Raw genomic sequence first — 144,179 nt, 5'->3', positions numbered from 1 at the left:
AATACTGGCACTTGAAGGAAAACAAATCTTCCACTGTCATTTAAAAATAAACATTCAAAATAACAGCTAACAGGTTGGGTGATACAGAAAGGAAATTAGGTGATGCTAAAAAAATACTAATAATTTAGTGTAATATACAAAAATTACCACCTTTACTTAAGTATACCTTTTAAAAAAGTACAAATTATATTCACATAATCATACATTATGTCTTTGATTTTTTTCTTTTTACTGTCTTTGCTCATCTCCTCTTCATGTTTCTGAATTTCCTAATGTATAGAAGGCATTGTCAATACCCTGTCTTATCTTTGCAGATGTTTCAATAAAAGGAATCCTGTAACTTCTTCCTAAGTCCTGAGCCTGTTTTGTGTCTACTGTTGTGGGAGGCAGATCACATTTATTTCCTACCAGGGCCACGAGTACATCTTCAGTCTTTTCACTTCTTTGTAACAATGACTATCTTCAAATGATTTAGCATTATTTAAGGCAAACACACAAAGAAAGTGCTCTCCAGTCCTCGTGTACTAGTCCCTCATTGCACGGTACTCCTCTTGACTTGCCTCGTCGAGAACATCCAAGGAACAGGTTACTGTCTCTGTTATTACTTATTTCCTTTAGGCATCCTCATTGTAGGATCATGTTCATCCACAAAGCAATTCTGAATCAGCTGTATCATCATGGCACTATTGCCTAGGTCACCAGCTCCAACTACCACAAGTTTATATTCAGGCATTTTCAGCAGGTCTGGGAGCTGCTGAGGCTCTAACCCCTACCACTGCCTTCAGCGCCTCCCCAAAATTTGGCCAATCCTCACTCAGACCCCAGGTCTCAGCCCTAAAACTCAGCTGATTCTTCCTCCTTTGCAGAGTCCATTCCCTTCCCAGACTAGTTTCATTTTCACCACCAGATGTGTTTAAGCCGAAAATGCCCCAGGGGAACTCCCAGCAACTGGGAAGCCCCACAGTCCCACTCCCTTGTGGTGGTGGTGGGGGTGGGGCTTGACCTGCCACAAACAGCTAGGGACCCACATTGGGCAACACTGCTATAACCAAACAACCAACGGGGTCTCATTGCCTGCCACCCAGAGGCAGTAACTCTACAGATTCCGGTGAAAAGGAAAATGTAATTTTTGTTTATAAATATACAATAGATTACTTGATGTCTATCCCATCCCCAAAGAAACTGGAGGAGTGAGCAGGCTGCTGGCTGGTGGCCAACGCAGCTTTTACCACAGCTTTTCCCACAGCTTTGTCTGCAGGGGAATGGGTGCAGGGCTTGTCGCCAACCATTTCCCCAGACTTACCCATGCTAATCTCCTCACCCTACCTCTTCTAACTGGCCTTGCTCCCTGCACTGGCAGTGTTCCTGGTCAGGCCTGAAAAGCTCAGGGAGGGGCATGGGGCCTGACCCATGCAGACAACAGCTACCACGGCTTCCCAGCTGGGAAGGGGGACAGACTTGCTGGCCCACACATCTGGGCTGTGGGGAGGCTGCAGCCAAGTGATTTCCCACATTGGGGAGGGTCTTCAGGCTTGTCAGCCAGAGCCTGAGGAATGGCCCCAAGCCTCTCCACTCCACCCCACCCTCCTATCCCAAGCTTACTATGCTCCAGGCCTGCCCTGGGGCAATCAGGGAGGTGTCCTGTAACATCCCCAGGTATCCAGGACACAATTTCTGGGCCCAAGAACTCCAGTCTGTGCCTGCACAGAGGGGAGAAAATCGGGGGGGGGGGGTGGAGGAGGAGAGAGAGAGGCATTTCTGCACGCTATCCTTTTAAAGGATCTCCCCCAGAATCTCCACCATGGCAGAAGTGAATGGGAAAGCATGTTCCTCCCATTTAATTACCTGCCTGGCTTTTGTCACCAGAGTAGTGTGCTGGCTTTTTGTGTTATGCAAGTGACATCCTGGCACCCAGGGTGACACACATGTGCCATCTTCCATGCATGCATCTTCACTCTTTGCCATTTCTGGGAAGAAGTTCCCCCCAGTTACAAAATAACACCATGGGATGCAGTCAGCAAATTCCAAAACAAAGCTACAGGACAAACGCTGTAATGTTTTCACAAAAACATTGCAAGGGAGAAATTTTCCTCAAGATGGCAGAGTAGGTCAATGCTGTGCTCACAGCCCCCATCACTGCATCAAAATCACAGCTAAACTGCAAAACAACACCCCTGGAGGACAGCCTGAAGACTGGCTCAGCAGAAGTCCTCTAAGGATATTCAAAAGTGCATTGATCCTGGTAGGAGGTTTGGAGAAGGGGGAAGGAGCAGGCCCCACACTCAGTGTGGCACTTAGGAAATGGTAGGGAAGGTTAGTATCCGGGCTGCAGAGGTTTCCAATGGAAGAGCAAGGAGGGAGAGGCCCCAGCCCCTCTGAACACCCTCAGCCCAGGGTCCCAGTGCCAGGGAGAGCACTCCCCATGCTTTCTGGCTGTGAAAACAGGCAGGGACTACAGCTGAGTGAAAGGGAGGGCTGTTTGCTGGAGTCCCAGGTGCTCCCCTTAAGGGGCTAGTGCACAGATTACTCACTGACACTCACTTGCTCTGAGCTCCAGCGCTGGGGCAAGAGCTTGAATGCCAGCAATTTACAGGGAAGACCTGCATTGTTGGGCTTCAGAGCACAGGCTGGAGGAGCAGCTTTCTCCCAGAGAGAAGTGCAGGCAGAAGCCACTGTTTTCTTCTTGACCCTCCCCCACCTAGCTTGTTACCTGTCAATAATTCCTTCCCATATAAATGGTTGAAATGCTCCATTCAAAACATGGAGCTTCCATTAATACAATCATTTGACATTCCTTTTACATTTTTCACCTTTTTGAAATTCCCTCCTGAAATTTTGATATCTGATTAAACAGTAATGTTTTTTGACTGATAGTTTGGCTTTCAAATTCACTATTCAGTTTCACACATTCTGCTATTCAATGAAGTATTAAATGACTTATTCCACCATTATATTTTTCATACAGTGTTTTTATAAGTTCTTGCTTAATGTATCTTATGTCCTCCTTTGTCTCTTTTAAGACAGCTTAACAGTGTGCAAAATGACTGTGGGAGTAGGGCGTGGGATGGGCGGAGAATGGCAAAGGGGGAAATTTTGGGATGACTGTAATAGAATAACAATAAAAAATAAAAAAGAATACATTTCATTCACCTGTTGTAAATTGTTCAGTTTACTTTTATTTAATATCAGTAGAATTCTTCTGATGTTTTTTTTCCTTGTGAGCCCATATTCCCTACACCCAGGCTATAAGCTGGTAATGTGTGGAGGGAAGGGAACCAAAAACCTCAAGGTGTTTCCTGACCCTCCTGTGACTTACCAGGAAGGGCACCAGCTCTAGGTGAAATATAAGTATGTATGTGGGGAGAGCAGGAGAAACTTGGGGAGATTTCAGTTGTTTTCCAAGCAGAGAATCTATGGTGTTAGAATTTGGCATACCACTCCCTTTACCATCCTCTTTCTACCAGGTGATTTTATCCCTCAGGGAACATCTCCATCACTATCTACTTTTTGCATTGACCATCTGACTCATTGCAGGTATGTGTACAAACGTGTGTATCAGAGCGGGAAAAAGGTGAATAAAACCGTTTGAAATGGGTCCACTTTTATCTATTAGTATCTACTCCTCTCCCAGCCCAGCTCTAAGGCTATACTGCAATGGTGCTAGAGTGGGAAAGATGTACCTAAGGCAATGCAGGGATGAACAGAAAGTAGCACAACAAAACACTAAAAAAACCCCCAAAAAACCCACCCCACACTCCCAGAGCACTTCCCCACAGTCCCTTTGTGGCATCAAGGAGTCTTCCACTGTGGTTGTCATTCTCTTATAATCTACACACACACATACACATCCTAGGACCAACTGTAGCCATGTGTCCCAGAGTTTCCAATGAATTTTTCAATAGTTTTGTAATCAAACAACCTCTCCCTTCTAGAGGATCTCCAGGTTGGGTTTGGAGAAAGGAGGTGGCAACTTAAGGTAGGATACCTGATCTTTAATCACCTGGTAGAAAGAGGATGGTAAAGGGGGTGGTATGCCAAATTCTAACACCATAGATTCTCTGCTTGGAAAACAACTGAAATCTCCCCAAGTTTCTCCTCTTCTCCCCACATACATACATATATTTCACCTAGAGCTGGTGCCCTTCCTGGTAAGTCAAAGGAGGGACAGGAAACACCTTGAGGCTTTTGCTTCCCTTCCCTCCACACATTACCAGTTTATAGCCTGGGCGTAGGGAATATGGGTTCACAAGGAAAAAAACATCAGAAGAATTCTACTGATATCAAATCAGTAGACTTATCTGCATAAGTTATCTTTTTCTACGTATCACTATATACTTAGTGGCTCAAAAAAGCATAATACATCTAAAAGGTCTGGGCACAGCTTAACTGGGTCCACTGAAGCTGGCTATCGAGATGTCAGCCAGGATCAGGTTCTCATGTGAAGGCTCTAGCAGGAATGATCCACTTCCAAGCCCCTGTGGGTTGTTGACAGAGTTTAGGTTTTGCTGGCTATTTGTTGAAGGCCACCCACAGCTCCTTGCTATGTGGGCCTCCCAAAAGTCACCACTTCCTTCATCAAAACCAGCAAGAAGTCTCCTAGCAAAACAAGCATTAGAATATGTCGCTTTTGCTGTGGTCTATTGTTAAAATGCTAGTATGGGAATAGAGGAAGATGGACAAATTGGAATTACTTAAGAAATAATAAATATGACAGTGATAGACAGTGAGACAGAGAAGAGTTGAGGGTATTCTCATTCTTGCTTTTAAAATGGGTTTGTGAAGAGGGGCAGTTGAAACACTATGAGCTTGAGGGGGGCAGGTTTGTCCACTAACAGGATGAGAGACTGACTATGCTCCTTTGAGAGAACCACCTCTTTCGTTTAATTTAAATTAATGGTTATGGCTGCTTAAAAGAATCTCTTGCTCAAATTTATTGAAACTGGTTGAATCTCTTCAACTTACCTATTTCATACGTGAATTTTCAGTATTACAGTAGTCCATGGATGGATGCATTAACATCGATTTGCGTATACAACCCCGATGTTCCTAAAAACACACCTTTCACCTCACTTGAAAGCAAAGGAGTTCGGGGAGTCAAAATTATGGAAAAGCCACAGGCTCCTCTAATATATCTTACACTTAGATTAATTTAGGTTGAATTCTTCGGCAGCCCTGAGCCCTGGGCTGTAGTCCCCACGTGCAGAGAAACGCGGTACTCACACCGACTCCGCTCCAACTCTCCTAGGCAGCGCTCTCTCGTGGTGTAGATCTGACACAGAAGATGAGGCACATACTCTCGCGAGGAGAGGGCTGAGCTTTCGCATTCCCCTATTGCACCACGTGTACTCCCACCTGCAGAGAAACACAATTTGGCAATTCCCAGAGACTTCTGGGAATCGTAGTTCTGATGCTTCGGGAGGCTCTCCAGACTTGCTTCCTCCTTACGCATGCGCGACTCCAAGCTAGAGGGAGAAGTTCATAGCCTTTGTCAAGCCTGGATGGGAGGTGAGTTGGTCTTTCTGAGGCAGCTTTTCTCCGATTGGCTTCGGTGGTGGCCCTGGGGCTGCTATCTGTGCAGAGTCGGGGCTGGAGTGCGAGTTGGTGAATGGGGCCTCGAGGGCAGATCATAGCCCGATCCCCTCACCCTCCGGCCTGAATCCCTCCGGCGGTGCCGCCTCCCGGGGACTCGGGTGCGAGTGCGGTGCCCTCGGAGCACGATGGGCGGGGCGCGGGGCATTTGCGGGCCTTGCAAAGAGCCCCGAACCCGTCCGTTTTTTTCTACACACCTTGCACCTCCGCTGCAGCCCCAGCACCATCTCTCCCAGCAGCTCGGTCCCCTCAGGTACGGCTCCAAGCGGCAGAAACAGGCATCTGAGGATCAGTCGCAGGAATGCTGTCCCCGGGCTTCCAGGTATCACCCTCATAGGACCGAGGAAGAAACCGGACCCGACCTTATCCAAGCCTTTCCGCAGAGCCCCCAGAGGGAAGGCAGGAAGGAGAACTGGGAGGCCTCTGTCCAGACAGTTCTGAACTGAGGGGGCAGGGAGATCAGAATCTTCAGAATCAGGCGGATTGGTGATCATGGAGAGAGATTTGGCCGAAATGCCGGAGAAAAGAGGTGAGAATTGCCGAAGTGTTGACTCGTGTTGTGGCAGGGCGAAATTCTTCCTGAAGAGAAATCATTGTTGCCTCAGGGAGGTGGCCCTTGGCAGACAGCCCTGCCAGTCTCCTTTGTCTGGGACGTGGATGGGCTTCTTGAGTGAGAAGGGAGGGCTTGGTAAGGGAGGATCCCCCTTTCCACTGCAGCTGGGTGCACAGTGATCCTTCAAAACCACCCCGAAAATGGGGGCGAAATGTTACCTTCTGAGGCATAAGCAAAGAAAGCCCCAATGACGGTTCCTCACATGTTCTTTTTGTCTGACTATCAGTGAGGCTGAGAATTTAGCTTCTTGGTTGGCAAAAAAACCCCCACATTTTCCCACATCTGTTATTTCACTTGGCACAATAATCTTATGATTTCAGTAGTACAAGTATTTTTGTTTTGAGTAGTAGCAAACAGGCATAGAACTCAGTAACTGACTAGCCCAGTCTTTCTAGAAGTTTGGTCTGTGATCTCATGTCAGAATTACCCCTGGGTACTTATTAGATTTCTGAATTGCACCTCAGACTTAATTAATAATATTTAGAAGTGGGATCAATAATCTACATTTTAAATAAGCTTTCAGGGTGGTTTTTTTTTTTTGAGAAGTGAGCCTGTTTTTCTTATATTAATTTAATGTAGATTAAGCTTGGAAATAAATTGACTCTAATTTCTAGAGTACTGCCTGCGAGTAGGTGTTATGATTATAGCAACAATGAATTTAAGCTCCCAAGTAGCAACATTCCTGGACATTCTCGAGGATCCATTTGGGCTCCCTTCAAGTTGCAGTGTTTGTAGAGAGCATCATTAGTATGGTGGAGTGATTTTTACCTTGTAAATCTGAATCAAGATAGATTTAAATCTCATAATGACTGCTTTCTTGCCCTTAGCTCTGTTTTCCCAGGATTCTTCTATTTCCCAAGAGAAGAGCACAGAAAAGGGAGAAGTGGCCCCTCTGCGCCTCACAGCCAGATCCCAGGTAAGTGGGAGTCTACTGATTGTTGAAATTCCACCTTATTTCTCAGAGCACAAACACACTTTCTTCTCTCTGATGTGGTGTTTCTGTGTCCACCAGAGCCCATCTGGAGAGCTGAGTTCTAATTCTAAGACTACTCAGGCAGCTAATGGACTCACTACAAAATGTTTTCTACTGACCAATAGTGTCTTCTTCATCTAGTATAACAGGCATGTAAGGAGCATTACCCTTCTTTAGACTATTATGCTGATTCCTGAGCTTGGTGACTTAGGAAACTATTTTAAAAGAAAATGGGACATATCTTAAAACATATGTTTCTCTAGGGGAAACAATATACACATGACTGTTAAGCGAGAATTTGAGAAAGCACCTTTCGTGCTGAAGTGAATATGAAAATAATAAATACTCAAGTTCAAAGGAGTGCTTAAAAAGGAAAGCCTATGGAAGGCTTAATTTAAAGAGTTAAATCTAGCTCTTCAAGATGATGAATGCTGAAGTTTAGAATTGAAGCAACTTACTTTCCAATCTGTCCTACAAGAACAAATATTAAGAATCTTTTAATTTAAGTTCTGGTTGTACTATATGGGTGCTTAATATATTATTCATTTAACTATTTGTACATTTGAAATCTTTATTAAAAGAAATTGGATAAGAGAAAAGGGTTCTCCATGATGTGTGTGGCATGCTACAACCCAAAGATTTCTAAATTAGCCTTTTTCTTTGCTACTGTGATCCCAAGTGTAAAAAGTACACATTGAACATTGGTACCATTTGTAAAAGTGACTTCTCAGGATCCTTATATACTTGCTTGTCTTCATGTTTCTCAGCTGCATTACATTAGTATTGAAGACTTTATTAGTCAAGAAGCTTAAGTTGCAGCTGATAAAAGCTCAATTCAAACTGATGTAAGTAAAAAAAGGTATTTATTGACTAACATAACTCAAAAATCCAGGTCTGACTAGACATAGCTCTCAGTAGTAACATTAGAACCTATTTCCTCCATTTCACTGACCTTTTCTTTTCTCTCTATGGGGTTTCCTCTTAAGCAGGTTTTTCTCCTAGCACTGGCCCTTACCAAATCTAGGCTTCCATCTTCCCACATTGAAGATCAGAGACAAAAGGCAGCTTCCCTCCCAGTCATTCTAGCAAAAGTCTGAGGATTAACTCTTTAATGGATATTAGGCCATTCTTGGGCTGGTTATTCTCCAGATCTAAGTGTGTTTCTCTAACTGGGCAGACCTATGGAATATATGAGCACACACACACATAGAAACACAAACACCACCCATGAGTCAGAGATGGAGTTAATACTATCTGAACTACACTGGCTAGGCATGGCAGCAGAATAGAAGTGCCAGAGAACACTTTGATACTGGATTCAAGACTGTTAGAGCCTCAAGGTAGATTAAAACCTTTTATGGAAATTTTTAAAAATTTCTTTTGTCCTTTTTGCATTGCATTAGATTTGGTGTGATGCTAATATTACAACTACCTTATTATATTTACCTGGACTATTTTTTGTTGACTTTTAAAAATATTAAAGTTTTAATTTTGGGTTATTAGAATGAAGTGAACAGCACAAATGTAGAGAAATATGAAAGTAATATTACTTCCCTCCCCAAATTCAGTCCCCTGCCTCTCCTTGAGAATAACAGTTTGATGTATATTCTTCCATATGCTTTTGTTGAACTCTCAATACTATATTCAGACATGTGATATTTCCTTTAATTTCTCCCACCCCCTGTCCCTAATTTTGGGGTGTTTTTAAGGGTGTCTTTGTATAAACAGGATTTGGCTTTTTTTTTTCAGTTTTAAAGGGAGACTAACTCATTCACATTAATATGATTCCTTATATGTTTCAAATTTTTCTGCCATGTGATTTTTATACTTCTGTTTACTATGCTTTTTTTCTTTGTACTTTTTTGCCTTTTGTGCAATGGTTTGCATTTTTGTTCTAATTTTTTTCTTTTAGTGGTCAAATTTCTGTTGAGTGTCAGTTTAGCTATAGATACGCAGATTGTAAGATCACAGTCATTTTTCCTTAAAATTTTTTGCCTAGTTAGTGGCTACTTAATAATTTACATTTTATTTTCTATGGATGATTCTTGTGTTTTTAAGGCCCAGATGATTTCCATTTTTGGAAACAGTTTTGTTTTTTTTTTAAATATTTTATTTATTTATCTTTAGAGGGGAAGGGAAGGAGAGAGGGAGAGAAATATCAATGTATGGTTGCCTCTGCCAAGGACACACAATATATCGTGTGTCCCCTGCCGGGAACTGGCCTGCAACCCAGGCATGTGCCCTGACTGGGAATCGAACCGCGATCCTCTGGTTCGCAGGCCCGTGCTCAATCCACTGAGCCACACCAGCCAGGGCTGGAAACTGTTTTTGAAATAATTTAAGACTTAAAGGAATGTTATAAATGTTAAAAAGATTTCTTATATACTCTCCACTCATAGTCTCTTTTTGTCTAACTATCAGTGAGGCTGAGAATTTAGCTTCTTGGTTGGCAAAAAACCCACATTTTCCTTAAAAATTAGCATTTTACCTTGCTTTATTTTCCAAAATCAGGAAATTAGCATTGATATAGTACTATTTTTCTTGTCTCTCCCTCAATTTCTGGTTTTACCCTGTAATTCTTTCTTTTTTCCTTAGTTGTTTGTTCTTTCTCTAACTTGACTTATATGCTTTGTTCATTTATTTACATTATTTTTTAATGAAATGGAAGTGTTTAAAGCTATGATATTACCTCTGAGTACAGTCTTAGCAATTTGTCATTGGTTTTGCATTTTATTTTATTATTTTGATATTCTGATATGTTTTAAATAATCAGTTATTGCTTTGTTCTGTTTATATTTTGGGCTTTATTTAAATTTTGTTACTTTTGCAAATGCTTTATGAATGTTTAAATAGGTGTTTTCTATCCAGTTATAACATTTGATATATATTCATTTCTACAACCTTAGAATATTATTCCCATTCTCCATGGTTTTATTTAAAAAGGCATGTAATATTTATAGGTGTCTGCCTCCCTACAGTTTTGTATTTTTTTTTGTCTTATGTAAACTTAATTCTATGATATTTACACATAAACATGCGTGAGTTTTACCTGTCCCCTTAATCAATTTGTTGTCATAATTTTTCAGTTAATGTTTTTGGCCTTGAATTCATTCCATGCATAATTGGATGTGGTGTTCAGTGTCAGTCTTTTCATTCCATGACTTCTCCATTCACAGGGCTCGTACTGCAATTCATCTTCTGATTGGCTAGATTGATTCAGCAAGTTTTTAGTGAGGGCTCACAAGGAAAGTTGTACAGACATGTCTTTTTTCTCCTCTGTTTGTATTTTATTTACTTTGCCAAACTACATTGTTGAGTCATTGGTTCATGTTTTAACTCTTTATTCCCCAGAAATATTATAGTGTCTCAGTGGAGAAACTATAGTTATATTTCTTTTGGTTCACATATTGAACCTAGCACAATATGCCTGGCACATAACTGATAGCCAGTGACTTTATAGAGAATATTTAGAATCTGAATAATGTTAGAACACTTGTCATTTTCCCTTTTGAATGTATTCAATCCCTCTGCTCCAGGGCTACCAGCAACTAGTGGGGGGCAGGGGGTGTGAAAGGGATGCTATTGAGTGAAAGATGGTGAACGAAAGTGTGTTTTGTGTCTTAGGCATCCATGACATTCAAGGATGTGGCCATGGACTTCACCCCAGAGGAGTGGGGGAAGCTGGATCCTGCACAAAGGGATGTGATGCTGGAGAACTATAGGAACCTGGTCTCACTGTGTAAGGATGGGTTCTTTCTGTGACTCGGCAGCCCGCTAATGGGAACATATTACTTTCTTGGAAGTAAAATAACTTAACAGAGTCTTCACTTTTCTGTTCAGGAGTCATAAAGCATTAATCCCTTTGGTCCCAGAGAAAATCTAAAGCTGTTCTAAGTTTTTGGTGAACTCTCTGCTTGTTTCGTATTAGGATTCTCTGGATTCAAGTGACAGAAACCTAATTCACACTAGCTCAAAGAGGGAAAAATTTTTCTTTTCATTGATTTTTTAAAAAATCTTTATTGTCAGTTAAATAAATTTATCTATTTTTAAAGAAAGATAAGCTTTTTCCCAACTATCTTCTGGAATTGAGTAACAGTTGATGGCCTTGATCCTGCCTGCTTGTTTTTCAGATGGTTCTGTTTCATTTTTCCCCTTACTTCTAAGGTACAGTGCTTAGCCCTAGGGAAGGGAAATTACTTTTAAGGTATTTCTCATCTTAGAAGTTTTGTTTGGCCTTACAGGTATTCAACTAAAAGCCTGTATTAGCAATTTATATTGATATGAAATAAAGTACAACTTCAGTTTCTAGAAATCTAGTTTCTAAAATCTCTCTTCAGCACTTTATCCCCCTAACTGTTGTATTCTACTGGCTAACTTAAAGTTGTGATTTTCATATGTACAGCTCAAGACTCAAAAAAATTAAATGGTATTTGCATATAGATTTTAGTGGTCTTTCTCTATAGGTACTCCCTGTATTGGCTGTGTTTCTTAAATCACAGTCATTTGATAGAACTAAATTGCAGTCTCTCCCTGCAGCAGTAAGACTGTTGCTTTTTACTTATACTGTACAGCCTACACCATGATTTGGAAATATCAAGGTGAATGTGAAAACTACATATGTTTGCTTCTGTCAAGTACTGTAGCCCAACAGTTACTGCCCATTTATGCCTTCAAAATGTAGTTTTATGAAGTTAATTTAGGTTATTTACTTGTCTTTCTGCAAAAGAGTTAATCTATTAGTATGTTGATGGGAGGTAGGAAAAATGGGGTGTTTCTGATCTGATTAAGCTCGCTCTTAGCTGAGCATTGTGAATCTGGATTAGAAGGTGTGGACTTTATAAATATTTCTATCTTCCTTGAGTCATAATTCTGGGCCTAGTGTGTATTCCTACCCTTCCCACAGGGGTAAATACTTATTTTATTTTTTTTGTTCTCTTCTCCCAGCTGCACTGGGTTTCTACCGCTGTGCCCAGGTAGCAGGGTGGCAGTCCATCCCTTGGCAGTGAAGGCTTCTGCTAATTAAGAGATGGGTCTAGGTATATGCTAGATTCCCTTCCCCAAGAGGAACAAAATCTTCATTCAGGGAATTAAATATATTATCAGGAATTTATTTTTTTAATCACATGGTGTGGCTTTGCCCTGTATTGGCTTTATTCTTAGGACCGCCCCATGTGGCAGAGATGGCCACTGGCAGCTCTATGCTTATATTATCCTTCCAGTTAGAAAACTAAGGAAAAAAAGGTGGTGCTGAGAGTGGCCAGCACTGAAACTCCTATCCTGGGAGTTTCAGCAAATAGGGTCACATGTTGATCAGTGAAACACATCTACTGGAGACAGGAAAATAGGGTATTCTGACCAGTCTGGACCCTGTGACCACCTGCATGTGTGTGTACACATGTGCATATGTGTATGTGTGTGTGTGTATGGACACAGGAAGTTCTAGTAACTAAAGAAGGAAGGAGGAAAAAGCGGAAGACAATTCTAGTTACTACAGTCACAACTTTGTGGTGCTGCCACTGAGTTGGCAGCACCTGAGTTTATATTTTCTTCAGCTTCTTTGCTAAGCCAGGGATTGATCTCCATTATCTCCCTAGAACTTCCTCAGTGAAGAAAGATAAATTCTCTTCTTTTTTGACAGGCAAAAACAGACTCCTGCTGCAGATATTTTAAGCCTCGTGAAGAGGTCCATCTTCTTTCACTGCAGATCTTCCCATAATCCTCTGTCCTCTTTGTATATCAGGGGTTTGGCGCTGTGCTCTAGGATAGATGATTGTGCCCACCACAAATAACTAAGTCCCACTTCTTTCTCTTTTTCTTTTAACTTTTAATGAGCAGGGCTTCCAGTTTCCAAGCCTGAGAACTACAATTTGGAGAGTGGAAAGGACCCATTGATGCTTGAGAAAAAAGTACCCAAAAGCACCTATTCAGGTGAGTTAGGTAGATGGGAGTCTTTAGAAATAAAAGCCCCTCAGGACAGTGAAGAATTGGCACTTTTCAGTGCTTAAGTAAGACTGTTAGAAGTGCCTACATGCTTTTACTTTTAAAATATTTTAAATTATATAGCAACTTATAAAAAGTCAAAAAATATATACATATGTTTTACATTAAACACATGCTAATATTTTGCTTTCTTTGCATCTTTTTCTTCCTCTTTTTCAATATAGAATAAATAAAATTATAACTGTACAGGTCTATGAATTTTCACAAATTGAACACATTTGTGTAACTAGTACCCAAATCAAGAAACAACCTTACCAGAACCCCTAGAAGCACCCTTATGCCCTCTTTAAGTCACCTTTTTTTCTTCTTAGAGTAACCTTATCCTAATTTCTAATACCTCAGATTAACTTTAACTGTTCTTGAACTAATTATGTAAACAGAGTCATATTGTATGTATTCTTGTGCCCGGCTTCCTTCACTGAAGATTACTGTGAGATACATCCATGTTGTTACATTTAGTTGTGGTTCGTTCATTCTCATTGTTTTATAGTCTTTCATTGTGTCATTATACTAGTTTATCCATTCTCCTGAGATGGACATTAGGGTAGTTCCAGTTTTTAGCTATATGAGTCGTGCTGCTATGTTTGTTCTGTCTTTTAATGAACATGTATATGCATTTCTGTTGGATATATACATTAGGTAGAATTGTTGGGTCAGGGGGTAAGTCCATGTTCACTTTGGTACATACTGTCATAAGATTTCCAAAGTAATTATACTAGTTAGATTTCCACTAGCAGATTATATAAATTCTAGCTGCTCTGCATCCTTATCTGCACGTAATATTGTCTGCCTTCTTAATTTTAGCCATTCTTATAGGTATGTGGTATCTTTTACTTTTTACAGAATAAGAAACATTACAGATTTAGTTGAAGTCCTTTTATTCTTTTTCTCCTAGACATAATCAATTTGTGCATTTGGTATAAAACATTCTAATATGTGTGTGTGCATGTATGTACATATATACACATATACATATGTATGAAAATATGTATAGTGTGTTATATTTTAATAATTTGGTTTTTAAATTTCACATTGTATTATATTAATACATATGAATTGTGTTTATTCATTTTAACTACTATGGAATAAGTCCATTGCATGAATAAACTGAACAGTTTATTTTACTTCTTTGCCATCAATAAGAGAATTGCAGTGATCATCCTTTTATTGACTCCTTAATGCTCATTTTAAGAGTTGGTTTAAGATGGATAACAGAATAAGAATAAGTATGTCTTAATGTATCATATGTTTAGCTTTATTAGAAACTGCCAGAGTCCCACCACCATTCTGGTGAACAGTTGACACTATTAGATTTAGTAATTTTTGTCAATCTCATGGGTATGAAATGATACATTATATTTTTAATTATATTTTCTTGATTACGTCATTACAGTTGTCCCAAATTTTTCTCCTTCCCCCCCCTCTACCCAGCACCCCCCAGTCCCTCAGGCAATCCCCACACCTTTGTTCATGTCCATGGGTTATGCATATAAGTTCTTCAGCTTTTCCATTTCCTATACTGTACTTTACAACCCTGTGACTGTTCTGTAACTAAATTGTGCTTCTTAATCCCTTCACCTTTTCACTTCTTCCCCCCAAACCCCCTCCTATCTGCAGCCAACATATCATTCTCCATATCTATGATTCGGTTTCTGTTCTGCTTGCTTAGTTTGTTTTTTAGGTCCCATTGTTGATAGAGATGTATTTATTGTCTTATTGTTCTAAATTTTGATCTTCTTTTTCTTAAATAAGTCCCTTTATCATTTCAAGTAATGATGGTTTGATGATGATGAACTCCTTCAGCTTTTTTTTTTTTTTCATCTGGGAAGCTCTGTATCTGCCCTTCAATTCTAAATGATAGCTTTGCTGGATTAGAGTATTCTAAGTTGTAGGTCCTTGTTTTCCATCACTTTGAATATTTCTTGCCAATTCCTTTTAGCCTGCAAAGTTTCTTTTAAGAAATTAGCCAATAGTCTTATGGGAACTCCCTTGTATAGAATTCCCTGCTTTTCTCTTGCTGCTTTTAAGATTTTCTCTTTAACCTTTGGCATTTTGATTATGATGTGTCTTGGTGTGAGCCTCTGCATCCATCTTGTTTGGGACTTTGTGTACTTCCTGGACTTGTATGTCTATTTCCTTCACCAAGTTAGGTAAGTTTTCTTTCCTTATTTTTTTAAAATAGGTTTCCAGTTTCTTACTTTCTCTCTTCTCCTTCTGGCACCCCTATGAGGTGAATGTTGCTATGCTTCAGGTTATCCCAGAGACTCCTTATACTGTCCTCATTTTTTTGGATTCTTTTTTTCTTCTTGCCATTCCTGGTCAGTGGTTTTTTTGCTTCCTTGTGTTCCAAATCGTTGATCTGATCTTTTTCTTCTTCCACTCTACTATTGATTCCCTATAAATTGTTCTTTATTTCAATTAGTGTATCCTTTATTTCTGACTGGATCTTTTTTATGCTCTTGAGGTTCTCACTAAGTTCCTTGAGCATCCTTATAACCAGTGTTTTTGAATTCTGCATCTGATAGATTGCTTAGCCCCATTATATTTAGTTCTTTTTCCGCAGTTTTGTTCCATTCCTGTATTTTGGCCATGTTTCTTTGTCTCCTCATTTTGGCAGCCTGCCTTGTGTTTGTTTCTATGTATTAGGTAGAGCTGCTATGACTCCCTGTCTTGATACTGTGGCCTAATGTAATAGGTGTTCTGTGGTGTCCAGTGTCACAGCCTCCTCTATCATCTAAGCTGGATACTGAAGCTCTGCCCTCTGTGTGGGCTCAGCTTGTAATTGAGCCTTGATTGCTGTTGGCAGGTCAATGGGAGGGATTTACTCAAGCCAGTCAGCTGCAAGGACTGGCTGTGACCACTGACCACCAATGAGGATCATCTATTCAGGCACCCACTGCGCCTAGTTCAGTGGGGCTCTGGTAGCCACTTGAATTCCATCTGGGGCCACTTGACATAAGCGATCTGCAGCTATCTGCTTCTTGTACTGTGCTTGAAGGTGTCCTAGAGAGGCCAACTATGAACCAAGGCCAGCTGTTTCTAGTGCAGAGCCTGGGGCTTCTTAGCAAGGTACGGGTGCTTGCTGAGGCCAGCTGCTGCTTGTTTGAGAGGATTTGGGAAGATCAGAAGCATTAGCCAAGACAAGTCATTCATATGGAAAAGCCACTGTTAACCACTTGGGTAGGCCTGTAAGTTGGGTGGGATGGAGTCTTAGGGAATGACCAAGGTGTGAGGCAAACAATGTGAGCCAGGCTGATGGAGTCTCAGATATGATTCTTTCTGTGCTCTGTGGCTCTGTGGGAGGAGGGCTCAGAAGAGGAACAGTGGCCTCTGCCAGCATTTCTGTCTTGGAGAAAGCTGTTCCCCAGCTCTCACTTTGATGCCAGACACTTCAGTTCCTTCCTGCATGCCACTGCTGCCTTTCAAGCTGCTGTCCTGATGATGGAGCTCAGCAGGAGTGAGTGTAAGTAAGTCTCTTTGTGGGTCTTTGAACAGAAATTGCCCTGGAATCCAGAAGTTTCTTCCACTGACTCTATCTCCATTGGTTTTTGTAGCCAGAAGCCACTGATCTGTCTTCCAAGCTCTGGAACCCTGGGCTGGGGGCCTGGTGTGAGGCTAGAACCCTTTGTTCCCAAGATATCCCTCCCGATTTTTATTTGCCACGCATGGGTATGGGACCAGCCCATCCCACGTTTCCGCATCTCTGCGTCCGAGTCTCCACCCCACCTACCAGTCCAATGGATGTTATATATTTCATACTTGTTAATGTATGTTTCTCTGGTTCTGAGTGAATTTGAGTATTTCATATGGGTATTAACTATTTTGGTTTCTTTGTAAGTTATCTCTTGATATTCTTTGCCTGTTTTTTAAAATTGGGCCGTTCATATTTCTTTAATTTGTTGGGGTTCTTTATATTTTAGGTGCTAATGAATGAGAGAAGTACCACTATAAATCAGTGAGGAAAAAATGGTTCTTTATTCAGTGGCTTATTTCATTTTATTGTGTTTTATGCATACAGAATTTAAAATTTTTAATGTTATCAAATTTATCAATTTTTAATACTTTGTGCTCTTTGTGAATTATCTTCCTTATTCCATTGTTGAAGGTAATCTGTACTTTATTCTAAAATGTTCAAGTTTTGTTTAACAGGTAATTTTTTTTGTACATGTAGTGCCATAGGGGACAAATTTTATCTTTTTTTCATGCTTACAGCCAAAGTCCAGCATTATTTATTTTAAAATCTCATCTTTTATCACTGATTTGTAATGCTAATTCTGTGCTAAATTCAGGTCCCATATAAACTTGTGTCTGTTCCTAGGCTGTCTGGTGTACTTGTCTATCTGTCCCAAAAATGTACTGTTTTAATTATTATACTTTATAGTATGTATATCATAAAGAAAATCTTACCTTAATTTTGTTTTATTGAATATTGAGAGGGTTTTAAAATCTTCCCTATGAGGTGGGTATGTCTGTTTGCCCTGTAGGCCTGTTCATTTTTGTGATTTGCTTACTAACCTCCATTATCCTTTTTTTGTGTGGAAGATGTACCATTGTCTTAGTAATATATAAGAACTTCATATATGAGGTATATATTCTTTGTCATGTTACAGATATTTTTTCTAGTTTTTGCCTTTTAGTTTTGCTATTGTACAATCTTTTATTTTCTGTGTCTTAATTAGTCTTTAGAAACACTCCAAGATTATAGAAATATTTGCTTCTCTTCTCTTCTAGTATATTGGTCTTTTAATTTTTTTCTTTAAATCCTTAATCCATTTGGAATTGACTCTTACTTCTCTGACTGTATCTTTTTAGCTTTTCTCTTCTGAACAATTAAGTTTGGATTTCTCAATGTTTGGTTTGAATCTCCCTTCCCTCTATAACCCAGGATTATAAACCTGAGTGCCTGCATGGGCCAAGGTAATATAACTGAGTGAAGCAAACTAGAGGAGCATATGGCTCAACTGAAAGGGGTAGCCATCACTCCATTAGCTTTAGCTCAAGAGCTGGCTAACTTTTTATGTAAACAGCTAGATGGTAAATAATTTAGGCTTTGTGGGAGATATGTTATCTGCTGCAACCATTCAATATGCTATGGTAGGATGAAAACAATCATAGACAGTTTATAAAAGAATAGATATGGTTTTGTTTTAATAAAACTTTATTTAGAAAAACAGGTAGTGGGCTGTAGTTTCCAATCTCTGCTGTAATTGGTTGTTGTCGTTCAGTATGCATCTAGCTTTTGGGGTCTTTTCCAAGAGAAACCCAAAATTTGAATGTTTATATGAAATCTTTCTATTTTTTAAAATTTTTATTTAATTCTTGTTCAAGTACAGTTTTCTGTCTTATATTCCCAGCCCTGCCCCCCCTAGTGCTTCCCATCTCCCTCCCATTTCCGCCCCCCACCTTAGATATTGTCCATGTGTCCTTTATACTTGTTCATGTGAGTCCAATTAATCTCAAAAATTTGTATAACAATGTGGGCCAAACAGATGTATGAGGGTCAGATTTATCGAGCTAGTCACCTTTTGCAGCCTTGGCTTTCTTTTTCAGCAGTCTCATTTGTTCCCATAGCTGAATTATTATCTCTTATCTAGATGAATCCCAGATTTGTATTTCTATCCCAGACCTCTCTTGGGGCTCCTATTCTGAATATTTATGTAACTACTGGATGTCTCCATTTGCTTATACCAAAGACACTGTAAATACAACATACTTAAAACTGAACGCCTGGTATATGCCCAAATTTTCCTTGCCCAGTAGGATCTTTTTCCCAGTAATTTTCTTAATGACACTCACTATCTTACCAAATTTTACAAGCCATAAATGTGTGAAGGGTCTTTACACTTCCCTCTCCTCTACCCAGTTCTTCATTGGGTTTGTCTAATTCTATTTGTTGTTAACATGCCTCCATCTCCCTTTTGTTTACCTGGACTACAGTGATAATCTCCCTGATTCCACCTTTGCCTTCATGCACTCTATTCTTTATATCATTTTAAAGTGATGTTTTTCAAAATATAGACCTAATGATAGTACCTTTTTTCTTAAAAACCATTTCTTAAAAGCCATTTCAATGGCTTCCCATTGCTCTTAAGGTAACAGCCAACATCTCTGATATGTTCAGTATCTTGCAAAATCTTTTACTTATTTATTCCAACCCTATCTTATACCTATCCTCCCTCTGTTTTTGTACTCTGTCTTAATGGTTCTTCAAAATTTTGGCGTCATAGGACCTAATGTAACTCCAAAAATTATTGAGGACCCTAATGGGCTTTTGTTTATGGGAGTTATACCTAACAGTACTTAACCATCTTAGAAATTAAAACTGAGAATTATTTTAAGCCATTAGATAATTCATTTTAAAATACTCATTATAAATCCATTACATGTTAATACTGACAACAATTTTTATGAAAACAGTATCTTCTACAACAAAAAAGATGTTATTGAGAAGAATGGCATTGTTTTACATTATTATAAATCTCTTTAATGTATGGCTTTATAGAAGACAGCTGTATTGTCACGTTTGTTTCTGAATGCAGTTTGTTATGATGTATTGTTTTGGTTGACCTGTATGAAATAAGTCCAGCCTCACACCAAAAAATAGTTGGAAAAGGGGGAGTATTTTATAGACTCTTCCAATACTTGTAGGTGTTCTTGGCAAAACTGGGCAAGTGGTAGTTTCTTAAAGATTAAATAAGTGTGGAATCTGAAAGCAAATCCATGAGTTTTTCATAGCCTTAAATTAAAATCTATTAATATTTTGGAAAATATTTTGAAAATAGTAGTTCACTGAGTTATGCAGATATTCCAAATATTGATACATTACATTACACAATATTAAAAAATAACAATCTTTAATATCGCCACTGACCTTGTCAGAAAAGTCATTAAGTATTAGGTAGATTGGCAATTGGGCCCTGTAATAGCTATCAAACTATTTATTGATAGTAGTTAAGTTTTGCAAAATTCTAATTTTTTCCTGAAATCTCAACTTTTATGAAATATTGTCAGTTGTTTTTCTTAAAGTGACAGGCTCACTTTGTTCATTTTTAAGAAAATATCTGCCAAATGTCCAACATGGATAACATAATTTGTCCATCAGTCATTCTTTCAAGAAAAAATATGGCTCATGAAGAAAGTGGCTAGTTCAGCTCACAACTCAAACTATCTCATGAGTGGTTATCTTCAAGACAACTGTCATGCTATGATATGGCTAGAATTGTTTTGTGAATGTTCAGAACATTAAAAAGGTATGTACTGAAGGTTTGAAGTTGAATAAAATTAATGTTTACTCAGACGTTTTCAAGTGAAACTTTTTTTTAAACCAAGAGTACATAGTGGTAAGAATACAATAACTGCTAATAAGTTTGGTGGCATTGTCCTGAATGAGCAATTTTACCACCATTACTTTTGCAACATCAGTGCAAATGTAATGACAATGAAAATGGTAACATTTAAATATTATTTTGAAAATAGTTTTGGCCCTGGCCAGTGTGGCTTAGTTGATTGGGCATCATCCTACAAACCAAAGGGTCGTGGTTTTCAGTTCCTGGTCAGGGCACATGTCTATGTTGCTGGTATCCCTGGTTGAGGGGTACAAACAAAGAGCAACCAATTGATGTTTCTCTCTCACATCAGTGTTTCTCTCCTCTTTTTCTCCCTCCCTTTCCCTCTCTCTGAAATCAATAATCATGTCCTCTGGTGAAAATAATAAAAAAAAGAAAGTAGTGTGCCTTCTGATTCCAGAGTCCATGCTCTCAACAACTATGCTTTTCTTAAATGTTCCTCTCACTTCAGGGCTTCTGTATATATTGTTCCCTCTACCTGAAGCACTCAAGTCAGTGTTTTTATACCTGTTACCTAGAACACTCACCTGAAGCACAGCTGAAGTGAAACTTTTACTTCCTCAGGGAAGCCTCCCCTCATCCCTCTAGATTCCCATTCTTACATTCTTTCATAGCATCACTTGTTTATTTCTTAGTACTTACTACAGGTACAATTCTATGTGTATTTGTGAATGTTAGATTAAACTCTCTCCTCACGTGCATAGGGACTCTGTGTGTTTTTCCCAATACCCAGAACAGAGCCTAGTGGATGGAAGGTATTCAATAGATAACTGTTGAATAAATGGGTAGAAGAGTATGGAGATGAGTGAATAGAATCATTTTGCTGTATGGAATGAGGGACAGATCTAATTAATTTTTCCTAAATGTGTAATTAGTCATGGCTCCATTTATTAGAAAAATAAATTATCTTTACTGACTAAAATATCATCTTTATATTGTCCTTAATTCCTATATGTACTTGACCTTATTTCTGAATTTAAATTCTTTGTTTCTGACTGGTTCTTTTTTATGCTACTGAGGTCCTCATTAAGTTCCTTGAGCATCCTTATAAACAGCGTTTGGAACTCTGCATCTGATAGATTGCTTGCTTATCTCCATTTCGTTTAGCTCTTTTTCTAGAGTTTTGATCTGTTCTTTCATTTGGGCTATGTGTCTTTGTCTCCTCGTTTTGGCAGCCTCCTAGTGTTTATTTCTGTGTAATAGGTAGAGCTGCTTTGACCCTTTGTCTTGGTAGTGTGGCCTAAAGTAGTAGGTGCCCTATAGGGTCCCTTGGTACAGGCCTCCCCTAACATCCGAGCTGAGTACTCAAGGTGTGCCCTTTGTGTAGGCTGAGTAGACCCTGATGTAGTTAAGCCTCGGTTGCTGTTGGCAGATCAGTGGGAGGGATTTACTCAAGTCAGTGAGCTGCAAGGACTGGCTGTGACCACTGACCGTTAACCTCCACCCTCCATGGAGGATCAGCTGTGTGGGGGCAGAGTGGTGGTGCTCTGACGTGGTCTGTAGCTGTCTGCTGGGTACACTGGACTCTTGGGTTTCCAGTGCCAAGGTCAGCCCCGACCTGTGTTTTGTCCAGGGCACCCTGCCAGAGCTCTAAAACAATCTGAGATGGCTACTACTTGTGGTTGGCTTGGAGATTCCCAAGTGAAAGCAAGCTGTGACTCTAATCTGGCTGCTGCTAGGACTCATTGAAGCCAGGTATTGCTTATTTGGTAGGATTTAGGAGCTAAGACCATTCATGTGGAAAAGTAGCTTGGGTGGGCCCATTAGTTGGGTGGGGTGGATTCTCTGGTGATCTCTGAGGTGGACCAGTGTTAGCTAGGTTGTTGGAATCTTAGGTGTGACATCAGTCTGTTGGGGTAGGGCCTAGAAAAGGGATAATGGCCTCTGGTCGACTTGATGCCAGACACCTAAGCCTCCCCCTGCATACCACTGGTGCCTCTCAAGCCACCACTCCATTGCCAGAGCCCAGAGAGAATCTGAGTCCTGTCTTGGTTCTTTAAGAGAAACTGCTTAGGGCTCCAGCAGTTTCTTTCACTGACTCAATCTCCATTGATTTTTGCAGCCAGAAGTTGTGGGGCCTTATCTTCCTGGCACTGGAACCCTGGGCTGAAGGGCCTGGTGTGGGATGGGATTCCTCACTCCCGAGATACCTCTCCTGAATTTTTATCTAACACGTGTGGATGTGTGAGCAGCCTGTTCATTTGTGCACACCTCCTACCAGTCTGGATGGATGTGGTTTCTTTAGCTCCATAGTTGGTAGACTTCTGTTCAGCTCGATTTCTGACATTCCTGTGTGATAGTTGTTCTACATTTTACTTCTGATTTTGATGTGGTTGTGTGAAGAGGCTAGCCATGTCTGCCTATGCTGCCATCTTGACCTAAAGAGCCACTGTTCTGTTTTATTGATCTCTTTATTCCTTTAAACTACACTCTTTAAATTGTTTTAGCTTTATACTTTTATATTGAATATAAAAATTCTAATTTATTTATATGAGATATATTTAGAGAAATCTAGTTTCCATCCATGCCCTTCCTCTGTTCTGTTACTTTCTATATAGGTAACCATTTTTATTCATATTTTTATCTGTGTTGTTGGTTTTAGTAAATATAACCAAATATATCTCTCTATATATAGATATATATAGATATATCTATGTATATATCTATATATATCTTTATTCTCCACACAAAAAGTAGCAGCCAATACACATTAATTTATAGTTTGCTGGGTTTTTTAATTTAATATATCCTGAAGATAATAGTAATATGTAGACATCTTTTTTATTTTTTGAAAGTTACATGGTACTCCATTTTATGTATGTACCATTGTTTATTTAATCAGTACTCTAGAGTAGGATATTTGATATGTTACCAGTTTTTGCTTCCCTAGTTAGTGTAGTAATAAATAGTCTTGTGCATATGTAATCTCATACATTTTCTATTGTGTCTTTGGGAGCTTGTAGGAGATTTTTGACCAGGGGCATATTATTACAACATTGTTAGGGAAAATTAAACTGGAAAAATGGAATGCATAGTTGGATATAAATAGGATTGGATGAGTGAAAATTTACAAGTTATAGCTGTCTTCAATACTAAGATGATAACTGCCTGGATATTTATTACTGCACTGGTATTTTAGTACTCTCATTTCCTGCTCACCCAGTGATAGATTTTTTTATCTACATCCTTCCTTCTTTATTTCTGGTCTTTTCTCCCCCTATTGACGCTCCTGGATGTGGTCTGTTTATTTTCTTTTCATTTCCCTCCATTTATCCCTCTTTGTGAATCATCTCACGAAGTCAAGTCCAATTATTCATTGAAGGCATGCTTTTCACCTTCATTAGCTCTTACCTATTACACAACTGCCTTTTTGTTGAGCACAGAAATGAAGGAAATATGTATTTCCTGTTTTTTTCAGAGTTGGAAAGTAGACCTGAGAGCAAAGATTCAACTTCAGTGCAAGATTTTTCCAAAGAAGAATCATGCCAAATAATAGACAGACTGACAGGGAATAGTGTGTATGACACCAACTTGGAAACAACTCTTGAATGTGAAAATTTGTTGGAGAATTGGCAAGGAAATCAGGGGAGACACTTTAAAGAAATGTTCACTTACACAAATTCACTCCCTGAAGAAAGAGCTCATGAGCATAATATATATTGGAAAAACTTTAGTCAGAAGTCTGTCCTTGCTCAGGACAGAGTTCCAAAAGGAACCTATGCCTTTCATACACTTGAAAAAAGACTGAAGCAGAAATCAAACTTAAGGAAGAAGCAGAGAATCTATAAAGAGAAAAAACCTCATAAATGTAACGATTGTGGTGAACTCTTCACTTACCATTCAGTGCTTATTCGACACCAGAGAGTCCATACTGGAGAGAAACCCTATAGCTGCAGTGAATGTGGGAAATCTTTTAGTCACAGAGCTAATTTAACTAAACATCAGAGAACTCATACTAGAATTCTCTTTGAGTGCAGTGAATGCAAAAAAGCCTTCACAGAAAGTTCCTCCCTTGCAATACATCAGAGAATTCACATTGGAGAGAGACCTTATGAATGCAGTGAATGTGGGAAAGGATTTAATCGAAGTACCCATCTGGTGCAGCATCAGTTGATTCATACTGGAGTGAAGCCTTATGAATGTAATGAATGTGATAAAGCTTTCATTCATTCATCAGCACTCATCAAACATCAAAGAACTCATACTGGGGAGAAACCCTATAAATGTACGGAGTGTGGGAAAGCTTTTAGCCATTGCTCATCCCTTACTAAACATCAGAGAGTTCATACTGGAGAAAAGCCATATGAATGTAGTGAATGTGGGAAAACCTTTAGTCAGAGCACACATCTTGTTCAGCATCAAAGAATTCATACTGGAGAGAAACCCTATGAGTGTAATGAATGTGGGAAAACCTTCAGCCGGAGTTCAAACTTTGCTAAACATCAAAGAATTCATATTGGAAAGAAACCATACAAATGTAATGAATGTGGAAAAGCCTTTATTCATTCATCAGCTCTTATTCAACATCAGAGAACTCATACTGGAGAGAAACCCTATAGATGTAATGAATGTGGGAAAAGCTTTAAGTGTAGTTCATCCCTCATCAGACATCAAAGAATTCATACAGAAGAGCAATCCTGAAAATTACTAAATGCGAAGAAATGTAAGTTGGTTTTATCACTGTGTTAAATATAGGAGTATATAAGTGATCCTTAAAATGCTGGCTATGGACCAGTTTTGTGTGCATCTAATTTTACTTGCATAGTATGTATTTTTGAGCCATAAACAAAATGTTCCTTATATCCATTGATTTGATCATTATGAAAGATACTTTCCAGATATTTCAGGTTTTGATCCCTAACCCCTCCCCAATACCCTTTTGTGAAATTCAAGAAATCCTTAGTAGTGGGTAGCAATATAATAAATCTGGAATCCATTTTCTTTCTCTATTTTTCATGTTATAGCTTTTCACTTTGCAAAGAAATTATTATTGGGTAGGTTAGGCAGAGGGTTCATATCCTTATCATCAGAAAGACAGAGTTATTCCTCTTTGGATCCAAAGTATAAATCTACATTTACAGATAGTTTCATTTCTCCAGTGTCATTTCTTTTATATTAGTTATAGAAAGTTAAAGGTTAAAAGTTGAAATATGCTTTGAATTTCCTCTCTCTCCACAAAGGCCATTCTCTAATTTGATTAACAGAAATAGAATGTATTTACAGCTGGCTGTAAGTTACCTTTATATGGGTTATGCTGGTCATAGATTTAGACAATTGCTGGGTAGAACTTCATTTTCTACTTGCTTGGAAGTTACCCTGAAGTAGTATGGGTCAGAATCATAAATATAGTTTTTGATCAAGTCCCTTTCTTCTTATCCTTGGCATTCATTAAATGTATCTTTGGTTTTCTATAATTACGGTATTAGGGAGATTTCATTTCTTTACATTATTCTGATCTCTGTAATTGATGCTTTGTCACTTTGAGAAAAAGTTGCTGGGATGTTGAGGGTCTGAAAAGTTGATGGGTTTAATGTGTTAGCATATTTAGGATCCTAGTCCAAAAAAATAACGGAAGCAACTGTGAGACAGAAAAGGAACTGAAGGAATGAGAGAAATACCTTCCTGTCAGATAGGTTAAATAGTGATTCACTTGACAATAAGCAGCTTCTCTCTATGAAGTTGCCATTTTCTGACCTTCATGTATACCCACATTTTTTGTTCTTGTTCTCTCTGTATGTTGGTTAGTCTTTGCTATATTCCAGAGCCATAAAAAAGATTGAGAAGGCATGAAACCACATGATATATTGACATACTTACTTGGGTGACCAAAGACCAGTAATGTGATTGGGAACACAAAAGCAAAAGTTCAGATGAATATTTAGCAAAACACTATACAAAAATTAGGATTGTTTGTTGTTGTTATTCTGTTAATACATATTGTGTGAAAAGATTATAGAAAAAGTAGAGGGAAACAGTAGTTATAGATCTCTTCTTCTAATTCTACCTTTTATGAACATTCAGCACCAGTCCATGTTTTGCTCTCTTCTTGTTATTCCTGTGACTTATAATTCCTTCTCTGTATACTTTAGTTCTATTATTGAAGAAAAGTGGAATGATGTTTTAAAAAGGGGTGGTAGTGGACAGCAAGATCATTAAGGATGGATCAAGTATAAATCCAGCAATGGTTGAAATCCAACAATATGAAAGAAATGGGGCTGAAAGGACTTGGAAAAGTTTTATAAAGAATTTTTAAAAACACATTGAAAGGGGTGGAGGTGGTTGTTTGGCTGTTTTGTACTATAATGGCATAGTTAAGTAGTTGCAGCAGAGAGTATATATATGTCCTGAAAAGCCTAAGGTACTTGCTATTTCTTAATGTGCCAAATGCTTGAGTGACAGTAAATGCATCATTTGGGGGCCAAAGTTTGACTAATAAAATAACATCAGCATGGGCTTTTCAAAGCTGGGTTTTAATACTGCCACCTCTGCTTAGCAATTCTGTGACCTGGGAAGGCTACTTATTTTCTGAGCCTCAGTTTTTTACCTGCAAAATGGGAATAAATCATCACTCATAAGGTTATTGTGAGGACTAAATATGACAATGAAAGTAAAGGACATGGTACACAATAAATTATATAGTCTCTTCCCTTTCCCCTCCCCTTTCCTCTCCCTCTCTCTCCCTTTCTCTTTCTCTCTCAATGTATGTATACACAAGTATTTTAATGAAGTGTTATCTTAGTTCACTTGGGCAGCTATAACAAAATATCTTTGACTGAGTGGCTTATGCATAACATTCAACATTATCACAGTTCTGGAGAGTAGGGAGTCTAAGATCAAGGCCCCAGCAGATTCGTTGTCTGATGAGGGGATTCATGTTTCCCCTCAAAGACAGCCATCTTTTCACTGTATACTCACATTCTGAAAGGGCAAGAGAGCTTTGTGGCCTCTTTTATGAGGTTACTGACCCTTTTCATGAGAGTTTGGGTATCATGACCTTATCACCTTTTAAAGGCCCCGCCTCCTAATACCATCACATTGAGATCAGGTTTCAACCTGAATTTTGGGGGAACACAAATATTCTTGTAATCTAATTGCAGTTTAAGTGGTGTTAAAGGTTTTGCTCTGTTAGTTTTACTGAGAACTCTGGCCCTTTACATTTTAGTATTTGTTCTTTTTATACCTGGTGTTAAATCTATGGGTTTGTATGTTGACAGGAATCCTGGAGGTTTTAGTGGTCTGCTTTTCATGTTTTTGGTTACCTATAAACCAAATTTGACTGTTCTTACTGGCCCACTGTCAATAAAGATGTTTATATATTTATTGTCAAAAACTTTTATAAATTGCTCTCATATCATTCAGGAAACCAGTCACATTCTAATTATTCATCTGGGCTTCACAACTTCTTCAGACATAGATTGGGGAATACCCTCCATAACCCATGTATCTGAGAAGGTTAAAGAGTGAAGGAAGGATATTTCTATGATGAAATATCCTTGGGCCAAGTACAGGCACCACTCACTTAAGGGAAAAAAGGAGGGAAGAATGAACTTTGTATAAAACATACAATTAAAGCTAGGCAAGATAGGGTTAAAAAACTGATTTAGTGTAAATTTTAAATTACATCTGGCCTTCAGGAGGACAACATAATATCACTGAAAAATACAAAGTGGTAGCATAAGAATACCAAACATTCAGATTGTTGGAAATTAACTAATTCAGTTATTTATTAAAAATCTCATCATTGTTTTATTTCCTCAGATGAGTTTTAATTTTTTAAAAAAATATGTTACAACAGGACTCAGTTTGGAAGCTCTTTGTCCCTGCTTTCTCCCTTTCCTTACCCAATTCTTTTCTAGGCCTCAACGGGGCAGTCTTGGAATCCAAAGCCAATGAGCTGTCCCTCACCGTAGGTATTATTGTCAAGGCAAAAGTTGTGTTCTTCTGTGGTAATATGTATAATGTGATACCTATGGATTACCTTGTACTTCTAATTAATGTCATCAGAAAATTACATATTTTCACTGAATTGTTTTTTACATTTTTCACACTGTAACCTGTTATTTTTTAACCTCTGTTCATCCATAAACCAGATAATTTGTCTTTAGATTGAGTTGACTGTTCATAAAATGTACAGTCCATTCACCTGTAAGCACATTATCATCATGTCAGAAAGTTCACATATCTGAGAAACCTAAGGGGTGAAATCCGACACTCAGACATTGCTAGATCCAGGACTGGTTACCTCCATCTCTGCTGTGGTTTCCTCTGTATTAGCTATATTTTCATCAGTCTCCTCCAGTGATGTTAAACCCCTCTACTGGCAGTTGCAAGTCAGTATGGTTCTTAACATTTACAATCTCAAGAATACTTCTTTGTAAATAGTTCCAGCAAAATCTCTTAAGACTACTTCCCAACTTTGCTTGAGTAATGCTGATCATTGAACTGTTTACTGCCTTGAATTGGGGTCCTCAATGACCAGACCTGACTACATGTAAAACTCTGGGGTAGGGGAGGGTAAAGTCCACCCCTAAAAGAAATCCAGGGTTGCTTGATTAAGTAAAATAATCATGCCAACTGTAGTTGAATGGCAAAATTCAGGATAAATAAAATATCCAATCTCCTCTCCATATTGAAAAAAGAAGACGAAACTTTTCCAAAAATCAGCAACAAACTGATAGACGGCCAAAATCTAAGAAAATATTCACAACATTGACACAAGAGGGTCTCTGTGGGGATTATAAGAGATAACATGTGAAAATGCTTTGTAAAGCATGTTGCAGAGTTATAATAATTTTCTTTTCAGTGTCATGCCTCTGGTATTGTACAATATATGTACAAAAAGTATATACCTCTCACCAGAGTGTCAATTCTTTTTTTTTAATATTTTATTTATTTATTTATTTATTTATCTTTAGAGGGGAAGGAGAGAGGGAGAGAAACATCAATGTATGGTTGCCTTTCGTGAGTCCCCTGCTGGGAGTTGGCCTGTAGGGAACTGGCCTGCAACCCAGGCATGTGCCCTGACTGGGAATTGAACCGCGATCCTCTGGTTCGCAGAGTGTCAATTCTTAACACTAACTTACGCTACCTGTTCAGTGTGGGTTGGCAAGGAGTCTTTGCTCAATAGTTATATTCCCAATGTGATACAGAGCAGCCACTGTCTTAAACATTACTTTTGCCATACCAAAGCCATGATTATTTTATGTATAGTTGACTGAATTCCCAGTCTTATGATCCATGCATCTCATGTTGTAGTAACTTAAACTTACTGGTCTATCCAGGACACTTAGTTTGTGAAAACCCATTTCAGGCAAGCTTAAACAAAAAGGTTACCATGATTAAAGAACAGAGGTTACCATGATTAAGTTTCAGATATGACTGCATTTAGGTATTCAGAAGATGTTGTAAGATCATTCTCTTGCTAGCTTGACTCTTCTCCTCCAAATTGGGTTTATTTGCAGGCAGGCATAATGGCAGAGATAGTCACTGGCAGCTTTGACTTGAGTTATGCTGACAATTGTTGATTCCAGAGTAAAGAGTATTTCATCTTCCATAGTGCTATTGCGAGTTGCAAGATGGATTCTGATTAAATGACTTGCACCCCATACCCATCCTTAAACCAGTACTATGGCCAAGGGAATTGGGTACTCTGAGAAGAGGGATGAAGAGAAAACATGCTGAGCAGAAAAAAAACCCTGAGAATTTATGCCTACCCAGTCAAGGGATGGAGACTGTACTTACTAAGATCTTACAGAATGAAAGCATGCCTTCTATAGATCTGAAAAACAGTAGAGCGAGAAAACAGATAATGTGAACATGAGTTACTTATTCATCCATCTTCAGGAGTTGTAGTTTCTCTCACATATCAACCCAGAAGGGTAATAAGAACTTTGGTCTTTATTCCCAGGGATCTCATTTCAAAGTTTCATGTGCACATGAACATAAACATTGAAACAAGATCTGCCAAGCCCTCTGGAAAAGGACAAATTTGAGTGGATGGTAGCCCCTCTGTTAGTTTTTCTAAGTCCTTAATTTCCATCTCCTTTACATTTAGAACCAGGTATATGTAACAACTCAGTTTCAGTCCCATTCTGTCATCTGTAGTAGACATAAGTGAAAGTAGGAGAGGGAAATCCTCTGAAGTCTACCTAATGGTGGAGGAGTTTGGCCACATCAATGCCCAGATCTCATGAAGTAGTTGGAGTCCTAAGAGGAGATAAACATGTGTGAGAGAAGGTGGTATGTAAATTTTTTCCCCTGCAGTAGGATTAGAGAAAGATTATGACGTTAGCAAAATACTACAATGTCATCTGCCTTGGCCTTCTCACTGGAACACCAATTCTTCATGCTTGTTTGTATGACCTGTTCGTTGTGGATTGGCAGAAAGGTTCTCATTGTCATAGTCGCTCAGGGACACAAACTGGTGAAGCAGCACCATCTCAATATAGCAATTAATATAGAAGCAGCACCATCTCATGAAGCAGCACCATCTCATTTCCTTCCACCATGCTAGAAGGAAAGGAAAGATCTAGAGTGTCGCCTTACACAATTCACTTAACAATTTTATGCACCAAAACAAGTCACAGGCACCCATCCATCTTTTTATTAGATGCTGGTCACATAGGCACCTTCTCTCTAAAATGTACCCAAACTGCAGAATTCCAGAAGGAAAGCAGGTGATTAGCAAAACCCACATTGTTTGTACAAAACAGTTAAGGCACAATGACCATTCTATTAGTCCTGGGAATGGGAAACATCCAAAGTCAAAGTTCTTAGATGCCATGTTCAACCTCATAAGCAGGCCTTTCTAAAGATAGCAGTCGTAAGCTTGCTATATTAATTCCTTTATGCACAGTTTTTTTTGCCATTACTGTTACAAAATGGTCTCTCAGTGACTCATATTAATCACAACACTTTGCTAACCAAAATAGTTAATTAGGACATATGTCATTGAGAACTCCTGTACACAAGCCATTTAGAAGATAAGCAAAGATCACAGATGCATGATATGATATCAGTCAGACATCCCTTTTACATTTAACGTGGCAAAAGTGAACACATATTTGTAGGTATACATGTATATGCATACTTGTTTTCCCTAGCTCTATCTACAAAAAGGGGCTAGAATCAAATGCTTGAGTTGCAATAAGCTGAGATCTTGATTTCTGATACCATTCTCCACTAAAAGGAGCCCGGGTTCCTCAGAGAAGTGACTGATTCCAGGTAACTGCAGTTGCAGTAAGAGCCTAAAATATCTCATTCCAGAAAATAAGATAGTACTCAAAAAATGATTAGAGTAGGTAACAAAGGCAGAGGAACCAGCTTGAAGTAGACCTCACTGACCAAAGCTAGGAAAATTTGAGCACCAAAACAATTAAGGCAGTAATGAATTATTAAAATGTTGGGAAAAAGTACATAAGTTCACACTGATAATTAGAAGAAAATAAGGAAGAGTAGAGGGATGCAAACTGGTAAAAATAGTAAAAAACTGGTAAAAATTATCATTTTCTGGCCATCGTGGTAAAGATTTTGGCAAGAATCATCCATGGATGATAAACCTAAGGGGAAATTTTGATGAGAAATGGAGTATGTGCATAGTATTAAAGTATCTTCATAGATTGCTTGTCACAATTGGCAATTGTCAGGAAAAAATTATGTAATAATTTTTAAATAATAATATATAGGAAACACCTCGATTGTATGACCAGACTTAACATAATGAACAAGGGGTAGGTGGCCATTGTGTGCCTCAGATTTGGTCCCATGAGAAAGACACAACATAATGTAGTATTAGGGAGTGCATAACTAGAATTTAGTCACTAGGAAACATTCAACAAACCCAGAAGGACCTTGCCAAATGCCACTGGAGTGTGAGAAGCACACCTTTGACAGCGACACCTGGAGAATTCTGGCACATACACTGTAGAGTGAACGTATGACTCAGCTACTGTATCAAAGGGTGTTGCCTTTGCAAGGCACTGACAACCTGAACCAGGCTGCCCAGAGTACTTAGCATTCTCACTGGATGGCCACAGAGGCTGGCCAGATTGGCTCAAATCATAGAAGAGCTAAGGGAGCAACATGACCGGTTGGAACATACCACGAATAGACTAATAAACGTTATATGTGAAAACTTGATCAAAAGTCAGAAAGTTCTTCAGTCAATAACCATAAAAGTGACAACCAAAAGCTGCTACTTTCCATTGTCATCCTACTGGAGCTAGCTGTTCTGGCAGGCCTGCTTTATAACAGGTTCTTCCACAAGTACTGGACTTCCTGCAGGGAAGGGTTTATGGACTAGAACTTCAACTGTGTGAATGAATGGTGTTACAAATGTGGAATAAGCATATTGTTGCTGTGAGCTAATGGTTCAGGGATGCACTGTGTAGCCAGACTGGGAAGACGGAGGGGAGACAGAATACCAGTTAAATGTGAAGGAACAGCAACAAGACCAGTGTGGTACACCAAGGTAATAAATGCTGTTTATTATTTTTTTTAATTTAAAAATGATGTCTTAAAAGACAAAGACTGAATACCTGTCCCACATGAAAAGAGAATAAAGAGACAAGAACTAAATACAAATATGATCCTTGACTGAATCCTATATGAGAAGGAAAATACTATAAAGGTTACTACTGGTTTAGTTCTTCAAAATTGTAAAACAAGAAGTATAGTGGATAAAAGTGTTGCATCAATGTTAAATTCACTGAAGTTCATAACTCATGGTTATGTAAAATAATATTGAGAAATGCACATTGAAGTATTTAGGGGTATAAATGTATAATGTATGCAATTTTTTCTCAAAAGGTTGCGAAAATATATGTGTATATATAGAGAGAACGAATGGCAAAACAATAAAATGCTAACAAGTGAATCTAATGGGAACATGGATATCTATCAATATACATATTCTGTAGGTTTCAGGTTATTTTCAAATAAAAGTTTTAAGAAAACATATTAATATGATCCCAAGTCAGACCCATTCTATAACATGTAAAAATGAGAGGCAAAGGTATACATAATACAAATATGTTAAGTGACTCTTTTTTTCTATATTTTACTTAAAATCTATCCAAGTATCCAAAGCTTATCCATTAAGAAAAAATTTTTTTTTGCCCCAGAGCATTGTCCTAATATGCCAAGTTGCAGGTTTTATCCCTAGTTGGGGTAAATACAAGAAACAATGAATGCATAAATAAGTGGACCAACAAATCAATCTCAGTTTCCTCCCCTTCCTCTCTCTCTCTAAAATCAATTAAAAAGAAAGAAACTTTTTTAAAAGAAAGAAGATATTTTCACATTTAAATTTAAAAAATAAAGAATTTATATCAAGAATTTTTTTAATTCTCAAAATCATTTAGAAAGATTAACAGCACAGTAGGAAATGCAAAATAAAATTAACCAACCCTTAAAAACAGTATGTAAGAAATTTTAATAAACATAATTAAAATATCAACATAAATAAAGATGAAATACCATCGTGTATTAACCAGAATAGCTAAAATGAGAAAGTAATGATTTACCCAGGAAAACTGTCATTTAAAATTGAAAGCAAAAACACAACACAAAATAAAAACAAAGAGTGTGTCTCAGACAAAACAAAGCAAATAAAAAAACAAGGAGTTCATTACCACCAAACCAACATTGTGAGAAATGTTAAAGGAGATGCTGGAAGGAGAAGGAGAAGGAGAAGAGAAAGAGAGGAGCATAGGCATAAAGAATAAAAATGGCAATAAGTAAGTGCCTATCAATGATAACCTTAAATGTAAATGTATGAAGTGTTCCAATCAAAAGACATAGGACAGCAGAATGGATAAGAAAACATGACCCATGCCCCAGCCAGTGTAGCTTGGTTGGGCATCATCCCACAAATCAAAAGTTCACCAGTTTGATTCCAGTAAGGGCACAATGACTGGGTTGCAGTGTGGTCACTGGTCAGGGTGCCTAGAAAAGGCAACCAATCGTTGTTCCCCTCTCACATCAGTCTTTCTCTCTTTCTCTTTTCTCTTTCTCTCTTTTCCTTTCTCTAAAGTAAGAAACAGGAATTTTTAAAAATGACCCATATGTATGCTATCTACAAGAGACGCACCTCAGAATGAAAGATTAACACAGGCTACAAGTGGAGGGATGGAAAAAAAATTCCTTGCAAATGAAAAAAGTAGCAATACTTATATCTGACAAAATAGACATCAAAACGAAGGCTGGGGCAAGAAACAAGTAAGGTCACTATGTAATTCTAAAGGGATTGATCCAACAAGAGGATATAACCCTGGTATATATGCACCCAATACTGGAGCACTGGATTGGAAAAACTAACCATCAAAATGTCCATATTACCCAAAGCCATTTATAGATTCAATGCTATACTTTATTAAAGTGCCAATGGCATATTTCACAGATATGGAACAAACATTTCAAAACTTTATAGGAACCATAAACAACCCTGAATAGCTGCTGCAATTTTGAGAAAGAAGAATAAAGTAGGAGGGACCACAATACCTGATATCAGACTATATTACAAGGCCTTGGTAATCAAAACAGTCTGGTACTGACATAAGAACAGACATATAGTTCAATGGAACACAATGGAGAGCCCAGAAATAAACCTAAGTCTCTTTTGTCAGCTAATATTTGACAAAGGGGAAAAAATGGAGTAAAAATAGCCTCTTCAACAAATGGTGTTGGGACATCTGGACAGCTACATGCAAAAGAAAATGAGGGAGCATGGGGGTGGTGGGATGGGATGGGAGTAATAGAAAACTGTACTTGAAAAATAAATAAATTTTTTTAAATTATAAATAAATAAATAAATAAATCTTGACCACAAACTTACACCATACACGAAAATTAGTTCGAGGTGGATAAAAGACTTAAATATAAGTCATGACACCATAAAAGTCTTTAAGGAGAACACAGGCAGGAAAATCTCAGATATTCCACACAGCAATATTTTCACTGATATGCCTCCTAGAGCAAGGGACATAATGGAAAGAATAAACAAATGGGATCTCATCAAAATAAAAAGCTTCTACACGGCTAAAGAAAACAGCATTAAAATGAAAAGAGAACCAACCATATAGGAAAACATATTTGCCAATGATACCTCAGACAAGGGTTTAATCTCCAAAATAGATAAAGAACCCACATGACTCCACTCTAGGAAGACAAAAAAATTTTTTTAATGGGCAATGGATTTGAACAGACACTTCTCCAAGGAGGACATACAAAGGGTCCAGAGACATATGAAAAGATGCTCAGCATCACTAACCATCATAGAGATGCAAATTAAAAACAATGAGCCCTGGATGGTGTAGCTCAGTGGATTGAGTGCAGGCCTGAGAACCAAACAACCATGGTTCAATTCCCAGTCAGGGCACATGCCTGGGTCTCAAGCCAGTTCCCAGCAGGGGATGCACGAGAGGCAACCATACATTGATAATTCTCTACCTCTCTCCTTCTCTTCCCCTCTAAAGATAAATAATTAAATCTTTTTTAAAAAAGAGAAACACCTTTAAGAAAAAAAACACAATGATATACCACTTCATACCAGTGAGAATGGCCATCATAAACAAAGCAACAAACAACAAGTGTTGAAGAGGAAGTGGAGAAAAGGGAACCCTAGTGCACTGTTGGTGGAAATGTAGACACATGAAGCTGCTGTGGGAAACAGTATGGAATTTGCTCAGAAAACAAAAAATGGAACTGCCTTTTGACCTGGCAATTCCACTGCTAGGATTATATCCTAAGAACTCTGAAACACCAATCCATAAGAACCTATGCACCTCAATGTTCATAGCAGCACACTTTACAATAGGCAAGTGCTGGAAGCAATCTAAGTGCCCATCAGTAAATGAATGGATCAAAAAACTATGGTACATTTACACTATGGAATACTACACAGCAGAAAGAAAGAAGAAGCTCCTTCCTTTTGTGACAGCATGGATGGAAAACCGGAGAGCATTATGCTAGGTGAAATAAGCCAGGCAGTGAAATACAACTACCATTTGATCTCACCTCTAAGTGGAACCTAATTCACAAAACAAACAAGCAAACAAATTATAACCAGAGACATTGAAATTAAGAACAAATGAACAGTAACAAGAGGGGAGATGGGAGGGGATAATGGGGGGGAGGAATAGTGAAGGGTTTTCAGGAATAACTTAAAGATACATGGACAAAACCAAGAGAGGGGGTAGAATCAGGGCAGGGAGGTGGGGTTGGCTGGGGTTGGGGGGGAGTGGTAGGGGAGTAATGCAGTCAACTGTATTTACTTGAACAACAATAAAATTAAAAATGGAAAAAAAAACTGTTGGTAGACTTTAAAGGAGAGATTGGCAGCAATACAGCTAAAGTAGAGGACTTTAACACTCAACCGACATTAATGTATTGATCCTCCAGACCAAAAATAGCAAGAAGGAAACAGCAACTTTAAACAATAAACAACATGCTAGGTCAGAATGGTTTAATTGATGTTTACAGAACATTTTATCCCAAAGCAGCAGAATATAGATTCTTCTCAAGTGCACATGGAACATTTTCAAAGATAGACTTCATATTAGGACACAAAAAAAGTCTTAACAAATTCAAGAAGACAAATCATATCAAACATCTTCTTGGATCACAATGCCATGAAACTATAAATCAACTACAATAAAAAACTCAAAAACATACAAACACATGGAGGCTAAATAGGATGTTATTAAACAATGAATGGGTTACCAATGAGATCCAGGAAGAAATAAAAAAAACTACGTGGGCCCTGGCTGGCGTGGCTCAGTGGATTGAGCACGGGCCTTCGAACCAAGGGATCGCAGTTTGATTCCCAGTCAGGGCACATGTCTGGGTTGTGGGCCAGTTCCCAGCAGGGGACGCATGAGAGGCAACTGTGGCAGGCTCTGGCCAGCAGAGTCTGCCTGTTGTGGCTGATGATGAGAATGAATACACAGGTGACAGCAATCCTGTGGAGAAAAAGGGAACCGGCACAGTTACTCTCTATGGATGCCTTGGCCACTCCCTCAAGAGGAGAACGCCTCAGCCCTTGCCTAGACAAGCTTTTATTGTTTTCCTTGGGTCTTACATCAGAGAAAGAGTTATTATCTATTACATAGAATATTATTGTCTATATTTTAGGTACAATCAAGAAAATGAAAATAACATGCAGAGGGGAATGGCGATGAGCTGATTAGCTCTGTCTGGGCAAATTTACACAAGCTTTGGAAGTTACCTTGAAGATAGACAATACACATTTGTTGTTTTAGACCAGGGTGATGGAGTTTTAGCAAGAGCAAGCCATAACAGTCTGTATGCATGATTCCCATGGGAAAACTTGGTTTGAAGGTCTGGTTCCTGCCCACCACTTCACTTCTGTAGGTTTTCCATACAGAGCTGAGTCACATTTGCCGGACTAAAACAAACTGGTCGCCTACAGGCAACCATACATTGATATTTCTCTCCCTCTCTCCTTCCCTTCCCCTGTAAAGATAAATAAATAAAATCTTTTTTAAAAAAGAGAAAGAGATAGAAGACACAATTGGAAGTATATACATGTTCATGGATTAGAAGAATTAACATCATTAAAGTGTTAATTCTACCAATTAACATTTAACATACCGACCAAAGCAGTCTACAGGTTCAACACAATTCCTATTAAAATACTGGTGGCATAGACCTAGAACAAATATTCCAAAAATTCATATAAAACTCCAAAAGACCCCAAATAGCCTCAACACTCTTGAAAAGAAGAACAAAGTTGGAGGGATCACAATACCAGATACCAAACTATATCACAAATCCATTGTAATCAAAACAGCCTGGTACTGGTATAAAAACAGGCAAATAGATCAAGGAAGAGAACAGAGAGTCCAGAAATCAACCCATACCTTAATGGTCAATTAATATTTGACAAAGGAGGCAAGAGGACACAATGGAGTAAAAACAGTCTCTTCAATAAATGGTGTTGGGAAAATTGGACTGGTACATGCAAAAAAAAGTGAAAATAGACCACCAACCTGTAGCATATACAAGAATAAATTCAAAATGGGTTAAAGTTTAACTTACATTTAGTAAATGTAAATGTAAACTTACATTTAATGGGTTAAAGGCTTGAATGTAAGTCATGAAACCATAAAGATCCTAGAAGAAAACATAAGCAGTAAAATCTCATACATATCACATAGCAATATTTTTGCTGATATATCTCCTCAGGCAAAGAAAACAACAAAAAATAAGTAAACAAATAGAACTACATAAAATAAAAAGCTTTTGCACAACAAAAGAAACCATGAAAAGTGAAAAGAGAACCCACTGTATGGGAGAACATATTCACCAATGTACATTTGATTGGGGTTAATTTCCAAAACATATAAAGAACCTATATAACTCAACACCAGGAAAGAAAAAAACCCATTTGAAATATGGGCAAAGGACCTGAATAGACACTTCTCCAACGAGGACATATGGATGGCCAATAAACGTATGAAAAAAATGCTCATCATATTATCAGAGAGATGCAAATTAATACCACAGTGAGATATCACCTCATATGTACCAGATTGGCTACCATCAGTAAATCAGCAAACAAGTGCTGGAAAGGATTTGGAGAAAAGGGAACCCTGATGCACCATTGGTGGGAATGCAGACTGGTGCAGCCACTGTGGAAAACAGCATGGAATTTCCTCAAAAAACTAAAAATGGAACTGCTGTTTGGCCTGGTGATCCCACTTCTGAGAATATGTCCTAAGGATCCTGAAACACCAATCAGAAAGAATATATGCACCCTATGTTCATAGCAGTATTATTTACAATAGTCAAGATCTGTAAACAGCCTGAGTGCCAATCAATAGATGAATGGATATAAAAGATACTGTACCTTTACACAATGGGATACTTCGTGGCTGTAAAAAAGACAGCACTCTTATCCTTTGCAGCAGCATGAATAGACCTGGAGAATATTATGCTAAGTGAAATAAGCCCATCAGAGAAAGACTAATACCATATGATCTCACTCTTATGTGGAATCTTATGAACAAAATAAGCTGACAAACAAAATAAGACCAGAGGCATGGATACATGGAAAAGCTTGACAGATCTCAAGAAGGGGTAGTGGGGACTAGAAGAAATTAGCCAAAGAACATATATGCATGTAAGCCAGGCCCATAGACACAGACAAATGATTTAGTAAAGGCTGGGTAGAAGGGAGCCAGGAGGAGGAAAATTGTAGGACATCTGTAATATTGTCAACAATAAAAATAAAATAAGGATAAAAAATAAAATGAGAAACTAATCTCATTTTACTTTTAAGTAATTCCCAGTATTGTATGGAAGAAATAACTATGACTATCACGGTTTTGACTGTGGCCAGAAAGACAAGAAGAGATGTAATAATTAGAACTCTCTTAAACTGGTGGTTGAGTTGCATATTGGTCAAACATCTTTGGAAAACTTTTTAGTGACATGTTTTAAATTTAAACACGCACAGTTGTTATGGCCAAGCTATTTTATTTGTAGGTCCATACTCAACTAAAATATCTGTGCATGTGAACCAGAAGAAAATGACAAGAAGGGTAATAATTGCATTATTGCTAATAGCCCCACACTGGAAATAAACCAAATGTCCATCAATAGCAGAATTGATCAATGTGGTATATTCATACAAAGAATACCGCAGAGCCACAAAAATGAATGAATTTCTCCATGATGGGGCAGTTACAAAATAGATGAATGTCACAGATATAATGCTAAGGGGAAAAAGCCAGACACAAAATAATCTCTATTGTATGGTTCTAAATACAGAAATTTACATATCTGCATTGTTAAGAATTAGATTGTTAACTTTTGGTAAGATGTAATGGGTAGTGATAGTGGATTATCAGGAGCTGAGCTTCTGAGTTACTAGTTTTGTTTTATTTGATTTTCTTGAAACGTGTTGTAGTCAAAAGGGTGCATTCAGCCCTGGCTGATGTGGTTCAGTGGATTGTGCACCAGCCTGCAAACTGAAAGATCCCCAGTTTGATTCCCAATCAAAGCACATGCCTGGGTTGCTGGCCAGGTTCCCATACGGGGGTGTGTGAGAGGCAACTGATAGTACTGATACTTCACTTTCTTTCTTTCTCCCTCCTTTCCCGTCTCTCTAAAAAAAAGTAAATAAATAAAATCTTTTTCAAAAAAGGGTGTATTCACTTTGTAATAAATCACTGAGTAGTAGAGTTGTAATTTCTGTGCTTTTTGATGTGTATGTTATATTTCAATAAATGCATTTGAATATGTTTTTGCTATTAAGACAAATAGTGTAAATTAAATAAGACTTTGCAGTCTTAATATTATTTCCACCTGATGAAAAATGGTCATCCAAAAATGTAAACTTAAGCACTTCAACTATAGAGCTTATATTTATAAATATATGTAATTTTCATAGATCCACAACTATCTGATTTAACGTCATTTAAGTGTAGAAAAGCACAATTATATTTAGCTAGCTGAATCTGTAATCTGTTAAATGAAAGCTGAACTAGTTATCCATGCCTATCAAACTTCTTTCATGAAAAGCCTAATCCATGACAGTTGATAGAGACTTCAGAAAAGTTATTTCTTCATCTATGTAAAACATCACATTTCTTAGGAGCACAGCCCATCAAGCTCTCACTTCAAGTTTTCTGTTCGTTACTTTCTATGATTTTGTTATCAAAAAAGAATTTCATGTTCCAGTGTTACAAAGAGAAATAAGTATGACTATCATAGTCACCCCTATGGGCACCAAAACAAGGCACGTGATTCCCAAGATCCCAGCAATAAGCCTTCCTGGATGTAACGGAAGGGAAATCTATCATCAACCAATAAGTCATGGATCCTCTGTTGAGGAGGCTGGGTTACTATCTGAAAAGTGGCCTGCTCTAGGAATTGTGGGGGCTGTGTAACAGTCACTGCAAAGCTGTCTCTGTGCCTGATGCTTGAAGTCTGCAGACAGTCTGCAAACAAAGGGAGATCACAAACAATTTGGGATCCCATGAACACAAGCTAGGACCTGATAAAGGCAGACTGAAACCCATGTTCATTCTTGATGTCTCTGACCTTGGTGTGTCCTGCAGAAGCCAGGAACCTTTGTCATGGAGCTAAACACACACTTGTAATCCAGGAGTCAGAGAAACTTGAAGGAAAAATTCAGGGGAAGGCAAAGCAAATATAGGTCCAGCTTCTATTGTATGCCAGTGAGTTGTCAGCAGATCAGCAGCAATTGCATGTGTATGTGTACTCGTGCTACAAAATATAATTACAGTACTTGATTTTATTATCAGTTCTAGAGTTTTTTTTTATCCTCACCTGAGGACATATTTATTGATTTTACAGAGAGGAAAGGAGAGAGAAAAACATCAATGGGAGAGAGAAACATGGTTCATTTACCTCCCATACGTGCCCCAACCAGGGATTGAAACTTGACCGAGGATCAAACTGCAACCTTTTGCTGTACAGAATGACAATTTAAACAACTGAGCGACCTGGCCAGGGCTATCAGTTCTAGATCTTAAAGTTAAGTATGTTCCTTTGGAAATTATGTACTGTGTATAAGCTAACTACAGAGCAACAAAATTTTGATATTGACAAGTCTATCACAAGTATAATTCAATACAATTAAATACATAGTGTTAAAATTTTCATCATCTTAAAGATAAGGGATAAATGTCCTGGCAGGTATAGCTCAGTGGATTGAGCACGGGCCTGTGAACCACACAATCGAAGTTCAATTCCCAGTCAAGGCATATGCCTGGGTTGCAGGCCAGTTCCCAGCAGGGGACTCATGAGGGACAATACATTGATATTTCTCTCCTTCTCTCCTTCCCTTCCCCTCTAAAGATAAATAAATAAAATATTTTTTAAATATAAGGGATTCATATAATTTAGCTGATAGGTAAAACTAGAAGCTTATGTTAACTAAGACCTTACTGGAGAATGGGAGCTGGTTGCCAGGAGACCCCACCATGCAATTAGAGCATTGGAACTTTCAGTCCAAGAGGGTCTCAAGGTTGAATAAATAACCAATGACCAGAGATTTACTCAACCATGCCTCTGTAATGAAGACTATAAAAAAACCAAAAGGATAAGGTTCACAGAGTTTCCAGTTGTTGAACATGTGGAAATTTGGGGAAAGTAGTGTACCTGAAGTGGACATGGAAGCTCCACACACTTTCCCCATACCTTGCCCTATGCATTTCTTCTACCTGGCTATTTCTGAATTATTTCCTTTTATAATAAAATAGTGATTTAGTAAGTAAAATGCTTCTTTGAGTCCTATGAGTCTCTCTAGCAAATTAATTGAACCCAAAGGGTGGAGAGGGGTACATTGAAACCTCTGATCTATAGCTGGTGGGTCAGAAGTACAGATGACAAGCTGAATTTGCAATTGTGGTCTAAAGTGAGGGATGGCAGTCTTGTAGGAATGATCCCTTAATCTCTAGGGTTTGACACTGTCTCTGACAGTGTCAGAATTGAGTTAAATTATAGAACACCCAGCTGGTGTCAAGAATTACTTGGATGTATAGGGGTAAAACCACATACATCAGAATTGGTGGTCAAGAACATACCAAGTCCTGCCAAAAATAAAATGCATATTGTTAAAAGTCAGGAAGAAATGTCTGGCTCTTTTTAAACTAACATTATCAAGCCAGTCTGATTCATTCACAGGTCCATCTTGATTATACACATTTGAATTGTCATACAAAAATACCTCTAAACTAGTGTTTCTATGAGAAGTTTAAGTTTTGTTTTTCTTAAGAGGAAATACAGCCTTTTGCTGCATTCGGAGTATTTGAAATTTAGTTTCCTTCTTCTCTAGGAATCTGAGAGTTTCCTTATATTAGATTTATAGAAACCATTATTTTCTAGAAATCAATCAGAACCTTTTTACTGTAAAAGTCTTTATAACCTAATTATTAATCCCTTCCAACTGTAGGAAAATATTTGAAAAGCACATAAATACTATGTCTCATTTACACAGATACCTGCACAGATAACTTGCACAGATAACTTACACAGATACCTGCACAGATAACTTGCACAGATAACTTACACAGATACCTGCACCGATAACTTGGAGCTTCATTTCACCAACCTTAACTGCAGGTCAAAATAAAAAGTACAAAAGCTCACCTGTGCAGGTTTATAGGACTGTTCTCCTTTTTGGTGGATCTGAGACATTTTATGGAGTTGTATGAAGTAACATTAAAAAATAGAATGTTTACCTTCTGCCACACACATCAGAGAATATGTCAATTCCCTATCATTCTGCCCAACACAGATGTGATCTGAGGAACTTTCTGTAACAGGAAAAAAAAACCCTAGAGGTCAAGAATGGGAAAACTTCTAAATAATGCTATCATTAGTCCATTATTGAAAAATCTTGGGAACAGGAATACTTGTTAAAAAGGTACTAGGAAGACAAGTGGTATCATCTGATGTAAAGGTGAATTTTATACAAGTAAAGAAGATTCAGATGGAAGCTTATCTTTGTAGGGGACCGGTTTGTCTTGGCCTGGCAAATGTGACTCAGCTCTTTGTGGAAGACCTACAGATGCGAAGTCGTGGGTAGGATCCAGATCTTCAAACTGAGTTTTCCCATTTTCCTGATTTCCCTTGGGAATCAGGCCTAGAGAATGCTTACAAATTGTTACAGCTTGTTCTTGCTAAAACTCCCTCACCCTGGTCTAAAGTAACAGATGTGTATTGTCTATCTTCAAGGTAATTTCCAAAGCCTGTGTGAGCTCTCCCAAGGACAGAGCTAATCAGCTCACCACCATTCCCCTCTGCATGTTACTTTTAGTTCCTTGATTGTACCTAGAATGTAGACAATAATGTTTTATGTGATAGATGATAAGTCTTTCTTTGATGTAAGACCCCAGGAAAACAATAAAAGCCAGTCTAGGCAAGGGTTGGGGCGCTCCCCTCTTGAGGGAGTGGCCGAGGCACCCATAGGCACTCTCCCCTTGAGAGAGCAGCTGTGCCTGTTCCCTTTTTCCACACAGGATTGTTGTCGCCTGTGCATTGATTCTCATCGTCAGCCACAACTGGCGGACTCTGCTGGACACGGTCTGCTACATATCTTTATGTTACTACACAGCCTTTAAGAAAAAGTCCAAAAATAAAAAATCCCTATTAAAATAAAAAATATATATTTAAAAACTTAAAAAAAAAGAAAGAAAAAGTCCACATATGAATAAACATGGAATGAAGGTCAAAAAGAATTTTGATTTAATGACCCATCAGAGAAGTTATAAGAATGATAGTTTTAATTAATGTTAAACTTAGACTAGCACTGACACTTTATTTCATATAAGAACATTTATGTTAAAAACTGTAATGGTTAATTTTATGTGTCAATTTACTGGGTCATGGGGTGTCCAGACTTCTGGTCCAACAGTATTCTGGGTGTGTCTGGGAGGGTGTTTCTGGATACAATTAAAGCCTGAACCCATAGACTGAGTAAAGCAAATTGCCCTCCCTAATATGAGTAGGCCTCATTCTCTCCACTGAAGGTCTGATTACGATCAACAGGGCTGAGTTAGAGAGAACTCCTCCTCCCTGGCTGAGCAGGATGTTGGTCTTCTCTGGCCTTGAAACGTGGACTGAAATACCAGGTCTTCCTGAGTCTCAAGACTGCCACTTTCAGGCTGATATTTAAACCATTGGCTCCCCTGGTACTCAGACTTGGACTGGGACTCCAGCTTGCTAACTAGATTTTGGGCTTTCTCAGCCTCCATGATTATATGAGCCAAATCCTTATGAAGTCTCTCTCTCTTTCCCCTCCCCTTCACCCTATGCTTGTGTGCGCATATGTTCCTATTAGAACTTTTTCACACTCTATTGTTTGTGTTTCTCTAGAGAACCTAATTAAAACAAAAACCTTATATTTGACATGTGAGTCTCTCTACATATAAAGTAAAAAAAATTATGGACAACATCTGTGCAGATATAACAAATGTGAAAAACTTTTCTGTGATTCTAGAACCCTACTATACAACAAATTTTGTAGCGTTTTCATTTCATAATATAATATATTATTCACAGTCATGCAGCAGGTACATTCATATAAAAACAACCCCCACCGAAGATGATATCATTGAGTTGAATAAAATGGAGCAAACACATGTGGTAGAGGAAGACACTAAGTTCAATTTGGGGCAGCTTCAATTCGAGGTGGTCAGAGGGGCCTTGGGCACCTGCCTGTCTGTACCACCTCATCTGAAAAAAATGAAATGAAAATATATACATACTTCATAGGTTGTGAGATTTAAATGATTGAATGTGTATAAATTGCTTAGAACTGTGCCTGGTCCACAACAAATACTGTACATGTCTATCATTATTATGTACCTAAAGCTCACAAGTTTAGTTTGAACTATTAATAGATAGCATTTGGGAGTCATCAACCCTACTAATCACTGTTGAAGACATGGGAGTGGATCATCATACTCATCAGCAACATATGAGAATGCTTGTTTCCCTACATTCCTGCTACATTTGCTATTGGCAGACTTTTTTATTTTATCATTCTTTAATTAATCAATTATTAATGAAATTGATTATTTATTTTTATTTCACTGATGATTGCTAATATTACCTTTTTATATTTATTGGGCATTGTGTTTCCTGTTGTGAAATTGTATATTTTTTCATTTTCTTGTTAAATTTTATACAAGATACAAATAATGCTTAGATCAATTTTCAATTAAATAAAAAACAAAACCCCATGCATTAAACATAGAGCTAAAAAATCCTTTGCTAACAATCTTAATATCACTTCCTTTTCTTTCCTCATTGATAACCACTATTGTCAGTGGAGTATATGTTTTTAGAATTTTCAACAATAGTTTTACAGGCTGAACCCCACTGATCCATCATAGCACTGAGGAAAGACAATCAGAAATGAACCAAACCTCATGATATTCAGTAGGAAGCCCACAGTAGCACCTAGGAAGTATTCTTGTCTAAAAAAAATTGAACTGAATCTAACTAAGCCTCTAGAACAACTATAAGTTTACAGGAAATATTGGAAAGCAAAGGAACAGATAAAACAGTAAGAAAAAGTAATACCAACCAAATCGGAATTTGGCACATTCTACTGTACAAATGGCTCTCTCACCAACAAATCAATGTCAAGGAGAGAAGAAAGGAGGAGGGGATGACTACAGAAGAAATGAAGCTTGAGAGGCATAAAAAAACAAACTCAATGTGTGAACCTTGTCTGGATTGTCTGAATAATCAACTATAAAAAAAAGATAGCTTTGAGACAATCAGGAAAAGATATTAAGATAGTTAAGACGATGATATTGATGATATTAGTGATATTAATGATATTATTGATTTTGGGCCTGGCTGGTGTGGCTAGTTGGTTAGAGAGTCATCCCATGAATCAAAAGGTCACAGGTTTGATTCCTGATCAGGGCACATGCCTAGGTTACGGGTTTGGTCTCCAACTAGGACATGTATGGGAGACAACCAATCGATATTTCTCTCACATCGATGATGTTTCTCTCTCTCTTTCTCTATCTGTGGAGCTAAAAAAAGCCAATAAAAAGAATTATTGATGCTGTTAGGTGTGATAATGGCATGGTCATTATATTTAAAAGTTTTAAATCTTTAAAAATTCATTCTCAGTTATTTACAAGTGAAATGGTAGAATGTCTTACAAAAATAACGGGAAAACAGAATGTTATTGTTGAAGTTGGGTTGTGGGTAGGTACATGGAAGTTCATTAGATTATTTACTCAACTCTTGCACAAAATTAAACTTTTGTATAATAAAAAGTTTTAAAAATATTTAACAACTAACTCTATAAAACGGGTATATGTTACAGTACATAAGGATATTTTTATAAAATGGTATTATAATGTACAATTTATTTTTATTTTCAATGTATTTTGAGAGCTCTTCATGTGATGGCATGTAATTTTAGTTTATTGCTTTCAGGTACAGTATGGCATTTCACTGTTGACTATACTACACTTATTTACTTACTCACCTATTGACAAGCATCAAAGGTTTTCCCTTGATGCAAACAAAGTTACAGTAATGTTTCTGTAGAGTTAATGTTCTTCTAGATGTAAAAGTGAAAATTCATAGTGTATATACTTATGTTTGGTTTTAATAAATATTATCAAATTTCCCCTAAAATGACTAACCAATTTATAGAATGAGTAACTGTCTACTCCTTTGCTAAACCTGGTATTACCAAACTTTCTAGTTTTTTCAGTGAATGAAATTTTGTTTTCGTTGCATATATTTTATTATTAATGACATTGAGCATTTTTAGATATTTATTGCTTATTTTTCTTTCCTGTGATGAATTTAAATAGCTAAACGTAGCTCCTTTGTTATCTCCCCCAGAACTTTATTGGTAGCCACAGATATTCTCCATCGGCCAAACACACGAACAAAAAAAAATTTGGAATGGGAATATCATACATTGTAGAATTTAAGACAATATACTAAATTAAAAGGCATCTACTAACAGAATATATAATCAATGATGAAGGTATTATACTCTTAGGTGACCTGAATAACTTCAAAATATATACAGCAAAAGTTGTCTGACATACAAAGAAAATAGAAAGGCATAGTTACAATGGGAGACTAATTATATTCTATCTATAACACAAGTTAGATTTTTAAAATAAAGCCAAACTTGTAAATATAAATGTATATCTTGAATTTTGTAATGTATAGACAAGAATACACTTTCTTTTTGAGCATTCATGAGCATACACAAAATTTATTACATATTTAACCCAAAACTTTAGTAAGCTACAAACATTAGAAATTATGTGTGTGAAAAGGTGCATCCTTGTTATTTTAAATAATTATACATTACATCAAATGGCTGTAATGTAATTTATTCATCCATTACCCTTATGATGGATGATTTACTTGCTTTTGCACACAGTGCTACAGCAAGAATTCTTGCATAAATATTTTACAAACTCATGTTAATGTCATATAGATCATAAGAATTTCAGTTAAAGATCTTGATAGGTTCTTCAAGAATGCCTTTTAGAAGACAGTACAACTTACATTCTTACCACTAGTGAATGTAAATTGTAAATTAATATTTCATTCTTCTTTCCTTCCCAGCCAACCTTTAGAAAGATGTCTATCCTTCCTTATTCCCATTCATTCCTCGGCCATCTGCAGTGTTTTCCAGTCCTACCACACCACCAAAATTACACATTAAAGTCAACAGCCATTTTTTTTTAATTAAAGCCAGTGGAAGCCTTTCATTTCTTACTTTACTCAATCTTCTCAACATCAGACACCATCAGTGACACCAAACTTGAAATGTTCTGTCTGTGCTCTTGCCCTCTTGCCCTCAAGTTTTACCCCTGGACCGGTGTAGTCCCTTGCCAATTTCCCTCGGTCAGGGTGTTCTTCTGCCTCCCTCATCACTAAACTGTGAGCTCCTTAATGGTGGATCTTGTTGTATCCCCATTGCTTTCCACTGTGTTTGGCAGATCGTAGGAGTCAATAAATATATGTGGAATTAAATAATGGACCATGTCTTTTTGAAATTAATTTTATTTGCATTGAATAACTTATACACATAATTGAAAACTCAAATACTGCTAAAAGGCTTATAAATAAAAAAAAACAGAATTCTTCTGCACACCATAATTAAATACTTTTCCACTCCTTTGGCTTTAAAAAAAATTATGTCTGTATTTCTAACTAGTATACTTATGCCATTCTTTCTTAATGTAATGTAGTTCAGTAGGCCTGAACTACATTTTGCAATAAAAAGAAAACTTGGAGGAAATTTTATAGTAATCTTCAAATTAAAGACTCTCTTGGCCCATAAGTTTTGGGTTGTTGTGAGTTCATTTTCATTTGTTTCCAGAAACTTTTTGATTTCTTCCCTAATTTCAATCTTGACCCATTTGTTGTTTAATAGCATACCATTCAGTCTCCATGATTTTGGGTGTTTTGGGTTTTTTCCTTTGGGGTTGGTTTCTAATTTCAGTCCCTTGTGGTCAGAGAAAATGCTTGGTATGATTTCAATATATCCCCTAGAGCAAGGAATATAAAGGAAAAAATAAACAAATGGGATCTCATCAAAATAAAAAGCTTCTGAGCAGCTAAAGAAAACAGCATTAAAATAAAAAGACAACCAACTGTATGGGAAAACATATTTGCCAATGATACCTCAGACAAAGGTTTAATCTCCAAAATATACAAAGAACTTACACGACTTCACTCTAAGAAGACAACTAACCCAATTAAAAAATGGGGAAAGGACTTGAACAGACACTTCTGCAAGGAGGACATACAGAGGATCCAGAGACACATGAAGAGATGCTCAATATCGCTAGCTATCAGAGAGATGCAAATTAAAACTACAATGAGATACCACTTTACACCGGTGAGAATGGCTATCATAAACAAAGCAATAAACAACAAATGTTGGAGAGGGTGTGGGGAAAAGGGGACTCTGGTCCACTGTTGGTGGGATTGCAGACTGGTACAACCATTATGGAAAACAGTATGGAATTTTCTCAGAAAACTAAAATTGGACTTGCCTTTTGACCCAGCAATTCCACTGCTAGGATTGTACCCTAAGAACCCTAAAACACCAATCCCAAAGAACCTATGCACCCCAATGTTCATATCAGCACAATTTACAATAGCCAAGAGTTGGAAGCAACCTAGGTGCCCGTCAGTAAATGAATGGATCAAAAAACTATGGTACATATACACAATGGAATTTTATGCTGCAGAAAGAAAGAAGGAGCTCCTACCCTTTGCAACATCATGGATGGAACTGGAGAGCATTATGCTGAGTGAAATAAGCCAGGTGTTGAAGGACAGATACCATATGATCTCACCTTTAACAGGAAGCTAAACAACAAAACAAACAAGCAAGCAAAATATAACCAGACACTGAAATAGAGAACAGGCTGACAGTGACAAGAGGGGAGAGGGGAGGGAATTTCAGGGGAAATAAGGGAGGGATTTAGAAGAACCTATATAAAGGATACATGGACAACAACTGAGAAGGGTGGAAATGGGAGGGAGGGGGGAGCATGGGGGGGTGGGATGGGATGGGAGTAATAGAAAACTGTACTTGAAAAATAATTAAATAAAAATATTGGAAAAAAAATTTTAAAAAGAAAATTGAGTTAATAAATTATATTAAAAAAGACTCTCTTGGAAGGTGACATAGCAGCTTTGATATTTATATAATCTTTAAATACAGTGTGACTAAAAATTCTTCATGAAATGTATATATGTAAATGTAAACCAAAATTATTTTAGACTTTAATAAGGAATCAAAAGCATTTGTTTGAGAAAAAGGAGCCTCGAAAAAAGCTGAGAGAAACAGATTCAGGTTGCAAATTAAACTCTGCTCCACAGAGACAAATGGGAGGTCACCTTTTGCAGAGAATTTTCCCACCACAGTTGCCATTTTGGTAAACAAGAGAGGCACAATGCCGAATTGGAGAGTTCAGTCTGAGGTTCTCCTTGGTATACAGAGCACTTGATAAGTGCCTGTCAGCAAATATCTGTTAGACTCATACTATTCATAAAACTTGGGCTCTCAGTTGACCATGGGGAGTCCATCTCAGCATATAAATTTCTCCTTGGGATTAACATCATATGAATTTTCTTGGGGTTCATGAGAGAAATACATATAAAAGTAAATTCTCAAAAGAAAGATGGCCCTGGCTGGTGTAGCTCAGTGGATTGAGTATGGGCCTTTGAACTAAGGGATTGCGGTTCAATTCCCAGTCAGGACACATGCCAGGTTGCAGGCCAGTTCCCAGCGGGGGACACACGAGAGGCAACCATATATTGATATTTCTCTCCCTCTCCCCTTCCCTTCCCCTCTAGAGATAAATGAATAAAATCTTAAAAAAAAAAAAGATGAACCTGATAGAATCAGTAAGCACTGAAACTGCTATGCCAGGACCTCATAGCCTACAAACTGAGTTTTAACAGAGAACAGGGGACAGGGCACAGAACATAGGACTTAAAAGACTTCCATAAAAAGCCAAGAACTCTTGAAGAGCAACACACCCAGTGAAGAAACCATAGAGGAGAAAAAGAAAGCACTTCCCAGAGATAGACTACAGTAATATTGGTTGTCTCTTTCTCTGGTGAAGTTTCTGCAAATGTAATTACCTTCAAAGCTTTTTGAGTTGCATTCACATTAGACCATACCCACATCCACAAATCTCTTCAAGATAAGCCCTTCTCTACCATGACTATCTACTGAAATTGTTGAGCGACAACACCCTAAAAACTGACTAGAAGTCCTGTCGATTCTCTGAAGTACTTACTACCTTTAGAGCTCTCTGAAGTCTTAGCAAAGGATTTTCCTGTCATCCCTAGGCTTTATCTTTAGGCTGTGCCTTCCTGATAGTGTCCCGGATTTTATCTTTACCCAGAATCCATTCCTTAATATTAACATCATTTGCTGCATGGGAAGTCTATTAATTTTCAAAACTTTCCATTTATGGCTACCTCATGTTTGGCATCCTTCCTTTAGTTATTCTCTCCTTGCATTTTAGTGTAAGTAACAAGAAGAAACCAAGAGACATTTCAGTATTCTGCCTCGAAATCTCTTTTCTAGGTCACTAAGTTCGTTAGATACATATTCTACTTGCCACATTACTGCTAGCAAAAGTGTTATTAAACTTTTTGCCACTACATAACAAGGATCTCCTTTCTACCAGTTTTCAAAAACACTTTTCTCACTTTTCTTTGAGTATCAGCAGCAGCCTCCTCAGAGGATGCTCCTTCTATTAATTACTCTGCAAGATGACATTAAACTTTCACTGACTCTCTTCAAAATCCTTACAACTCCACCTACAACCTGGTTCCAAGACTACTCCCATAAACTAGTGAGAAAAAGACAGGAATCCAATAGGGAAAAAAAAGCAAAGCTCATGGGAATTTCACTGAAAAGGAAGCACAAATGTTCATAGCAGCTCTATCTGTATTATCGGAAACCTGGAAAAAAGTCAGCTATCATCAATAGCAGAATAAATAAATATATTACAGTATATTCATAAAATATAATGCAATTGAGGGGTAAAAATTAATCAATAACCACAGTTTCATGCATTAACATGAATGAATCTAGATAACATATTTACCAAAGCAAGCAAAAAATATATAATACAATCTATTTATGCAATATTCAAAAAGAAGCACAATTAATTGGTGCATTGTTTAGAGATGCATGTATATTTGGTTAAACTATTTTAAAAAGCAAGGAAATATTTAATACAGCATTTAATATAGGTTATTGTTCCTGCAAGGATAAGATTCAGGAAAGACACACAGGAGATGTCAAAGGTATTAGCAATTTCTTATTTCTTAAGCTGGGTAGGGGTACACTGTTGTTCGATTTATACTAATTTTTGTATAGACATTCTTATGTGCATTATATATATATATAAAATAAGTTTTTAAATTCTTTAAGAACTCTCTAGTGAAGAAAGAAACTTACGCTTCTTGATTTCAGATAATAAACCAATGGTTAGATGTTACTTGTGGACAGATTTATATTTAAATTGTAAAAATGAATGATAAATTATAAAAAGCTTCTGAAAATGGAGTAGGCTGTCTTGTAAAATAATGTGTTAATTCTTGGAGCAGTTCAGGCAGAGATTAAATGACTCCTTGCTGAAAATATTTAAATATTTTCTTAGGAATTAAACTGGGTGACCTGCAAACCCCCTTCCAAATTAAGGATTTTCTGTTTACACAAATCTCCTTGCCATTAGTATATACATATTTTTTCCTAATAGGCTATGTAATGGATAATTTTTGCTTTGTCCCATGTGTTTGATGTTTAGGAATTAATGACATTCAAGAAGCAGGAGACTTCACTGAGAAGAACGGAACTTGATGAACCCTGCACAGGGCCATAGCACTGGAGAACTGCAGGAACCTGGTCTCTCCAGGTAAAAACAGCTTCTCTTCTGTGAAGTTTTCTTTCCAGCTTTCTTTTAGATCAAATGGAGTTGAGGGTTCAGAGATTATGATTTCTTCTGGACACTTCATGGACTAATTATATCCCCAGATTCAAGTAAAAACTCTGCTCTTTGTAGAGTAAAAAATTTGTATTTTCATTGGCCTATCATGAAAACTGCACCTGGAATGTCCCCCAGCTACCTTTGTAATCATATGCAACTCTTTCTTTCAGCCACACCTTCCAAAAGATTGATGACCTTATGGAATCCTAGAATGGCTTTTGTCACCACCACGGGGAAGTCCCATTTCCTTTTTGCTGATTCCAACCCAGACATGCTTTCCCAATTGGAGGAAGGGAAAGAAACTTGGATGGGGATGAGGCAGATTTTAAGAAACTTCTATCCAGGTAAGTAAATGAGAACCCAGATATTAAGATTCATTTCAAGTACACCTTCACTTGGTATTTTTAAGTTACCTTTTGAAATTTTTGTTTTAGTTAAGTCTTACCAAAGCTGTGTCACAAGAAAAAAGATATGTCTTTTTATATTTGACATGCTTTGCTTATTGTCTGTATCTCATTTTGTCCTGAGCTATTCTCTGGTCTTTGATTCCAGTCAGAATCCTCTATCTCATCCTATTCTTGAGACACTTTCCCTTCTGCATTTAGACATGCCTATAAATTTTGTGAGTTTTTTTTAATTTAGCCTTTCTCTAATCGATCTGACTTTTCTAGTTATTTTTAAATTTTCTTTTAATGTCCAAGCTCCTAGGCTTGTAATTTATACCCACATTTCTGGTGATTGTGCTCCTATTCATTTTCTTGACTTGTATATAATTTTTCTTTGCAACAGTTAATACTTCTGTATTAAATGTCATCACTTTTCAACCAGAAGCTATTAATGTTTTCTCTTCCAACTTCTCACACCCTGTGTTTTACTGCCCCTTCTCTTTTTTTTTTAATACTCACTTGAGGAGATATTTATTGATTTTAGAGACAGAGGAAGGCAGAGAGGGAGGCAGACAAACAGATCGACAGACACCAATGTGAGGAATATCAATCGTTTACTTCCCATGCACACCCTGACTGGATATCAAACCTGCAACCTAGGTGTGTGCCCTGACGCAGGATCCAACCCACAACTTCTTGGTGTATGGGACAATGTTCTAACAATCTGAGCCACAGGGCCAGAGCTGCCCCTTCATTTTTTAACTACCTTTATGAGATCACATGCATGCAAATAATAAACTTTTAAAATCATTTGTAATTCCTCAGCTCAACAATAACCTGCTTATCAAAGTATGATGTGTGTATTTCCATACCTTTTTCTATCCACAAAAACAGAGATCAATAATAATATATACTTTATAGATATAGATATAGATAAATTTCTACTTAATAGAAAGTAGTACAAAGTACAGGAGCATACCTCTCCTTTTTCAAATTTCATTTTTTACTTTATATAATAGTTTTCTGTGTAATTAAATATTTTTCTGTTATTTAAAAAAGTTATAAAAGTTCCATACATACTGTTCTCCAATTGTTAAACATTTAGATTATATATACCTTCAAACACTGTGCTGTTCCTACTCATTTTTTCTCCTAAATGTATTTTCTTTATATTTTTTCCTCTTCCTGGCTCTTTCTTACATATGGTTCCTAAGCCCACTGACAACTCATTCTTCTGGCATAATAGTAATAATATTAATAAATACTCAAATAGCAATTTACATATTATTAACTATTTTATTCTCATAATAACTCTCTTACTGTATTTCATTTTACACACAAGAAAATTGTGTCACAGAAAATTAACTTGCTTAATTAGAGGTTAGATGGGATTTAAACTCAGGCAATTTGGACCTAGAGTTCATACTCTTTTAAAAAAAAATTTTATTTACTTATTTATTTTAGAGAAAGGCAGGGAGAGAGAGAGAGAGAGAAACATCAATTTGCTGTTTCACTCACTTATGCATTCTTAGTTGATTCTTGTCCCTGCCCTAACTGGGGATAAAATCCACAGCCTTAGTATATCAGGGCAATATTCTAAACAACTGAACTGCCCAGTCAGGGCTAGAGTTCATACACCTACCAGTCCTATCACACTGCCTTTCTAAAGAGACTCACCAGGGCCATCTACTCAGAAGTTTTTGATTATAGTTTCTGTGTTGAAAATGTCAAAGTTCAGTTCTTTTCTCTTTTCCCCACTTACATTCTCCATTGAGCACCCCTTTGTTTCTTCAAACTCAAAATACTTAAATTTGATTTTATTAAATATAACTTCTTTCATTTGTTCTCCCTCCTACTTTGGGTTTTTCTTTGGATTAAAAGAAAAAACAAAGAAAGCAAGAAACACATGGCTCCAAGCTTAATATCTCCTTTTATCAGAGGAACCATCTTGTCTTACTCTTTAAAACTAAAAATCCTAGTGTCATTTTATTTTTACTTTTAAAAATATTTTATTGATTATGCTATTACAGTTGTCCCATTCCCCCCCATTCCCTCCTGTCCTGTACAACCCCTCCTACCCATATTTCCCCCCTTTAGTTCATGTCTGTGGGTCGTATATATGAGTTCTTTGACTTCTCTATTTCTATACTATTCTTAACCTCCCCCCGTCTATTTTCTACCTGCCATTTATGCTATTTACTCTCTGTACCTTTTCCCCCTCTCTCCCCCTCCCACTCCCCCGCTGATAACCCTCCATGTGATCTCCATTTCTGTGATTCTTTTCCTGTTCTATTTGTTTTCTTAGTTCATTTTTGTTTTTTGTTTTTTCTTCTTAGGTGTGGTGTTAATAGCTGTGAGTTTGTTGTCATTTTACTGTTTATGATGTTGATCTTTTAACATAAGACCTTTTAACATTTCATATAATAAGAGCTGGGTGATGATGAACTCCTTTAACTTGACTTTATCTGGGAAGCACTATATCTGCCCTTCCATTCTAAATGAAAACTTTGCTAGATAGAGCAATCTTGGCTGTAGGTCCTTGCCTTTCATGACTTGGAATGGTTCTTTCTAGCCCCTTCTTGCCTGCAAGGTTTCTTTTGAGAAATCGGCCAGTAGTCTGATGGGAACTCCTTTGTAGGTAACTGTCTCCTTTCCTCTTGTTGTTTTTAAGATTCTCTCCTCTTCTTTACTCTTAGATAATGTAATTGTGATGTGCCTTGGTGTGTTCCTCCTTGGGTCCAACTTCTTTGGGGCTCTCTGAGCTTCCTGGGCTTCCTGGAAGTCTATGTCCTTTGCCAGATTGGGCATGTTTTCCTTCATTATGTTTTCAAATAAGTTTTCAATTTCTTGCTCTTCTTCTCCTTCTGGCACCCCTGTGATTCAGATGTTGGAATGTTTAAAGCTGTCTTGGAGGTTTCTAAGCCTCTCCTCATTTTTGGGGGGGGATTCTTGTTTCTTCATTCTCTTCATTCTCATTCTCTTCATTTCTTCCTTCTGCTCCAAACTATTGATATGAGTCCCCATTTCCTCCCTTCCTGTTGATTCCCTGTAAATTTTTCTTTATTTCATTTTTCATAGCCTTCACTTTTTCCTCTTTTGTGACCATACTCAGCCATTTCTGTGAACATCTAGATTACCAATGTTTTGAACTCTGCATCTGATAGGTTGGCTATCTCTTCATCACTTAGTTGTATATTCTCTGAAACTTTGATCTGTTCTTTCATTTGGGCCATATATATATATATGGGCCATATATATATATATATATATATATATATATATGGGCCAAAAATATATATATTTTGTCTCAGCATGCCTGTTGTAAGGTGAGGGGTGGAGTCTTAGGTATTCATCAGGGTGGAGCAACCCACGTTGCTGAGCTGTGGAGCTGTACTGGGGTTGGGGGTGGTACAAAAGGGAGCAATGCTGCTTGCTCAGCTCTTGGTGGCTTTCAGTCACTTCCTTTACTACCCACAAGCAAACTGGGCTGTTCTGGTGCTGATTCCCAGGAGGGTGGGTTTGTGTACATTCTAGGACCCTGTGGGTCTCTCCAAAGAACTCTCCTGTGAGACTGAGAGTTTCTCCAGCCACCTCAACCCCCACAGTTTTATTCAGTCAGTGGTTTTCAGGCTTTGTTTCCCCACACTGGAACCCTGGGTTGTGTGGTCTGTCTCACTCCCCAGTTGTTCCTCCCAGTTTATTCACACGCAAATGTGGGACTGCCCACTTTGCCAGCCTCCACTTCACTCATCATGGTCCTCCAGCCAATGCCTTATGGAGAGTCATCTCCACTCCAGCTGCCTGTCTCTGCCCCTCTTATTAGTCTGGATGAATGTTTCTTCTTTAATTCCTTGGTTGTTGGATTTCCATACAGTTCATTTTTCTGGCAGTTCTGGTTATTCTTTGTTTTTAAATGTGTTGTTGTCCTTTTGGTTTTTCTGAGGAGGCAAAGTATATCCACCTACACCTCCATCTTGGCTGAAAATGCAATCTTAAAAATTATTTTTTAATTTTTTATTTTTCAACTACAGTTGATATATATATATATAATATTAGGCTCAGGTATACCCTGTAGTGATTAGACATTATATAACTTACTAAGTGATCATCTCAATAAATGTTATACCAATCTGAAACCATCCATAGTTATTAGGATATTATTGACTATATTCCCTATGCTCTATTTTATATCCCTGTGACTATTCTGTAACAACCAATCTGTATTTCTTAATCTCTTCACCTTTTTCATCATCCCCCAAACCCCTCTCCAGTCTGGCAACTGTCAAAATGTTTATTGTATCTATGAGTCTCTTTCTGTTCTGCTTATTTGTTTATTTTGTTTTTTTAATTCTATTGTTGATAGTTATGTATTTATTGACATTTTATTCATATTTTTATCTTTTTTCTTCTTCTTCTTGAAGAAGGCACCTTAACATTTCATGTAATGCTGATTTGGTGGTGATGAACTGCTTTAGCTTTTCCTTGTCTGGGAAATTCTTTATATGTACTCTGATTCTATATGATAGCTTTCCTGGGTAATCTTGGTTGTAGGTCTTTGCTTCTAATCACTTTGAATATTTCTTGACACTCCAACTGACCTTCAAAGTTTCTGTTGTGAAATCAGCTGACAGTTTTATGAGAGCTCCCCTGTAGGTAAACAACTGTTTTTCTCTTGCTGCTTTTAAGATTCTCTCTTTGTCTTTAATATTGAGCATTTTATGATGATGTGTCTTGGTGTGGGCCTCTTTGGATTCATCTTATTTGGAGCTTTTTACACTTCCTGGAATCATATGTCTATTTCCTTCACCAGATTAGGAGAGTTTTCTGTCCTTATTTTTTTCAACCAGGTTTTCTTTCTTGTATTTTTTTAGGTGGTTTTCTTTTTATATATTGAATTTTTATATTTTCCCATTATTATTTATCCTGCTTACACCCTTCTTGCCCCCACAATAAACACACTGTTTTCCATGTCTATGAGTCCTATTTCCTTTTAGCTAAATCTCTCCACCTCTTAATCCCGCCCCTGTAGCTGTCTTCCTGCTTTCTCTCTCTATGAGTCTCTCTCTATTGTGCTTGTTAGTTCAGTTTGTTCATTAGATTCCATGTATTAGTGAAATCATATGGTATTTGTCTATCCCTGGCTGGCTTATTTCATTTAGTATAATGTTCCTCAGATCCATCCAAACTGTCACAAAGGGCAAAATTTTCTTCTTTTTTCATAGCTGAGTAGTATTTCATTGTGTAAATGTCCTCTAGGTGTTTTATCTACTCATCACTGATGGACACTTGGGCTAATTCCATATCTTGCCAATTGTAAATAATGGTGCATGGGGTGCATTATTGTAACATGGGGTGTTTATGTTCTTTGAATTAATGTTTTGGGTTTCTTTGGATATATTCTCAGTGGTTGGATTGCTTGGTGATAAAGCAGTTCCATTTTTAATTTTTTGAGGTAACTCCATACTGTTTTCCATAATAGCTGCGCCAGTCTGCAGTCCCACCAATAGTGCACTAGGGTTCTCTTTCCTCCACATCATCTTCAACACTTGTTGTTTGTTGCTTTGTTTATAATGGCCATTCTCACTGGTGTGAAGTGGTATCTCATAGTGGTTTTATTTTGCATCTCTCTGATGGCTAGTGATGTTGAGCATCTTTTCATATGTCTTTGGGGCCTCTATATGTCCTCCTTAGGGAAGTATCTGTTTAGGTCTTTGACCATTTTTTAATTGGGTTGTTTCTCTTCCTGGAGTGGAGTCATGCAAGTTCTTTATATATTTTGTGTGGGGGAGCTTTGCCCACAGAGCCCCCCCCCCCATCCACGAAGGATGAGAATAAGTCTACCGAGACATGATCTGCTTGGGGAGGAAAGATGGCCAACCTCTCAAAGGAAAAGGACCAAGAGCCTTTTCCTCAGTGGGCTTTTATTGGGTTCATTTTGCACAGAAATACAGGTAAAGCTCATTAATCATTGTTGGGCAGTAAGGATCAAACAATAGATAGCATACAAAGAACTACTAAGGCTTATCCTGAGTCAGGGTCTGTTAGCTAGAGGGCTACAAAACTTTGGGAAACAAACTCATTTCCTGCTTGGACCCCTATCATTTAATTGTGAACATTCTTAGCAAAGCAGGTTTCACAGGATTTTTATATATTCTTTCTTAGTCCTGATCACCCGGGGAACTGCCCTTTCCAGCACAAGGCTGCACTGCCCTCTGTCATTGTTTCAGGCTTAAGTCAGGCAGTGGAAGTAAGGCAGCCAAGATATTAGGAGACTTTTCACAGACAGAATGAAGACTCAGGTTATGTCAAAGATGAGGGGCAAGGGTCCATCACCCCCTTTCTCCATAGCTCCCCCCAAGTCCTTCCCTAGGGCCTCCACGTGATGGTACCTGTCTTAGGTTGTCCCCACTTGGGGAATCTTACCTGTCATTGGCTAACCAATCAAGCACTGAAGGTCAGTTATGGACAAAGTAAAAAAGGCAGAAACAGTGTTCCTGCCAAGAAGATAAGGTTTGTCTCCTTAGTGGCTTACAGTCTGAAGGTCCCTCACTCAGCCTTAGCCATGGGGGGATTAGAGCTCCTGAAACCAGGCACAGTGGTTCCCAACAATTTTGGAGATCAAACCCTTGCCTGAAGTATCATTGGCAAATATGTTTTCCCATGCAGTTGGTTCTCTTTTCATTTTAATACTGTTTTCTTTACCCATGCAGAAGCTTTTCATTTTGATGAAGATTCATTTGTTTATTCTTTCCTTTATGTCCCTTGCTCCAGGGGACATACAGTGAAAATGTTGCTCTGTGGAATATCAGAGATTTTCCTGACTGTGTTCTCCTGTAGTACTTTCATGGTCTCACAACTTATATTTAAGTCTTTTACCCACCTTGAATTTATTTTTGTGTATGGTGTAAGTTGGTGATCAAGTTTCCTTATTTTGCATGTACCTTGTTGAAGAGGCTATTTTTACTCCATTTTATGCTTCTGTCCCCTTTGTCAAATATCAATTGGCCATAGAGACTTGGGTTTATTTCTGGGCTCTCTATTCTGTTCTGTGGGTCTATGTGTCTGTTCTTATGCCAGCACCAGGCTGTTTTGGTTACAGTGGCCTTGAAATATAGTTTAATATCAGGTATTGTGATCCCCCCTACTTTTTCTTCTTTCTCAAAATTGCTGCAGATATTCAGGGTTATTTATAGTTCCACATAAATTTTTGAAGTGTTCTATATCCGTGAAATATGTCATTGGTACATTAATAGAGATTGGATTGAATCTAAAAATTGTTTTGGACAGCATGGACATCTTGATGATGTTAATTCTTTCAATCCATGAATGTGGTACAGTCTTCCATTTGTTCGTGTCTTCCTTAATTTCTTTCTTCGGAGTTTTGTAGTTTTCTGAGTACAGATCTTTTACCTCCTTGGTTAGGTTTATTCCTAGGTATTTTCTTTTTCTTGTTGCAATAACAAATGGGATTTTTTTCCTGATTTCTGTTTTTGATATTTCATTGTTAGTGTACAAAAATGCCTTTGATTTCTGAGTATTGACTTTGTATCCTACTCCTTTGCCTAAATTCCCTTATTAGGTTGAGTAGTTTTTTGGTAGAATCTATAGGATTTTCTATGTACACTATTATGTCATCTGCAAACAATGACAGTTTTGCTTCCTCCTTTCCAATTTAGATGCCTTTTATTCTTTTTTCTTGTCTGATTGCTGTGGCTAGGACTTCCAATATTATGTTGAATAGAAGTGGTGAAAGTGGACAACCTTGTCTTATTCCTGGTCTTAGTGGGAAAGCTTTTAGTTTTTGCCCATTGAGTATGATGTTGGCTGTAGGTTTCTTGTTTATGGCCTTTATTATGTTGAGGAATGCTCCTTCTACTCTGACTTTGCTGAGTGTTTTTATGATAAGTGGAAGCTGTACCTTATCAAATGTTTTCCCTGCACTTATTGATACAATCATGTGATTTTTGTCTTTCCTTTTGTTTATGTGATATATTACATTTATTGATTTGTGAATATGGTACCATCCTTGCATCCCTGGGATGAATCCCACTTGATCATGGCATATGATTTTTTCAATGTATTGCTGGATGCGGTTTGCCAATATTTTGCTGAGGATTTTAGCATCCATGTTCATCAGCGATATTGGCCTATAGTTTTCTTTTTTTGCTGTGTTTTTATGTGGTTTTGGGATTAGGATAATACTGGCTTCATAAAAAGAGTTTGGGAGTCTTCTGTCTTCTTGGATTTTTTGGAATAGTCTATGAAGGATAGGGGTTAGCTCTTTGTTAAACATGTTAAAGGGACTTATATAAGAAAAAGAAGATGAAAAATATGAACAGTGAAAGGACAGAAAACTCACAGTTATTAACAAGCACACCTAAAACAAAAGCAAACCAAGAGGACAGCTAGATCAGGAGTGGAACCATAGAAATGAAGAACACATGGAGGGTTAGCAACAGGGGAGTGGGAGGAGGAGAAGGAGGGAGAGGTACAGAAAATAGCATAGACAGTAGGTAGAAAATAGATAGGGGGGAGGGCAAGAATAGTAGGGGAAATATAGAACCTAAAGAACTGGAGACACGTGATCATAAATTAAAGGGGGGAATGGTGGGGAGGTGCAGGGTGGAGGGGAATGAAGGGGAGAATAGAACAACTGTAAGGTATAATCAATAAAATATATATTAAAAATAAATGAATTAATTTTAAAAATTTTTGTAAAATTATACTGTGAAACACTCTGGTCCAGGGCTTTTGTGTGCTAGCAGTTTCTGTATTACTGCTTTGATTTCACCTGCTGTTATCGGTCTGTTCAGCCTTTCTGCTTCCTCTAAATTCAGTTTTGAAAGATTATATATTTTTTTAAGTTGTCCATTTCACCTATGTTTTCAAATTTCTTAGCATATAGTTCTTCATAGTAATATCTTACAATCCTTTGTATTTCTGTGGTATCCGTTGTAATCTCTCCTCTTTCACTTCTGATTATGTTTATTTGGGTCCTCTCTTTTTTCTTGATGAGTCTGCTTAAAGACTTGTTGGTTTTGTTTATCTTTTTAAAGAACCAGCTCCTGGGTTTATTCATACTTAGAATTGTGCTTTTAGTCTCTATGTCATTTAATTCTACTCTGATCTTGGTTATTTCCTTCCTTCTATTTGCTGTGGGCTGTCTTTGTTGTTTTTCCTCCAGTTCTTGTAGGTGTAGGGTTAGGTTGTTTATTTGAAATATTTCTATCTTTTTTTAGATAGGCTTGTATCGCCATACTCTTCCTTCTGAGGACTGCCTTCACTGTGTCCAAGTTTTGTATTGTTGTGAGTTCATTTTCATTTGTTCCCAGAAACTTTTTGATTTCTATCTTGATCTCATTCTTAACCCATTCATTGTTTAAAAGCATGCTATTCAACTCCATGAGTTTGAGTGTTTTTGAGTTTTTACCATGAGGTTGGTTTCTAGTTTCAGTCCCTTATGGTCAGAGAAAATACTTGATATGACTTCAATGTTCTTGAATTTGTTGAGGCTTGTTTTGTGTCCTATCATGTGGTCCCTCTTTGAAAATGTCTTGTGTGTATAGGAAAAGAATGTGTATTTTGCTTCTTTGGGATAAGAGGCTCTCTATATGTCAGTTAAGGCTATTTGATCTAAGACATTGTTCAATGCCACAATATCTTTGTTGATATTTTGTTTGGAAGATCTATCCATTTTTGACAGTGGGGTGTTGAAATCCCCTACTATAATTGTGTTGCTGCCAATATCTTTCTTGAAGTCCTCCAAGATTTTCCTTATATATTTGGGTGCTCCTGTGTTGGGTGCATATATATTTACAATGCTTGTGTCTTCTTGATGGATTCTTCCCTTGAGTATTATGAAGTGTCCTTCTGGGTCTCTTTTTATGGCTCTTGTTCTGAAGTCTATTTTGTGTGATATATGTATTGCTACCCAGGCTTCTTTTTTTCCTGTCCATTTACTTAGAATATTTTTTCCAACACTTCACTTTCAGTCTGTGTAGGTCTTATGTTCTGAGGTGGGTCTTTTGTAGGCAGCATATGTTGGGTCATGATTTTCTATCCACTCAGCTATTCTATGTCTTTTGACTAGAGCATTTAAACCATTAACATTTAAGGTTAGTAATGATAGGTACTTATTTATTGCCATTTTACTTTCTTTGTACCTGTGTTCCTCTCTCTCACTCTTTTTCTTCCTTCTCTTATATCAGACCCTTTCACTGCTCTTGCAGTGCTGGTTTGGAGGAGGTGTATTCTTTGAGGCTTCTTTTGTCTGGGAAACTCCTTATTTGCCTTTCCATTTTAACTGAGAGCCTTTCAGGATAGAGTAGTCTTGGTTGCAGGCCTTTGGTTTTCACTACTTGGAATATTCGCTGCCAATATATTGTGGCTTAGAGCAAATAAAATGAAGAAAACTAAACAGAAAGAAGATAAATAAAAATGCTAATAAAATAAAAGAAGTAGTAGCCCTGGCTGGTGTAGCTCAGTGGATTGAGCATGGGCTTGCGAAACACACTATCACAGTTCCATTCCCAGTCAGGGCACATGCCTGGGTTGCAGGCCAATTCCCGGCAGGGGACTCATGAGGGGCAACCATGCGTTGATATTTCTCTCCTTCTCTCCTTTCCTTCCCCTCTAAAAATAAATAAATAAATAAGTAAAATATTTTTAAAAAATAAATAAAAGAAGTAAAAACAATGGAAAAATAATATTGTTTTTATATGAAAAATAATATGAACTTGCATGTTATTGTTTAAAAATAAACAATAACATGTAAGTTCTCTGGAATAGAAAAGTGAAATTTGTCTCAGTTTCTCAGTTGTTGTGGTTAGCCTCATGTTTCCTCTTTGGGTCTGTCTCTGTATCTTTCCCAACTCTAGATTTTATTGTCTTGCTTGGGGAAAAAGCGTCCTGCAGACTTCAAACCTGCCAAGCAAGTTCTACTGGTCTTCCTGGATCCCCCAGGCTGAGGGGGGTTGGGCTTCGCTTTACTCCCTTCTTACGGTTTTGTGCGGATGGGGGTCAGGTCTGGGCCACAGTCTTCACAGTGGCCCAGCCCCCAGCGAAGGTCCTCTGTGCACTGCTGGGCCCCCACTGCCCATGTTCTCCAGGCTGGTGCCTTCAATCCACCAGTTGGGCCATCTTTGAGGTGCACTAATTAGGGGCAACTCACACACCACCTCACCCTCTTTGCTGTCCTAGGTGCTAGGCACTCTCAAAGTCTCTTCAGGGTAGTTCAGCTCCCCCACTGAGTTAAGTCTTTCTGCAGAATACTAACTCCCTGAGCCCTGCTGCTCTCCTTTGCAGGGGGCACCTCCTTCTTCCTCATAGGCAGCCAGCCTGGCTGCGCACAGGAGTGGAGGCGCTGCAGCAGCTGTGGTACCAGGAACAGAGGTGGCGCAGCCTCGGTTGTGGCAGTGAGGGTGGGAGCACAGCTGGTGGGCAGGGGTAGCCACTGTGGAAGAGTTGCCTAAACAGCGACCAAGAGCCTTGTTTTGAATAAAATCCTCCTGTTAAGAGCCTGCCGCTCTTAACAAGCGCCCAACCTCTCACACAGCCCAACTTTCCAACCAGACTGGAGACTATCCAGGTCAGGCTCCATCACAGCTCACCTCTTCTCACTTCTCCAGGTGTCACCTGGCTCTCCGATTTCTCTGGTAATGACTCACTCAGCGTCCACAGTCCCAGTGGGTGAACACTGCCCCTGTGTGCCTCCCACTTTGTCTTTATTCCCCAGAGAACTTCAAGCATCCAGGCCCATCCTGGTGCCATTCTATCTTCCCTGTTTGGCAGGAAATGGAGATGTAGATTTGGCTCTCATCCAAGAATCCTGTGGCAGGCATCAGCCAGTGCTGGGTCAGGGGCTGCATTACCCCTGGCCCCACACTGGTCCCAGGGACCTTACCATCCCAAAGCAATCTCCTTATCATCTGTTTTTCAATGTTCTCTACAATTTTGGCCTCCACCCTTCACATATGCTGGTATTCTGTTGGCTGTTCACTTTGTTCCTCAGAAGATCAGCTAGGTGTTCCACCTGTGCACAGGGGGAAGTGGGCTCCACTCCCACCTACCTTGCCATCATCTTCCCATATCTAATCCTCATTGTGGTTTTAATTTGTATTTCTCTGATGATTAGTGATGTTGAACATCTTTTCATGTCTATTGGCTATGATGTATGTCCTCTTTGAAGAAGGGTCTTTTCAGGTCCTTTGCCCATTTTTTAATTGGGTATTTCGGTTTTGAGTCTTACACGTTCTTTATAAATTTTGGATATTAACCCCTTATCAGATATTTTGGCGAATATGTTCTCCCATTCTCTGGGTTGTCTTTTTGTTTTGTTGATGATTTTCTTTTTTGTGGTAAAAACTTTTTAGTTTGATGTAGTCCCATTTGTTTTTTTTCTTTTATTTTTCTTGCCTAAGGAGATATATCAGATAAACTATTGCTACGAACAATGTTCAAGATTTTATTGCCTGAAGTTTTTATGGTTTCAGGTCTAACATTTAAGTCTTTAATTCATTTTGAATTTATTTTTGTGTATGGTATAAGAATGTGGTCTAGTTTCATTTTTGTGCACATATTTGCCCAATATTCCCAACATCATTTATTGAATAAACTTCAAATAGGTTTTCAATTTCTTGCTCTCTCTTCTCCTTCTGGAACCCTCGTTATGAGAATGTATTGCCTGAAGTTGTCCCAGTGGCTCCTTACACTATATTCAATTTTTTTGGGATTCTTTTCTATGTTTTGTTTTTTGCTGTTTGATTGGTTGTTTTTTGCTTCCTTATGTTCCAAATCACTGATTTGATTCTTGGCTTCATCTACTCTACTATTGATTCTCTGTAAATTATTCTCTATTTCAGTTAGTGTGTCTTTCATTTTTGATTGGTTCTCTTTATGGTTTCTACATCCTTTTCCATGTTGTTGAAGTTCTCACTAAGTTCCTTGAGCATCCTTATAATCAGCATTTTGAACTCTGTGGTAGTTTGCTTGCCTGCATTTCATTCAGTTCTATTTCTGTAGTTTTCTTCTGTTCTTTTATTTGGGACCTGTTTTTTTGTTTGTTTGTTTGTTTGTTTTTTGGTCTCTGTGTTTTGGCTGTTTCCCTATTTTTGTTTCTATATATTAGGTAAAACTGCTACAAGACTTGTAAAACATGTCTTGGACTTGTAGAGTGGCCCTGTATTGTAGGTATCCTATAGGCCCAGTGGTATAGCCTCCCAAGTCACCTGAGTTGCACCCCTATGTGTGCTGTGAGCACTGTCACATTGTAGTTGAGTCTTGATGCTATTAGCATCACTGTGAGGGATTGATCCGCAGACAAATCTGATGTGAGGATCAGCTTTGACTACAATGGAGGAGCTGCTGTGCAGCAGTTAACCCTAAGGAGCAGGATTTGCTTCAGTGGATCTTTGGTGCTCATCAAGTTGACCCCTTGAGTTTGTCACTTGTGAAAGTGGTAGGGTTTCAATCTGTCATGCTCTGAAGCTGTTCACTAAGTGTACTAACTCTGCGGCCTCCTTGGATATACAAGGTCAGCCGTAACCTGTGCCCTGCCTGGGGCCATTGGGCATAAGCTGTAGAGTGACCTGCAGAAGGCTGCTACTTGTGCATGCCTTAGAAGTGCCCAGGAGAGGCCAAGCTGTGAACCAAAGTTAGCTGCCACTAGTGTAGCGTCTGGGGCCACTAAGCAAGAGATATGGGATACACAGAGGCCAGATGCTATTTGTTTGTTTTTAGAAAAGTAGACCTATGAAGCAAGACAAACCATTCATATGGAAAAGCTACAGGAAAGGTTTTGGGTGGGTCAGGCAGGGGAATCTCAGAGGGTCTCAGGGCAGGGCCAATAGTGTGAGCCAGATTAATGGAGCCTCAAGTGTGTTGCCCAGGCTCTTTGCTGGGGGGCTCTCAGAAAAGGAACAACTACCTCTGCTAGCACTTCTGTGTGGCAGAAAGCTGCCCTACCAGCTCTCATTCACGTGCCAGACAATTCAGTTCCTCCCTGTATGTCCCTGGTGCCTTTCGAGCTGCTGCCCCAAGTGCTGGACCTCCAAGGGAGTGAGACCAAATAACTCTGTGTGGGGGCCCTTTAAGAGGAATTTCCTGGGACTCCAGAAGTCTCTGTCTCATTCAGCCACAATCCCCACTGTTTTTTAAAATCAGGAGTTATGGGGACTTCTCCTTCTGCTGTGGAGCCCTGAGCTGGGAGTTCCGATGTGGTGCTGAGACCCTTCACTTCTCCAAGAGGACCTCTGTAGCCAAAATATCCCTCCCAATTTTCAGTAAAAAGTTAACTCTTTTTTATTTTCACTATCAGGTTAACATTATAGCAGTTACTTTCCTCCTTTCATTGGAAATAATATTTTTTTCAATCTCTTTCAGACTGGAAGATCATACCTGAAACTAATCAACCTGCTCCTACAACAGATATTTCTGAAAACAAACATGCCAAGGAACTAGAAAAGGAAGACAAAAAATGACCCACAGGACCCTACTTTAGGAGACTCCTGGAGAAGAGATAACAGGTTATAGAAACAAAATAGTTGGGATAGTTTGAATAAGAGAATAATTACTCATGAGAAAATTCTCCCTGGAGAAAGTGACTTCTTATTGAAGTCTCTTCTTTTTAAAGTACAGAGAACTCTTACAGAAGATAGTAATCACAAAGATAATCTATATGTAAAAAGTTTCAAAGAAGACTCAGAGCTAATTGTTCAATCAGAAACCTACTTGGGCAAGAAAACTTGAAAGACCGTTAAGGGCAACAAAGTTGTGAGACCTGTTAAAATAGATAAGAAAATTAATGGTAAAGAGGAACTTTATAAATATATTATTTATGGAAAAGCTTTTAGTTTTTTATCATCACTTATTCAACACCAGAGAAGTTATACTAAAGTGAAATCATATGACTGTGACAAATGTGGGAAAGGATTTAGCCAGTCTGCATATTTTAATTAACATAAAAAATTAACAGTGGAGAGAAACCTTATAAATGTAACAGATGGGGAAAGTATTGTTTCCTCAATGTTAATTAACAGTGAATTCATACTGAAGAGTAAGCTTATGAGTGCACTGACTGGAAAGGTTTCACCCAGTATGTGTACACCTTACGTAGCACCTGAGAATTCATACTGAAAATATACCTTACGTATGTCATGAATATGGTAAAGCTTCGGTCAGACAGCAAAACTCACCAAACATTAGGAAATTCACACTGGGTAGTAGCCCTGCAAATGGAGCAACTATGGGAAAGCTTTTAGTAATAACTCACACCTTACTGTGCAAATGAGGATCCATTTTGCAGAAAAGCCATATAAATGCAATGGATGTAGGAAAGCATTCAGGAGTATCCCAGATTTTACAGTTCATCAGAGAATTCATACTGGAGAGAAACCCCATAGATGTAATGAATATGGGAAAGCCTTCAGAAGTAACTCAAGCCATACTTTGCATGTTAGAGTACATACTGGATAGAAACCTTATGAGTTTAATGAATGTAGCCAGTCATTTAGTCATACAGTAAATTTTGTAGAACATCAAAGAATTCATACATGGGAGAACTATGTAAGCATAACAAATGTGGTAGAGCCTTTAGAAATAAATTGCTTGATTTGCTGTATATCAGAGAATTCATATTGGTCACAAGCCATATAAATGCAATGAATATGAAAAGGCCTTCTTGCATTTCTCATCTCTTATTACATATCAGCAAGTTTATACAGAAAAGAAACCTTACCATGTAATGAATGCAAGAAATTATTCAGGCTAAAATCATACCTAATTAATTGTTTGTCAGGGATTTCATACTGGGGATAAACCATACAAATGTACTGAATATGAGAAAGCATTCACTCAAATAGTAAATCTCACACACAAAAAAAACCAAGAAAATTCACACCGGACTGAACCATGTAAATGTACAAATTGTGAGAAATCTTTCAGGAGTAACTTGTTCCTTTTTGTGTATCAGAGAACCCTACTGGATAACGACCACATACATGTAATAAAGGTTAGTGTTCACTAACACATCACAGTTTACTCTGCATAAACGAACTTATACTGGTGAAAAACCTTACAAATGCAACAAATGGGGTAAAATCTTCACAAGTAATTTAGGTCTCGATGCCATTCAAAGAATAGTATAGGGGAGAAACCATTTAAATGTAATGGCTGTGGGAAGACATTCAGCCAGGTGATACATTGTTGCAGAAAATCAGAAAATGCATACTTGGGAGAAACACCATAAAACATGAGGAAATATGGAAAAGTCTTAAGAAGAGGTTCTGCTCTGGCCAGAAAACTCAGTTTAAGGTTAGAGCATAGCAATATATAAACTTTTCAGGTTCGATCCTTTGTCAGGGCATATACAAGAAGCAACTAATGGTGGCATAAATGAGTGGAAAAATAAATCAATGTTTCTTTTTTCTCTGTCTCTCTTTCTCTCTGTCTCCCTTCCTGTCTCTCTCTAAAATCAACTTTAAAAAGAAGAGTTTCTCACCATATTATGCATTTGCAAACACATACTGCAGAGAAGCCCTATACATGTAAAGGATGGGATGAATGTGAAAAAGCTTTTAGGTATAGCTTAAGCCTTACTACACATCACAGAACACATCAAAGAGCATGAACATGAAGAATGCAAGATGTTATAGGATGTCAATTCTCAGAGAACACCAGAGGATACATACAAAAGTAAATTTTATATATCTAATTAATGTGGCAAGAAAAACCTTCAGCAATCATTTGTACCTCACTGTTCATCAAAGAATGCATTAGTGTGGTGAAAACTTATATCTGTAACAAAATGGGAAATCAATAACTTATATATTATTTATGGCTTTATCAGAAAATTTACACTTAATAAACTAACCATAATTAACATAGAATGTTTTTCAAATATCATACTTGATTATTCTTTCAGTTTTCACTGAATACTTTGAAAAAAATTTGGTAAACAATCATACAGTGCAATAAATGTAGGTAAGTAAATTGTAGAAGTAAGTATTCAACTTTGAAATTCAGAATAAAATAAATTTTATTGATATCTTAAAAATAAAAATAATCATGTTAACAAAATGAAAAATCAGTAACAAATAATCTAGCACTTATAGAAAATAAGATATGCAAAATTTTAAAATTAATTTTACTTTATAAAACCTACATAATTATATTACAAAATACTAAGGAAGTACAGAAAAACAACCCCTGTAATCCAGCCACCTTATTAATCCTACCACCCAGAAGTAAGCATTATAACAGTTTACTCGTGGCTTTATATTTATATACCTATTTTGTAGTTTTAATCTTATTACACAGGTGTTTTATATAACATTACACCACAAATATATTTATCCTGTTTCGTGTGTGGTATAAGTGATATGTTAAACACAACCCATGAGGCAAAAGAATAAGCAACTTTATGTTTCACTTTCATTTTAAACCTCATAAAGGTCTAGTGTTCCTTTCTTTAGGTGAAAATTTAGGCAAGCTGCATGACATGTTGTGAAAAAGAGTTTCTGTGATTATATTTGTAAAAATTTAGTCACAACTTAGAAATTAAAATGCCTAATTCCATATAATAACCTAAGAATCCAATCTGTATTTGATTTATTTTTTTATTTAATTCTTATCCAAGTATAGTTTTCTGTTTTATATTCCCTGCTCTGTACCCCCAGTGCTCCCCACCTCCCTCCCATTTCCACCCCCCACCTTAATTATTGTCCATGTGTCCTTTATACCTATTCATGTGAGTCCATCCCCTTTTCCCCTATGATTCTCTCCCCTCTCCTCTCTGGACCCTGTCAGCCTGTTCAGTATTGAGTGTCATTGGTCATATTTTGCTTGCTTGTTTGTTTTGTTGTTTAGATTCCTGTTAAAGGTGAGATCATATGGTATTTGTCTTTCACCACCTGGCTTATTTCGCTCAACATAATGCTCTCCAGTTCCATCCATGATGTTGCAAAAGGTAGGAGCTCCTTCTTCCTTTCTGCAGCATAGAATTCCATTGTATGGAATTGTTCTTATATTTGTACCATAGCTTTTTGATCCAGTCATTTGATTTAAAGTTAAATAACCTCTTCTCCGGCTCACTATTTCACACAGGGAAGCCTACCGTGCAACAGGAGGGCATAACCAACTTCATCCCCACTCCTTTGGATGTGAGACATCTACACTTCCTTCAGATTTGGAGCTAGGAGAGAGGGGAGAGTTAGGAAAAGACCTTACTTGACTGGTACTATTGTATGCTGGCTTTGTGTTTTCTAGACTTTGCAGAGGTTTAAAGATGATTCAATACTTCTATGGCTCTTACACAATCTTTCTATTGTCAAACAAGAAAGAACTGAGTCTGCAAAATAAAAGTTTATTTGGGGGTCTTATTGAGAGTTGAACCTCGGAGACACAGATTCAAGAGAAATATACTCCAGGAAAGACAAAACCATAGGTTACAAAGGCAAAAACCACAAATTGTAACAAAAGTAACTTTTTTATTGGCTGTCTAATATGATGTGATTACTACTTCAAAAAGGTTGGTCTGCTCCAGGTGGTGAAACTCTAAGGTAGGTCTCGGCATGGCAGTGGGGAACAAAGTTCCAGGATGTGCAAGCAGAAAGTCCAAAAGTTCAAATCTCATCTGGAGGTGAGTTCAGGGAAATCTGACTTCCCAAAATTGCCTTCTGACTCAAGTTTAGAGCCCCTTGACATTACTGACTCCACTTTAGATGTTTCTTTTCATACCATCACTCTGGAATTCTCTTAATGTATACTAATGCATCCGAACCCTAATTGCTTATTCCTTACTGGGTTCTTAGGAAGCCAGTGAAATTTCAGTGGCTTCTGCTAAAGTAGGGGTGTCAAATTCATTTTCACCGGGGGCCACATCAGCCTTGCAGTTGCCTTTAAAGGGCCAAATTTTAGGACTGTATCATTTTAGGACTGTATAAATGTAACTTCTCCTTAACAATTAAGCAAGAGCTTGGCTCCACGTCAGGGTAGAAACAAGGTGCTGGGCCCAGATAAAACAATGTGGAGAGCCGAATTTGGCCCACGGGCTTTGTGTTTGCAACCTGTGTGTTTAAGATGCCTAGAGCAAGCAATCCTTAGAGACAGAATTCAAGATGACCCCATATTCATCTCTCTCACATATGGCCCTCGTTTGGTCCACAGTCATGTAATGCACATTTTGCCTCAAGGAACTCTGCAAGAGTGAGTCACTCATTCAACCACTTCTTTCATATATATCAGCTATTAGACTTCTCATTTCTTATCCTTTGGGTTTCTTAAGAGGAGGTCCAGCTGTGTAGACTTCACTAGCTTCACTGCCAATTAGGCTGTAGCAAAAAGACTCAAAAGTCTTTATATTCTCCAGCCCTCAACCAGTTTATACTCTTAATGGGGAGAACAAATTTAGAAATTATCTAATCAATTCTTGGCCACCTATTTTAAAATTTTGCATCTTTGGGGGCACTTTTCTTTATTATTTTATTATCTTTCATCTTGGTATTTTTGCCCATATTTCCATTTTAATAATTTGCTCCAGATACTCTTCATGAAATTCTTTTAGAATCTACTCTCTTGGAAAACTTTTGCATATGCAATAATGGAACATTTACAAAACTCATGAAATTCAAAACATATGCCTTATTTAAAATATTACTCCTTATATTCTCATATTCAATGTTTGTTCACTTCTAGCTTTCCAGTAATGGATATCATGGATTCATTAAATATCAATAAATATCAGTATGGATATCTTTGTGCATATACATTTTGCTATGTTTTGGTTGTTTTCTTTTTTATCAATTCTTTTCTTAAGATAAGACTTCACAAATTGAAATAACTATGCTAAATATGTGATTTTTATGACTTATTTAAACCTGCCTCCCAAAATAGCTGTGCCATTTTACAATGCCTCTCACCCTACCGGAATAATAACTCTTCTCTTTTTAGTGTAACATAGACAGTTGAGTTGAAGGTCTCAATAGTGTGTTTGAGGACACTAGGCGAAGGCATTTCTGTCCCAGGTTTTTGTTTTGTTGTAAGTTGTTGAACTTCTGCCTTGTTGAATGGCTTATACAAGTAGATAACTTTGAACAGAAAGTATCAGATGAGGACAGCAGAGCCCTCTTTCCGGATGAATCTTAGGGACAGGGAAGTTCTTTTATTTGGGGGGAGCAAAATGTAAAAGCAGCTGCCAAAGACAAATTTTAAAGAAAAAAACATTAAAGCCAAATTTTCAGACGTTTCATTGTCTGATATAACCCGTTCCCAAAAAGTATTTAAGTGACTATGTAAAATTATCACCCGTGTTTTGGAGATATATTTAGTCATTTATTTGTTTAAGTATATGTTATTGATTATGCTATTACATTTCCCAATTTTTCCCAACCCCCCTCTTCCCTACACTCCCAACCCTCCAGCATTCCTCCCACCCCCCTTAGTTCATGTTCATGGGTTGTACATATAAGTTCTCTGACTTCTCTGTTTCCTATACCATTCCTAACCTCTCCCATCTATTTTAAGCCTACCAATTATGCTTCTTATTCCCTATTCTTCCCCTCCTCTTCCCCACAGAAAACCCCCATGTGATACCCATTTCTCTAATTCTGTTCCTATTCTAGTTGTTTGCTTAGTGTTTGTTTCTGGTTGTTTTTTTTTTTTAGGTTCAGTTGTTTGCTTTAACCAAAAAAGAAAAGGCCAAAATTATAGCCAATAGTGTTTATTTAAGATTTAAGCCCTGGCTGGTGTAGCTCAGTGGATTGAGCACGGGCCTGTGAACCACACGATCGAGGTTCGATTTCCAGTCAGGGCACATGCCTGGGTTGCAGGCCAGTTCCCAGCAGGGGACTCACGAGAGGCAACCATACATTGATATTTCTCTCCTTCTCCTCCTCTCTAGAAATAAATAAATGAAATTAAAAAAAAAGATTTTAAAAAAATTGCAATATAAGGGTATAGATTCAGGCAGAAACTGAAATTAGGTACCAGTTATGAGGTGAAGGCAAGGGGTTTTATGAGAAGAGGAAAAGAATCATTACATGAATGGAAGAAAATAATTTATATTTCTGTTTTAAATATATTTTATTGATTATGCTATTACAGTTGTCCCATTTCCCTCCTTCATTCCCCTGCACTGTGCACACCCCCTCCCACCCACATTCCCCCCCTTTAGTTCGTGTCCATGTGTCATAAGTTCTTTAGCTTCTATATTTCCCATACTATTCTTGCCCTCCCCCTGTCTATTTTCTACCTACCTTCTATGCTACTTACTCTCTGTACCCTTTTCCCCTCTCTCCCCCTCCCACTCCCCTGTTGCTAACCCTCCATCTGATCTCCATTTCCATGGTTCTGCTCCTGATCTAGCTGTCCTCTTAGTATGCTTTTGCTTTAGGTGTGGTTGTTAATAACTGTGAGTTTGCTGTCCTTTCACTGTTCATATTTTTTACCTTTTTTTTCTTAGGTAAGTTCCTTTAACATTTCATAAAATAAGGACTTGGTGATGATGAACTCCTTGAACTTGACCTTATCTCAGAAGTGCTTTATCTGCCCTTCCATTCTAATTGAAAGCTTTGCTGGATAGAGCAATTTTGGATGTAAGTCCTTGCCTTTCATAACTTGGAATCCTTCTTTCCAGCCCCTTCTTGCCTGTAAGGTCTCTTTTGAGAAATCAACTGACAGTCTGATGGGAACTCCTTTGTAGGTAACTGTCCCCTTATCTCTTGCTGCTTCTAGGATTCTCTCCTTCATTTTAATCTTGGCTAATGTAATTATGATGTGCCTTGGTGCGTTTCTCCTTGGGTCCAACTTCTTTGGGACTCCTGAGTTTCCTGGACTTTCTGGAAGTCTATTTCCTTTGCCAGACTGGGGAAGTTCTTCTTCATTATTTGTTCAAATTAGTTTTCCGCTTGTTGCTCTTTCTCTTCCCCTTCTGGTACCCCTATAATTCAGACGTTGGAATGTTTAAAGGTGTCCTGGAGGTTCCTAAGCCTCTCCTCATTTTTTAAGTTCTTGCTTCTTCATTCTTTTCTGTTTGGTTGTTTTTTTTTTCTTCCTTCTGGCCCACTCCATTGATCTGAGTCCCAGTTTTCTTCCCATCGCTATTGGTTCCCTGTGCATTTTGCTTCATTTTACTTAGTGTAGTCTTCATTTTTTCATGTGATTTGTGACCAAAATCAAACAATTCTGCGAGCATCTTGATCACCAGTGTTTTGAACTGTGCGTCTAATAGGTTGGCTATCTCTTGGTCACTTAGATGTATTGACTCTGGGGCTCAGTCTTCCGACTGAGCCATTTTTGGTCAGGTCACACCTGTTACATATGAGGGGCGGAGCCTTAGGTGTTCACCAGGGCAGGGCAACCCAGTTGGTGGGTTGTGACACTGTATGTGGGGGCAGGGTCAGAGAGGGGACAATGGCACTTGCTTTGCTCCCTCTTGGATTGCAGTTCCTTCTGCTGCTTCCCACAAGCAAACTGGGCCCTTCTGGTGCTGGGTTCCTGGGTTGGAGGGTGGGCTTGTGTGCATTCTAGGACCCTGTGGGTCTCTCCATTGAACTCTCCTGTGAGTCTGGGAGTCTATCACGGCACCTCAACCCCCACAAGTGTTTTCAGTCAGTGCTTTGAGGCTTTATTTCCCGGTGCTGGGGCCCTGGGTTGCGCAGTCTGTCTCACTGCTCGTTTTCACCAAGTTTATCTGCACACAAATGTGTGGCCGCAGTCAGCCAGCTGCCTTGTGCACTTCACTGGGTCTGCTTGTTGCCACCTCCCACCCAGAGTCTTCCAGCTGCTGCCCTTGCACCCAAGTCCTCTAACCTCCGCTTTTTCCTGCTGGGTCCCTCTTCACCCGCCACCATCTCTGGCCCTCTTATGGGTCTGGATGAATGCTTGTTGGACTTCAGTACAGTTCAATTTTCTGTCAGTTCTGCTTTTTTGTTTCTAAATTTTTGTTGTCCTTAATTTTGGTTGTACAGTGAGGCACAGTGTGTCTACCTATACCTCCATCTTGGCTGGAAGTATTTATTTATGTTTTAACAAGCTAGGTTAGTTATTCTTTAGCTGTACATGGCTGGCTTCTGATTCTATCTTCAGAAAGAGACTTCATAATCATCAGTTCTTGTGGTCAAGATGTCTGCTGCCCCATTAACTTTATAAACAGTTGTTTGCGAGACACATTAGTTTGGCCCAGTCCAAAGGTGCTCTTGCCTAGTTGAAACATTTCAAAGCTTTAAGGAGTAAGTAAGGTGCAAGGCAGTTACTCTGGAAATGCAGCTTTTTCTCTATTTTAAAATGTCTTCACTTTTCACATTTGTTTTTATGAAGACATGAACTAGTCACTGAGATCATAATGCTGGCCTGAGGAGTCTTAGTTACACTAATTTGCAGGCAGGAGGGAAACCCCACATGCACCTGTGTTTTCATTTGCTCTCAATTATTCCTATGCTTGCCCATTTATTGTATTCAAATATTAATACTTTTCTTAGATATATATAAGATATAAGATATATATCTTATATCTTATATAACTTCCCATATATTAGTTATATGCAATTTGTCATGTTATTTCATCTATGCTATATTTTCCTGATTATAGCCAGTTTCATAGTTAATTAGGTTAACTAATTATGAATAGGCGATAGGTTATGAGTGTTATGAGTGGTTAATTATAACACAGTCATAACCTAGTTAGGTTATGTGTATGTCACAGTTGTGTATAAACCCATAGTACTTCCTGTAGCCCTCATGATCTGCACAACAGTTCTCTACTGTTTCGATTACTTAGTGATTACAACTCAGTTCCATCCAAACTCATTGGTTGATATTTTAGTATTCTGTGCTAACATCTTCAGTGGTATAATAAGGACAATTGTGTGTCATGGGGGAGCAAAGGGAACCCAGGAAACAACTTAAAACCTAGTGCTGGACTAGAGTCAATAAGCAAATGTTTATGTAAGCAGAATATTTGCATCTCAGTGTGGTACAATTTTTAAATACTTATAATGAAAAGTGTTCATACATAAAAGTATGCAAAATGTATTGAATATTTTTAAAACAAACACTCATGAAAACACCATCTAGGACACAAAACAGTATGTTACAAAACTCCAGAAGCCATTTGTGCCACACTTCGATCGTAACCTGTTCTACACTCCTTTGCACTAGTGCCTTTACATCTGGCAAGAAGGGCTGCTGTCTGAGCTCTGAGTCTGGCAAGGACCCATTCTGCCCTTCTTCCATCTGCCACTGTCTCCATGTGCTGAGAAGTCTATGAGGCCATTTGAGTATGTCAACTTGAACCCATTCTTCCTCTTTCTAGATAACGCCTTAGGTACCCAGCACCTCAGGTTTATACCCAAGAGAATGAAACTTGCTATTAGCATATATATCAATAGCTCTGAAGCACTGTAAAGGGGCATGTTCTGTTCTTAAGTTGGGGAGGAAAGTGGATTCAGTTTGGAAATGCAGAAGTTTTGAGGTGTGAGCCATACTGGGGATAACATAACTGAGTTGGCTGCAATATGGTCTCACTACACCACCATGTTCTGTCTCAAAACTCTGATGAGGTACAAAAATATATTTGCCTAGAAAGCAGGAGGACATAATATATATTATTCAACAGTTTGTTACTTTAAAATTCACATTCTTTTTTTAAAATTTTTTTCTAAGATTTTATTTATTTATCTTTAGAAGGGAAGGGGGAGAGAAGGAGACAAATATCAATGTATGGTTGCTTCTCATGCAACTTTGTTATGACATTGCTTATAATACTTAATAGACTTGCCATTTAATATGGAAACTCTTATCTAATTTTTCAAGTTCTAAAATCAATGTGTTGTATGGACTAAATAAAGAATGTGAATTTTAGCCCTGCTGGGGGCTGGCCTGCAACCCAGGCATGTGCCCTGACTGGGAATCGAACTGCAATTGTGTGGTTCACAGGCCCGCACTCAATCCACTGAGCTACACCAGCCAGGGCTAAAATTCACATTCTTTATTTAGTCCATACAACACATTGATTTTAGAACTTGAAAAATTAGATAAGAGTTTCCATATTAAATGGCAAGTCTATTAAGTATTATAAGCAATATCATAACAAAAAAATTGTACATACATAACATTTCACTACAAAATTATAGATGTTTTCTTTTCTTTCCTTTTTATTCAATTTATCGGTGTGACACTGGTTAACAAAATTATACAGGTTTCAGATGCACACAATTCTACAACACATCATCTGTACACTATATTGTATATTCACCACCCCAAGTCAAGTCTCCATCCACCACCATTCATCCCACCTATACCCTTCTCCAACTGCCACCACCTGCCTCACCACCCCACAATGGCCACACTGTTGTCTATGAGTTTTTCCTTCTGCTTTTTTGCTCATTCCCTCCACATCCCACCCAGCCCCCAACCTCTGCCCTCCCCCAACAGCTGTCAGTCTGCTCTCTATGAGTCTGTTTCTGTACTGCTTGTTAGATCAATTTGTTCAAGAGATTTTACATGTGAGTGAAATCAAATAGCATTTGTCTTTTTCTGACTGGCTTATTTCACTTGGCATAGTGCTCTCCAGGTCTATCCATGCTGATGCAAAGGGTAAGAGTCTCCTTTTTTTATGGCAAAGTAGTATTTCATTGTGTAAATTTACCATGGCTTTTTTTATCCACTAATCAGCTGATGAGCAGTTGGGCTGTTTCTAGATCTTGGCTATTATAAAAAATGCTGCCATGAACATAAGGGTGCATGTATTCTTTTGTATCAGTGTTTTGGGTTTCTTTGGATAAATTTTCAAAAATGGAATCCCTGGGTCATAAAGCAGTTTCATTTTTAATATTCTGAGGTAAGTCTGTACTATTTTCCACAGTGGCTGGATCAACCTGCATTCCCACCAACAGTGCACTAGGGTTCCCTTTTCTCCACATCCTCACTAGCACTTGTTTACTGATGATAGCTATTCTGACCACTGTGAGGTAATATCTCATTCTAGTTTTAATGTGGATTTCTCTGATAATTAGTGACATTGAGCACCTTTTCATATGTCTATTGGCCATCTGTATGTCCAGTTTCGAGAAGTATTTATTCAGGTGTAAGATCTAGGCAGGCCTAGGAGGAATGAAAATCACCAGGTGAGAAAATGGCACCATGGGAATCTGCCTGCAGACCCTACCCAGGAAGATTAGGGTCTGGGGTTGGCTTCTCCGGCATAACAGGATGCAGCTTTCACCCAGCAACCAGCTCTAGCCAATCAGACTCTAATACCCCAACCACAGGTTTTTACGTTGAAAAACCCTGATCTAAGAACAACCAAACAAGTCCCAACCTCCCTCTTTTGTCTCCACTCTCCCTCTTATTCTCTGCTAATAAACCCTGCTCTCCTTAGCTCGCTGCATCCATCTGGTTTCTTGAGCAACTCTGACCTAACACAGGTACTTTGCTCATTTTTTAATTGGATTGTTTGGTTTTTATGTTGAGTTTTATAAGTTCTTTATAAATTTTGGATATTTTCTTCCAAACAAAAGTAATTGTGCCACTTAGTCTTTTGTTTCTATAAACATTTTTTATTCTGTGCACATGTATTTTATATAAAATATGAGCTACATTTTTACTTATTACCATTAAACAAAGATATAATGTATGTACAATATTTAAAACAGTACAATATATGCTCTGGTCTGTGTGGCTCAGAGCATATATTGGAGCATTGTCCTGTGGACAGAAAGGTCACAGGATTGATTCTTAGTTGGGGCACATACCCAGGTTGTGAGTTCCATCCCCAGTTGGGGAACAAACAAGGGGGCAACCAATTGATGTTTCTCTCTCTCTCCCGCCCTCCTCCCTTCCCCCACTTCTTCCTTCGACCTCTCTCTTCCTCTCTCTCTAAAAGCAATGAAAATTTGACCTCAGTTGAGGAAAAAAATTAAAGAATACAATATAAAGTCACATTTAAAAGACACTTGGAATAACAACATTTCCAATACATTTTAGAAAATGTGAAGATGCTAAATACAGAATTTTATGAAGAAAAACTCATCAAAGTATTTTCAATATAGTACTTTTGAAATAAGTTTTGTACAGATTAAACAGCACATCTATATCATATGTATACTGAGCAATTATTACAAAAATCAAAGTAGTTAATAGGCAGAAATCTTAAACAACTAAAATATTAAGTATTCCTTTTGTTGAAAAATGTTCTCAAAAATTTTTTTTTCCTTTTGGCAAATAAATTTGTCTTCAATAAAGAGCATAAATGCTCTGGCTGGTATGATTCAGTTTGTTGGAACATTGTCCCATGGACCAAAAGGTCGCAGATTCAATTCCCAGTTGGGGCATGTAGCCAGGTTGCGGCCCAGTCAGGTTGCCTATAAGAAGGCAACCAATTGATGTTTCTCTTTCTCTTTTCCTTTCTCTTTCTCTTTCTAGTTCCCCTCTCTCTCTTGCTCTCTCACTCTCTCCCTTCTTCTCAGTCTAAAAGCAATGAAAAAATGTCCTCAGGTGAGAATAAAAAAAATAAAAATAAAAATCAGAAATAAAATCTAGAAAAATATTCATAACATTACACAATAAAGTAAACACTGACATTTTGGTCATTCCCTAGGAAAAAATATCCTTTTCAAAAATATCTCAAGCATTCTGAACATTCAAAATCAGTATCTTTGAAAACTTATCAGCTAAAGATAAAATTCAGAAAATGATATTTCAAAATAGACAAGACACTGCCTTATATAAAAAATTACTCTTTTTCCTTCAAAAGCATAAGGCATCTAAAATTTTTTAAATTATAGGTTCAGCCTGTACTTGAACAAGAATTAAATTTAAAAAATTATATTAAAATAAAATAAATAAATAAATTATAGGTTCAGCCATGGTAAAATGGATATGTACTTGTCAGGAAGTGTTTCTTCACACAAAGTGCACTTTGCCCCTTTAAGCTGGAGCAATCTCTTTAGTACTTGTTAACACAATAAATTATTCCCCCAAAATGATTTTCTCCAAAACACAAGGAAATAAACATTGTCAATGGATTAAAATGAAATCAATTCACAGCAGGCACTATAGCTGCATAAGAAACTGTCCACTTTTCACAATATTTTAATGGTTATAGGAGACGATTAAAAAACATATCTTAAAAGATATGTTTTATTATCATTTATATTATCATTTTATACACATATTATCATTTATACATCAAGACACTTAACACTAAGTTATATACCTTAGCCAGAGACAAAGGATGTTAGAACTACTTATTTAGAATAGCAGTACACATCTCAAATAGTTTTCAATAAGTCAAAATAATGGCCACCATGGATAAAATAAAGAAGACACAAAGCACTAAAGTTTAAAGATTTTCCTAGTGCTATTCCATGTAAAACAAAATCTCAATGCATGCAAGTTTGTAAAACTTGCATAAAGCCACATTTGAATATCAATGAGAATTATTTCACTTATGAATTGTTTATAACAAATGTACTCTTTAAAAAAGAAACACATTCACTTAAAGTCATCCTCACTATTGCTTCCATTAAGGTCTTAGAACATATTTAATTGATAACTGAGCATCATGGTAATGCCAGCACATGCAAGCTCTTTGTTGTTGTTAAATTATGCCTAAAGGCAATTTTAGGTTATATTAGGCCAAGAACTGATATAACTTAAAATGACCTCATTGTTACTTCCTACAAAAGAAATATGGAGTCCTTAGAACCAATTTTTATTACAGTCTTGTTAAAGGCAACAATGTATGATTTTTTTCATTCTGCAAATAAAAATATAAAAACAGCCAAGATCTGAAAACAGCCAAAGTGCCCATCAGTAAATGAGTGGATAAAAAGATGATATACAGACCACAGTGTCAGGTCCAGCCAAGATGGAGGTGTAGGTGGAAATACTATACCTCCTCACACAACCAAGTTTCTGAACAACAAATATTTAAAAACCAGAATGCAACCAAAACAGAGAGAAAATCAAACAATACCAAACAAAGTCCAACAACAACGAACCATTCATCTAGACCGGTAAGAGGGGCAGAGTCAGAGGGTTGTGCAGGAAAAAGTGGCCGGACCTGACTGAGGTGCTCAAGCTGCGGTTGGCAGATCCCAGGCACGGGGTGGCAATGGGCTGACCCAGTGAGGGCTCAAGGCGGCTGGCTGACCGTGGTCACACATTCACACACAGATAAACCAGGCAAAAACAAGGGCAGTGAGACAGACTGCGCAACCAGGGCTCCAGCAATGGGAATTAAAGCCTAAAAGCACCAATTGGAAAAGCTTTTGGGGGTCGAGGTGCGGGAGAGGCTCCCAGGCTCACAGAGAGTTCATTGGAGAAACCCACAGGATTCTGGAGGGTGCACAGGCCCACACACCTGGAAACTAACTCCAGAAGGGCCCAATTTGCTGGTGGGAAGCAGCAGAGGGGACCAAAATCTGAGAGAGCAGAAAAAAATGCCATTGCCCCTCTCTGACCCCGCCCCCACATACAGGGTCACAACCCAGCAACTGGGTTGCCCCACCCTGGTGAACACCTAAAGCTCTGCACCTCATATGTGACAAGTGCAAACAGAGCAAAATATTGTGGCTCAAGAAGAACAGCTCAAAGCCCCAGAGCCAATACTTCTAAGCGACCAAAAGATAGCCAACTTATCAGATGCACAGTACTGGTGATCGGGATGCTTACAGAACTGGTTGATTTTAGTCACAAATTAGATGAACAAATGAAGGCTTCACTAAGTGAAATGAAGCAAAATGTACAGGGAACCAATAGTGATGGGAGGAAAAATGGGACTCAAATCAATGGAGTGGACCAGAAGGAAGAAAAAAACAACCAAATAGAAAAGAAGAAAGAAACAAGAATTCAAAAAAAATGAGGACAGGCTTAGGAATCTCCAGGACATCTTTCAATGTTCCAATGTCCAAATTATAGGGGTACCAGAAGGGGAAGAGGAACAGCCAGGAGTGGAAAACTTATTTGAACAAATTATGAAGAACTTCCCCAGTCTGGCAAAGGAAATAGGCTTCCAGGAAGTCCAGGAAACTCAAGAGTACCAAAGAAGTTGGACCCAAGGAGAAACGCACCAAGGCACATCATCACTACATTAGCCAAGATTAAAATGAAGGAGAGAATCCTAGAAGCAGCAAGAGATAAGGGGACAGTCACCTACAAAGGAATTCCCATCAGACTGTCAGTTGATTTCTCAAAAGAGACCTTGCAGGCAAGAAGGGGCTGGAAAGGAGTATTCCAAGTCATGAAATTCAAAGACCTACATCCAAGATTGCTCTATCTAGCAAAGCTTTCATTCAGAATGGAAGGACAGATAAAGTGCTTCTCAGATAAGGACAAGTTCAAGGAGTTGATCATCACCAAGCCTTTATTATATGAAATGTTAAAGGGACTTAACTAAGAAAAAAAAGGTAAAAAATATGAACAGTGAAAGGACAGCAAACTCACAGTTATTAACAACCACACCTAAAACAAAAGCATACTAAGAGGACAGCTAGATCGGGAGTGGAACCATAGAAATGGAGATCACATGGAGGGTTAGCAACAGGAAAGTGGGAGGAGGAGAAGGGGGGAGACAGTACAGAGACTAAGTAGCATAGACAGTAGGTAGAAAATAGACAGGGGGGAGGGCAGGAATACTATGGGAAACACAGAATCTAAAGAATTTGTGACACATGGACATGAACTAAAGGGGGGAATGGGGGGAGTGGGTGTGCAGGGTGGAGGGGAATGAAGGGGGGAAAATGGGACAACTGTAATGGCATAATCAATAAAACATTTTAAAAGCTGATATACATTTACACAATGGAATACTATGTAGCCATAAAATAGAAGGCGATCTTACCCTTTGTGACAGTGTGGATGGACCCAGAGAGTATTATGCTAAGTGAAATAAGCTAGTCAGAGAAAGACAAATACCATATGATCTCACTTATATGTGGAATCTAATGAACAAAATAAAATGATGAACAAATCAGAAACAGAGGCATGGACACATGGAACAGACTAATAGCCGTCAGGTGGGAGGGGAGAACAGGTGAAAGGAGGTGAAGGCATTAGCTAAAGAACATATATGCATAACCCATAGACACAGACAACAGTGTGGTGATGGCCAGAGGGAAACGAGGCAGGGGTTGGGTGGTGGTGGGAAAGTGTGGGATGTGGGGTGGGGGATTGGGGACATCTGTAATAGTGTCAAAAATAAAAATAAAGTTTAAACATATATATATGTATAAACATAATTTTTAAATTTCAATCCCAGTCCTAAGATTTAAAAGATCTTTCTTATAAAATAATTTTCTCCTACTACCTTCTCCTGGAATCATAGTGCTATATAAAACACTCAGAAGTATTTTAGTAGTACATTTTTAAAAAGTAGGACATGGTATACATGTCATTAAGAAAAGTAAATAACAGGGGTTGAGGATTGTCATGTCACTTTTTTCGGTGAATTGTGTTAGTACATAAAATCAAAGGACAATTTCTATAAGATTACTTTTTAAAATGTTGGTAATAATCAGGTATAAACAATTTCAAGACTATAAAGTCTTAAACTTGTAACACTCTTTAAGATGTACCTTTGCTTTGTAAAATATTGGTATAATCATAGAACCACCTATTTTAAAGGGTCACAGATTCCATTTTGGTAGAACATAAAGATAATGACAAGGTCACCTTTCTATAGCTCTCATTGTGAGAAATATTCTGCCTTAAAGATATGCTAGGGTTGTGATGACACCACTACCCAACAACTCTGACAAATATTCTGTAAAAGGAATCTTATAATTCACTATTGTTTGAACACTTATCTTAAGGTAATATGGAAGTTTGCTATCACTACAAACCTGGGATGAAGAAAGCTTTGACTTTTGAGTTCATGTAACTGATTTGTCTGGCATAAAAAGTATAGATTTTCTACAGAATCCAGAAAAGAATAAATCCCCATCCCCTAACACATTCCACCCTGAAAGGCTGTACCAGTCCTGGGAAACCAGCTCATCTCTGCCGTGAGTGTCCAGGGTTTTCTTGATTACAGATATTTTGATCCAGCTCCGGCACAATAAGCTTCTTCACGTACTATCTCATCTTCTGTACATCTTCAAATAAAGACCCATCTGTCACCATTGCAACCAGAAGGCACTTGCTTGACTATACACTGCATACTGGGGATTTTTCTTTTTCTAGATCATCTATTTTATCCCATGCTGCTTCTTGTTTTTTCACTTTTAGCTTAACTTCCAGTTTTTCTGATTTAAATTATTATTAGCACACAGTTATTGACTCATCTCTAGGAAAAATTTTAGCACACTTTATATAAAACCATGTATTTTCTTGCTCCAACATATCTTTAAATTGCAGCACAAGGCAAGGAACATGAGGGGAAGAATTTTTGCTGCATTGCCACTGATTAAACTCATATTCTGGGTTGACAGTTACTTTCTTTCAACACTTGAAAAAATAAAAAATGTTGTCCCACTTCCTTCTAGCCTCCACAATTTCTAGTAAGAAACCCATTGTCATTTTAATTGTTTTTATATTACTGGTATAGTGTCCTCCTTTCTGCTCTCAAGATTCTTTGTCTTTCATTCTCCAGAGTTTTATTATCTCTTTTAAACTGGATTTCTTTGTGCTTATTCTGCTTGGCATTTTCTTTACTACTTGAATTTGCAGATTTATGTCTTATGCCAAATTTAGGGGCATTTTGAGTATTATGATATGGTACTCTGGGTTTTTATCTAAATCTTATATTTTAGCAGGGTTTCTCTGACACCACTCTGGTGAAAGAATGAAAGTCACCACCATCTGGTTATTGTTTGGTGAGGATGAAAGTTCAAGTTTCTCAGCTTCTAATGACAGCTCTAGGGAAGGAAATTTCTTGTTACTGCTGGAAAGGGGTGGGATTTCAGGCTCCCTGCTAGGCCACCACCACTGACAACACTTTGTCTCGAGGGGAGAGGCATTCTATTACCCCACATGGCCATCAGTGACATCGTGTGGAGCAGGGAGGCTTTACTGTACAAGGTTTGAAAGAAAGTCCCAGCTCCCCACACAGCCTTCTCTGACACTACTCCTACAGTGACAGAGGGACAGATCATTAGGTAAGGGTAGAAACCTAAGTTCCCCCATCAGCCTTTGCTGATGAGGATGAGGTGGGACCAGTTTTTTTCTGTAGTGTTTGACTGGAGTAGAGTGATTAGTTTAAGTTTTCTGTTATGCTAGACTGCTTTTTTCTTGGCCCCTTGGCTGGAGAGAGCAGGCTTTTCTTGGGGCTTTTTAAAAATTGGCACCCATTGACATTTTGTGTTGCCAGATTCTCCAGCACCCAGGCCGGGGTATATGAGGAAAAAGAAAACCTAGGCAACTCACCACTGTAATTTTCTCAGGTTGCAAGGTTGCTACCTGGACTGCCTTTTCTCTAACCTAAAGAGTCTTCTTATATTTGCTTTATGTATGATACTGAAGGGAGTTAGCTGTACTTGGTAGGTTTAGAGAAAAGTGTGTTTACTTCATCTTACTCCACCATCAGTTCACCTGCATTCATATAAATATTTTGATGGGTATAAATTTGTGGGCTGGTGGGTTTCTTTCTTTCAGTACTTTAAAACTATTGTTCCATTGTCTTCTTACTTTTTTCTACAAGAAGTAATTGTCTTTGTTTCCCAGTACATACAGGGGTGGGCAAAAGTAGATTTATGGTTGTATGTGAAATGCTTTATTCTTATATTATTTATTAATTATTGTATTATTTATTTGTATTACAACTGTAATCATTTTTCCCACCTTGTACATTATCTTTGTTTCTAAGATTCTTTATTACTGGTTTGCAGCAGTTTGATTATAATGTGTCTTGGTGTGGTTTTCTCAATGTCTTTTTTTAAATTTCATTGAGCTTTTAAAATATTTTATTTATTTATTTATAGAGAAGGAAAGGGAAGGAGAAAGAGAGGGAGAGAAATACCAATGTGTGGTCACCACCCAACTGGGGACCTGGCCTGGGCAACCCAGGCATGTGCCCTGATTGGGAATCCAACCGGCAACCCTTTGGTTCATAGGCCCGTGCTCAATTCACTGAGCTACACCAGCCAGGGCTCTCTGAGTTTCTTGGATCTGTGGATTTACAATTTTCATCAAATTTTAAAAATATTTAGCTATTATTTCTTCAAGTATTTTTCTACTCCCTCACTCTCTATTCTCCTTCCAGAATTCTAATTACACATAGTTAGGCTATTTCATAGTTTTCTGTAACTCACTGGTGTTCTGTTCATTCTCCATTTTTTTCTCACTGTTTTATTTTGGGCAGTTTCTATTTGTATGCCTTTGACTTCACTAATCTTCTCTTTTGCAGTGTCTAATAATCTGCTCTTAATCCAATCCGGTATATTTTTCATTTTGTATATCATATATGTCATCTCCAGGAGTTTGATTTCCCGGTTGCATTTCTTTCCACTCTGATAGTTCAAAGGTGATGTCACACTTTCCACAAAGTTATCTATCCACTGGTTCTTTGAGCTCTCAAGAGCCATTTTACACTGTGTTCAGATTCACTTAGCTTTCTTTTACCCTGCAAATCTCCACCTTGAAGAGGCGCATCCAGAATGGGCCTCATGGAATGGAATAGAATAGAGGAAGTAATCTCATTGTTGAAGGAAGCAAGCTGCCCTAGAGCACTTGCGGATTTTTTGGAGAGAACTTGGCCTGAAAGAAGGGAAAATACGCTTTTAAAAATAATCATGTAACACTTGTGTAATGCATATACCATATAATCATCAATAACATTGTATATTGACATTATTAGTTGTATGATACAATAAATTAATTACATTGTATATTAAAATTATTTAGTTGAACCAGGAAAGAAGCTCTGGTTCAAAGACCCAGAAACTATAGTGAAGGCCTTACCAAATTTTTTTGTCAAGAACTTGAATGAAAGACAAGCAAAGGTCCAAACATGCACCTGCAGGCAGATATCTGGGCCCTATGAGTTCTCTCAATGGCTTTATTTCTTTAGTCACAGGGAAATGTTCCCAGGCAAAGGTTGTGTCATTCTCCTTCGTGACGCTAGAGCTTGACCCACAGTTGTAGCCTCTTAGGACAATTTTATTCAATCTGAATTTTCAAGGCACCCAAATTAACGACAACCAAGCCGATTCCGTCATAAATGCAAAGAAAAGGAAAAGTTCGGGCTCTGAGGACTCTGGACATTGTAGTTCCGACGCCAGGCTGCGCAGGCGCACTGCTGTGCCGGCTACCGGCCCCACGGAACTGGCGCCATTGCTGGATGCGTCCCCGCCTTGCTCTGCTGCTCTGCGAGTACCCTCAGTTGTCCTCAGTTCCGCAGCCAGGTACTTGTTGCCCCAGGCGTCAGGGCCCTGTTTCCCTCGGCACCTTTCTCCGACTTTCCGAGGTGTCCGGGGCGTGGCCATTTCCTCCACTGTGCGTTCCCTGAGCCGCCCCGCCCGGAGAGGCGAGAGGTGATTGGAGCCAGGCCATGAGCCAGCCTGGTTTTCGCTTAGGTCTCCCCTCGGCCTCCTAGAAAAGGCAGTTGGTGCCCTGTAGGCGGACCTGGCCACGCTGGGTTGGGGAGCGCCAGGCGCAGAGCCGGGGCTGGGGGCTCAGTCTGACCTTCCTGCTCTTTGCAGTCTCCCTAGTGGGGAGAGGAGGGCAGTCAGGGAAAGAGCGGGGGTGGCGGAGGGACTGTTCCAGTCTGGGTTTCTGTTCCTGTAGGGCTGGAACTGGGCTTCCCTTCTGGTAACCTAACAAGTGGTCATTCTCTTGTCTTCGGGTGGCCCAGGCAGCTTTTCCTTGGCGGCTCATTTTATGTGATTTCAGATAATCACTTTGAAGTAGCTCCTCTCTCCCTGACATGACAATAGTTTGGTTGGGAAATGTTTGGGCCTTAGCGCTAACGTTCTCATTATTTTTAAATAACTGCACTGGCTTAGGAATCACAGCAAGTGAAGATTCTCCTTAAGTCTTTGGTACTTCTGCAATGGTTGGGAAGACAGGGCTTGGGCAAAGTCACACCATCCAGAAAAAAATATCTAGGAAATTATGACTCTGTGGATATCTTCTGCATAATGTCAAAAGCAAAGGTAGAAACATACAATGTGGTTAGCCTCATTTGCTAATGTTTGATTCGTTGTGCTTAAATTACTTGCTTATAGTCACATTTCCACAGTAGTCAAGCCAACATTAGGAGCTGGGAGTGTGAACAGCTACTCTGGAATTTAACTCCAATACAAAACTCCTATGTATATATAAGCACTTCTTATTGTCTACTTGAAGAATATGCCCTGGCTGGTGTAGCTTAGTGGATTGAGCTCGGGCTGCGAACCAAAGGGTCACTAGTTTGATTCCCAGTCAGGGCACATGCCTGGGTTGCAGGCCAGGACCCCCAGTGGGGGCCTCCTGAGAGGCAACCACACATTGATGTTTCTCTCCCTTTCTCCCTCCTTCCCTCTCTCTAAGAATAAATAAATAAATAATTTTTTAAAAAAGAGTATGGAAAAACAGAAGGGTAAACATCACGGACGCAGGTTACAGAGGTCTCAGTAGTTTTGACTTACTGACTTGCCATCCTTTTCTTTGTGCATTATTTTACACAATTGAAATGAACATATTAAGTTTTAAATAGCATTATTTTTTAATATATTTTATTGATTATATCATTACAGTTGTTCTATTCCCCCCCTTCATTCCCCTCCACCCGCACACTCCCTCCCCCACCATTCTCCCCCCCTTAGTTTATAACCACGTGTCTCAAGTTCTTTAGATTCTATATTACCCCCACTATTCTCACCCTCCCCCCATCTATTTTCTACCTACCATCTATGCTATTTTCTGTGCCTTCTCCCCCCTTCTCCTCCTCCCACCCCCCCTGTTTCTAACCCTCCACGTGTTCTTCATTTCTATGGTTCCACTCCTGATCTAGCTGTCCTATTGGTTTGCTTTTGTTTTAGGTGTGGTTGGTAATAACTGTGTGTTTGCTGTCCTTTCACTGTTATTATTTTTCATCTTCTTTTTCTTATATAAGTCCCTTTAGTATTTCATATAATAAGGGCTTGGTGATGATGAACTCCTTGAACTTGACCTTAGCTGAGAAGCACTTTATCTGTCCTTCCATTCTAAATGAAAGTTTTGCTGGATAAAGCAATCTTGGCTGTAGGTCTTTGGATTTCATGACTTGGAATACTTCTTTCCAGCCCCTTCTTGCCTGTAAGGTCTCTTTTGAGAAATCCGCTGACAGTCTGATGGGTACTCCTTTGTAGGTGACTGTCCCCTTATCTCTTGCTGCTTCTAGGATTCTCTCCTTCATTTTAATCTTGGCTAGTGTAATTATGATGTGCCTTGGTGTGTTCCTTCTTGGGTCCAACTTCTTTGGGACTCTCCGAGCTTCCTGGATTTCCTGGAAGTCTATTTCCTTTGCCAGACTGGGGAAGTTCTCCTTTACTATTTGTTCAAATAAGTGTTCCACTCGTGGCTGTTTCTTTTCCCCTTCTGGTACCCCTACAATTCGGATGTTGGAACGTTTAAAGATGTCCTGGAGGTTCCTAAGCCTCTCCTCATTTTTTTAAATTCTCATTTCTTCATTCCTTTCTGGTTGGATGTTTTGTTCTTCCTTCTGGTCCATTCCATTGATTTGAGTCCCAGTTTCCTTTCCATCGCTATTGGTTTCCTGGACATCTCCCTTCATTTCAATTAGTTTAGCCTTCACATGTTCCTCTAATTTGTGACTATAATCAACCAGTTCTGTGAGCATCCTGATAAACAGCGTCTTGAATTGTGCTTCTGAGAGGCTGGCAATTTCTCAGTCGCTGAGAGTTATCAGCTCTGGGACTTTGAGTTCTTCTTGCGCCATCTTTTGGGCTGTTCATGCCTGTTATGTAGCAGGATCGGAGCCCTAGGTGTTCACCAGAGCAGGGCAACTCAGTCACTGGGTTGTGACACTGTATGTGGGGGCGGGGTCAAAGAAGAGCAATGGTGTCCCCTCTGCCGCCGCGGCCCCCACCGGCACCGCAGCCGCCACCATCACCAGGCCCACACGTTTCGTTCCACCGCATGCGAGTGTGCCACCGCCGTCAGCCTTCTACCACTGGGTTGCCCCCTGGGGCCTGCGTGGTCCGTCTCACTATGTGCAAATGTGCAACCGCGGTCAGTCTGCCCCACACCCCGACTGGTTCCAGGCTGCCTGCACGCCTAGGTCGGGGGATCTGTCCTGCCCGACCCAGCTCCGCTGCTGGCTCTGCCTCTCTTACCGTCCCCATTGAATGGTTCGTAGTTGTCGGACTTCCGTATAATTCAATTTTCTGGTCTTTGGGTGTGTCCTTGTTCTCCAAACCCTTGTTGTATTCAAACTTGGCTGTGGGAGAAGGCACAGTGTTTTCACCTATGCCTCCATCTTGGCGGAAGTCCCTAAATAGCATTATTTTGATTATAAAAATAAAAAGATGTTTATTGCACAGTTTGGTTGTTAAACATACTAAGCTAGTATTATCTACATGGCATATTGCCAAGGAATTTAAGGAATTTATTAATCTTTACAAATTTAAAAGGAAGTGATGATTCAGACCAGTCTGAAGTTTTAAAGATGTGAAAATGTCTTAAGTCACTCTTTGTAGGTCTACTTTTGTATTTTGGAAAAAATTAGTTTTCACTTATTTTTTTCTTTAACCATTTTTTTTCTTTTCATCCTTGTAAAACTGGACTTCCTAATGTGAGGTCAGTGTATGGGTTTGGAAAGGTTATACTCCCTGAAATAGTATGTGGCATCATTCACGTTCATTATTCTGTGGACAAGGTCAAAATCTCAGATGGATCCCCCCCAAAGTTAAGATCTGCTGTTGTTGATATGTAGTCATTGTTAATATTTGTTAGAACAATTTCAATTATTGCTTTAAATTATGTTTAAACTTGACATACGTACAGCTCCTGCACTGTGAGATAAAGAGTGGTTCGAGAAATACCAAACGTGGAGCAGAAATTCACTAGAGGGCATTAATGCAGTGCCATGGCTTTGCCTAGACTCAAGAATCCTCCTGGTAAAACATTTCAGTTTAGTTTCCAGTTTGTAAAGAAAAGTCTTTAATTTGGGGTTCATTAGAATGGTATTTCTCAATATAGAGTTGAAAATGTAGATTTCTATGCCTCACACCTGTAGTAGAGATTCTGATTTAGGTCTTGGATGGAGCCAAATAATTTCCTTTTTAATAATAATGGCTATGAGCTTTTCAGTCCTGAGATTTGAGATTCTTCTAGTTATATGTGAGAGTTTTCTGGGAGGAGAGTCATAATTTTTATTAGATCTGCAAAGGAATCCATTACCTGAAAAAAAGTAGAAACACTGGTATAAAGAAAAACCTCTTTTATTGGTAACCTTGAGGCTTCAATATAGGAATCCTCCCAGATTATCCTTCCTTTATTCATGTCCTAACCTCCACATTACACTGTTTTCCCTCCCTCAACTTCTTATTGTTTCTGTTCCATCAAAATCTTTATTGTGTCTAGTGAAACCCCCTAGTGTCATGGAATAAACTACTCTACATTCTTTTTTATAAAGTATATTTTATTGATTATGCTACTGCAGTTGTCCCATTTTCCCCCTCTTTGCTATCCTCTGCCTGGTTCCCCCTCCCCTCCAGGAAGCCCCCTCACCTGCCCATGTAAGTTCTTTGGCTTCTCCATTTTCTGTACTGTGGGGGACAATGAAGGCTGGCATCATAACCAAGGTTGAGTGCTTCAGGACAATAAAATCCCTGGGTCCAGCTTGGGGACCAGGGCAGCTGCAGCCCCAGGTGCAGCACCCTCCAGGTCTGCTGCAGGGTTCTTGGGAGAGAACTGGGTCAATGGCTCCCTCCCCTGCCAAACAAGGTTTGAGCAGCACCGGGAGAGACCTGGTTGCTTGAAGTCGCAGGGGGGCAATAGGGCGAAGTGGAAAACACACAGGGGCTGTGTGAACCCACTGAGACCCCACAGGGGCTGTGTGAACCCACTGAGACCCCACAGGGGCTGGGGAGAGTGAGGCAGTGACAGACACTGACCCAGATTGTCCCTGGTCTGGTTAGAGAATTGGGCAGTGTGAGAGGCCAGGCTCTTGTATGGAGTGGCAGGCTTGAGCAGGAGGAATTTTTCGAAGAGAAAGTGAAAAAAGAGGCACTCTGGTTGTTTGAGGAATTCTTTGCAGCAGCCCCCCACCAACCTCTGTGCCCCTAACCCTGCCCAGATGTTTAGCACTCCTGAGGTGGCATGGAAGGCCCTGTGCTTACAGCCCAATCCCAAGGAGAATGTGCACTGGAACCTGTGGGACAGGAGGCTACTCGTACTGCCCCAGTAGTGGAGACCAAGTGCTCATGCCCACAGCCACAGGAGGGAGTGCACCTGACCCTGCAGGACCACTGCTTGTCCCGCCACACCCGAAGGCCCCAGATGGAGCATTCCTGAAGCAGAGGAGGCAAATACCTGTATTGGTGGCAGCAGCTACAGTGGCACCCCTGCCCTGCAGGGCCTACTGGCTCTTTAAGAGGAAGGCAGAGACACCTCCCCATCCCTAGAGGAGAACTGCAGGGCTCACTGAGTCAGCAATCCCCAGAAAGACTTAACTCTGTGTGTGTGTGTGGGGGGGGAGGCGAGCGCTGAACTAGCCTGAAGGGGCCCAGAGAGTCCCTAGCATCTAGGACAGCAAAGAATGAGAAGGTAGTGTGTGAATTGCCCCTAACTGGTGCACCTCAAGGACAGCGCAACTTGTGGACTAAAGGCCTTGGATGGTTGCTGAAGGGCACTGGGGGCCTGGCAGCAAACTGAAGAACTGGGCTGAAGGCTGGGCAGCTGTGAAGATTGTACCTCAGGAAGGGAGAAAAACAAAACCAATTCCCCCTCAGCCTGCTGCAGCCAGGCTTGTCTGGTTTGAAGCCAGCAGGAGGCGCTTTTTTTTTTAAGTAATATTTTTTCTTTTAACTCCTTTCTTTCTTTTCTATCGCTTTCTTGATTCCTTCTTTTTTCTTTTTCCCTTATACAATCCTTTTTTAGCTTGCACAGACTATCTCAACTTACAGTGAGTCTCTGCAACTTATACAATCCTTTTTCAACTCTTCTGGCCCTGTTTAGTTTGCCCTTTTAACTTATTCAGACATATCCAACTTTAGAATAACCCACATTTAATCCTATTTTTAAGATAAAATGCCATAATTTATAACTTTCAGAAACAGTTTTTTTCCTACTGGCATATACACTTACATTTTTTTCCTATTCTTGGTGATGACTGCATTTCTTGAGTGAACTTAACAGTGAGCGGTCTCATTATCTAGTGCCCTGGACAACTTTAGGGAGGCTGAAGAAGAGGGAGGGGAGATACTAAGCTTGGTACGGCTTGTTCCCAGGACCAAAGCAGTTTCTGGGCCTCTAGAAGGAGGACTGACAGTGGTTAAAAGACATATTTTCTCATTGTTTTTCTTTCTGACGTTTTTACTGTCTGGGAGGAGAGTGAGATCTTTTTTCCTCTTTAAAAAATCCATTTAAATTCTTTGAGAAGAATCCGTATGATGTAACAACATTAGAGATCTCATTCCATTTACTAGAGGTTTAGCAAAACATTTTGAGATCGAGACTGAGCCATTTCTTTTAAAACAGAAACAAAAACAAAACCTGAAGCAAAGACAAAATTCAAGTAAACCGGTATTTTCAAATTAAATCCTCTAAGAGGAGGGAGTGAGACACTAGCTTTAGAATTTTATTTTAGACCACCTGGTACTACAAATGCCCTGATAAGGTGTAAATGGTGTGAAGCTCAAATATCAGAGACATTATCTCACATTAACCAGGACAGTGAGTAACTTTTAAAGGCTGAAATGGTATAGCCCAAATAGGAACCTCAGACCTGGTCTTTTTCCTGGGCCCTTTAGGTCAGATGCCAAGGCCCTTAGCAGGTGGCCTGACAGCAGCCTCAAGGAGGCCCTTGTCTTTCACGCACAGCACATGGGAATTTGCAGGGTCTGGAAAATCATTATTTTCCTCCTCAGAATTATCTTTCTCTGTCTCTACCTTCCGAGCCTCCTCCTTGAGCTCCTTAGCATAATCTGGCAGAAAAGGCTCATCATCACACTCAGCCAGGGGTGCTGGCGGAGCTGTTGTTGGTTTTGGCAGGAGGGAGGTGTACCCTTCCACTGTTGAGGCCAAAGTATCAACTATTGATTTCTTTACTTTAGTAAAGTAAATTCTTTACTTTAGTTCCTCTTTCCACAGATTGAGCTCATCATGAATGAGAGCCCACAAAAGTGAAAGTAAAACTGGGTATTTGTGCCAGCCTCTCAGCAGTATACTGATTCTGCAATTTTTCACCTACCCTTTCCCATGTAATTTTATTAGCAGTTCCCTTATCTGGAAACCAAGGGCAAGTCTGCTGGACAAAGCCCAAGAACTGCTCTAATGGAGAACTACATACTTTAAGTCCTCTTGCTGTAAGCATAGATTTAAGCATTTGTACATAAAGCCACCTCTCAGGGGATCCTGCACTCCCCATATTTTACACCTGGTGAAAACTTAAATCACTCCTCACCTCACTTCAGAACTTGCAGCCGCACTCAGGAGCATCTTCTCACCTGAGTTTCTGAATTCTCCTGTACTCAGGGCCCCACGTTGGGCGCTACCTGCTGCAACCAGCTTGGATTGGGGATACCTGAGTGGAAGACGGGAGATGAAGAAAGACACAACACAGATAGTTTAAGGAAAAGTGGGGACCAGGTGCAACATTGTCCTCTGATGGGGAGACAATGAGCCCTGAACATGGTTTTTGTGTTTATTTTATAGGGGTTGGTTAGATAAAGATCAAGGACGTTTTGCAAATCCAGGGAGACACTGTAGGCACAGATTGTTCCGTCCTCAGATTATCTAACCAATATGTCTTCTGCAAAAGTTACAGCAAATACAGCTGAATCTTGCAGTTATCTATCTCCTGTTCAATCCCTGTGGATTTGGGCTGTCATTGGCTCCTGGCTTGATCCACCTTGCAGATGCAAGCAGTCAAGTGTGGCTCTGTTAAGCATTCAACCTTGGCTATGATGCCAGCCTTCACCATCCCCCACACTATATACTGTTCTAAACCATCCCTCTGTCTATGCTGTACCTGCCCAATTATGCTTCTAAATTCCTATACCTTTTCCCTCATTCTCCCCCTCCCCCTCCCAGATGATAACCCTCAAAATGATCTCTGTACCTATCATTCTATTCCTGATCTAGTTGTTTGCCTAGTTCGTTTTTGGTTTGTTTTTTTTAGATTCAGTTGTTGATGGTTTTGAGTTTGTTGTCATTTTAATGTTCATAGTTTTGATCTTCTTTTTTTTAGATAAGTCCCTTTAACATTCCATATAATAAGGGATTGGTGATGATGAGCTCCTTTAGCTTTACCACGCGAGGAAGCACTTTATCTGACCTTCAATTCTAAATGGTAGCTTTTCTGGATAGAGTAATCTTAGTCATAGATCCTTGCTTTTCATCACTTTGTATAGTTCTTGCCAGTCCCTTCTTGCCTGCAAAGTTTCTTTTGAGAAATCAGCTGATAGTCTTATGGGAACTTTTTTGTAGTTAACTCTGCCTTTTTCCTGCTGCTTTTAGGATTCTGTCTTTATCTTTAACCTTTTGCATTTTAATTGTGATGTGTCTTGGTGTGGACCTCTTTGGGTTCAATTTGTTTGGAACTCTCTGTACTTCATGCACTTGTACCTTATTTCCTTTGCCAAATTAGGGAAGTTGTCTTTCATTATTTTTTCAAATAAGGTTTCAATTTCTTGTTCTTCCTCTTCTCCTTTTGGCATTCCTATGATTTGGATGTTGGCCCTTTTGGAGATGTCCCAGAGTCTTCTTAAACTCTCCTCGTTTTTTTGAATCCTTGTTTTTTTGTTTTGTTCTGGTTGAATGTCTATTTCTTCCTTATGTTCCAAATCTGAATCCTGGCTTCTTTCCCTTCACCGTTGGTTTCCTGTGGATTTTTTAAAAATTTCCCGTAGTAGATCCTTTATTTGTTTTTTGCTTTTGCCATATTTGACGAGATTTTTGAGTATTTTGACCACCAGTATTTTGAAATCTGAATCTGATAGGTTGGCTGTCTCCACATTGCTTAGTTCTTTTTCTGGAGTTCTGTTCCTTTATTTGGGCCATATTTCTTTGTCTCCTGATTTGGGCAGCCTCTGTGTTTGTGTACTAGGTAGAGCCGTTTTGATTCTGTTTTAGCATACCTGTTAAGTCAAACGGGGCAAAGCCTGGGACAGTTTTGGAAAACTTTTAAATAAAAATTGTTCTTTGGGAAGTTTTATTTTTTTGCCATACAGTCTTAAGATGTTTTACCTATTATAGCCCCTTTCTTATTTCTATCTTATAAACCTATTGGTATGTTTTCCTTTTATTGTTCTTGGTTTGTGTATTTCATTATTTAGAGAATCAGCTACTGCCTTTGACAATCATTTTGGTTTGTTTTCTTAGCGTTGGTTTCTTCCTTTATTATTTCTTCCTTATGGCTTGTTAATTATTTTTCTTCAGTCAGATGTTTAATATTTTCATTATTTTTTAAAATTTTACTTGAAAGTATTTGGGGTTATAAATTTATTCTCTTTAAAGTACTGGTAGCAACCCATATATTTTAAATCTATAATACTCTTACTTTCTAATTCATTGGCAATTATATTTTAAAGTCCTCTCTTTGACTTACTAGTTACTCAGGAGGGTTTTTTTAATTTCCAGGTGATAGATTTTCTCCCCTGCCCTTCAGGCTTCCATTTACATTTGTAATTCTACCACATCATGGTCAGAGAATGTAGTGTATTCAATTTCTTCTTTATTATTGATATTTTCTTTGGTCAGTGGTAAACGATTAACTTAGCCAATTACAAGCTCCATGAATGCCTGAAAATAACTTTTGAGTATAAGTTTCGATATACTCATATCTGTTTAAATTCTGTATCTCTGATGTTCTTTGAATTTATGATAGCCTTGCTTCATTTATTATAACTCTTGTTTTCAGAAGATAGTAAATAGTGTCATTTCAGATGAGCTGATGATTGACCCAAACTGTAAGATTAGATTAAAATCTGCTGTGTTCATTGAGCAAAAGCTCTATACTGAATCTTATGGGAAGTAAGGTGCCCATTCAGGGCAGGAGCAGATTCAGCATATCAATTAAGCATAGCAAAGTCTCTGAGGGCCATGGAATTGCTGAGTTGCTCTTCAGCTCTGCATGGCTGGTTACAGATTCCATCTTTAGAAAGAGACTCCATAATCTTCAGTCTTTGTGGTCAGAATGTCTGCTTTTCCTGTTGGTTGTTCAAACAATTGTTTGTAAATGTTGCTGTGGCCCAGTCCAAAGGTTATTTTACCGAGTTCAAATATTCTAATGGTTCAAGGAGCAAGAGGTGCAAGGTAATTCTTTGGAATGTCTGCTCTGACTCCCTTTTAAAAAGGGCTCTGCGAGTTAACTTTTCACTTCACAACAAGCTGATTTAGTGAAAAAGGTGTGGGCATTGGAATTAGACTGAGTTGGAGTCATGATGGCATTGGATAAGTAGACTAATTTTTCTAATCCTCAGCTTCCTTGTCTATTTATGTAATTCCCATGGGTTGATGTGAGGATCCAATGAGAAAGTATTTTTAAAGCTCCTTGTATAATGTCTGGTCTGCTGGCTATTACTACAATCAATAGTATTTAAAATATCAAGATTTCCAGGAGCAAGAATCTTTTTTTCTCCCTGATCTTGGAGGTTACTCATATTCTTTGGAAGTCATGCTTACTTGCATGTCGAGATTACCAAGGCAGGATTGGTTTTCATGGCTTATTTCTTTTTCTCAGATATGTCTTTGTAGAACTCCACTCCTTCTAGAGAGGGGAACAGAGAGAAGGATATAATGGCTGCTGTGCTTTCTTCAGTTGGACCTCTGGTAAGTTTGAATTCCTTTGTTTCTGTGTTGGTTTGAGGACATGTCTTTTTCTGAAGTCTTGTGACTTCTCTACCTTACCCACACCCCTTCTGGAAACTGAATCAAATTGTTTGATTTGTGAGTAAAGGCTGTAATCTATAGGAAGATTCCCTATTTATTTATTTATTTATTTATTTATTGAACCAAATTTCAAGATCTTTCAAAAATATCAGGGCTACCTTTAGATATGATAGGCAATCTGGGAAATTTACTTATGATGTTAAATTTGTATTGTTCCCAGGAAATTTCAGTTATTTATAGGGTAGTAAAATAGTATATTTTTCAATTAGAAAATTTCACTTAGAAATTTTGGGGGAAAATATATCTATACACACACTCACACTCTTTATTCATAGGGATCATTCCCTTACTGCCCACTCTCAGTGAGTTTCTCTTTCTTACCCATTAAGAAGTGATCAAGCTTAATAAATGACATTGATCTATTTGCCTGTCTTATGCCAGTACTAAACTATTTTGATTACAGTGGCCTTGTAGTATGGTTTGATATCAGTTACTGTGATCCCTCCAACTTTGTTCTTCCTTCTGAAGACTACTGAGGCTATTCCAAATCTTTATTGGTTCCATATAAATTTTTAGAGTATTTGTTCTATGTACAAATGTTATGTTACAGAATTGCATGCTTATGATTTTGTAGTAAAAATCATAAATGCTCATAAACAAGGTGAGTTACTTCTGTTGGACCTTGCATGTGAAATATGACATTTAATAGGAATTGTGTTGGATCTATAGATTGCTTTGGGTAGTATGATGTGGAGTCTGACCAGTGGTATGCACAGTATTGTAGATGTGATGAACAAATTCACACGGAAGTAGAAGTCCTGTGGAGAAAAGGGATGGCATGGCCACTCTCTGAGTGAGAGAGTACCCCAGCCCTTGCCTGGACAGGCTTTTATTGCTTTTCTGGGAGCATCACATCAAGGAAGGTTCTCATTCATTATGCACAGGTTTGCTTTAGGTGATTACCTTTTACAGATAACAAAAAAAAGGATGGTGCAAATGCAAAGGGAAGAAGTGGTTGAACTGGTTACATTCCATCCTTGGGAGGTTTAGCACAGACTTTAGGAAGATATACATTAAACTTTTTTTGCCTTAACTCAGGGTAAAGGGAGTTTTAGCAAAAGCAAGCCTCAAAGCAGCCAAGATATAATGCAGGCCTGATTCCCGATGGGAAAGACAATCTGTGGGCCTGGCTCTTCTGTGCTACCTCTCACCTGTCAGTTTTCCAAACCAGGGCTGAGCTACATTCACCATTACCATGTGGACCAAGTCCCCTATAGTAGTATGGACATTTAATGGTGTTAATTCTTCCAATTCATGAATATATAACACATTTCCACTTTTTTGTGTCTTCTGTTTCTTTCTTTAATGTTCTGTAATTTTCCAAGTTCAGATATTTTACCTTGTTGATGAAGTTTATTCCTAGGTACCTTTTTAAAAAAAATTTTATTTGTTTATTTTCAGAGGGGAAGGGTAGTAGAGAGGGAGAGAAATATCAGTGTATGGTTGCGTCTCATGTGTCCCTCGCTGGGAGCTGGCCTGCAACCCAGGCATGTGCCCTGAATGGGGATCAAACCACAATCCTCTGGTTTGTAGGCCTGTGCTCAATCCACTGAGCTACACCAGCCAGGGCTTCCTAGGTACCTTTTTTTTACTGCAGTGGTAAATGGGATTGTTTTCTTAGTTTCTCTTTCTGAGACTTCATTATTGGTATATGAAAGTGCCACTGATTTCTGTATATTAATTTTGTATTTTGCCACTTTGCTGAACTCATCTATCTATTAAATCTAGTCGTTTTTTGGTGGAATCTCTAGGGTTTTTTATGTACAATATCATATCATCTGAGAATCATGATAGTTTTACATTCTCCTTTCCAATTTGGATGTCTTTTATTTCATCTTTGTGTCTAGTCACTGTGACCAAGACTTTCAGGACTGTGTTGAATAAGAGTGGACATCCCTTTCTTATTCCTGATCTCAAAGGAAATGCTTGTAGTTTTTGCCCATTGAGTAAGATGTTGACTGTGGGTTTCTCATATATGGCCTTTAATGTGTTGAGAGTTTTTATCATAAATGGGTGCTGGATTTATTGAATGCTTTTTCTGCATCTATTGATATGAACATGTGATTTTTATCCTTCAATTTGTTTATGTGATGTATCACATTTATTAGTTTGCAAATATTATACCAATCTTGCATCCCCAGAATAAATCCTACTTTGTCATGGTATATGGTCTTTTTAATGTATTTCTGGGTCTGATTTGCTAATATTTTGTTGAGAATCTTAGCATGTATGTTCATCAGGGATATTGACCTATAATTTTCTGTCTTTGTAGTATCTTTTTATCTGGTTTGGGGGTTAGCATAATGCTAGCCTCGTAAAAAGAGCTTAGAAGTCTTCCCTCTTCGTGAATTTTTTGGAATAGTGTGAGGAGGATAGGTGTCAGTTCTTTTTTGAATGTTTGGTAAAATTCAGCAGGATTTTTGTTTCCTGGCAGTTTCTTGATTACTGTTTCAATTTCATTACTTGTTATCAATCTATTCAGGTTTTCTGATTCTTCCTGATTGAGTTTTGGAAGATTGTATGTTTCTAGGAATCTGTCTGTTTTACCCAGGCAGTCTAATTTGTTGGCATATAATTAGTTGTTCATAGTATTTTCTTACAATCCTTTGTATTTCTGTGATGTCCATTGTAACTTCACATCTTTCTTTTCTAATTATATTTATTTGGGTCCTCTCTCTTTGTTTCTTGATGAGTCTGGCTAAAGGTTCATCAATTGTTTATCTTTCAAAGAACCATCTCTTGGTTTCCTTGCTCTTTTGTATTGCCTTTTAGCCTCTATATCATTTATTTCTATTGTGATATTTTCTATTTTCTTCATTCTACCTAACTTGAAGTTTCCTTGCTGTTTTTCCAAATACTTTTAGGTGTAGGGTTAGATTGTTTATTTGCAGTTTTTCTTGCTTTTGAGGTAGGCCTATAATGTTGTGAACTTCCCTCTCAGGACTGCTTTTCACTGTTGGGTTGTTGTGTGCTCATTTTCATCTGTTTCCACATAGTTTTTTTTTATTTATTCCTTCATCTCATTAGTAACCCATTCATTGTTTAATAACATGTGTTTATTAACTTCCATGTGTTTGAATGTTTTTGAGGGGTTTTTTGATTTCTAGTTTCATGCCATTGTGATCCAAGAAGATGATTAATATTATTTCAGTCTTCTTGAATTTTTTAAGACTTATTTTGTGTCCTAATACATGGTCTATCTTTGAAAATGTTCCATGTGCACTTGAGAAGAATGTATATTCTGCTTCTTTGGGATAAAATGTTTTGTAAGAATCAATTAAATTCGAAAGAGACTTCCGCCAAGATGGAGGCATAGGTGGAAACACTGTGCCTTCTCCCACAACCAAGTTTGAATACAACAAAGGTTTGGAGAAACAAAGACACAACCAAATGACAGAAAATTGAATTATACGGAAGTCCGACTACATCTAACCGTTCAACGGGGACGGGCTCTGATCCTGCTATGGAACAGGCATGAACAACCCGAAAGATGGCACAAGAAGAACTCAAAGTCCCAGAGCCAATAACTCTAAGCGACCGAGAAATTGCCAGCCTCTCAGAAGCACAATTCAGGACACTATTTATCAGGATGCTCACAGAACTGGTTGATTATAGTCACAAATTAGAGGAACAAAGTTACAAATTAGAGGAACGTGTGAGGGCTGGACTGATTGAAATGAAGGGAGATGCACAGGAAACCAATAGTGATGGAAAGGAAACTGGGACTCAAATCAATGGAATGGACCAGAAGGAAGAACGAGACATCCCACCAGAAAGGAATGAAGAAATGAGAATTCAAAAAAATGAGGAGAGGCTTAGGAACCTCCAGGACATCTTTAAACGTTCCAACATCCGGATTATAGGGGTACCAGAAGGGGGAAAGAAACAGCCACGAGTGGAAAACTTATTTGAACAAATAATAAAGGAGAACTTCCCCAGTCTGGCAAAGGAAATAGACTTCCAGGAAATCCAGGAAGCTCAGAGAGTCCCAAAGAAGTTGGACCCAAGAAGGAACACACCAAGGCACATCATAATTACATTAGCCAAGACCAAAATGAAGGAGAGAATCCTAGAAGCAGCAAGGGATAAGGGGACAGTCACCTACAAAGGAGTACCCATCAGACTGTCAGCGGATTTCTCAAAAGAGACCTTACAGGCAAGAAGGGGCTGGAAAGAAGTATTCCAAGTCATGAAATCCAAAGACCTACAGCCAAGATTGCTTTATCCAGCAAAACTTTCATTTAGAATGGAAGGACAGATAAAGTGCTTCTCAGATAAGGTCAAGTTCAAGGAGTTCATCATCACCAAGCCCTTATTATATGAAATGCTAAAGGGACTTATATAAGAAAAAGAAGATGAAAAAGATGAACAGTGAAAGGACAGCAAACACACAGTTATTAACAACCACACCTAAAACAAAAGCAAACCAAGAGGACAGCTAGATCAGGAGTGGAACCATAGAAATGAAGAACACATGGAGGGTTAGAAACAGGGGGGTGGGAGGGGGAGAAGAGGGGAGAAGGCACAGAAAATAGCATAGATGATAGGCAGAAAATAGATAGGGGGGAGGGCGAGAATAGTGGGGGAAATATAGAATCCAAAGAACTTGAGACACGTGGTTATAAACTAAGGGGGGAGAATGGTGGGGGAGGGAGGGTGTGGGTGGAGGGGATTGAAGGGGGGGAATAGAACAACTGTAATGGTATAATCAATAAAATATATTAAAAAAATAAAAATAAAATAAAAAAATTAAATTCATCTGATCTAGTGTGTCATTTAAGGTCGCTGCTCTCTTGTTCATTTTTTTGTCTGGAAGATCTATCTATTGATGCCAGTGGGGTGTTAAAGTCCCCTGCTATGATTTTATTGCTGTCAATCTCTTTTTCAAAATCCACGAAGTGTTGTTTTTTTTGATATATTTAGGTGCTCCAATATTGGGTGCATATATAAGGTCTGTCCAGAAGGTATCCAGCCATGTAGTATGAAAAATAGAGACATTTATTAAAGAAGATAGAAGATAAAAGAAACCTTGTACATAAGACAATGACATGTCAAGCTCTGGCTGGTGTAGCTCAGTGGATTAAGTGCAGGCCTGCAAACCTGATCGCGGTTTGATTCCCAGTCAGGGCACATGCCTGGGTTGCAGGCCAGTTCCCAGTCGGGGACCCATGAGAGGCAACTGTACATTGATGTTTCTCTCCCTCTCTCCTTGCCTTCCCCTCTAAAGATTAGAAAAAGACAATGACACGTCAATCTCCTTCAAAGTAGGCACCTTGGGACCTTTTGGGACACAGTTCTCCCAGTCATCATCAGCTGCCCCATCTTATTTTCCTGAATCTCTTTGTTGGTCTGAAATCTCTTCCCTTTCAAATGTGATATTAATTTGGGGAAAAGCCAGTTGCAGGGTGCCAAATCTGGGCTGTAGAAGGGCTGAGTCACCTGGGTGACTGATATTTCACCAAAAACCACTGTACAATACACGATGGATGAGAGGGTGCATTGTTGTGATGAAGCCGCCAATCACCAGTTGCCCATAGCTGCAGCCATCTGAATAGTTTCCATGGAGGAATGTTCAAGCTTAACACAAAATTTGATGCGGATTTGTTGTTCTGCTTGCTCATTTTGAATGTGATGGCCACATGCTCACTCAGTAGTGTATACTGTCCCCACTGACTGGTACAGTGAAGTTGTCATTGTTCATGCTTATGCATTCCAGGCCACTGTCTTTGGCTGCCAGGTTACATCAGTGTTGTACAAATCATTCTCATTATATTAACAGCAGCTGGATTTTTCTGGACAGACCTTTTATGTTTATCAGGGTTATATCCTCCTGTTGCATCAGTCCCTTTAGTGTTATGTAGTGACCTTCTTTGTCCTTATTATGGCCTTTGTTATGAAGTCTGTTTGGTCAGATATAAGTATTGCTACCCAGGGTATTTTTTGTCTGTTTCCATTTGCATGGAATATTTTTTCCTTCTCTTTACTCGAGCCTGTGTGAATCTTTTGTTCTGAGGTGGGTCTCTTGTAGACAGCATATATATTTGTCATGTTTTGCTATACACTCAGATACCCTATGTCTTTTGATGGGAGCAGTTAATCAATTTAGTTTTAAGGGTATTTTTAATGGGTCCTATATATTGCCATTTTTATTCTTTATGCCTATGTTCCTCTCTCTATTTCTTCTTACAGTGGTGCCTTTAACATTTCTGACAATGCAGGTTTGGTTGTAATGAACTCCTTTAGTCTTTTTGTTTTTCTGGGATGCTCTTTATTTCCCCTTCAATTGTTAATAACCTTGCTAGAGAGAGTATCTTGGATTCAGATCCTTGCTTTTCCTTATTTGAATTCTTCTTTGAATATTTCATGCCATTCTCTTCTAGCCTGTAGTGTTTCTGATGAGAAATCAACTAACAACTTTATGGGAACTCCCTTTAGGTAACTAACTACCTCTCTTTTGCTGCCTTAAGATTCTCTTTTTGTCTTTAACCTTTGCCATTTTACTTATGATGTGTCTTGGTTTGGGTCTCTTTCTGGACCTGGTTCTTTTTGAGTCTCTGTTATATGTCATAGGCAACCTATCATTGAGTGATCTTACCCTGTACTCCTCAGCATCCTGAAGTTTCCTAGCCAGGTGAAGATCTTCATTTTCAATTAGAAGAACCAGAATTGGTAAAGGTAATGCTTACCATTGCATGCAAGGGAAATAAAGAGAATGTTCCTCTTTCACTGCCCCTAATTCTTCATGTTTCCAATTCATTGAAAGTGATAGCTGTGGTAATGCTGGGACTGTTAGTATCAATTTGACAAATTCCTTTTCTCTCAGTAGTGGCAGCCCTAATTTGGCAGATTGTTATAACATAATTGCTAATTATGAAGTATCGTATTGTCACATAGGCTGATTCTTGCTTCACATTGTAAGACCCGGTATCATTAAAAATACCAAGAATATATTAACATCAGTTCCTATACCTTAAAAATATTTCCACCCCTGGCTGGTGTGGCTCAGTGGATTGAGTGCTGGCCTGTGAACCAAAGGGTCGCAGGTTTGATTCCCAGTCAGGGCACATGCCTGGGTTGTAGTCAAGGTCCCTAATAGGGCAACCACAAGAGGTCAAGAGGCAACCACACATTGATGTTTCTCTCCCTCTCTTTTGCACTCCCTTCCCTCTCTAAAAATAAATAAATAAAATCTTAAAAAGAAAAAAAGAATATTTCTTGCCCTGGCTGGGTGGCTCAGTTGCTTGGTGTATCATCCATGCACCAAAAGGTTTGGATTCAATTCCTCATCATGATGCAAATCTATAGGTAAGTTGTGGGTTTAATCCCTGGTCTGGGTGCATACAAGAGGCAACCAATTGATATCTCTCTCTCTTTCCCCCCTCTTCCTCTCTCTCTAAAATATATAAAATATTTCCATTCTTAACATGACTTTAATTTGTTTAGTTTTATTTCATTATATTAAGTTTACAGAAAAATATCAAAATCAGCAATTAAACAATTATCTAAAATTTAGAAAGAAATCAAAAGATATGCCCTTTCTTTTCTTTTTAATATATTCTATTGATTATACTATTACAATTGTCCCATATTCCCCCCTTCATTCCCTCCACCCAGTATACTGCCTCCCATCTGCATCCACCACTTTAGTTCGTGTCCATGGGTCATACATACAAGTTCTTTGGCTTCTACATTTCCTATACTATTCTTAACCTCCCCCTGTCTATTTTCTGCCTACCATTTATGCTACTTATTTTCTGTACCTTTTCCCCCTCTGCTCCTCCTCCCACTCCCCTGTTGATAATCCTCCATGTGATCTCCATTTCTGTGGTTCTGTTCCTGTTCTAGTTGTTTGCTTAGTTTGTTTTTGTTTTTGGTTCAGGTTCAGTTGTTAATAGTTGTGAGTTTTTTTGTCAGTTTTATTGTTCATATTCTGTTCATGATCTTCTTTTTCTTTTCTTTTTTTTTATTTATTTATCTTTAGAGGGGAAGGAGAGAGGGAGAGAAACATCAATGTATGGTTGCCTTTCCTGCGTCCCCTGCTGGAAGTTGGCCTGCAGGGAACGAGCCTGCAACCCAGGCATGTGCCCTGACTGGGAATGGAACTGCGATCGTCTGGTTCGCAGGCCTGTGCTCAATCCACTGAGCTACACCAGCCAGGGCCATGATCTTCTTTTTCTTAGTTAAGTCCCTTTAACATTTCATATAATAAGGGCTGGGTAATGATGAACTCCTTTAACTTGACCTTATCTGGGAAGCACTTTATCTGCCCTTCCATTCTAAATGATAGCTTTGCTGGATAGCATAATCTTGGATGTAGGTCCTTGCCTTTCATGACTTGGAATACTTCTTTCTAGCCCCTTCTTGCCAGCAAGGTTTCTTTTGAGAAATCAGCTGATAGTCTAATGGGAACTCCTTTATAGGTAACTCTTTCCTTTTGTCTTACTACTTTCAAGATTCTCTCTTTATCTTTAATATTGGGTGATTTAATAATGATGTGCCTTGGTGTGTACTTCCTTGGGTCCAACTTCTTTGGGACTCTCTGAGCTTCCTGGACTTCCTTTGCCAGATTGGGGAAGTTTGCCAGATTGGGGAAGTTGTCCTTCATTACTTGTTCAAATAAGTTTTCGATTTATTACCCTTCTTCTCCTTCTGGCACCCCTATGATTTGGATGTTAAAATGTTTAAAGATGTCTTGGAGGTTTTTAAGCCTCTCCTCATATTTTTGAATTCTTATTTCTTCATTCTGTTCTGGTTGACTGTTTATTTCTTCCTTCTGGTTCAAGCCATTGATTTGAGTCCTGGTTTCCTTCCTATCACTGTTGGTTCCCTGTACATTTTCCTTTATTTCACTTTTCATAACCTTTTTTTTCTTTATTTTGCAACCATACTCAACCAATTCTGTGAGCATCCTGATTATCAGTGTTTTGAGCTATGCATCTGATAGGTTGGCTATCTCTTTGTCATAGTTGTATTTTTCTCGAGCTTTGGTCTGTTCATTCATTTGGGACATTTTTTTGTTTTGTTTTGTTTTGTTTTGTTTTGTCATACCTGTTACTTAGTAAGGGCAGAGCCTTAGGTGTTCACCAGAGCGGGGCAACCCACATAGCTGTGTTGTGACTCTGTATGTGGGGGAGGGGTCCAAGAGGGAACAATGCCACTTGCTTAGCTCTCTACTGGTTTTCAGTTACTCCCTCTGCTATGCACAATCAAATTGGGCCCTTCTGATGCTGATTCCCAGGTGAGTGGTTTTGTGTACATTCTAGGACCCTGTGGGTCTCTCCAATGAACACTCCTATGAAGCTGGGAGTTTCTCCAGCCTCAACCCCCACAGGTTTTTCAGTCAGAGGTTTTGAGGCTTTATTTCCCCAGGCTGGAACCCTAGGTTGTGTGGTCTGTCTCACTCCCCAGTTGTTCCTCCCAGTTTATCTGTACTCAGATGTGGGACTGACCACTCTGCCAGCTGCCACCTCACCTGCCCCAGTCCTCCAGCCACCTCCTTGCCATGAGTCTTCTCCACCCAGCTGTCCGTCTCCACCCCTCCTACCTGTCTCTATGAATGTTTCTTCTTAACTCCTTAGTTATAGGACTTCCATACAGTTTGATTTTCTGTCAGTTCTGGTTGTTTTTTGTTTTTAAATTTGCTGTTGCCCTTTTGATTGTGTGAGGAGGCACAGTATGTCTATGTACACCTCCATCTTGGCTGGAAGAATATATGCCCATGCAATTTTGCTTTAGACCACTATCTAACCAGCCTGTCTGATGGTCATCTGATATAGCAGGGAAAGTTTTCTTGTTTGACTTAGTATTTATTAATGATTAATACTCAGACCCTAAAGTTGGATGTTAACTTGCAGAATATTGAAAATTTTCTAATTATTTCTGCCTCAGAGAAAAAATAATCTCAAAAGTTATCATTTTATTGTCCTGTGGGACATTTACCAAGTTTCTAATTTTGCAGTATTGGTTTTAGCATCTTTTCTACCATCTACATATCTGCTTCTTCTATCTGCTCTGAGCTGGCTTGTCAAGCTGCTTCTCTCTCATTAAGGACTTAGTGTATCTTTGACATACATGTGTTGATTATATTTTTAGGAGAATTAAGGTTTAAAATTTTATGTATAAGTTCAGCCCCTTTCTCCTTTTTAGAATTATGCCTTTAAGTTTTTTAAAATTGTACCTTGAAAAGTGGTTTTATTCCAAAAATGTTTTGTGTAAAAATGTGTTTTTGTGAGAAAATACATTTTGAGATTCAGTCTTAAAATTAATTTTTATGAAATGTATTAGTGGACTGATGATTCTTAAAGTGTTCTTTAGCATATGACAATTTAGCCTTTAATATAAAATATATGTAATTTCAGATTTTGAACTATGAATCTGAAGGAAATACCATAATATTTGACATGGTGAATACATCATATGGTTTATTTTTGTTCTTTTGACATAGGGGATCTCTGGCAAAAGATTAATTCTTTCTGGCTTTTCCTTATATTCTGCATCCTGCTTGTAAGTACTGAACTCAGCTTTAATTTTAATTTGAGTAGAACCAATATTTTAATAAATTTTAGCATGTCTATTTCTGCCAAATGAAAAGGTAGATGGTATTTTCATAGGGCTTGTGTTGAATCTGTTGATCAGTCTGGGAAATATTGCTATCTTAACAATATTAACTTTTCCAGTAGAAAGAATATGACATGTCTTCTTATTTAGGTATTCTTTAGTTTCTTTCAGTGATGTTTTATAGTTTTCAGTGTATAAGTCTTGCACATCTTTTGTTCCTGGGGGTTTTTGGGGGGAAAGGAGGGTAGAGGGTGGGCATTGCTACTGTAAATAGGTTTCTTTTATATTTCTTTCTGGGATTTGCATTGCTAAATGTGTAGAAATAATCTCTTTTAAGTATATGGATCTTATATCCTGAACCTTGCTGAATTAGTTTTAGTTCTAATAGGGTTTTTTGCATGCATATGTCTGGGATTCTTCAGGGTTTTCTATATACAAGATAATGTCATCTGTAAATGGAGATTATGTCATTTGCAAATAGAAATTTGCTTCTTCCTTTCCAATTTGGGTACATTGTATCTTTTTTTATTCTAATTTTTCTTGCTAAACTTACAAACAATGTTGAACAAAAGTGAAGGGAGAGGACATCTTTGTTTTTGAGTTTCAAGGGGACTGTATGTGGTTGTTCACCATAAAACATGATGTTAGATTTGGGTTTTCATAGATGGTCTTAGTCATGTTGGAAAAAATTTACTTCTATTTCTAATTTGTTTGATTTTGTCAAATACTTTTCTCAGCCTGTTAGATGATGGAGTGGCTTTTGTTGCTTATTCTATTGATATGATATATTACCCTGATTGATTTTCAGATTGTAAATCAACTTTGTATTCCTGGATAAATCCAATTTGCCTGTGGTATATAGTACTGTTTGTTGCTGGATTCAGTTTACTAATATTTCATTGAGAATTTTTATATACAGTCATAATAGTCATAAGAGATACTGGTCTCTAGTGTTCATGTGATGTCCTTGTCCAGTTTGCTAATACTGTCATCACTGAAGTTGGACATTGTTTCCTTCTGTTTTTTTGGAAGAGTTGGTAAAGGATTGGTGTTAATTTTTCTGAAAATGGGGGATCTCACTAGTAAAGCCATTTGAACCTGGATTTTTATTTGTGGGAAGTTTGTTTATATATCTATTCAGATTTTCTTTGCCTTGAGTCAATTTTGGTAGTTTATGTCTTACTAGGGAACCTGTCTATTTCATCTAGTTTATCTAATTTTATTGACATACAGTTGTTTATATTTTAGTCCTTTATAATCATTTTATTTCTGTAAGGCCAGTAGAAGTGTGTCCTTTTTCATATCTGATGTCAGTAACTTGAGTTGTCTTTTCTTTCTTGGTCAGTCTAGGGGTTTGTCATTTTTGTAATCTTTTCAAAGAACCAAATTTTGCTTTTGTTGATTTTCTGATGTCTTTCTGTTCTCTATTTTATCTTCATTCTGATATTGATTTTCTTCTGCTCTTTAAAAAAGTATAGTTCACTCTTTCTTAGTTCTTTAAGCTATAAATTTAGGTTACTGGTTTGATATCTTCTTTTTTAGTGTAGGTATTTTAGAGCTATGTATTTCCCTCTGAGCTCTGCTGTCACTGTATTTTGCAAGTATATATTGTTCATTTTAATTTGTCTCAGAGTGTTTTCTAAATTCTCTTGTGATTTCTTCTTTGACCCACTTGTTTTTTTAAAGTCTGTGGTTTAATTTCTGCACATATGTGGATTTTCTAGTTTTCTTTTTTATTGGTTTATAGTTTCACTCCATTGTGATTATAAGTGCTACTTTGTATGATTTTAGTCTTTTTAAATTTTTAACACATCATTGTTGGTGCCAATTCAACACCCAACAGAAATCCCCAGTTTGGGGTGCGGTGAAGAAATACTTATCCAGTGCAAAACAGCTCAGTGGTGATGTGGCATGGCTGTGAAAACAGCACTGCTGTGAGACAGCCCTGGGGCCAGGTCCCTCTCCAGCTAGGTGGCTCTATTCTGCTGTGGTGTGGTCTGCTCTGCTCCAATGAGAATCTCTTCCTATATGTTCAGCTCTAGCTGGGAAACAGTCTTTCAGCCTTCACTGGAAAGGGAAAAATTGCTCCCCAACCCAGAGGGGAGCTAGCATATATAGACAGAAGTCCTTAACCCTGGCCCATGATTGCCCCTTCCTCATGCAAATGAGAACACTAAGTCCTCTAAAAGGCACTGTCCTGATTGGTCAGAGCTGCATAGCTCCAATTTGATGGGAATGCATCAGTCTTCTTGGTTGAAACAGGATTCCAGGAACTCCTTCATAAGGCTGGCTCAGGCAGCAGAAACTCAGTGCAGGCAGGCAGTTCAATGCAGGCTTCTCTGTGAGGTGCTCCTGTGTAGAAATGGCTGGGCTCTTTTTTGTTGTTGTTGGGTTTTTTTGTTTGAACCCAGTCAGCCACCAAAAGCCCCTTTTAGCCCCTTTTATCTTCTTTCTGAGATACTTGGCATACTCAAAATGTCTAAATCAATAAAGTTATTGGTGAAAATGGAAAATGTGTCTTTTATCTTACAGAAAAAAAACATACAGGCTTTTGGGCAACCTCGTAATTAACATCTTGACATAAAACAATGTATTTCAGATTAATGCCAACTTAGTTCTAATAGTATATAAATCTTTACTCCAACATAGTTCCATTCCCTTTTCCCGCTCATTATTGTCATACAAATTATACCTTTTATATATTGTAACTCCATCAACACAATTTTATAATTATTACTTTATGCAGTTGTCTTTTAAATAAGAAAAGAAAAAGAGTTACAAACAAAATTATTTATTTATTTAGCTATGTTTATTGGTATATATCTTCATGTGGCTTTCATGTGGATTTGTTACTGTCTAACTAGACAGTTGTCCTTTGATTTTACTTGAAGGATACCCATTAGTATTTATTGTAGGTCAGATTTGCTAGCAGTGAATTCTCTTAGTCTTTGTTTATCATTATCTTTGAAGGATAGTTTTGCTACATGCAGAATTTCTTGTAGACATTTTTTACAATACTTTCAGCATTCTGGATGTTGTATTACTGTGTCCTAGCCTCAATGGTTTCTGATGAGAAATTAGTTGACAGTCTTACTTAGGATCCCTTGTATATCAGGAGTCCCTTCTCTCTTGCTGCTTTGAAGATTCTCTCTTCATCTTCTTCCAGTTGACTATGATGTAGCTAGGCATGGATCTCTTTGATTTTTATCCTGGTTGGTGTTCATTGAGATTCCTGTATGTGAAGGTTAATGTTTTTCATCAAATTAAGGAAGTTTGGGGCCATTATTTCTACAAATACTCTTTCTGGCTCTTTCCTCTTTATCTTGGATTGTCAATATGCACATATTGGAATTCTTGTTTACTCACAGCTCTCTGAATCTCTGTTCATCTTTTTTTTTTTCATTCTTCTTTGTTTCTGTTCTACAGTCTGGATTATCTCAATGACTTGTCTTCAAGGTCACCAATTTTTTTCTTTCTGCTTAGTGTCTTCAGGCTTCTTTATCAAAACACAGCAGACTGGATGGCCTATAAACAACAGAACATTTTTGACGCTTAGAAAATAACTTTTATTTACTGACAGAAAGGCTGAAACTATTGTACGCTAATGTGAATTGCTATTTTGTAAAAGAAATGACTTGAAAATACCCTTTTTGATATCTTCCGGTTGTTGGATTCCATTATGCATGCTTTGTTCTTTCATTAGACTTGGAAAACTATAGAATGCTTTTTCAACAAGTGATTTATTCCTCCCTTTTCCATGTTTAGGAATTCTTATGATCCTTCAGGCAGTTCCTTCTGGAACAGACTTTCCTCTTCTCCCTCAGCCAGTCCCAGTGGGCTCTTCTCTATAGGCTCTGGGACTAAGACAGCAGGAAAGATATGTGAAAATTCCTTCAGAGTGAACAGTGAGACACACTGCTCTGGCTAGGGCCCCAGCAGGAATTAGACCCTGAAAGCAACAACTGGAAAGACTTTCTCAGGATCAAGGGGCTGGGAGAGGCTCCCAGGCTCACAGAGAGTTCGTTGGACAGACCCACAGGGTCCTGGAGTGACCCACAGGTTCCTGGAGAGTGCACGGGCCCACACACCCGGGAACCAGCACCAGAAGGGCCCAATTTGCTTGTGGGAAGCTGCAGAGGGGACAGAAATCTGAGAGAGAGTGGAGCGGAGCAGAGCGCCATTTTTCCCCTCTCTGACCCTGCCCCCACATACAGCGTCACAACCCAGCCACTGAGTTTCCCTGCCCTGGTGAACACCTAGGGCTCCGCCCCTCATACATAAAAGGTGCGAACAGACCAAACATTATGACTCAAGAACACCTCAAAGCCCCAGAGCCTATAATTCTAAGTGACCAACAAATAGCCAGCCTTTCAGATGCACAGTTCAAAACACTGGTGATCAGGATGCTCACAGAACTGGTTGATTTTAGCCACAAATTAGAGGAACATATGAAGGCTAAACATTGAAATGAAGGGAAATGCATAGGAAACCAATAGTGATGGAAAGGAAACTGGGACCAAATCAAGGGAGTGGACCAGAAGGAAGAAAAAAATGACCAACCAGAAAAATATGAAGGAACAAGAATTCAAAAAATGAGGAGAGGCTTAGGTACCTCCAGGACATCTTTAAACATTCCAACATCCGAATTATAGGGGTACCAGAAGGGGAAGAGGAACAGCCATGAGTGGAAAACTTATTTGAACAAATAGTAAAGGAGAACTTCTCCAGTCTGGCAAAGGAAATAGACTTCCAGGAAATCCAGGAAGGTCAGAGTCCCAAAGAAGTTGGACCCAAGAAGGAACACACCAAGGCACATTGTAATTACATTAGCCAATATGAAAATGAAGGAGAGAATTCTAGAAGCAGCAAGAGATCAGGGGGCAGTCACCTACAAAGGAGTGCCCATCACACTGTCAGTGGATTTCTTAAAAGAGACTTTACAGGCAAGAAGGGGCTGGAAAGAAGTATACCAAGTCATGAAGTCCAAAGACCTACATCCAAGATTGCTCTATCCAGCAAAGCTTTCATTTAGAATGGAAGGGCAGATAAAGTGCTTCTCAGATAAGGTCACATTGAAGGAGTTCATGTGCCTTGGTGTGTTCCTTCTTGGGTCCAACTTCTTTGGGACTCTCTGAGCTTCCTGGATTTCCTGGAAGTCTATTTCATTTGCCAGACTGGGGAAGTTCTCCTTTATTATTTGTTTGAGTAAGTTTTCCACTCATGGCTGTTCCTCTTCCCCTCTCTGACCCCGCTATATGTGGGGGCGGGGTCAGAGAGGGGAAAAAATGGCACTTTGCTCCACTCCACTCTCTCTCAGATTTCTGTCCCCTCCTGCACTGTGTTTCTGCTGCCTGAGCCAGCCCTATGAAGGAGTTCCTGGAATCCTGTTTCAACCAAGAAGACTGATGCATTCCCATCAAATTGGAGCTATGCAGCTCTGACCAATCAGGACAGTGCCATTTCATATAAGCCCTTATTATATGAAATGTTAAAGGGACTTATCTAAGAAAAAGAAGATAAAAAATACGAACAGTGAAAGAACAGCAAACTCACAGTTATTATAACTGCACCTAAAACAAAAGCAAACTAAGAGGACAGGTAGATCGGGAGCAGAACCATAGAAATCGAGATCCCATGCAGGGTTAGCAACAGGGGAGTGGCAGGAGGAGAAGGGGGGAGAAGGTACAGAGAATAAGTATCATAGACAATAGGTAGAAAATAGACAGGAGAGAGGGCAGGTATACTATGGGAAATACAGAATCTAAAGAACTTGTGACACATGGACATGAACAAAAGGGGGGGAATGGTGGGGGAGGGGCGTGCAGGGTGGAGGGGAGTGAAGGGGAGGAATGGAACAACTGTAATGGCATAATCAATAAAATATATTTTTTTAAAAAGAGATGTGAAAGTTCCTTCAAGGGGAGTAAATTTATTTCTCACAGTTCTGGAGACTGAAGTTCAAAATCACGATGCCAGCATGGTTAGATGAGAGGTCTCTTCTAGGTCACAGACTTCTCATCATATCCTCACATGGTAGAAGGATCAAGACTTCTCTCTAGAGGTTTTTTTTTTATATATATAAGAAGTTAATCTCATTCATGACCATCTTGCCCTCATGATTTAAGCACCTCCCAAAGGCACCACCTCTTCATACCATTACATTGAGCAATAATATTTCACTATATCAATATTGGGGGCCTCAGACCATAATACTGTTCAAATTTGCTATTTGCTTTCATTGAACATTTCTATTGAATTTTTTATTTTAGTTATTGTATTTTCCAACTCCAGAATTTCTATTTAATGACATAACATTCTCATAATTTCTTTTAATTCTTTAGACCTGGTTTTCTTTAGGTTTTTGAGCATATTTATAATGGGTGATTTATTTCTTACTTTCTTCAAGGGCAGTTGCCATTGAATTTTACTTCTCTATTTATGGTCCATGCTTTTCTGGTTTTTGTGTGTCTTCTAATTTTTGTCAAAAACATGGTATTTTAAATAATACAATGTGGCAACTCTGGAAATCAGATTCTCCCCTCCACAGGGTTTGTTGTTGCAGTTTGTTGTTTTTGTTATTACTGGTACTATTTTGTTTATTTAGTGACTTTCCTGGACTAATTCAGTAAATTTTGTATTCATCATGTATGGCCACTGAAATCTCTGGTTAATATAGTGATTAATAAATAGACATAGATTTCCTTAAATCTTAAGCCAGTAATTTTTCCAGCATTTGCCAAAAGGTTTTTGTTTGTTTTGGACATACCTTTTAATCTTAGGTAGGCAGTTTACAACTTTGCCTTATCCTTCCTTTACTTCCTGCTTACAGAGAAGAACCTCAAGGTAAGCCAGAGATGAGAGTAGAGGGCCTTTTTGGATTTTTCCTGAGGCTTAGCTCTCGGTGGAAAAACAAAACAAGCCCAGTAAATTTATTATCATTTATGTGTGAAGTGATTAGCAATAAAGTTTATAAACTGTTATTATTTCCCACATTGCCCATGTTTTATTATTAGTGGGATTATATAAGACATACTTAACAAATCTTGAGGCCCCAATAAAAGCTTTTAACAATTTGACAGGCATCCAGCAGGAAAACACTGCTGAGGAAATAGATCTTCTTTTTTTTAACTTTTTTTTTCATTTTTTTATTTGTGTATTTTTAGAGAGGGAAAGGGAAGGAGAGAAACGTCAATGTGTAGTTGCCTCTCACTTGCCCCCTACTAAGGACCTGGCCCGTAGCCCAGGCATGTGCCCTGACTGGGAATCAAACCAGTGACCCTCTGGTTGGCAGTCCAGCTCTCAATCCACTGAGCTACACCAGCCAGGACTGGAAGTGTATCTCCTGATATAGAGCAGACCTTAGCCAAATATTGTCTAAGTTGAGATCTTTGCCTGATTTTAAGAGCCTAATAAGGGCTCTTAATTTAATAGATCAAGTATAGTGATTACAAGCTTGAATTCTAGAGCCAAACTGCCTGAATTTGAATCTAGACTTTGCCTCTTTTGTGAACTTAGGCAAAGAACCTAACTTCTCTAAGCCTCACTTTTTTTTATCTATAGATAGCACCTTCATACTGTGAGGATTCAGTTATTACATGAAAAGTGCTTAGATCAGTACCTGACAAGTAAAACATACTACACTCGTACAGAAGTAGAGAGAGTAGTTAGGTGAATCTTGTTGAACCCACCTTCAACAGGTTTCAACACATGGACAATCATATTTTGTCTGTAACCCTGCCCTCTCTCACTAAATATTTTGAAGCAAATATAAGATATTATACAATTTTATCTATAAACATTCCCTTATATAATTTATAATAGATTATTTTTAAATGTTAAGTATACATTTGACTCTTTAACCATGCAGGGGTTAGGGACATTAACCCCCATGATGTTAAAAATCAGCATATAACCTTTACTCCCCAAGAACTTAACTACTAATAGCCTTACTGATAACACAGTCAAGTAATACATATTTGATATGTTAGATATATTATACACTGTATCCTTAAAACAAAGTAAACTAGAAAAAAGAAAATGTTATTAAGAAAATTATATGGAAAATATATTTACAGTATTATATGTGTTTATTTTTAAAAATTCATGTATAAGTGGACCTGTGCAGTTCAAACCTGTGTTGTTCAAGGGTCAACAGCTAAAAAATTAAACGTCTTAATATTATCAAATTTGATTTGGTATTTCCTTAGTTGATTATTTTTAATTACTTAATATTATCTCTGGTAATATTTGGTTTTATTATTTTTTTATTACCCTTTCCTCTTTGTTTTTCTTTTACTTATTTACATGTTTATTTTACTCTTGTTCAAGTACAGTTGTCTCCATTTTTCGCCCACCAATCATCCCCCCACCCCACCCCTCCCTACCTCCCACCCTTGATCCTGTCACCTTTGGTTTTGTCGTGTGTCTTTCTACATGTTCCATGACCAGCCTTCCCTTATTTCCCCCCATTATCCCTCTGTCCCCTCCCTTCTGGTTACTGTCAGTTTGTTCTTTATTTCAGTGTCTCTGGTTATATTTTCCTTGCTTGTTTGTTTTGTTGATTAGGTTCCACTTATAAATGAGATCATATGGTATTTGTTTTTCACCACCTGGACACTCTCCAGATCCATACATGCTGTCACAAGGGGTATGAGCTCCTTTCTTTCTGCTGCATACTATTCCATTCAGTAAATGTACCACACTTTTTGATCCACTTATTTACTAGTGGGCACTTAGGTTGCTTCCAGTACTTAGGTTGCTTGGCTATTGTAAATTGTGCTGCTACGAACATTGGGGTGCATAGGTTCTTTTGGATTGGTGTTTCAGGGCTCTTAGGATATAATTTCAGCAGTGGAATTGCTGCATTGAAAGGTAGTTCCATTTTTTGTTTTTTGAGAAAATTCCATACCGTTTTCCTCAGTGGCTGCACCAGTCTACATTCCCATCAACGATGTACTAGGATTCTCATTTCTTCATACCTCACCAGCACTTGTTTCTTGATTTGTTTATGATGGCCATCCTCACTGGTGTGAAGTGGTATCTCATTGTGGTTTTAACTTGCATCTCTCTGATGGCTAGTGATGCTGAGCATCTTTTCATATGTCTCCGGGCCCTCTGTATATCCTCCTTGAGGAAATGTCTGTTCAGGTCTTTGACCATTTTTTAATTGGGTTGTTTCTCTTCCTGGAAAGGAGTCATGTGAGTTCTTTATGTATTTTGGAGATCAAACCCTTGTCTCAAGTATCATTGGCAAATATGATTTTCCCATGTAGTTGATTCTCTTTTCATTTAAATACTGTTTTCTGCCCTGGCTAGCATAGCTCAGTGGATTGAGCGCGGGCCTGAGAACCACACAATCACGGTTCGATTCCCAGTCAGGGCACATGCCTGGGTTGCAGGCCAGTTCCCAGCAGGGGACTCACCAGAGGCAACCATACATTGATATTTCTCTCCTTCTCTCCTTCCCTTCCCCTTTAAAGATAAATAAATAAAATATTTTTTAAAAAATACTGTTTTCTTTACCTGTGTAGAAGCTTTTCATTTTGATGAAGATTCATTTGTTTATTCTTTCCTTTATGTCCCTTGCTCCAGGGGACATACAGTGAAAATGTTGCTCTGTGGAATATCGGAGATTTTCCTGACTGTGTTCTCCTGTAGTACTTTCATGGTCTCACAACTTATATTTAAGTCTTTTACCCACCTTGAATTTATTTTTGTGTATGGTGTAAGTTGGTGATCAAGTTTCCTTATTTTGCATGTACCTTGTTGAAGAGGCTATTTTTACTCCATTTTATGCTTCTGTCCCCTTTGTCAAATATCAATTGGCCATAGAGACTTGGGTTTATTTCTGGGCTCTCTATTCTGTTCTGTGGGTCTATGTGTCTGTTCTTATGCCAGCACCAGGCTGTTTTGGTTACAGTGGCCTTGAAATATAGTTTAATATCAGGTATTGTGATCCCCCCTACTTTTTCTTCTTTCTCAAAATTGCTGCAGATATTCAGGGTTATTTATAGTTCCACATAAATTTTTGAAGTGTTAGTTCTATATCCGTGAAATATGTCATTGGTACATTAATAGAGATTGGATTGAATCTAAAAATTGTTTTGGACAGCATGGACATCTTGATGATGTTAATTCTTTCAATCCACGAATGTGGTACAGTCTTCCATTTGTTCGTGTCTTCCTTAATTTCTTTCTTCGGAGTTTTGTAGTTTTCTGAGTACAGATCTTTTACCTCCTTGGTTAGGTTTATTCCTAGGTATTTTCTTTTTCTTGTTGCAATAACAAATGGGATTTTTTTCCTGATTTCTGTTTTTGATATTTCATTGTTAGTGTACAAAAATGCCTTTGATTTCTGAGTATTGACTTTGTATCCTACTCCTTTGCCTAAATTCCCTTATTAGGTTGAGTAGTTTTTTGGTAGAATCTATAGGATTTTCTATGTACACTATTATGTCATCTGCAAACAATGACAGTTTTGCTTCCCCCTTTCCAATTTAGATGCCTTTTATTCTTTTTTCTTGTCTGATTGCTGTGGCTAGGACTTCCAATATTATGTTGAATAGAAGTGGTGAAAGTGGACAACCTTGTCTTATTCCTGGTCTTAGTGGGAAAGCTTTTAGTTTTTGCCCATTGAGTATGATGTTGGCTGTAGGTTTCTTGTTTATGGCCTTTATTATGTTGAGGAATGCTCCTTCTACTCTGACTTTGCTGAGTGTTTTTATGATAAGTGGAAGCTGTACCTTATCAAATGTTTTCCCTGCACTTATTGATACAATCATGTGATTTTTGTCTTTCCTTTTGTTTATGTGATATATTACATTTATTGATTTGTGAATATGGTACCATCCTTGCATCCCTGGGATGAATCCCACTTGATCATGGCATATGATTTTTTCAATGTATTGCTGGATGCGGTTTGCCAATATTTTGCTGAGGATTTTAGCATCCATGTTCATCAGCGATATTGGCCTATAGTTTTCTTTTTTTTCTGTGTTTTTATGTGGTTTTGGGATTAGGATAATACTGGCTTCATAAAAAGAGTTTGGGAGTCTTCTGTCTTCTTCGATTTTTTGGAATAGTCTATGAAGGATAGGGGTTAGCTCTTTGTTAAACATGTTAAAGGGACTTATATAAGAAAAAGAAGATGAAAAATATGAACAGTGAAAGGACAGAAAACTCACAGTTATTAACAAGCACACCTAAAACAAAAGTAAACCAAGAGGACAGCTAGATCAGGAGTGGAACCATAGAAATGAAGAACACATGGAGGGTTAGCAACAGGGGAGTGGGAGGAGGAGAAGGAGGGAGAGGTACAGAAAATAGCATAGACAGTAGGTAGAAAATAGATAGGGGGGAGGGCAAGAATAGTAGGGGAAATATAGAACCTAAAGAACTGGAGACACGTGATCATAAATTAAAGGGGGGAATGGTGGGGAGGTGCAGGGTGGAGGGGAATGAAGGGGAGAATAGAACAACTGTAAGGTATAATCAATAAAATATATATTAAAAATAAATGAATTAATTTTAAAAATTTTTGTAAAATTATACTGTGAAACACTCTGGTCCAGGGCTTTTGTGTGCTAGCAGTTTCTGTATTACTGCTTTGATTTCACCTGCTGTTATCGGTCTGTTCAGCCTTTCTGCTGCCTCTAAATTCAGTTTTGAAAGATTATATATTTTTTTAAGTTGTCCATTTCACCTATGTTTTCAAATTTCTTAGCATATAGTTCTTCATAGTAATATCTTACAATCCTTTGTATTTCTGTGGTATCCGTTGTAATCTCTCCTCTTTCACTTCTGATTATGTTTATTTGGGTCCTCTCTTTTCTTTTCTTGATGAGCCTACTTAAAGGTTTGTCTATTTTGTTTATCTTTTCAAAAAACCAACACCTGGATTCATTGATCCTTAGAATTGTGCTTTTAGTCTCTATGTCATTTAATNGCAAGAAGGGGCTGGAAAGAAGTATTCCAAGTCATGAAATCCAAAGACCTACAGCCAAGATTGCTTTATCCAGCAAAACTTTCATTTAGAATGGAAGGACAGATAAAGTGCTTCTCAGATAAGGTCAAGTTCAAGGAGTTCATCATCACCAAGCCCTTATTATATGAAATACTAAAGGGACTTATATAAGAAAAAGAAGATGAAAAATAATAACAGTGAAAGGACAGCAAACACACAGTTATTAACAACCACACCTAAAACAAAAGCAAACCAAGAGGACAGCTAGATCAGGAGTGGAACCATAGAAATGAAGAACACGTGGAGGGTTAGAAACAGGGGTGTGGGAGGAGGAGAAAGGGGGAGAAGGCACAGAAAATAGAATAGATGGTAGGTAGAAAATAGATAGTGGGGAGGGCGAGAATATTGGGGGCAATATAGAATCTAAAGAACTTGAGACACGTGGTTATAAACTAAGGGGGGGAGAATGGTGGGGGAGGGAGTGTGCGGGTGGAGGGGAATGAAGGGGGGGAATAGAACAACTGTAATGGTATAATCAATAAAATATATTTTTAAAAAATCACCAGTTTTTAAAAAAACTGCACCCTGTGTTCTCCTTCCAGTAGGTAATCATTAACATTTTAATGGATAATTCTTCTGTTTTTCTACACAATTTCATACATATTTTATATCCTGACCAAAGAAGTTCCACAAAGTTCTATGTTTCCTTATTTTTATTTCTCAAAGAGCAGGCTTGTAATATTCTTAATCTGTCATCTGAATGATAAACTACCTTTTCATAAGCTATATTTTATATATTGGAGCTGAAAAACAGTTGATATTATACATAAGGAAGGGTTTTGAAGAAGAAAAGATGGTTTGGGGGAAACTACTAACTGTTACCAAATATTTTAAGGACTTTCTAGGGAAGGAGGAGACCATACTGCTTGACTCTAGATAATAAAGTAAGACCAATATTTAGAAGTTAGAGAAAGCCAGGTTGTTGTTTTTTTAGATTTTATTTATTTATCTTTAGAGGGGAGGGGAAGGGAAGGAGAGGAGAGAGATATCAATGTATGGTTGCCTCTGGTGAGTCCCCTACTGGGAACTGGCCTGCAACCCAGGCATGTGCCCTGACTGGGAATTGAACCGCAATCATGTGGTTCACAGGCCCATACTCAATCCACTGAGCTACACCAGCCAGGGCAAGACAGCCAGATTTTAATTAGTCTGGAAAAAATCCTGCTATTCGGTAAAACTAAAAATAGAATGGGCTTTCTCTTCTGGTTTTAAGTTCTTGTCCCTAGGGAGACTCACACACCCTTTAAGGGTTGAATGGACTGACTTCTATAGTCATTTGGTGATTCTGATTTCTAGTTCTTCCCCAGTTTTGTGTAAATTATTCTGCCTAACAGGTCTTAGTGTTTGGTCCCTGGGTGATCACAGTGTATTTATTTTAGGATTCAGTGACGTTTAAAGATGTGGCTATAGACTTCACATTGGAAGAGTGGAGGTTGATGGATCCTACACAGAGAAACCTGCACAAGGATGTAATGCTAGAGAATTACAGGAATCTTGTATCCCTGGGTAAGGATGATTTCTGTGTTCATGTATCTACCCACTGGACCAGACTTGCTGAGGATATAGAGCCTCTAAAGTACTTATATGAATTTTGGCGTTAAAATCTCATGATCATAGGAGATATTATTGGGAATTATGCTATTCCTTACTTTTAACTAAATAGTCTACCCACTGTAGAGTATGAAATACACATTTCATTGGAATCTTGAAAGTTGTTGACAGTCCCTCAGAATTAAGACTAAAGTTTTTTCTAGTCTTTTCCATAAATGAATTATCAGTGCCTTCTTTCTAAACAAATTATGCTCATGATGTATTATCCCAGCAAATCTGGGATCATAGTATTGAGATTCTTTGAGATACACGTGTAGTTCTCTGTGGCATCCACTGTACAGTAGAAGGTTCTCCTGTAATGGGAATAGTCTACACCAGTGTTGTCCCATATGGCAAGCACTAGGTGCTTGTGGCTCTTGAGCACTTGAAATGTGGCTAGTCCAATTAAAGAACTAAATTTTAAATTTCATACAATTTTAACTAATTTACATTCAAATTTAAACATCTACATGTGGCCATTGGCAAGTATATTGGACAGCACACCTCTAGAATTCCTATAATTGCTGCTCTGCACAAGAGATTAAGAATAGAGACTGAATTTGGCAATAGTTCTTGCCCATAGACATAGTCAAACTCTATTCATTTTCCTCTGAACAGGGCTTGCAGTTTCCAAACCAGACATGATATCTCATTTGGAGGATGGAAAAGGACCATGGGTGGTAGTAAGAGAAATTTCAACAAGCCCCTATCCAGGTGAGTTAATAAGAACCAGGAAGATGGGATTTATTCTGTGGCCAAATCAGAATCTCTAAAATATTTGGGGGAGTATCTTTTTCTCAAAGCTATCTCAGAAGAAAAGATTGTCCCTCTTCCTCTCTCCCTATATTGTCCTCCATCTCTCATTGCTTCCTTCTCTTTTCCTCCCTTTTTTCCCTCTCCCCCACTCTCTTTGTCCTCTACTTTTGATTCCTGTCCTATCCCACTTTGCTTTCTTAGATTCATGATTTTAATTATTGTTCCTTTATTCTTTCTTCATTTAAGCATGCATAAAATATCCCTTTCAGTTCTATTGTCTGCAGTTAAATTTATGTTTTTTTCTTCAGCCATTTTCTGATATCTTTTTCCTTCATTAATTTTTCTGAAAACACTTTCTTGAGAATCAGCATTGATTTCTTTTAAGCTAAACTTACTTGGTCATTATTTAACTTACTTTATCTATAAACCTGCTAAAACTTTTGGGGTTCTTGACTAATTGAGGATTAGTTCTTGACTAATTGACTAAGTAAGAAATCAGTTCAGAATCAAAATAGAGTATTTATTTAATCAGTGTTTATTGAATATCTGTATACTGTGAACTGGGTTAGTGTTTCATTAAATGCCATGTATGCAAAAGTAGCCCCCAAATGCCAATGAATTCAAGAGGCCAAAGAATGAGGCAGACAAGTCTAGTTTGTCAGTTTAAAGAGTTTTAATATGGAACTTACAGAAACATAGTGCTGGGCAGCCAGCGGCAGGAAGCAGGACAAAATGGATCCTTGCCTCATTTACTGGCAGACCACTGGTTTTATTCTCCCCCTAAGAAGTGGACCTAAGTACTCTGAAAGGAATGCATGGTGACTGAGGGGAACAAAGGGACCAGATATTGGGGCTCTGGTGCCAAGGCAAATTAACATTGAGGGCATTTTGCATAGAAAGAAGACTAACGGTTGACAAAGGATTAATGGTGGTTCGTGATGAATCTGGAGTCTCTATACCATTTGTAGTCCACCCAGGGGGAAATGGGAAGGGGTTAAGGGTTCAGGAGGATTGGTGTTAAAATGGAATAAGTTATGTATACACAATTATATACACACCCACACTGTTAGATGCTAGGTCTTCAGCAGTAAGCTGGACCAGGTCCCAGCCCTCATGGAGATTAATTTTTAAGAAATAGATATTTAACAGGTAAATAAACAAAAACAAGCTAAATAGTGATTGGAATAACTTCTAGCTATAAGATAAAGTAGAGGATATGAAGGAGTGACGGGGATGGGGAAAGAGGCTGCCTGCTTCATAGTTTGGTCAAGGAAGGCTTCTGAGGATACAACTTTAAGCTGAAACTTGAAGGATGAGAAGAAGCCAGCCATAGTAACAGAAAAAGAGGAGCATAACAGGCAAATAACCTGATACAGAAAACAACGTAATGTGTTCTAGAAATTAAAGGAAGCTGCTGTGATAGAAACATAAATGAGAGGGAGACTGGTATCAAATAAGATTATTGAGACAGATGACTGCCTGTTCAGGAATTTGTAGATGATGGTAAAGAGTTTGGATTTTGAATGAAGTGAGTTTACAGGCATTGAAAGATTTTAATCAAGGATTTTTAGGAAATAACCACTATGTTTATGGAAATTGAATTTAAGGGCATAAAGCAAATAATCAGTGAAGAGGTTGTTAAAAATGGTCTAGGCAAGAGATTATAGTAAATTGTATTAGTATAATATGGTAGTGGAAAAGGAAAGAAGTAAGTGGATTCTAGTTCATTTGAGCATTCATTTTATTATGATGCCATCCATAATTGCATATGTGTTACTTATATTGTTTTCATATGTCAATTATTATAAATTTTTAAAGAGAGTAAATGAAAAGTAGACATTGGAGATGATTTTAGATGACTCTTTAGAAAAGGATTTCCTCCCCACCATGAAGAAGGAAAAAAGAAATGCGCAGTAACTAGAGAAAAGTATGGAACTGAGAAAAAACTCTGTTTGAGATGGAAGTTTTTATGCCATGCTCGAGTGTGGATCAGAATGATGCCCCAGTGGAAAGGGAGATATTGATGTTGCAAGACAAAGATGGGATCACTGAAAAGCTAAAATGTCTGGAAAGGTGAAAGGGAATGGAAATCTAGAATGGAAAAGGAGGAATTTATCTTTGACAGATAGGGAGGCCACCTGCAGAAGATGGTACAGATATAGGTCAGCTGTTCTGGCCAAGATGGAGGCATAGGTGGAAACACTGCTCCCACTCACAACTAAATTTAAACAGAGCTAAGTTTGAGAAACAAAGACGCAGCCAAAACAGTGAAAACTGAACTGTACAGAAGTCCTTCCGACAACAATGACCCACTCAGCAAGACCAGTAAGAGGGGTGGAGTCAGCAGCGGAGCAAAGTCGAGCAGGAAAGATCATGCCCTCCGACTGACCCAGGAGTGGAAGCGGAGGCAGTTGGCAGATCCCAGGCATGGGGTGGCGATGGGCGGACCCAGTGAGGGCGCAAGGCAGCTGGCTGACTGCAGTCACACATTCGCATGCAGATAAACCAAGCAAAGGAGCGAACAGTGAGACAGATCACTCAGGCTAGGGCCCCAGCAATGGGAATTAGAGCCTGAAAACAGCAACTGGAAAGACTTTCTCTGGGTCAAGGGGTCAAGTGAGGCTTCCAGGCCCACAGAGAGTTTGTTGGACAGACCCACAGGGTCCTGGACAGTACATGGGCCCACACACCCGGGAGCCAGCACCAGAGGGGCCCAATTTGCTTGTGGGAAGCTGCAGAGGGGACAGAAATCTGAGAGAGAGTGGAACAGAGCAAAGCGCCATTTTTTTTCCCTCTCAGTCCCCGCCCCCACATACAGCGTCACAACCCAGCAACTGGGTCGTCCGGCCCTGGTGAACACCTAAGGCTCTGCCCCTCATACATAACAGGTGTGAACAGACCAAACATTATGACTCAAGAACAGCTCAAAGCTCCAGAGCCTATAATTCTAAGTGACCAAGAAATAGCCAGCCTTTCAGATGCACAGTTCAAAACACTGGTGATCAGGATGCTCACAGAACTGGTTGATTTTAGCCACAAATTAGAGGAACATATGAAGGCTAAACTGATTGAAATGAAGGGAAATGCACAGGAAACCAATAGTGATGGAAAGGAAACTTGGACTCAAATCAAGGGAATGGACCAGAAGGAAGAAAGAAACAACCAAACAGAAAAGAAGGAAGAAACAAGAATTCAGAAAAATGAGGAGAGGCTTAGGAACCTCCAGGACATCTTTAAACGTTCCAATATCCGAATTATAGGGGTACCAGAAGGGGAAGAGGAACAGCCATGAGTGGAAAACTTATTTGAACAAATAATAAAGGAGAACTTCCCCAGTCTGGCAAAGGAAATAGACTTCCAGGAAATCTAGGAAGCTCAAAGAGTCCCAAAGAAGTTGGACCCAAGGAGGAATACATCAAGGCACATCATAATTACATTAGCCAAGATGAAAATGAAGGAGAGAATTCTAGAAGCAGCAAGAGATCAGGGGACAGTCACCTACAAAGGAGTACCCATCAGACTGTCAGCGGATTTCTCAAAAGAGACTTTACAGGCAAGAAGGGGCTGGAAAGAAGTATATCGAGTCATGATCCAAAGACGATCCAATCCAAGATTGTTCTATCCAGCAAAGCTTTCATTTAGAATGGAAGGGCAGATAAAGTGCTTCTCAGATAAGGTCAAATTGAAGGAGTTCATCGTCACCAAGCCCTTATTATATGATATGTTAAAGAGACTTATCTAAGAAAAAGAAGATAAAAAATATGAACAGTGAAAGGACAGCAAATTTACAGTTATTAACAGCCACACCTAAAACAAAAGCAAACTAAGAGGACAGGTAGATTGGGAGCAGAACCATAGAAATGGAGATCACATGGAGGGTTAGCAACATGGAGTTAGCACTCCACTCCCTGGGTTAGCACTCCAGGGAGTGGGAGGAGGAGAAGGGGGGAGAAGGTACAGAGAATAAGTAGCATAGACAGTAGGTAGAAAATAGACAGGGGGGAGGGCAGGAATACTATGGGAAATACAGACTCTAAAGAACTTGTGACACATGGACATGAACGAAAGGGGGCAAATGGTGTGGGAAGGGTGTGCAGAGTGGAGGGGAGTGAAGAGGGGGAAATGGGACAACTGTAATGGCATAATCAATAAAATATATTTAAAAAGATATAGGTCAACTGGTAGTAGGACAATGGACACATTTTATTATGGTAGCATCTGGATTCTCAATAAAGGATAAAGTGAGGCCATCGCTTATTGTGATGACAATACAGAGTGGTGAGAGAGGGAAAGTTATATGTTTTATGGTACATAGAATTCACCAGTGAAGCCATGTTGACCTGAAGCTTTTATTGTGCAAGGTGTTTAATTGTACCTTCTATTTCTTTTATAGTTACAGAACTATTTCCTATTTCTTTTTTTAAGATTTTATTTATTTATTTTTAGAGAGAGGAGAAAGGAAGGAGAGAGGGAGAGACACATGATGCGTGAGAGAAACCACAATTGGTTGCTTCTATCATGCCCCCAATTGGAGGCCTGACCTGTGAACCAGGCATGTGCCCTGCCTGAGAATTGAACCAGTGACCTCTCAGTCCACTGAGCCACACCAGCTGGGGCTTTTTAAATTTTTTTTATTTTAGTTTAGTAAATTAGGTTTATCTAGGAATTGACCTGTTTAATCTAAAATTTAAAATTTTGGGCATACTATTCTGTTTAATGTTTTATTTTATATTTTTCTTTTTAAAGACTTTATTTACTTATTTTTAGAGAGGGGGAAGGGAGGGAGAAAGAGGGAGAGAAACATCAACGTGTGGTTGCTTCTTGTGTTCCCCTTCCTGGGGACCTGGCCTGCAAAACAGGCATGTGCCCTGACTGGGAATACAAACCAGTGACCCTTTATTTCCCAGTCCAGCATTCATTCCACTGAGCCACACGAACCAGGGTCTTTTAATCTTTTAATTGTATATGTGGATCTGAAGTGATGTCTCCTTCTTCATTTCTGAGATTAATTTTTTGTTTTCTCTTTTAATCAGTCTTGCTAGGGTTTATCAATCTTGTTTAGCTTTTAAAAAAGAAGAATTTTTATCATTTCTATTGTGTGTTTGATTTGTTTTATTCTCTTCTTTCATATTTTGTTCCTTAGTGTTTAATTTGCTGATCTTTTCTAACCTCGTGTGTTGGATACATATATCATTGATTTTCAGCCTTTTTTTTTTCTAATGTATTTAAGGCTGTCAAGACTGCATCAGTGGGCTGAGATGGGAGTAAAAGATAGAAAACTACCTGAACAGCAATTTTTTAAAAAATCAAGAAACATGAATAAAAAATAAAAAACATAGAAAGCAAAAAAAAAAAAAAAAGACCGCGGGGACTTCCACAAGATGGAGGCATAGGTGGAAACACTGTGCCTTCTCCCACAACCAAGTTTGAATACAACAAAGGTTTGGAGAAACAAAGACACAACCAAAGGACAGAAAATTGAATTATACGGAAGTCTGACTACATCTAACCATTCAACGGGACGGTAAGAGGGGTGGGGCCAGCAGCGAGCAGGGTCGGGCAGGACAGGGCCCCCGACCCAGGCGCGCATGCAGACGGGAACCAGTTGGGGTGCAGGGCAGACCGCAGGCACATATTCGAGCACAGTGAGACAGACCACGCAGGCCCCAGGGGGCAAGGCTGACGGCGGTGGCACACTCGCGTGCAGTGGGACGAAACACGTGGGCCCTGTGATGGCAGCAACTGCGGCACCGGTGAGGGCCATGGCGGCAGGCGGCGGCCAGAATGCCATAGTCCCTCTTTGACCCCGCCCCCACATACAGCGTCACAACCCAGCGACTTAGTTGCCCTTCAGCACCGGTGAGGGCCGTGGCGTCAGGCGGCGGACAGGATGCCATAGTCCCTCTTTGACCCCACCCCCACATACAATGTCACAACCCAGCAAATTAGTGGCCCTGTTCTAGTGAACACTTTAGGGCTCTGATCCTGCTATGGAACAGGCACGAACAACCCGAAAGATGGCGCAAGAAGAACTCAAAGTCCCAGAGCCAATAACTCTAAGCAACCGAGAAATTACCAGCCTCTCAGAAGCACAATTCAAGACACTATTTATCAGGATGCTCACAGAACTGGTAGATTATAGTCACAAATTAGAGGAACATATGAAGGCTAAACTAATTGAAATGAAGGGAGAGGCACAGGAAACCAATAGTGATGGAAAGGAAACGGGGACTCAAATCAATGGAATGGACCAGAAGGGAGAACAAAACATCCCACCAGAAAGGAATGAAGAAATGAGAATTTAAAAAAATGAGGAGAGGCTTAGGAACCTCCAGGACATCTTTAAACATTCCAACATCTGGATTATAGGGGTACCAGAAGGGGGAAAGAAACAGCCACGAGTGGAAAACGTATTTGAACAAATAATAAAGGAGAACTTCCCCAGTCTGGCAAAGGAAATAGACTTCCAGGAAATCCAGGAAGCTCAGAGAGTCCCAAAGAAGTTGGACCCAAGAAGGAACACACCAAGGCACATCATAATTACATTAGCCAATATTAAAATGAAGGAGAGAATCCTAGAAGCAGCAAGGTATAAGGGGACAGTTACCTACAAAGGAGTACCCATCAGACTGTCAGCTGATTTCTCAAAAGAGACCTTACAGGCAAAAAGGGGCTGGAAAGAAGTATACCAAGTCATGAAATCCAAAGACCTACAGCCAAGATTGCTTTATCCAGCAAAACTTTCATTTAGAATGGAGGGACAGATAAAGTGCTTCTCAGATAAGGTCAAGTTCAAGGAGTTCATCATCACCAAGCCCTTATTATATGAAATGCTAAAGGGACTTAATATAAGAAAAAGAAGATGAAAAATATGAACAGTGAAAGGACAGCAAACACACAGTTATTAACAACCACACCTAAAACAAAAGCAAACCAAGAGGACAGCTAGATCAGGAGTGGAACCATAGAAATGAAGAACACATGGAGGGTTAGCAACAGGGGTGTGGGAGGAGGAGAAGGGGGGAGAAGGCACAGAAAATAGCATAGATGGTAGGTAGAAAATAGATGGGGGGAGGGCGAGAATAGTGGGGGCAATATAGAATCTAAAGAACTTGAGACACGTGGTTATAAACTAAGGCGGGGAGAATGGTGGGGGAGGGAGTGTGCGGGTGGAGGGGAATGAAGGGGGGGAATAGAACAACTGTAATGGTATAATCAATAAAATATTTTTTTAAAAAAAAAGACCACATCACACCTTTTTTTAATGTAGTACCTTCATAATTACTGAGTTCAAAGTATTTGATAATTTCCAGTGTTATGTCATTGGCTTTCAGGCTACCAAGAAATATTTTTCTTAATTTTGAACCATATGGGTGTTTTCTAGTAATCTTTTTACCTTAAAAATCATTTAATCATTTACCTTAAATGCTGTGGTCAGTAATCATTTAAATGCTTAATCAGTAATCATTTACCTTAAATGCTGTGGTCAGAGGAAATGCTCTGATTGCAATCTTTGCAAATTTCTTAAAACTTGCTTTACTAGATGGACAATTTTTGTAAACATTTTGTGTGAACTTGGAAAAATGTGCAATGGATAGGTATCCAGTGCAGCTCTAGATATGTTATTTGTTAATTATGTTGCTAGAATCTATGTACTTACTAATTGTCAACTTATTCTATTAGTTATTGAGGAAGATTTTTAAAGTCTCCCACTGTGAATGTAGATTTATTTCTTGCTTTAGATTCTCTAATTTTTACTTTATATATTTTGAAATTGCATTAGATAAATACAAAGTTAGAAATTTTATATCTTTTTGGAAAATTGGAACTTTTATCATTATGAAGTGTCTTTATCTCTATTAGTGGTTTTTGCCTTATTGTCTGTTTTGTCTGATAATAATAGTACTATAGCATCATTCTTTTTTTTTTTAAGGAGAAATCCTATAATGTGCCCATAATAACAAAGAAGTTCGAGATTTATTTATTTTTTATAAAGACTTTATTTATTTATGCATCTTTAGAGGGGAAGGAGAGAGGGAGAGAAGCATCAATGTATGGTTGCCTTTTGTGCATCCCCTGCTGGGAGTTGGCCTGCAGGAAACCAGCCTGCAACCCAGGCATGTGCCCTGACTGGGAACCAAACCGCGATCCTCTGGTTCGCAGGCCTGTGCTCAATCCACTGAGCTACACCAGCCAGGGCTATAGCATCATTCTTTTAGTTAACATTTATATGGTACATCACTTTTCATCTGCTCACTGTAATATTTTTATTTTATGTTTCTCTTGTAAGTAGCACATTTGTTTTAACTAATCTGACATCTGTGTATTTGGGAATATTTAGTTCATTTGTACATAATACAATTACATAATGTTTAAATTTATCATCTAACTGCAAGTGTCTTATTTGTTCTGTATTCTTTTTCCCATTTATGTCTTCCTTTAGATTTATCATTTATTTTTCTCTTTTCCCCTCTAATCAGTTGTTAATTATAAATTTTAGATTATTTGTTAAGTGATTAACTTTGAAATTAAACCATACATTCTTGATTTAGTAGTCTAATGTATTGGGTTGGCCAAAAAGTCCATATGTTTTTTTTCCATAAAATAAAAGATACATTTTTATTTTCACCAATAAATTCATTAATTTGGATATTTTGAGTATGTTGGCTGTCTCCCATGTGGTAGAACATCAATGTCTCTCAATTAATGTCTTGATTTTATTGCTGTCAAGTTCACCTGGTCTACCCAACTGTCGAGCATCATTCAGTGAGAAATCTCCAGCACAAAAGTTTGCAAACCACTTTTGACACATTTGATCAGTCACAGAGCCTTCTCCATACACTGCACAATTATTTTTTGCTTTTCAGTTGCATTTTACCTTTCTTGGAATAATAAAACATAATATGCCAAAATGTTGTGTATTTTCTTCCATTTTCAGTATTAAAATGGCTACACAAAAATTCACCAATTTTGATAAGTTTTTTAAATGCACACTGATATGACAGCTGTCACGATACAGTCTAACAAAATTGTTTCAAATAAAATTAAAAACAACTAAGCTAGAGCCATCTTATGAGAAAATCAGAACAAACATTTTGGCCAACTCAATACATTTTTTCCCCTCTTTCCAAATAATACATGGATTTTAGAGCAGCTTATTCCATTTAGTCGCATTTCACTTACATGTTATTGAAGTGTATATTTTAATTCTATATATGTGTAATGTCCCATATGACATTATTATGTGCAGTCAGTATTCATTAAGATTTACCTGTATTTTGGGTGGGTGGGCTGGGATGGGAGTAAAAGACAGAAAACTGTACTTGAACAACAATTTTAAAAAACAGATTTAAAGAATGATTTACCTATATTTTTACCTTACCTTTCTCTTCATTTTTTTCTTTATTTCTGGGCTTCCCTAGTGTTAAAAAAATGCCCTTTAATGTTTTATTGAGATCTGCTGATGTTATATTCTCTCCATTTTTCTTTTTGCCTAAAAAAAGTCTTTAGTTTTATTTTTACCTTGTCATATTCTAAAACTGAAATAATTTTTATCAAACTATATTTGCTGTAGGTATTCATCATTAGTTGGTTTTCTTGACTTTGAACAGACGTGTCTTATTAGTTTGACCATGGTGTTTGGTTAATGGTAACTTCTAGTGCTACTCTGAATTAATAGAATATTGGTGCCTGTGACATGGCTTCCTTACTCAGAAGATCAAATGGAAGACAATGGATGACTTCTCTAAGGTCATGCTTTCCCAAAGTTTATGCTGCATTATGTAGAGATATTAGTATGTAATTTTGAAGTAAATTTACCAAAGAATATCTTTCATATGCTTCTATTTCTTACATCTCAAGGAGTCATACCAGAATACATTGGTCAAGAGACACATTTTTCCCCTGAGTAACTGAGGTCCATACATGAAGAAAAATACATTGTAAAATGACAATAACAGTCAAAATTTATTAGATATCTACTTCATTACTGGCATTCTGCTGGGATTTTACTTATATAATTTTATTGGTTATAACCCTTAAAATAGCCCTATATAGTAAACATGTATGTGTTTAACAACAAGAAACTAAGGGTCAAAGAAGTTAAATACATCCAGTTATTGTCAGAACTTGTATTTAGAAATTAACTTGTATAACTAAATCTATGTTCTTGTCACTATGCTTCAGAGAAAAGGAGATGAGACCAAAGCTTGGAAATAGGTTGAAGAAGGGGTGATCCCAAGGGCACAGGCTTCAAGAAAGTCCAGGAAGAACAGAATGTCTACCCCTGAGTGTCTGACTTAACAGTGAGATCCTTACAAGGCGAAATGTCTGAATAGGTGGTATATTTCAGACCATTGGGCTATGTTTGGAGCAAAAGGCCTGTCTCTAAGAGAAAAAGAGATAGGGAAACTGAGTAAGAACCTTCAGGACCTGGGAACTTAAGTAAAGAAGGCTGGAGACTAGGAAGAAACTGGATTCTAACCACAAGAACTAATGAAATAAGAGGCCTCATGAGCCTAGGTATTTAGAATCATGGTGATACTCAATTGCGGAGGAGGAAGGATTATTATAAAGAGGATAGAGTTCTCACTTTGAACACCTGGACTCAAACCTGTATCTGTCATTTGCTGGCTTTAGTTAACCATGTGGAACTTCACTTTATGAATAATAAAGTGAGAATTATATCTCCATAATACCTGTGATTGTTGTCAAGAACAGAAATAAGATTATAAATGTGTTGACTATAGGATACTTAACCTTCATTTTTAATAAAAATTTTGATAAGTTTAGAATTTTAGGTTGGCATTTATATTCTTTCAGCCTTTAATGGTATCATTCCATTGTTTTCTCTTATTACATAGAATCTGTTGGGAAGTCAACCATCTGTCTAATTCAAGAGTCAGTGAACTTTTTGTGTAAAAGGCAAGACAGTAGATATTTTAAGCTTTGTGGAACTGTAATGTCTCTGTAGCAACTGCTCCATTCTGTCATTGCAGTACATCGTATGCTTTTTAAAATAATGTTTTCAAGTTTTTCATTATTCTATGCTTCAATATGGATATTTTCTGCTGACCAATTTTTCTTACACTCACATGTGCCATATATACTTTTAGCCTATCCTTTGAGTTCTTGTTTATTTTCCAATTCTAGAACTATCACTTGGTTCTTATTTTATACTTTTCAGCTATTTGTTGAAATTATTAATCTTGTTTTATTTTCTTGAGTAAAGTAATCCTAATTAATTTAAAAGTTCATATCTGAGACCTCAGTTATTTGGATCCTTTTTATATTGGTCTGTATTATCTGTTTTTTTTCTTGATTTGTCTCATGATTTTTATGTTCTTGTATGCCTATTATTATTCACTGTCAGGCATTGAATATGAAAACATGTAACAATACTTTGAGGCTCTGGATTGTATAATTTTTTCATAGAGGATTGTTTATTTTTGGAAGACTGCTAGGATACAGGTCTGTAACAGTCCTCAGTCATCTTGATTTAATTTAAAGCAAGACATTTAAATGAGCTGGGTTTTAGTCCTTGAGTCATAGGGCTTTCTTCTTTGTTGGCTCTGAATTCAGATCTTTGTCCAGTCATGTATACCCATTGAAAGTTCTACTTACCTTGAGTTTTAAAGTCATAAAACCATTCTAGTGACCACAAAAGATTTACATGCAATTTGTTTCTTTAAAATTATTTACCTAAATGTTTCAATGTAGGTATAATTATTCTAAAATGAATTAGAAATATAAAAGAAGTATAAAAGGGATTTTAGAAAGTAGCATATTAACTTGCATATACAAACAGGTTGTTAAGACTGCCACCACACAGAATAATTTTTAAAGGAATTTTGACAAACTATCAGAAATGTTCTTAAGACCTATGAAAAGGTTATAAAACTATTCTTGATAATAGTTATCACTATGTGAAATATCAATAATCATAAACATTAATTTTGAGTAGTTAGCTCATCCTACCTTCTGCAAAACCAGTCTTTTTTCATAAGAATTTTATTAAAAAGTATGTACAAAGACTTGAATAAGCTACTATGACAGGGAAATTTGAGAAAGCTCTCACAAATTAAAAAAATAGCTAGTCAATAAAAAATGAGAACAAACAAAGTATTGTTGGGATCAAATAACTGGTTTGTGGAATAAATGAAAAGCAAGGAATTAGTCACAACTTATGAAGAATGCTCTCTAAAGAAGTTGACTCTAAAAAGAATGAGAAAAGAAATACTTGAGAGACTTAGATTCTTTTGAGTATGAATGAATTTTTTATTTAAAAATTTTATTGTTCAATTACAGTTGTCCCCCTTTTCCCCCCATTACTCTCCCCTGCCCTACCCACCCTCCACCTTCCACTTTCAATCCTGCCCCACATTGTCTTTGTCCATGGGTCCTTTAAGGATGAAGTGAGTGAGTTTTTTAATAGAGGAAAAATTCCTTGAATTTACTACTTTGGTTCTTTGATGAATCAGACTGACTTAATTTTAGCTCCTTCTTCAAAAAAGAAAAAGGCCAATTTTCAATCAGTTAAAAACCACATATTCATTGTCAGCCCAAGTTTCCCTTTTATTATTCAGTTTAGTGAGGTCTCCCTAACTTAGGAAATGGAGTCATTTGATTTTTCTTTTTCACTCCCCAGAGTTGGAGACTAAATTTGCAACCAAGAATGGTATACTAACAGAAGATAACTTGGAAGATTTATCACAGGAGAACATAGTGGAGAAACTCACAGAGAATGGTCTACGGGACTCCAGAATGAGAGGATTATGGAAGTGGAATGACAGGATATTGAGATTGCAAAATAGTCAGGAGAGTCAGAGCCAAAGAACAGTTACACATAAGAAAATTCCCACTGGTCAAAGAGGCGTTAGATTTGGGTCTATTTTTTGTCCAGAAGAGCTCCATAGCAAATGCCAAAGACATGAAGGAAATTTCACAGAAAATTTAGATTTGAATAAAGATAAATTGGGGAAGAAAAATTGCAAGGATACAGAAGGCTGCAAAGAAATAAGGCCTACTTCAAAACTTACTTTAGGGAAAAAACTTAACAATAAAGAAAAACCCTATAAATGTAATACATGTGAAAAGGCCTTTAGTTATAGGTCATTACTCACTCAACATCAGAGAACTCACACTAAAGAAAAACCTTATGAGTGTAATGAATGTGGGAAAATGTTTAGCCAGCCTTCTTATCTTAGCCAACATAAAAAAATTCACACCGGAGAAAAACCATATAAGTGTAATGAATGTGGAAAGGCCTTTATTGCTTCTTCATCACTTATGGTACATCAGCGAACTCATACTAAGGAGAAACCTTATCAGTGTAATGTCTGTGGAAAATCTTTTAGCCAGTGTGCACGCCTTAATCAGCACCAGAGAATTCAAAGTGGAGAGAAGCCCTATAAATGTAATGAATGTGGGAAAGCTTTTAGTGATAAATCAAAACTCTCACGACATCAAGAAACTCACAATGGAGAGAAACCCTACAAATGTAATGATTGTGGGAAAGCTTTTAGAAATAAGTCATATCTTAGCGTACATCAGAAGACCCATACTGAAGAGAAACCATATAAGTGCAATGAGTGTGGGAAATCCTTCAAGAATACCACAATCTTTAATGTTCATCAGAGAATTCATACTGGAGAGAAACCCTTTAGATGTAATGAATGTGGAAAAGCCTATAGAAGTAATTCAAGCCTTATTGTACATACAAGAACTCATACTGGGGAAAAACCCTATGAATGTAATGAATGTGGGAAAGCATTCAATCGTATAGCAAATTTCACAGAACATCAGAGAATTCATACAGGAGAAAAACCTTATAAATGTAATGAATGTGGGAAAGCATTCATTAATTATTCATGCCTTACAGTACACCATAGAATGCATACAGGAGAGAAACCTTATAAGTGTAGCGAATGTGGAAAGGCCTTCATGCGGTCTTCTTCTTTAATTATACATCAGCGAATTCATACTGAAGAGAAACCTTATCTATGTAATGAATGTGGGGAATCTTTCAGAATAAAATCACATTTAACTGTACATCAGAGGATTCATACCGGAGAGAAACCATATAAGTGTACTGACTGTGAGAAAGCATTCACCAAAATGGTGAATCTCAAGGAGCATCAGAAAATTCATACTGGAGTGAAACCCTATAAATGCTGTGATTGTGGAAAATCCTTCAGGACCAAGTCATACCTTATTGTACATCAAAGGACCCATACTGGAGAAAAACCATATAAATGTAATGAATGTGAGAAAGCTTTTACTAATACATCACAGCTTACTGTGCATCAAAGAAGGCATACTGGAGAAAAACCCTATAAATGTAATGAATGTGGGAAGGTTTTTACAAGTAACTCAGGATTTAATACCCATCAGAGAACACATACTGGAGAGAAACCATTTAAATGTAATGACTGTGGGAAAGCATTTAGCCAGATGGTACATGTCACAGAACATCAGAAAATCCATAGTGGGGAGAAACCCTATAAATGTGATGTGTGTGGAAAAGCCTTCAGGAGGGGTTCATACATTACAGTGCATTGGAGAACACATACTGGAGAAAAACCCTATATATGCAAAGAATGTGGAAAAGGTTGTATTACTCTATCACAGCTAACTCTACATCAGAGAATTCATACTGGGGAGAGGCCCTATAAATGTGAAGAATGTGAAAAAGCCTTCAGAACTAACTCAGACTTTACTGTACATTTGAGAATGCATACTGGAGAAAAACCCTATAATTGTAATGAATGTGGAAAAACTTTTAGAAGTAGCTCAGGCCTTACTGTACATCAAAGAATACATCAGAGAAAAACTCAGCTAATATAAATAATAATAAATCTTCCATCCAGATGTCTATTCAAGAATAATCATAATCTGTGTGTTTAATGAATGTGTAACTTTCAGAATCAATTTGCCAGAAAATACGCATAGAAAAGACACTCTATAAACATATCAATGTGGAAAAGCACTTAATCAGATTAAATCTTAGAAGTTGTGAAAAATTCACAATAGAGTACAGTAATGGACAAATGAAAGCCTTCATCTAGATTGCATACTTTATTCATTTAAGAGATTATCTTCAATAGGTTATCTATATATATTTGCCTATTTTTCTATTGGTTTGTCAAATAAATTTGGAGTTTATATATTTTAGATATTAATTCTTTTGTCATGTGTTTTGCAGATATTTTTCTTAATCTAGCATTGGTCTTTATAATTTTTTATATAGTAGAAGAATTTACCATATTTTAATTTTTTCTGTTTTCCTTTTTTCTTTTTTTAAAATATTTTATTTATTTATTTATTTATTTTTAGAGAGAGGGGAAGGGAAGGAGAAAGAGTGGGAGAGAAACATCAGTGTGTGGTTGCCTTTCATGTGTCCCCTATTGGGGACCTGGCCTGCAACCCAGGCATGTGTCCTGACTGGGAATCGAATTGGCGACCCTTTGCTTCACAGGCTGTGCTCAATCCACTGAGCTACACCAAGCCAAGGCTGTTTTCCTTTTTTCTTAATTTATTATTTTAGTTAAAAGGGTCTTCTTAATTCCTAGGTTATACATAGTCTCCTAAATTTGTTTCTAAGATTCTTATCATTTTATTTTTTACATTGAAGTCTTTAACCCATCTGGACTTGAGTGCTGTTGATAGAAAAGCAACTCCAAATGGCCATTAACCTGTGAAAATATTATGAGCCTAAATAGTACTCAGGGAAATGCAAATTAAAACATCCAATGATAACATCACTTTCACTTCATGGAGTTAGCCAAATTAAGAGATCTTTTACTAGTGAGGTTTGGAAAATCATGTACTCTCATTTTCACAAGCAATCCAATTTTAAAATATATAATATTTGAAAAATAAAAAATGCTTTGACTCAGAAGTCTGTCCCACAGAAATAAGAGCATCAGTGAATACGAGTACATAAATAAGGATGTTTGTTTAAGTATAGTTTAGGAAGCAAAGAAGAAACCCAACGGGAGACAAAATAAAAGGCCACTAACAGGAATGGTTGGATGAATTGTGATATACCCTGATAGATGCAATAGCATGAGAGTACTTTTTAAAGTGAGTTACATCTACAAGTTGACCTCATTTTCCCCACAATTTTTGATAAATCACTGCTTTAACACAGATATGTATACATATACTATTTCATTTTTGTTAAACACACATTTATGTGTGTGTGTGATTAGATGAACATGGAAACAGGTATGAAAGAATATACACTAGACAGTTAACATTGGTTAACTTGGAGGAGAAAAGAAGTAGGGGAGTAAGTAAGGGAAAAGACTGGGGGGAAAAGAGAAATGTAAGAGCAGCAGGTATAGTGTAAAACTGTAAATCTAAATATTTGTGTGAACTTTGGGAGCCATAAATGGTCTCCAAAACTTGATGATAGTTGTTTCACAGTTAGTGGAGTATCAGGTGTTTTTCATTTGACTTTTCTGTACTTTGCTGTATTTTTAAGTTTTCTTTACAGTGAGCATGAAAAACCTATTTTTCTTGTGAAGCTAATATTTTGGACACATGTTATGCCAGAAATCATCCTGGGTGCTAAATATACATTGGTGGGGGGCAGTGGTCATGGATTTAAGAACACAGGAATTGGTTTTGATGGCTGCCTAAATTCCAAAGTTACCCAGCACCTCACCTCCCCACCATATGTGTTTCATTTGGAGAAGGTAATATAAATTGTATATAAAATGGAAAACATCCAAGAATATCTAGACATGTCCAGGTTGTAGAGAAGAAGATTCCAAGCCTCAGAGAGAAATTCCACTTTCGACACTGTGCAAGGCCACAGTGGTAAAAAGTTCTGGGTATAGTCTCACAGAACATTGGAGTATAGAGAGTGGAAATAGCCAAGGACTCCCAAGTCTACAAATGAAGGCTAGAAATACAATGAGAGACCTGAAGTCAAAGTGGGAATCCAGAAGCCAAGGATCTGATACCAGAAGGCTCTAATAGACCATGAACCTGATACCCCCAAAAGAGCAAGACAAGACATGATGAGCTATGCTTCCGTGGAGACTGAAGGAAAGAAAATCAAATGTCTGTTTTAACAATGTATACTATAGACAAGTTTCTATTTAATATTGGGGAGGGGATATTGAATAAGTGATATGTGCTATCTCCCATTATTAATGAATAATTTGACATTGTTAAACTGATCATTCCTGATTGAATTTTAATAGTGAGATTTATTAACTATTACCGAGACTTGCCTTCTTTGGATATAATGTACCACTTTCTGATCAGAAAGTTTGAGGATTAGAACTTGAAATACTACTCCAAAAACCCTTCTGTCATTACAAAATAATCACAGACATGTAAAGTACAGTATGGGAAATATGGTCAACAATATGGTAATAACTGTGTGTCGGGTAACTAGACTCATTGACAGGATTACCTCATAAGTTATATAAATATCTAACCACTGTGCATGATGCAGAAAACTAATACAATATTGAATGTCAGCTGTAATTGAAAAATAAATATTTTACAACACCCTGCTGTCAGACAGTTGACATGATGATGCCAACTCTACTGGCTGCTTCTTTCTACCTCCTGACACATACACCTAAACCCTTTCTCCTATCCCTGCTTTAGAGTCAAGCATTTCAAGAAGAGGAGCATAGTTAGCAGATTCAAATGACATAAGAACTGAAAAGTGTCAATTGGGTTAGGGAATGGAGATGACACAGGGCATCTTTACTAGAGCAGTTTCAGTGGATGGTAAGGCTCCAATGCCTGGTTCTAGTGTGTAATGGTATCTCATTGTAGGTTTAATTTCCATGTCCTTGGTGGCTATTACTGTTGAGTCCCCTTTTAGGTGTTCATTGGGTTTTTTTAATATCCTCTTTTGAGAAGTGTATGTTCAAGACTTGTTCAGAGTTTCATTGGCATCTCTTTTCATTTATAGTTTTCTTTAAAATTCTGTATATGAGGTATTAGATATTTATAAAATTACAAATATCTGCTCATCTGCTGCTTGCCTTTTCTCTCTCTAAATGATGTCCTTTGATGAAAAGACATCTTTAATTTTGATGGAGTAATTCATCAAACTTCTTTTTATGCTTAGTACTTTTATGCTGAGTTTAAGAAATCTTTTTCCAATCCAATGTCATAAAGATATTTTCCTGTATTTTATTATGTATACCCACTGTTTTTACTTTTAGATCTAAAATCTGAAATTAGTTTTTATGTACGGGATAGGATAGAGGTCAAAATTAATACTTTCCATTCAAATATACAATTTATTCAACATTATTTAATTAAAAGAACACATTCTCCCCTCCTCCTTGGGTTGAAGTGGTATACTTATGATAAATGATCAGATGGTCATATTATGTGAGGGTCCATTTCTAGATCATCTGTTCTGTTTATTAAATACCAAAGGTTCTTAGTGAAATCAGATTTAGAGTAAGTCTTGGTATCTAGTGGAATATATCTTCTAATACTGTTCATTTAAAATTTTCACTGCAATTTTAGGTCCTTGGCATTTTCATATTCATTCATTTTTTAATGATTTTTTAAAATTACTCCACATGAAAAAGTTGGGATATTCATGGATATTATGTTAAATATATAGGTTAATTTTGGAAGAAAAGGTATCTTAATATTAAGACATCCAGTCTATGAGCATACTATACCTTTTTAATTATATACATCTTATCATTTCAGCAATTTTTGTATTTTCCCAGTATAGAAGTTTTGAATATTTTTGTTGAATTACTCATATGTATTTGATATTTAGGTATTAAATTTCTTTTCATTTCATTTATTGATTTTTAATCATATATAGGGGTGGGGAAAGTAGGTTTACAGTTATTTGTATGGAAAATAACACCATAATTAACAAATAATAATACAAGAATAAACTGTGTTTTGTGTACTCCCAACTTCTGAAATGAACTTCTACCCATCCCTATTAAACATATCAATGATATGTTATTATAGTAAAGTGTACATAATAGCATTTTTTTTACATTTGAAATGACTTAATGCTGAAAACTTGACCCTAGGGGAAAGATGTAAAAAGAAAGGAAAAGGCACTGTAATTAAGTTGTCCTTGGAAATGATGAGAGTGTCTTTTCTTTCAAATGACTTCACTTTAAAGTAACTTCAAGCTCAAACATTCTGGGTGGTAAACAGTTTTTGAGTAACTGCTGGTGGAGAGAGGCAGGCCAGGTTCCTGGAGCAGTGGCCCTGCTGGGTCTGTGGTCACTCCACAGACTCTAAAGCAGGATCTTGAACATGAGAGCCCTGAGAAACCCAGAAGA

General features: G+C 38.1%; 2 protein-coding genes, 1 non-coding gene and 1 pseudogene across 6 annotated transcripts; 2 read left to right on the top strand and 2 right to left on the bottom strand.

Moving 5' to 3' along the window:
• Positions 1–190: 190 nt before the first annotated feature.
• LOC119002767 (GTPase KRas-like) lies at positions 191–802 on the bottom strand (annotated as a pseudogene).
• A 4,625-nt stretch (positions 803–5,427) lies between these two features.
• On the top strand, positions 5,428–70,278 carry ZNF286A (zinc finger protein 286A). 4 transcript variants are annotated; one of them, XM_037068792.1, is made up of 6 exons: positions 5,428–5,505; positions 5,843–6,118; positions 7,030–7,118; positions 10,800–10,914; positions 13,011–13,103; positions 23,940–27,841. In XM_037068792.1, exons 2-6 carry the CDS (start codon positions 6,082–6,084, stop codon positions 25,160–25,162), a joined length of 1,557 nt encoding a protein of 518 aa, XP_036924687.1. In that variant the 5' UTR covers positions 5,428–5,505; positions 5,843–6,081; the 3' UTR covers positions 25,163–27,841. The 4 variants fall into 4 exon arrangements, with proteins under 4 accessions (XP_036924687.1, XP_036924690.1, XP_036924688.1 ...); XM_037068793.1 differs by lacking the exon at positions 5,428–5,505 and adding an exon at positions 68,307–70,278 and having other exon boundaries at positions 5,628–6,118; positions 23,940–25,184; XM_037068791.1 differs by lacking the exon at positions 5,428–5,505 and having other exon boundaries at positions 5,628–6,118.
• An 18,890-nt stretch (positions 70,279–89,168) lies between these two features.
• Positions 89,169–140,056, top strand: ZNF624 (zinc finger protein 624). The gene is made up of 5 exons (XM_037068811.1): positions 89,169–89,260; positions 99,745–99,833; positions 123,912–124,038; positions 124,741–124,836; positions 137,525–140,056. Exons 2-5 carry the CDS (start codon positions 99,801–99,803, stop codon positions 139,720–139,722), a joined length of 2,454 nt encoding a protein of 817 aa, XP_036924706.1. The 5' UTR covers positions 89,169–89,260; positions 99,745–99,800; the 3' UTR covers positions 139,723–140,056.
• LOC119002823 (small nucleolar RNA SNORD22) lies at positions 114,287–114,412 on the bottom strand. The gene has a single exon (XR_005069818.1). It is a non-coding gene; the product is annotated as a small nucleolar RNA SNORD22 (small nucleolar RNA).
• Positions 140,057–144,179: the final 4,123 nt, after the last annotated feature.

The sequence above is a fragment of the Sturnira hondurensis genome, unplaced genomic scaffold, assembly GCF_014824575.4.
Source record: "Sturnira hondurensis isolate 20B ecotype Veracruz unplaced genomic scaffold, ASM1482457v3 Scaffold0018097, whole genome shotgun sequence".
Lineage (NCBI taxonomy): Eukaryota > Metazoa > Chordata > Mammalia > Chiroptera > Phyllostomidae > Sturnira > Sturnira hondurensis.
This window is presented reverse-complemented; position numbering and strand designations above follow the sequence as displayed.

What these genes read in the sequence shown, in the direction of transcription:
- ZNF286A (XM_037068793.1), top strand. Translation starts at nt 6,082, where the DNA reads ATGGAGAGAGATTTGGCCGAAATGCCGGAGAAAAGAG. An exon ending in GCCTCACAGCCAGATCCCAG is followed by an intron (nt 7,119 to 10,799) that starts GTAAGTGGGAGT and finishes TTTGTGTCTTAG; the next exon opens with GCATCCATGACATTCAAGGA. An exon ending in ACCCAAAAGCACCTATTCAG is followed by an intron (nt 13,104 to 23,939) that starts GTGAGTTAGGTA and finishes TGTTTTTTTCAG; the next exon opens with AGTTGGAAAGTAGACCTGAG.
- ZNF624 (XM_037068811.1), top strand. Translation starts at nt 99,801, where the DNA reads ATGGCTGCTGTGCTTTCTTCAGTTGGACCTCTG. An exon ending in CAGGAATCTTGTATCCCTGG is followed by an intron (nt 124,039 to 124,740) that starts GTAAGGATGATT and finishes TCCTCTGAACAG; the next exon opens with GGCTTGCAGTTTCCAAACCA. An exon ending in TTCAACAAGCCCCTATCCAG is followed by an intron (nt 124,837 to 137,524) that starts GTGAGTTAATAA and finishes TTCACTCCCCAG; the next exon opens with AGTTGGAGACTAAATTTGCA.